At 40.9% G+C, this 144,179-nt stretch overlaps 7 protein-coding genes and 2 non-coding genes across 19 annotated transcripts in view; 5 read left to right on the forward strand and 4 right to left on the reverse strand.

Annotated features, from left to right (window-relative positions):
• Positions 1 to 8,657, forward strand: part of pus7 (pseudouridine synthase 7) — a 9,431-nt gene extending 774 nt beyond the window's left edge. Inside the window, 14 exon segments of the mRNA XM_061676607.1 lie at positions 868 to 990; positions 1,064 to 1,205; positions 3,276 to 3,387; positions 3,822 to 3,899; positions 3,980 to 4,108; positions 4,869 to 4,971; positions 4,973 to 4,995; positions 5,068 to 5,129; positions 5,208 to 5,368; positions 6,015 to 6,141; positions 6,223 to 6,324; positions 6,434 to 6,563; positions 7,960 to 8,051; positions 8,204 to 8,657. Of these exon segments, the coding sequence (XP_061532591.1) occupies positions 868 to 990; positions 1,064 to 1,205; positions 3,276 to 3,387; positions 3,822 to 3,899; positions 3,980 to 4,108; positions 4,869 to 4,971; positions 4,973 to 4,995; positions 5,068 to 5,129; positions 5,208 to 5,368; positions 6,015 to 6,141; positions 6,223 to 6,324; positions 6,434 to 6,563; positions 7,960 to 8,051; positions 8,204 to 8,340 (1,521 nt within the window). The 3' untranslated portion in view covers positions 8,341 to 8,657.
• Positions 8,658 to 9,525: 868 nt separating this feature from the next.
• Positions 9,526 to 15,657, forward strand: aplnr2 (apelin receptor 2). The gene is made up of 2 exons (XM_061676471.1): positions 9,526 to 9,819; positions 14,492 to 15,657. The coding sequence occupies exons 1-2, from the start codon at positions 9,804 to 9,806 to the stop codon at positions 15,655 to 15,657; spliced, it is 1,182 nt and encodes a 393-aa protein (XP_061532455.1). The 5' UTR covers positions 9,526 to 9,803.
• A 1,466-nt stretch (positions 15,658 to 17,123) lies between these two features.
• Positions 17,124 to 26,876, forward strand: hdac10 (histone deacetylase 10). Of its 6 annotated transcripts, none has more exons than XM_061676610.1 (19): positions 17,124 to 17,241; positions 18,390 to 18,524; positions 18,599 to 18,695; positions 18,976 to 19,073; positions 19,140 to 19,244; positions 19,324 to 19,392; positions 19,456 to 19,582; positions 19,905 to 19,970; positions 20,042 to 20,101; positions 20,209 to 20,298; positions 20,567 to 20,694; positions 20,772 to 20,839; positions 21,151 to 21,388; positions 21,476 to 21,545; positions 23,072 to 23,154; positions 23,231 to 23,287; positions 25,370 to 25,643; positions 25,820 to 26,013; positions 26,595 to 26,876. In XM_061676610.1, the coding sequence occupies exons 1-18, from the start codon at positions 17,183 to 17,185 to the stop codon at positions 25,985 to 25,987; spliced, it is 1,992 nt and encodes a 663-aa protein (XP_061532594.1). In that variant the 5' UTR covers positions 17,124 to 17,182; the 3' UTR covers positions 25,988 to 26,013; positions 26,595 to 26,876. The 6 variants fall into 6 exon arrangements, with proteins under 6 accessions (XP_061532594.1, XP_061532592.1, XP_061532593.1 ...); XM_061676608.1 differs by having other exon boundaries at positions 25,820 to 25,979; XM_061676609.1 differs by having other exon boundaries at positions 20,588 to 20,694; positions 25,820 to 25,979.
• Positions 26,877 to 33,779: 6,903 nt separating this feature from the next.
• Positions 33,780 to 46,521, forward strand: parvb (parvin, beta). The gene is made up of 13 exons (XM_061676615.1): positions 33,780 to 33,886; positions 36,790 to 36,879; positions 37,909 to 37,979; positions 38,642 to 38,744; positions 39,234 to 39,374; positions 40,447 to 40,562; positions 40,645 to 40,703; positions 41,405 to 41,424; positions 42,492 to 42,553; positions 42,641 to 42,709; positions 43,960 to 44,061; positions 44,151 to 44,223; positions 45,303 to 46,521. The coding sequence occupies exons 1-13, from the start codon at positions 33,847 to 33,849 to the stop codon at positions 45,377 to 45,379; spliced, it is 1,023 nt and encodes a 340-aa protein (XP_061532599.1). The 5' UTR covers positions 33,780 to 33,846; the 3' UTR covers positions 45,380 to 46,521.
• A 2,182-nt stretch (positions 46,522 to 48,703) lies between these two features.
• On the forward strand, positions 48,704 to 60,698 carry parvg (parvin, gamma). 5 transcript variants are annotated; one of them, XM_061677996.1, is made up of 13 exons: positions 48,704 to 48,851; positions 50,028 to 50,133; positions 50,281 to 50,345; positions 51,292 to 51,394; positions 53,744 to 53,878; positions 55,866 to 55,981; positions 56,049 to 56,104; positions 56,174 to 56,205; positions 57,354 to 57,418; positions 57,863 to 57,931; positions 58,018 to 58,119; positions 59,378 to 59,450; positions 59,718 to 60,698. In XM_061677996.1, exons 2-13 carry the CDS (start codon positions 50,061 to 50,063, stop codon positions 59,816 to 59,818), a joined length of 990 nt encoding a protein of 329 aa, XP_061533980.1. In that variant the 5' UTR covers positions 48,704 to 48,851; positions 50,028 to 50,060; the 3' UTR covers positions 59,819 to 60,698. The 5 variants fall into 5 exon arrangements, with proteins under 5 accessions (XP_061533980.1, XP_061533978.1, XP_061533981.1 ...); XM_061677994.1 differs by having other exon boundaries at positions 50,042 to 50,133; XM_061677997.1 differs by having other exon boundaries at positions 50,042 to 50,133; positions 55,866 to 55,915.
• Positions 60,699 to 60,961: 263 nt separating this feature from the next.
• LOC133403090 (uncharacterized) lies at positions 60,962 to 63,294 on the reverse strand. The gene is made up of 2 exons (XM_061677615.1): positions 63,224 to 63,294; positions 60,962 to 61,819 (listed from the first exon to the last, which is right to left on the reverse strand). Exon 2 carries the CDS (start codon positions 61,798 to 61,800, stop codon positions 61,108 to 61,110), a length of 693 nt encoding a protein of 230 aa, XP_061533599.1. The 5' UTR covers positions 61,801 to 61,819; positions 63,224 to 63,294; the 3' UTR covers positions 60,962 to 61,107.
• A 6,723-nt stretch (positions 63,295 to 70,017) lies between these two features.
• Positions 70,018 to 115,698, reverse strand: shisal1b (shisa like 1b). Of its 2 annotated transcripts, XM_061676621.1 has the most exons (5): positions 115,309 to 115,698; positions 86,651 to 86,885; positions 84,558 to 84,771; positions 80,563 to 80,859; positions 70,018 to 73,276 (listed from the first exon to the last, which is right to left on the reverse strand). In XM_061676621.1, coding segments are annotated over exons 2-5 (579 nt in total). In that variant the 5' UTR covers positions 86,718 to 86,885; positions 115,309 to 115,698; the 3' UTR covers positions 70,018 to 73,275. The 2 variants fall into 2 exon arrangements, with proteins under 2 accessions (XP_061532605.1, XP_061532604.1); XM_061676620.1 differs by lacking the exon at positions 70,018 to 73,276 and having other exon boundaries at positions 80,559 to 80,859.
• LOC133403408 (U4 spliceosomal RNA) lies at positions 73,972 to 74,107 on the reverse strand. The gene has a single exon (XR_009768673.1). It is a non-coding gene; the product is annotated as a U4 spliceosomal RNA (small nuclear RNA).
• LOC133403407 (U4 spliceosomal RNA) lies at positions 74,543 to 74,683 on the reverse strand. Its single transcript, XR_009768672.1, has one exon. It is a non-coding gene; the product is annotated as a U4 spliceosomal RNA (small nuclear RNA).
• Positions 115,699 to 144,179: the final 28,481 nt, after the last annotated feature.

Consider the following 144,179-nt stretch of genomic DNA (forward strand, 5'->3'; position numbering starts at 1 on the left):
CTTTGTCTATTAGAGTGGCACATGCAGCGGACACATGGCCAAACAAAAATACTCCCCAGCCCGCACATCAACTCCTCAGCTGAGGGTTTGCTTAGGGACCTTTATCAAGAGCTAATTCTGTTAGCCAAGGCTAATCTGTGGTAACACTGCAGCTCTTCTTACCTGTTGACTTTAACATAAGTATGTCTGTGTAGTCCGCTTGGAAATGGCAGCTGTTCAGCTAGTCTAGATGCCAAATCATGGGTGGAAGAACTTGTTGGGGAGGTTGTTATGTAAATTATCCATATTGTGACATCAAAATCCGCCAACATTCAGAACAACTCGCTTGCAGACCTATTTTCAGAAATCGGGAGCTAAATATATAGTTGGTTGTTGAACTTAATGGGTGGGCGTGCAGTCCAGAGATTCAATACTACTTGTATACAAGCCATTGGGCGGCTGTGGCTCAGTAGGTAGAGCATGTTGTCCAGTGACCGAAGGGTCACTGGTTAAAATGCTGGCTGTGACTGTCCGGATGCCGAAGTGTCCTTGGGCAAGACCCTGAACCCTAATTTGCTCCCAGTGGGCCTGGCAGCGCCTTGCATAGCAGCAATCACCCATTAGTGTATGAATGTGTGTGTGAGTAGGTGAATGTGAGGCTTTGTAATGCGCTTTTGGCACTGTGATGGTGTAGATAAAGCACTATATAAGTGCAGACCATTTACCGTTAAAAAGTAAATGTTTCATAATGTGTCCTCGCACTTATTGTCCAATTGTGTGTTGGTGACTTTGTTTTAAAAAAAATAAAAATAATAATAATAATTTTTAAAACTGTCAGTGCAGTGTTTGCTTGGCTCGGTCTTATTTTGTGTGCGTTTGTCCCATCAGGAAGAAGCAACAGCAGTAGAGGAAAATACAACAACTGAATGCACCGTACTGACTGAGGAACAGAAGAAGCAGCTCGGAGAGCTGCAGCTGTTCAAGAACAAAGAGAGCTTCGTCTCCATTGAGGTGACTTTACGCTCACTGGAGACTTATGTTGAGTTAGCTTCATGTCTTTAACCCCTTTTTATCTATTTTACAGGGGGGCGAGTCAAAGGATAAGCGGACACTGGTACACAAAGCCATTAAAACTGAATTCCCTGGCCTGGAGACTAAGACAGAGGAGAAAGACGGACGAAAGTTCATAGTGGCGTACCATGCTGCTGGAAAGAAGGCCCTGGCTGGTGAGTGGAGACATTGAAATCACTAATAAAGTGTAACCACCAACGTCCAACACAATTTTTCAAAACACTGTTTCCCATTGGAAATAATGGAAATCTGGTCAAGTGTTAAGTTTTTTTAAATCTACAGGAAACATTTTAAATGACATTATTGGGTCATACAAGTGTACAAATAAGTTATCAAAACTAATCTTAAAATGCTAAAGATTCAGGTGCAAGTCTCACGTATTATTTAACAGTCACACAAGCGTAAAAAGAACTTCCATTCTCTTTACCGTTTATTCTCACTAGGGTCGCGGGATGCTGGAGCCTATCCCAACTATCTTCGGGCGGGAGGTGGGGTACACCTTGAACTGGTCGCCAGCCAATCGCAAGGCACATAGAAACAAACAACCATTCGCACACACATTCACACCTACAGGCAATTTAGAGTCCTCAATCAAACTACCATGCATGTGTTTGAGATGTGGGAGGAAAGCGGCGTGCCCGGAGAAAACCCACCCAGGCACAGGGAAAACATGCAAACTCCACACAGGCGGGGCCGGGATTTGAACCCCAGTCCCCAGAACTGTGAGGCAGATATGCAAACCAGTCGCCCACCTTGCTGGTAAAAAGAAGTTAACCAAAACAATTAAATGGTAGACCTTAAGAAACTGAAGTCGACAAATAAAATCACTTTCTCACCTAACTGAGTTCTTGAGGTACATTGAGGTCTTGGTATGCACAACTAAGTTTTGTGTGACTTATAACTTACTATTTTTAATTTTAAAAAATTTACGTGAATTAAACGGCATGTGCATGACCGTAAAGCTGGATTACTGCAGGTCCAAGTGTCCAATCCCAATTTAATGACGATTTGTTTTTTGGACTATTTCCATATACTGTCTTATTTCCAGAAATGGCTGCATCAAGTGATCGAATAACTTAAAAAATTAGAATTTCGATAGTGCAGAGCTACCAGAAGAGTCCATAAAAGTTTGGGATCATCATTTCACACTTGACAAGCAAGATAAAGTCCAATGTGTACCACAACAGCACGTATACGATCGCCAACACAAGGGAACGTATCGACATTAGCTAATTTAATATAGCCTACCATCGCGAGTTAGAAAGTATTATAATGCCCCCAGAAGTGGTTGAGGATAGACATGGGCACTGGTGCACTTTCCATTACTTCATAGAACAAATGGTGAGAAAAGAAACACCAGAACAAGCACATTCATACATGAGGTGCCGAGTCACTCAACACGCAGCCAGCCAACTCTACCCACTCATTCGCTGACACCCACGTCACTTACCAGGACAAGGCATACACACTCAAAGTCACAGATACCACAGTAGAACATGAGGATGGCGACCCAAAGTGGACAAAAATAATACCTGCATCTCACATGCACATTATTTTGTTTAATAATGAACAATATATATTTTTTAATCTGTTTACTTGATTAATCGATGGGATAATGGGTAGAATATTTTATTCTAAAAGTATTTGATAGCTTCAGCATTTGGAAGAGGCCTGATTCCGATATGAAGATATCAGATTCCCTGCATTTTGTTTATTTTTGTCGTGCTGCCATGACTCATATCCTAATTGTGCCCCTTGAGAGCAAAAAGAAAAAATCTAAATTGTTACTTGATCCTTGCAGTGTAAATCCAGCCTAAGACACTTGCATGAGTCCTCTCAGGATGTAAACTCCTCATTGAGGTTCTGATCAGGCTCATGACCCATGTTGTTCACTGAATGCCTTCTCGATCCCTTTTCAATCCATTCAATCCCAATCCAGTCCAGTCATGCGTTTATGCATGCGGCTCAGCTCCTTGCTCGTAAGCATCCTTTGCTAAGTAACACTCTTCTATTGTCTATATTTTGCTCTTCTTGGGATAGAGGTGAAGACATCTGCAGGTAAGAAGTTCCTTTCCACACAAACAAGCACTAGCGATGCCAGGTGTTATAGCAGGTTTTGCCAGTCTAACCGTTTAAGGTGTAAGTGCAGAACTATATTCTGTCAAAGTAATGGTCTCAGATATGGTCTTATGTGTGTTTTTTTTTTCTCTGTGTCCTTTTAAAAGCACCGAGGAAACACTTCTGGCCCAAGAACCGCGGCAGCTTCTGCCACTTTGTCCTGTACAAGGAGAACAAGGACACGATGGACGCCATCAATGTGCTGTCAAAGTTCCTCAGGTATGAATGTCCTTGAATTTCTCCACTAATATATTTTATTATTACCTCTGCCAAATGCATAGTCAGCCGGAGTTTTTTGTTGTTGTTGTTCATTATGAAAACATCTCAACCTACTTACTGTATTTCCTCAAATAGTGAATAATAGCTCGAACAGACACCGTCTCCAGTAACCATGATGTGCATTATTGCCACCTTAAGGACTGTAGTGGAACATTCTAGACCACAGTTTACTACTATTTGTCTGTTTCTTGCTTGTAATTGTCTCCTTTTGTTTTATGAATGCTTCTCTGTTGTGTCAAAGCACTTTGGAAACACGTGTTTTTAATTTGCTACACAAATAAAACTATTCTTGCTACGACACTATCCGCTATGATGTGAGGCGGGAACATAACCTAATCTGGCATTAGTGTATTTTCTTTTTTCTGTTTTGTCAGGCTCAGACCCAACATGTTCTCCTACATGGGCACTAAGGACAAGAGGGCCATCACTGTGCAGGAGATCGCTGTGCTCAAGTGAGTGTGGAAAAGGCAGCAGGACGTCTGATGCTGCTGGATGTGTCACTCACCCCGGGAGCCTTCTGTCTCTGTCCCAGGATCACAGCAGAGAGGTTGGCCCACCTTAACAAGTGCCTGATGAACCTCAAGCTGGGCAATTTCTCCTACAAAAATCACCCTCTCAAGCTTGGGGAGCTGCAGGGGAACCACTTCACTGTGGTCATTAGGTATAATGAATTATGTGCTGTTTCCCATATTTATGAGTAGTCAATATGTTGGTATCTGCATCTGCTGCATAAATAGTGGGACATCCTTGCTTTATTGGAAATTTAGACTCTTCCCTGAACCTAACATGCATATTTTTGGAATTTGGGAGAAAGCCAGTTTACCCGGACAAAACTTGCACAAGCATGGGGAGAGCATGTAACTCAATTCAGGAAAGCCTGTGCCAAATTTCAGACCCAGCACTTCAGAACTGTGAGGCAGACATGTTTATCATGTCCATCATGCTGACAGGAGTGGACATTTACGTATTTAAATGAGAAGAGTTTAGTTTATAGAATTCAAATAAAAAAATTAAGGGTTAGGGTTTTTTCCCCCCCCCCAACTGTAAAATATAAGACATTTACTTTTTGTTTTCTTGTAGAATACCTAATTATATTTTCTATTTATTTAGATTAATAGTGTTTTTAAACATTATTAACTATACAATATATAACTATATAAGATATAACTATATCTTGCAAGGTATTATTTTCCAACAAGTTGAAGTTCTTTACAGACAAACCTGTAACCTTACAGTGAATTGCCATTAACACCTGTAAAATTCAACATATTCCAGTTAATTCCCATAAATTGTATTATGGATACCTCTGTATTCGTAGTGATGGCATTAAAATACAATTGTATTGCACATTTAGCTGTTTTATCCATGATTTTGAATTGTACCACTTGAAAGTCACCCCACCATCAATGTCGTCACAACAGGAACATCTCAGGAACCGACGCCCAGGTCCATCAGGCTATGAGATCCCTCAAGCAGACGGGCTTTATCAACTACTACGGCATGCAGCGTTTCGGCACCACGGCAGGTGCCCACGCAGCAAGTCGGCAGGTAACGCCGTTCCACACAGAGGCGCCACTTTCGGTCTCGCTACGTGCTGCTAAAATCTTCTGTTGTGACAAGGGCCATCTTGAAGAATGACTGGAAGCAAGTGGTGGATTTGATTCTCAAGCCTCGTCCCGGAGGTGCTAAAGTGTTCCTAATCCGCCTGTAATGGGATTTCGTGGTCCCGCTAATGTTTTTCGTCATACATTTCCCCACAGCTGAGAAAGAATTCCTGGTGCGCTGCAGGGAGGAGTGGGCCAAGACTCAAGACCCCGAGGCAGCCCTGAAGAAGCTGCCCAACAAGCGCTGTGTGGAGGGCCAACTGCTGCGGGGCCTTTCCCAGCACGGCAAAAATAATATTGTTACTGCCTTTGGACTGGTTAGTGCTCTACTATCTAGGTCAGGGGTGTCCAAACCATGGCCTGGGCTTGTGTATATATATATTTTTTATTTTATTTGTGTAGAAAAATATCTTGTTTTAATTTATCCATGTAAAATACCTTTTCCTAGATTTTCAACTTTATACTTAAGTTTAATATTAAGAAATACAGTTGAGTAGGGACAGAGCCCTGCAGCAAACAGTGAAAATACACGCATAAATGAGGACCACCCAAAAAAGTTTGTAATTGCCAAAGTATGCCACAAGATTGCGGTAAAGCACTTTTTACTATTATACAAGGCTATGGCTTGACTCAAAGTAGCCCCCCCAACAGTTCTTTGGCTCTAGGATGCTTCCAAAGAAGTATTTGTTTACATATTAGACTTAGAAGTGAGTTTTTCAGCAAATAAATGATAGATCCCCCCCCCACCCCCCCAAAAAAAACAAATCTGAATGCTGGATCGCGAATATGCAAGGGTTCACTGTAACTCCATGTTACATCAGTCCACACGCATGATTTCTTTCCCTTCCTATCAATACTCTTAATAGTGTGGGGAAGCCATTTGCCTCAAACATAAAAGAACAATTTTGTGTTAAATTTGGAGCTAAGGCCCCTCTTCATCACTGTGTCTGTCCGTTTGTGCAGATCCCCCGAAACAACCGCCTGATGTACATCCACAGCTACCAAAGTGTAGTGTGGAACACCATGGTGAGCCGCCGGATCGACGCCTTCGGGCTCACAGCCGTGGAGGGTGACCTAGTGCTCCGAGGAAGTTGGTATCTGTCCCTATGGATATCTGGCGGTAGTGTTAATTCAGGCATTTTCTAGAATCAATGTGATTGTTTCCCTAAAGCCAAAGCACACATCCTGTCAGAAGAGGAGGCGACGAGCCACTCCATCCATGACATCGTGATGCCGCTTCCTGGCTTTGACGTAATCTACCCTTCTCACCACGGTAAGAATGCCATACCTGGCGTTTTTAAAAATAAACATGGTGAAATGTGTGTGTGTGTGTGTGTGTGTGTGTATGTATGTATGTATGCATGTATGTGTGTGTGTGTCAGTGGGTAAAGGTTACAGAGAGATGCTGAGCGCAGACGGGCTGGACATTGACAACATGCGACACAAAGTGAAGGACTACTCGCTGGCAGGAGCTTACCGACGGGTCCTCATCAGGCCCAGCGATGTCAGTTGGTGCGTGCTCCTTTTAACCACTCAGGATTTTTCCTGGCTCGAATTGAGGCCGAGTTGGTACCTTTCTGATCATTTATGTGTGCGTGTGCCACGCTCAAACTAACACTTTTTCTGTTAATTATTTAAATGCATTATATTGTTTAGCATTTTCTTTTTCCTTAAATATACACTCAAATACAAAATAAAAATACAGGAACACTAAAATGCAAAATAAAAATACAGGAACCTTCTTTGATAATAGATAAAACAAAAGTGAATGTGTGTACAGTCAAACAGCAAAGTTAACTTCACGTAACTTGGGTAAATGTATCCCTGTTAAATGGTAGTTAAACATTGGCCTGAATCATTTCTTTCACACTTTTCACATCCAGTGGCAGAACATTTAAGCCTCCCAGTTTTCATTTGACAAAATGTCCTCTGGTGCTCCTTGTAATCTGGTGCAGTGTTTTCCCTAAAAGTAAAAACAATACAGTGTCCACCGATCGCTCCACCGCCACATCGTGGATTTTTTTGTGGAACACATCTACTTATCTATTGTGGAATTCCCTACAATATCTATCTAGTTTATATTGATTGTTTTTTTGTTTGTTTGTTTTTTTACAGAATAGTATACTTGCTGTAATGCTCTTGCATGAGGGAGAAGAGGGCCACTGTCAGCAACGCATTTTGCAATGCAATACAATACATAAAAAATATGTTATTATATGTTCTCGCAAAGGTTAACCTGTTGTGGGTGGGTTTGGAAATTATCACCCTTGTTGAACAGGGGTTCACTGTGATGATTTTTCTTTTCAAACAACTGTTTTGTTTATAACTTTTACACAAAAGTGTGTTTTTGCACTACCTTAACATTCAACTGTTTCTGACACAGTGGTGCCTCGTCTCTGAGGAGAACAGCAATTGCAGTTAAAAATGACACCCTTTGTAGTGCAGCGATGGCCCAGTAACAGTTTTTAAGATGTCAGAGGTTTTAAGAGCCGCCTCCACCATATTTGGGCAGCCGCCAAATTTGATATGCAGGATAAACCACTGTTTACATATTAACTTGTCTTAGTCAGGGTTTGACGAGACCAGTTTTTCCCCAAACTTTATTGAGGCAAGGTACAAATGTTACAGCACAGCACCAAACAAATGTCACAAAAAACTGGATACACAGGTTAATTGTACCTTACTGCATGTTACCTTACGCCGTCGGCATAGATAAATGAACAAAGGCACATTATGTGCCGTGAAGAAATAATTTTCGGACCCATTCAGCAAAATTGGATAATTTCCAACGGAACACCTAATAATTTCTCATGACACACTAGTGTGCCACAGCACCCTGGTTGGGAATCACTCGACTAGCCCCCCCCCCTCCCCCATCCTAAGTGACCTGGGTGTCTTTTGTGTGTAGGGAGGTGATCGAGTACGACGATCCCAAGATATCTCTGGTCCACACTGACTTTGAAAAAATTGAGAACAAACCAGCGCCAGTTTTCAACAAAGGTCAGTTATCAAAAACACAGAAGTTGCTGCAAACACGAAAACACACACACACACACACACACAGTAGATGGCTTTGTAGAAGTAGAATCAACATTTTAGTGTGTGTTGAAGGTGTTTCGCTTGTCTTCTCTCGCCCTCTTAACTCTTAACAGAGGGGAAGTACCGTGCTCTCCGGCTGGAGTTCTCGCTGCCGCCCTCGACGTACGCCACCATGGCCATACGGGAAGTGCTCAAGTTGGACACCAGCATCAAGAAACAGACGCAGCTCAACACCACCTGGTTCAACTGACGCTGGGGCGCCCGCCACAATATTAGGTACACCTGCACAAACAAATTGTTCGGTGACTTTGGCAAAAACTATAGCGGCGCCTTCCTGTCGTGCACAACTAAAGGGTGCGAGTGTGACTGGCTTTTTTGTTGTTGATTTTTAACCACCAAAACCACTGACAGTGTTTTATTTTGGAGGTTTTAACTTTGAGAAGTTTTTTTTTTTTTTTATCTGCTTGTGCAGAAATTTGAGACTGCTTTCTTTTTTAAAATAACATTCGACTGAATGTACACACGACTCTGGCGGAGAGGATGAATAAAAAATAATTGAGAAGCTGAGTCTGTGTATTTTTGGAACAGAACACTGCACATTTGCTATACTGGTCATCAAGGAAGATCCCCCCCCCCAACCACTACCCCAGTTTTCCCAGGAGGGTGAAACTACTCAATACAAATACAAAGGAGGACACTGGGGGGAAAAAAAGGAAAATGTGACTAATTATATTTGGACAGAAATTTCTTTTTTGTAAGTGTTTTTATTTTATGCTTGTAATTGCTTGTATTTTTTTCTGTGCTTTCCTGCGTTTCTGGTAATATTACAACTTCTTGAAATCATATTTTTCTCGTATTATTGTTCTTCTAATATGACTTTTTTTCCCCCTGTGAACTGACAACTTTATTGAAATGTTCTCATAATTACGACTTTATTCTCATAAAATGTGGTTTTCTTTTACGGGTGGCACTAATGTACACATTCTATATTTTCTTTTCATTTTAGATAAATACATCCATCCATTTTCTCTACTGCTTATCCTCACTAGGGTCGCTGGTGTGCTGGAGCCTCATGTACAAAGACTTGTGTGGATCTCCTACTAAAACATGGCGTACGCTCAAATCCAGAAAATGTCATAAGCACAAAAATATTCAGATGTATGAAACTGCATACTCATGAATCCTAGCACATTTCCTTCGTGCATTCCAATCAACGTGGAAATGAGTCCACATGTTGGAGTAGCCGACTCCTCCCTGTCCACGCCCACATTTGAATATGCAAATCATATTTAAATGAACTGCAGCTGAGATGCCGATATCTGCGTGATCAGAAAAAAAGGAAAATGAGCAATGTAATGAAGAAAAAAAAAATTCCTGAATGTGAAGTTGCTCAATGAAGTGGAGGCATGCAAGAAAATCCTATTTGGCACGCTGACCTCCGGCGTTAACACGCGAAAGAGGAGTGAATGGGACAGCGGGTGTGCGGCTGTCAATGCTGTGGAGACAGAATAGCGCGCACACGCTGAACTAAAAAAGTAGTAGTCGGAGATTAAGGTGGTTGTGAAGCAGAGGACAGCTGCCCACCGCCAAAGTGTGGCCAAAAAAAAGAAGGAAGAACCGGCGCGGAGGGCCTCATCCCGTTCGAGGAGAGAATCGCTGCGATCATGGGTGACGCTGCTCTCTCAGGGGTGATGGGAGGACACATGGCTCACTATGATCACCCCACAAGGTTAATATCGTGTATTTTTTTTAAAACCCATAACAAATGTGTTCATACAGTAACCTACACTCAGCCGTGTGAGATAAAGGTTCATGCGTAAATGTATATGTGGTATTTGTAAAAATTAAAAAAATAACGCCGTCAACGAGCAGGGCGCCGGTGGAAATTCAGCGACTGTGGGTCAAAGTCGAAGAAGAAGAGGTGGAAAGCGGTTTCTTCGGCAGAAAGAGAAGAGGAAAGCACAGAGCCTAGAACTGAATGTGGGGACTTTGAATGTTGGGACTATGACAGGAAAATCTCGGGAGTTGGTTGACATGATGATTAGGAGAAAGGTTGATATATTGTGTGTCCAGGACACCAGGTGGAAAGGCAGTAAGGCTAGAAGTTTAGGGACAGGGTTATTTGACCATGGTGTAGATGGGAAGAGAAATAGAGTCGGGGTTATTTTAAAAGAAGAGTTGGCTAAGAATGTCTTGGATGTAAAAGGAGTATCAGATCGAGTGATGAGGCTGAAATTTGAAATTGACGGTGTTATGTATAATGTGCTTAGTGGCTATGCCCCACAGGTAGGATGTGACCTAGAAATGAAAGAGAAATTCTGGAAGGAGCTAAACAAAGTAGTTCTGAGACAGAGAGAGAGTCGTGATTGGTGAATATTATAATGGACACGTTGGTGAAGGAAATAAGGGTGATGAAGAAGTGATTGGTAAGTACGACATCCAGGAAAGGAACTTGGAGGGACAGATGGTGGTAGACTTTGCAAAAAGGATGCAAATGGCTGTAGTGAACACTTTTTTTTCCCAGAAGAGGCACAAACATAGGGTGACCTACAAGAGCGGAGGTAGAAGCACGCAGGTGGATTACATCTTGTGCACAGGATGTAATCTGAAGGAGGTTACCGACTGTAAGGTTGTGGTAGGTTAGAGTGTGGCAAGCCGAAAGGAAAAGATTAGTATCCTTATAATTTCACTTTTTTTTCTTCTAGAATTACCCCTCTGTTTGCATTTTGACTTACATGCACATAAAAATGTGCTTTTCTAATTGGGCGGCCCTATATCCCCAATTTTGTCTATTTTCCTCCACTACCAGGAGTCAACAAAACTAATTCACCAACTTCCCCACTTGGTAGAACTACTTTTAATTGTGATTTCTTCCAATTGCGCATTAGAGTGAATAGAAAATTCAAACTATGAGTGGACGCATCTCATTTCCAACCCTTTTTAGTTGTACAGGAGATGTGGATTAGAAACATATCTCTGCTTTGTTGCTTCTCCCTCCAATGCCCAACCTTTTTTTGCACCATGGAAACGCATGTATTTACTCTACCTTTATTTCCTTTTACACTGTTTGTGTGTGCGTGTGTTGAGTAGCCAGAGAAAAGATGGGAATGTATGTGGAAACATCTGTTCCCGTAACAACATCTCGATGCTAACATGACCTTTGCACTCCTTATTTACTGTTGCCGTATCTCGGCTGTTTACATAGCAACCCCATTCCAAGCTAGTGTAGTCGTCCATCAAGCACTGCACGGTCTGCACCTCACATGTCAATCCTTCCTCAGGGTTGTTTTACAGGATAACGTTTAAGGGCAACAGAAAAAATCTATACTGTGTGTTACAAGAATTTAGAAGTTAGAATCTTACCAGAAAATAACTTTTTATTTTCTTGATTTGAGTTATTGTTATGGTCCTAATACTCCTTTAAATAGTCATAGAGGAAAAGTGTTTTCTTAAGTTGTTTATTTTGAAGAAAAAAAAGTTTGAATATAAAAAAAATTAAAGTTTTTATTTTCAAGGCACAGTTACAATAGGCTGATTTTTGTAATTTATTTTTATTTTTATTTTTTTAACTTAAAAAGCCATGATGCAAAGTAAACGATTTTTAAAGAATATAAAAAAAGCCAGGGTCACTGATGGTGTAGTGGTACACTTGCCTGAGTTTGGTGCAGGCAGCGTGGGTTCAGTTCCCACTCAGTGACGGTGTGAATGTGAGTGCGAATGGTTGTCCGTGTCTATATGTGCCCTGCGACTGACTGGCGACCAGTTCAGGGTGTAGTCCGCCTTTCGACCGAAGTCAGTTGGTATAGGCTCCAGCGTCCCGCGACCCTAACCAGGATAAGCGGTGTTGAAAATAGATGGATGGAATGGATTAAAAAGCCATGATGAGAAAAAAAATATTTGAAAATATGTTAAGATTAATCTTTAAAAAAATTATTTTGGAGGGAGTCTTGGGGAAAAAAATGTGAATTTTTAAAACAAAGTTGTCTTTAGAAAGTTTTTTTTTTTTAATTAAAAGTATTTGAGACTTCTTTTACAAACATAATTTTATTTAAATGCCCCCCCCCCCCCGAGATATTTTTTTAAGTTAAAATTTTACCATCAATAAAAAGAAGGCTATCAGAACAAGTAAAGTCCTAGAAAATTTATTTGTCAAATTAAACAATGAAGGTTTTATTAGTCTTTAAAGTTCAGTGTGAAAATAAACAATACATATTGACAGAGAACTGTAGAGATATTTTTTAACTATATACTTGACCATTTGGTGAGGGTAAAATATTTGGGAATGAATTCTCATGCCTGTTACTCTGTAGAATGATGTCGGGTCTCAGGAGGTCCCTTTTATGGTGCTCTTTGAGTGAGTGTGTTGACTTTTAGTGTTTGTCTTTTGCGTTTTGCTGCGCGGGAGAGACAATCAACAAAGTGAGCACATATTTGTATGGATGTGCATTTGGATACATTGAATTATCCTTTTGCATCTGTGTGTGTTTGCAAGCAGACTGTGGGGGGAGCTTATTGTGTCTCCTGGGAAGTGTGTGTGCTCGAGTTTGGGGGGGAAGTTTGCAGGTCTCGTAACTCCACTGGTGTGGTCTGCTGTGAGGACAACTGAGAGGAGGTGTGTGATTGTCTATGGGCGTGTGAGTGTCTATGGGCGGGAGGGCATAGGTTGTTTATAAGACTCACCATGCACATCTCAGAGAGAAAACTAGATAACCAAAGAGAAGCTGAATTTTCTCTGTCGCACTGGATTTTAATTCAAGCTGATGGAGTGTCTGCAGGTAAGTGAGCTTCAGGTTAGTTCTGTATGATAAAGCAAACCCCCTCACCCTTTCAGGATGCCTGTTACGTTAGCATCTGCTTAGTATTATTTATGAATGTAATTGATAAATGATTAATCGTGTTGACATCACTGATAGGCCGCCAAAAGCCAAAGAAAAGGAAAGGTTTGTGACTAGCAGTGAAAATTATTTCCATTTTAACATTGCAGTCATGGAAGAGGTGTAAGCCACAGTATCATAAAATAATACGAAAATAAAGTATAATTAACTTAAGTTGGTAAAGTGGGTAGTTAAAGGGTTAATGTCCTGTTCTATTGTTATCGCACTTAACATTCTTGCTGTCACTGGTAGACCACAAAAAGCCAAAGTAAAAGCGACAAGTAACTTAAAGTAGAAATCATTAGCTTTTTTTGTTTTTGTTTTTACATTGCTAACCATCACACAAATGTAAGGAGACGTTAACCACTGACAAAACCACAAAGTGAAACTACTCACCTTTGGAAAATGACTGTTTGACAGAAAACTTTCCTATGTTGCAGTAAGTGACATTCCCTGTTCTCTGGTTATCATCACAGCTAATGAATCAAACCTTTATTGACTGTGGATATAAAAAGTATCAACACCCCTGTTCAAACACCAGTTTTTGTGATATTAAAAAATGAGACCATTTTTTTCTCATCATAATGTAACATGACTTGTTTAACTCAATTGCGAAAAAAATAATGATAATCATGAGGGGAAGTAAAAATGAGCAACTGAGATAATGTGGCTGCACAAGTGTGCATACCTTTTGAGCTGGGCATCTGGCAGTGCTCACAATTAACCAATCACATCCAACACATTAAATGGTTTAAATGGTTTAAATGGCCTTGGTTTCATCGGACCATAATACATTTTCCCACATTTCGGACGTTTTGTGATGATCTAATTCAACCAAGGTTTAACATTTTGCCCATAATTCCAAAAGGTATGTTTAGCACAAGCTCAACACTGCTCATCAGCAAAAGAAAACCATACCTACAGTGATGCATGGTGGTGTCAGCATTATGCTTTGGACCTGTTTTTCTTCAGATGGAACTGGGGTCTTAGGTGGAAGGAGTAATGGACAGTTCGAAATAGCAGATAGTGTTAGTACAAAAACTACAGGTTGTAAAAGCCTACTAGAACAGCTGAACTTTTTGGTGGGTAATCACTTTAAACAGTGGCAGGTGTGTGTTGTCTCCCATTTAACATAAGTTTGAATGTGACAAGTTAATTCTGAACACAGCCACATCCCAGTTATAAAAGGGTGTGCACACTTTTGCAACCATATCTACATCAGCTCTCCCAATAACCTCGGCCAGACCACACCCCTATGTAAAAAAAAAAAAAGTCTGTTTAAAAAGCTGATTAAAGACGTGACAAAGCTGATGAACTAATGTTTCTACAAACTTTTTGCTTGCATAGATCAGCAGATCAAAGCCGAGAAGAGCAAACATCTAATCCGAGTTTGAAAAACCTTTTAAATGGAGTCCAACATGTCAGATGCAGAGTCCTTAACCTCTCCTTCGCCTTCTCCTTTCTTCCAATGCGACTACACCGACTGGTCTCCCTCCTTCTCCATCATTCCGTCCGTCTACATGCTAGCCTTTGTGCTGGGTTGCCTAGGCAACGGTCTGGTGCTGTGGGCCTACTTGGACCGAGCCGACAGGAAGAGAAGTCATCCCGCAGGATTTTTGAGGCCCTGTTGCCAAACCGACCAGAGGGAGTGTAGGTATCCGTCCAGAAGAAACATTTCATCCAGCTCCTCCTCCTCGTCTCCCGGGACCCCGTGCCCGTCCCGCTCCCTAACAGACTCTCTGATAGCCAGCTTAGCTTTAGCAGACCTCTGCTTCCTGGTGACCCTTCCCCTGTGGGCTGTGTACACGGCCCTGGGGTACCACTGGCCGTTCGGGCAGACGTTGTGTCAGCTCAGCAGCTTCCTCACCGCCCTCAACATGTACGCCAGCATCTTCAGCCTGAGCGTGCTCAGTGTGGAGCGCTATTGGGTCCTGACCGGACAGCCGCGTCGCCGGCCTTCCGCCCGGGCTCCGAGGGCGCTGGCGGGATTGTGGGTGTTGGCCGGGTTCCTGGCGCTGCCCGCCTTGCTGATGCGCTCCGTCCAGGTGCCCGATTGGCCGGATGAGTCAGGTTCTATAGCATGCCAGATGGACTACTCCATGCTGATCAGAGACGAGCCGGACGAGGACGAGAGAGAACGTGCCCAGATGTGGTGGGCGGCGGTCCTGAGCATCAAGTCCACGCTGCTCGGCTTCCTGTTGCCCCTCGTCGTCCTGCTGGTGTGCTACTGTTCCCTGGCCCGCCTCCTCAGCAGACACTTTGGCCGCGGGCCTCGACCCGACCCCCGGCGCCAGCGTAGGCTACTCAGGGTCATCGTGACTCTGGTGTTGGCCTTCTTCCTGTGCTGGCTGCCTTTGCACGTCAACAAGACTTTGTCCCTGCTCCTGGAGTTCGGGTTCCTGCCGTACTCCTGCGCCTTGGATCAGATCCTGCTGGCGGCGCACCCGTACGTCACCTGCGTGGCCTACCTAAACTCTTGCCTCAACCCGCTGCTCTACGCCGCCTGCGACCGGTCCTTCCGGAAGAGATGCAGGCAGACGTTCCTGCAGCTGTGCGGAGCACGGAGGAGAAAGGAAATGGAACGAAGGGAGGCGCAGAAGGACGACCAGGAGGGAAGCTTAGACGGCCCTACGAGAACACAGGAGGAAACGGCAGACAAAACGCAGGAGGCAGAGATGGTCACTGAACAGTGAGCAGAAACAGCCAAGATCTAAACACAATACAAAGCAGTCCATTTTATTTATATAGCACCAATTCACAACAAAAATTGTCTCAAGGCACTTTAAACATTGAGCATGTCAAGAACCACACTCCTCTTACAAAGGCACAGCCAGAGAATATTCTGTCGGGTGGCCAACATTTCGATGATGCCTCTCGACAAAAAACAGTCGCCACCAGGGGTGCAAATGGTATCGTTCACGTTCTTTCTTGGTGTCTTGTAGCTCTTTATAGATGCGCTGCCTCTCAAAGAAACACAACTCTGGACAAACACATACAATGGGGTGGCCAATGGGGTGGCCATCGGGGTGGCCATGGGCACCCCAGCCCTCTCTTTGGCTCCGCCCCTGTTCTCATACATTAAAAAAAAACAAAAAACTAACAAATGAACCCCACATGAGCAAGAACTTTGCAACGGAGGCAAGGACAAACTCTCTCTATGGAATAAAACTCAAACAGAACCCTCTCTGTCTCAGGAACGCCAATAATGTTACTGGGTCAATTTGACCAGAGGCATGTTTGAGCATCCTCACCCACCATCCAGACCTCTCCCCCACCTACCCCCCCCCCCCCAAAAAAAATCCCAATAAACATTGCATATACAGTATCTAAATATTAAATTAACTTGCAAATATAAAATTAAGTATTATACAGAAAAAATAAATTGTTTATCAGTGTAAATGTATCCTGTTTTTTTTTTAAATATTACTTTGCACTCTATTTTTTGTATGAAAAATAAAATGGTGTGAACTCACAGATGCCTTGAGAATGTCTTTGTTTTGTTTATATTAATGAATTGTATTGAGAACACATGGAATAGTGATTACAGCGCAGTATTTTCAAGAAGCTGTTCCAGTCTAGTTTCAATATAAAATAATAAAGCTGACAAAATACCCTCACAATTTGCATGCTAATAGTATTTTTTTATTTTACATTTGTTTTATTTAATTGCATTATAGTATATTAATATTTAATATCTAATTTATTTATATATTTTGTATTCATATTATGTAATAATAGTCTTTATATGTTTTATGAATATCTTAAGTACTGTAATTAGATTATATTACACGTAATATAATTAATGTAAATCATGTATTCTTATTTTGAATGCACTGTATAAACAGTATACATTATATTTATATAATGATTTTATGATTATATTTTGTGTATACGTGGTATTTATATTCTATTTAAATTATTTAATTTTTAAGAGACTCGGCAAATTTAAATTGGTCAGAATGGCCTAATTAAAATTTTAAAAGTGAAAAATCAATAAACAAATTCAACACAAAAAACTACAATCACAATATAAATTGTATTGTTATTACATTTTAAAATTAAGAGGGTTTTTTTTAATTACAAATACATTTGCTGCAAAAGGCAGTACCGTTTAATTTCCACAGGAGGCGCTGTGACCCTTCATAGCGGTCATGGACGGTTTTGCCTGGTTGTCTTCAAGTTTTCCCCTCCCTGCAGACATTAAACAGCGCTCCCAAGATGGAAACAGCCTTAGTTTACGACGAGGAGATGACTCGCTACAAACTGCTGTGGTTAGAGTAAGTGCGAGGTGACAAATAAACCGCCATTTAGCTAGGCGAACAAGTCTGTATGGAAACTTTGCTACGTGTAGCTAATAATTTACTGCTGGTCGCTATGGTCCACAAACACAACATAACATAATGAATGACTGACGTATTTTTATTTTTATTTTCCCCACGGAGCTTTATTTAGTTAGCCGGCTCTTTGATTAAAATGACAATACAGTTTAAAATGCAGCGCTAATCTGCGTGTTTTTGTATTGTTTTTTTTTAACAAGCATACCTTTACTAAAATAACGCATTGTTCATGCTGTAGTGGAAAATGTATAGAGTTGGGGTTGCTGGTCGGATTAGTTAGGTTGGTGCACCCTAATGGAAACCCTATTTTTCAATGTTATTATTATTATTTTTTTTTTACAAAAGATAATGTATTTTTTTTAGTTGTAGTAAAATTTTAAATGCACGTGTGATACATGGACATAATTGTCCGGTGTTATGTTTATACTGTTTAAGCTAACTTTGTGTCAGTACGTTGTTGCTGGTCGGATTATCTAAGCACGTGTACCAAATCGTAACATTGCCCCAACGATCACTTTTTTTATTTTTTTTTGCATAGGTAAATATTATTATTATTATATTATTTATGGTGTACTATTTTTTTTCTTTTTGATTCATAACTTTAAAATAAGATGAAAAAAACTGCTGCGACAAAAACAATCTAAAAATAAAATTATAAGAATATTCATATTATATGTAGAGGGGCATATTGATGAATTATAATACTGTAAAAAAAATCAGTAATTCAATTCAAAAATTGAAATTGATATTCACTGCACATAGAGTGTAATATTTCATGGATCTTTTTATTATATAATTTTGATGATTACAGCTCACTGTCACAGCTAATGAAAACCCAACATTCACATGCTCAGGAAATTTGAATATTACTTAATCAAAATTATTTTTAGTGTTTAGAGAGAGAGAGATTTTATTTTTTAAAATTATTATTATGGAGTCTTTTATCTGAATCCTTTAATTATACCACACAAGGATATTCAGTTTACACTCAGCACAGACATTTTTTTTTTTTTTTTTACAATCCGCTTGACCAATAATGTGTGTCTAATCATGAAATTCAAACTTGAATTATAAAAATCCACTTCCAGTCCAGATTGTGAAATTGAGAGACCCGAGCGTCTGACAGCGAGTCACGAAGCGTTGGTCAGGAGCGGCCTGGCTGCTCGATGTGTCTCTATCCCTGTCCGGCAGGCCACGGACGCCGACATTCTCCTGATTCACAGGTGAGTCCTGAGCCCACAATGTTCAAATGTTGTTTATGATTCCCTTTTTAAGCACTACCAAAATGTTGTTCTAGCGAGGAGTACCTGGAGGCAGTGAAGAAGACCCCATACATGACTCTGGAAGACCTGAGAGAGTTCACCTTGCAATATGGAGCCGTCTACTTCCACCCAGTTAGTGGGACTTAGTGTTTACCTGCTATATCGTGGTTCATCGTTTGCGCCCCTGCTGAGTTGCAGATTTTTTGAACCGATTGTGTTTTTATGGGTTTTTACAATATAATTACAGTAATGCCCTCGCATGTGGGAAAGGACAGCCACAGATGCCAGTGCGCTTTTCGGCCGTTTATCGAACACACGGAAAACAGTTCAGGGGTTCACTATAGTTCCAAGTAATTCTAGCAGCCATTTATAGTAGTCAAAGACCATAGGTTGCTTCCACTTTATGCTACAGAACAGCTATCACTGTGCGACGCTGGCAGTGGGAGCCGCACTGCAGCTGGTCGACGGCGTGATGACCGGGAGGGTGAGAAACGGCATAGCTCTAGTCAGGTAAGAACTTTTAGGCCATCTCTCTGTTGAATTTGCACGCATAACCATATCTTTTATTCTCAATAGACCCCCAGGGCACCACAGCATGCGCAGTGCAGCCAGTGGTTTCTGCGTGTTCAACAACGTGGCCATAGCAGCCAAATATGCCCAGCAAAAGTATGGCATTCAAAGGTAGCGTGGCTACAGAGAGAAATGCATCCCTGTGTAATTTCTTCATACTTTGTTTAAATTTGTTTGGTTTTATTTTCAGAGTGCTGATAGTTGACTGGGACATACATCACGGTCAAGGAGTGCAGTATGCCTTTGAGGACGACCCAAGGTGTGTACATTTACTAAGTTTCTGTATATTTTATCATAATTTGAAATTGGTTTCCTTCCACAGCGTGCTTTATTTATCTTGGCACCGTTACGAACATCAGAAATTCTGGCCTGAGCTCAGAGAATCAGACTATGACAGTGTTGGCAAGGACAAAGGTGCTGGCTTCAATATAAATGTACCTTGGAACAAGGTCAGTGACACGCAAAATTTGCTAACCTGTGGAAGCTCACTCCATTCACTTTCCAGTCTGTTTTGTTGATGTACTGTGTACATATAATATTGCTATTTGTAAAAATGCAACAAAAGCTACAATTTTCTACTTTAAAATGGTCCTGTGCCAGTTGTTGCTATAAAGCCTGCTAATTTCTCTTGCCTGGGGAATCTCACTCAGTTAGTCTTTTGGTACATACGATATTGCAATACTTGAACAAATATGAGTATTTTCTAGCTCAAAATAGTCCACTTTCAACCAGTCTTTGTTGTCAAAACCTTGACAAAATTCATATTTCCAGGTCGGCATGCAGAATGTTGACTATCTTGCCGTCTTCTGTCACGTCCTTCTGCCAGTCGCCTACGAGGTGAGACGAATTCAACGAAACTAACAGACACAAAGTGCTCGTTGACTGAACTCTACTGACTCTTGTCGCAGTTTTGCCCAGACTTGGTGTTGGTGTGTGCAGGCTTTGACTCTGCCATCGGTGACCCAGAGGTACACAACTACATTCTGCTGTGCCATCAATTTGGGTTATACTGTATGTAGCCATTTTACCTATCCAGCCTTACTCTTGTTCTTACTGTAGCTTTAATATTTTCCAGGGTGAAATGTGTGCCACCCCAGACATCTTTGCCCACCTCACCCACCTGCTGATGAATCTCGCTGGGGGGAAACTATGTGCAGTGCTGGAGGTCTGACTATCTATCTATCTATCTATCTATCTATCTATCTATCTATCTATCTATCCATCTATCCATCTATCCATCTATCCATCCATCCATCCATCCATCCATCCATCCCACCCACTATCCTAATCTACCATCCATCTATCTATCCTAATCTAATCTAGCTCAATCGCTACCTGGCTAGCTAGTTAGCTATCTGGGTAGCTAACTAGGTTTGAGGTCAGATATCCATCTATCCATCCAGCCATCATTGAACATGTGAACCTTTTGACAGCATCCTGCAAACATTTTCCAGGGAGGATACAATTTGACTTCACTCAGCCAGTCCGTGTGTGTCACAGTTCAAACTCTGCTCGGATATCCAGCGCCCCGGCCCGCTGACCTGCAAGGCCCCTGTCAGAGGTTCAGCCGCACCGTGTCGCCGATCAATGAGTTTGTGTACGACGCCCTTACTTAGAGTGGAACTGCTTCTCTTTCAGCGCACTCGAGTCCATTCAGTGTGTTCGCGCAGCTCATCGGAAGTACTGGTCCTGCTTCAAACATGCAGGTATTACTGGACTGACAAGCAGCTCATTTTAAATACAGTTCTTGTTTAGACAAACTTGATTACCGTTCAAGGGGAATTAATGACACTACTCACTGTTGACTCTTTTTTTTTTTTAAACACACGTCAAGACACACATCAAGTATTAGCATACTTGATCCATCCAGCAAGTATTATATACTTGATGTGGCCCGTGATGCAAACAAATTTGACACCCTTGTTCTAGTACTATATCAATATCAGCAAACTTTATTGGTAAACCTCAATTTATTTTACAACCTTTTGCTATGTTTTTTTGGTGTGCTTTTCTCCAGCTGAAGCACCCCCCTCAGACGTCAGCACGAAGCGCATCAAGCTGGAAGAAAAAGGAAGAGAAGAAAAGCTGCAAAGGGGAGAAGCAGTTGTAAGCAAAGACGCCGTAACGTGGCCGGAGCCTCAGAAGTGTGTCCCGCCTCCAGTACGCACCGCGGTGGTAATCCCCGAGGACGTAGCTTCTCCCGACGGATGCAAACGCTTCAGCTTGTCCGAGCATGCCGACTCACTCTCAGCCGAGTGCGATTATCTCTTTGTTTCTTTGAGTTTCAAAATTGACCACCTTAATAACCCTCATTTTCTCTCTCTCTCTCTCTCTCCAACCAGAGAGGACTTTGATGATGATGCTGTTATGTCCAGTCTAACTGCACTTGTCGGGAAAATGGAGAATAACGAGGTCGTCAGAACATACTGTATTTTTTAAAACTGTGCATCATAATACCTTTATTAGATAGGTACTTTATTCATCCCATGAGGGAAATTAAATAGAAATGAAAAAAAGTGAACAATATATATTTTTTTATTTTCGATTTCAATTCTTAATTGTCATAAAAGTAGAAAATCAATTTAACTGTTAATTGTAATGACAAATGAGAAGGGTGCCTTATGTTTCTGCTCTCTAAGAATTGGTTATTGTTGCACACATGTCTAAAAGAAGTTTAAGGTAACGCTACACAGGAAACACCTGAAAAGTTTTCAGTTTGATTTACCAAGATGAAGGGCTAAAAGACGATAACATTACCCTTACATTCGCAGTTCCAAACAACTTTGCTCTGTTTTCAATAAACCCCCGCTATTTTGTGATTCAGTATCCGTGGTCCCGGTATTTCACGTTCTTTTTTGTAAGTGTTACTACAGTTGTTACTCTATTTTTTTTTTTTATACTGTTTGTACAATATCTTTGTGTTATCCATTGCTCCTACTCTCTCTTTCTCTCTCTTTCAATATATTATATGTTTTTTTAATGTGTTTGTATTGATTTAAAAGGGTGTTTAAAGACCTTTAAGTACCATAAATGTTATTAAAAACATGCCTAGGGTGTATTTTCATAGGGTATTTCTATTTCACAGATTTTCACTTCTCGCAGGGCGGTCAGGAACATAACCCCTGTGATGGAGGGAGTTTACTGTATTTTCTTTATAAAGTATTTGTAATGGCGGCACGGTGGACGACTGGTTAGAGTGTCTGCCTCACAGTTCTTAGGACCCGGATTCAATCCCCGGCCCCGCCTGTGTGGAGTTTGCATGTTCTCCCCGTGCCTGCGGGGGTTTTCTCCAGGGTTTCCGGTTTCCTCCCACATCCCAAAAACATGCATGCTAGGTTAATTGAAGGCTCTAAATTGCCCGTAGGTATGAATGTGAGTGTGAATGGTTGTTTGTTTCTGTGTGCCCTGTGATTGGCTGGCAACCAGTTCAAGGTGTACCCCACCTCCTGCCCGGAGATAGCTGGGATAGGCTCCAGCGCTCCTGCGACCCTTGTGAGGATAAGCGGCTCAGAAAATGGATGGATAGATGGAAGTATTTGTAATTAGTATGCAATCACTGTAAAACAAATAATATTTTTGAAATGTTTTTTTATATTTTATTTTCATACAGGATGTTTTAAAAACTCGAAATCGTCCATGCGTGTGAATGTGAGTGTGAATACTTGTTTGTCCATATGTGATCTGCCTCTCACCCACAAATGAGCTGGGATAGGCTCCGGGCCACCCGCCACCCTTATGAGGACAAGTGCTATAGAAAATGGACGAATGGAAGATTGATCCAACTCATTGTCATATGTAGTGAGGTGGCTTTAACTAAAAGCCTTAAATTTGGATTCCCTCAACACAACACTCTACCTTTGATAAGTGGATAAAATTAGGGGCTAAGACTTGCAGTTGAGCCGCACTGCCTTTCCTGACATTCTCTTGCCCCTGCCCAGATCTGCAATGGATTGGCCTTGGTAGGTGACATCTCCATGGTGATGGCGCCCGTCATCCGGCACGCAACTGCTCTCAAACAGCGGTAAAACAAAGTGGATCTAGCTGTAACTGGATTGTAACTAGCAATCAAAGCAAGTTGTTTCTTCCTTTCTGCGCAGTGTTTTGGTTGTATGTGTTGGAGGCACTGGAATCCTGAGTCACCTGCCAGAAGATGGGTGAATATTATTCCTACTTTCTTATACAGTGTTCCCCACACTATACAATGCAGTTTATAGTGATCTTTTATAGTATACTTCCTTACTGTCGTGCCCTTGCATGTGGAAAAAGGGAGCCCCATTCGCCAATGTACAACCCCAATTCCAATGAAGTTGGGACGTTTTGTGAAACATAAATAAAAACAGAATACAATGATTTGCAAATCATGTTCAACCTATATTTAATTGAATACACTGCAAAGACAAGGTATTTAATGTTCAAACTGATAAACTTGATTGTTTTTAGCAAATAATCATTAACTTAGAATTTTATGGCTGCAACACGTTCCAAAAAAGCTAGTACAGGTGGCAAAAAAGACTGAGAATGTTGAGGAATGCTCATCAAACCCCTGTTTGGGACATCCCACAGGTGAATAGGCTAATTGGGAACAGGTGGGTGCCATGATTGGGTATAAAAGGAGCTTCCCTGAATTGTTCAGTCATTCACAAGCAAAGATGGGGCAAGGTTCACCTCTTTGTGAACAAGTGCGTGAGAAAATAGTCGAACAGTTTAAGGACGATGTTCCTCAACGTACAATTGCAAGGAATTTCGGAATTTCATCATCTACGGTCCATACTATTGTCAAAAGGTTCAGAGAATCTGGAGAAATCACTGCATGTAAGCGGCAAGGCCGAAAACCAACATTGAATGCCCGTGACCTTCGATCCCTCAGGCGGCACTGCATCAAAAACCGACATCAATGTGTAAAGGATATCACCACATGGGCTCAGGAACACTTCAGAAAACCAATATCAGTAAATACAGTTCGGCGCTACATCCGTAAGTGCAACTTGAAACTCTACTATGCAAAGCAAAAGCCCAGAAACGCCGCCGGATTCTCTGGGCCCGAGCTCATCTAAGAGGGACTGATGCAAAGTGGAAAAGTGTTCTGTGGTCTGACGAGTCCACATTTCAAATTGTTTTGGGAAATTGTTGACGTCTTGGCCAAAGAGGAAAAGAACCATCCGCACTGTTATGGACGCAAAGTTCAAAATCCAGCATCTGTGTTGGTATGGGGCTGTCTTAGTGCCAATGGCATGGGTAACTTACACATCTGTGAAGGCACCATTAATGCTGAAAGGTACATATAGATTTTGGAGAAACATGCTGCCATCCAAGCAACGTCTTTTTCATGGACGCCCCTGCTTATTTCAGCAAGACAGTGCCAAACCACATTCTGCACGTGTTACAACGTGGCTTCGTAGTAAAAGAGTGCGGGTACTAGACTGGCGTGCCTGCAGTCCAGACCTGTCTCCCATTGAAAATGTGTGGCGCATTATGAAGCGTAAAATACGACAACGAAGACCCCAGACGGCTGAGCATCTGAAGCTGTACATCAAGCAAGAATGGGAAAGAATTCCACCTACAAAGCTTCAACAATTAGTGTCTTGAGTTCCCAAACATTTATTGAATGTTGTTAAAAGAAAAGGTGATGAAACACAGTGGTAAACATGACCCTGTCCCAGCTGTTTTGGAACGTGTTGCAGCCATAAAATTCCAAGTTAATGATTATTTGCTAAAAACAAGTTTATCAGTTTGAACATTAAATATCTTGTCTTTGTAGTGTGTTCAATTAAATATAGGTTGAACATGATTTGCAAATCATTGTACAACAGAACAGTAAAACAAATAAGCACACTCATACACGAGCTGCTGTTGGCCACAGCTCACACCCAGGCACTCGCACGCAGACTCGCCAACTTTGCACACCACCTCACCAGGCTTCGCCTCTTAAAGGCACATACAGTATCGAACATGGACACTACAATATGTACAGTATTTTATATAAATTTTGTGGTTGGAACTGTTTGTGTGTGTTCAAATACATTTACAGTGTGCTTCAAAAGACTGTTTTAAAAAGTGTAAATGTGTTCGGGAGGGGTAAAACTGAGAAAATGCTTTTTTTTTTAATATGATCTCTATCTTACACAAATTTTCACAGAGAGCAGGTGGGTCTGAAACGTATTCCTGCGATGGACAGAGGGTTTCACTGTATAATGAAGTGTTAAAACATTCATGTTCATGACATGGTCGTCTTTCAGCACAGCACTTGCGGTGCACGTCAGCAAGGAAGCGCCGGAGGAGCCCCAGCTCAAACACTACATACCTGTGCGTCTGAAGAATGGCTGCGGACACACGTCGGGGTTGGCGCAGGTTACGTTCGGCCTCCTCCTACCTCTCGCCTACGAGTACGACCCCGCTCTGGTGCTGCTGGCGCGAATGCCGGGCACAGACGGTGCCAGCGACTGTGCGTGGCAGCAGTTGGTCGGCCTGCTGCAGGGCTTGGCTCGGGGTCGCATGCTTGTTCTCATACAGGTGAAGAGATTAGGCTGGTGTTCACAATGCAACAGTAGAGAGATGGATAGCTCCACTGAATATATGTAGAGCATTTAGAAATATGATTATAAATGCTTTGTTATAGATGACTAGTTATACCGCAAGGAAAATGTTTGACTGGCATTGTTAAAATTTACTCATTGCTTCAATTTTAGAGAGATGACAAGGCTTTGGTCAGCCCAACGTTGGCCTCCCTCTCTGGGAGTCCCTCGCCCTGTCTGGGGCGACTTCCTGCTCCACTAGCGGAAGATGTTGAGGCACTGGAGCGATTGAGACGCCGACTTCAAGTTGACTGGATGCTGCTGAGGACCTCAGGTGAATGAAAAATAACCGTCAGCTACAATTTTAGGTACACCTGCCTAATCCATACAACTCACTCAACTTTATTTCCAGAGGTCTTAAAAAATAAAGAAAGGCAGCTGTACCAGAGTGCTGTGCATAATAAAGATCAAACATAAGACCTAAAACTCGATAAGTAGCGACAAACTAATTTGCACAGCGGCACAAGAAGGTGTGCTCAGTTACTGTCTTACTGTTTTATTTTTCATACAAATATTTACTACAATTATGACTACTAGTGTGGGTTAATGGTAGATTACTATGCATTCTGATTTAAGTCATTTTTATTCTCTCTGTGTTAAATTAGTACAATAAATCAGAGAATAAAATTGTAAATGCATCTTAAATATATATATATATATATATATCAATTGTATTACTTGTTTAACATATGAATTTATTCACTTGTTTTAATTTCAATTCAAATTAAAATAAATGAATAAATTTGTTATGTTGTATTTTTGACACTTTTTAATTTTTATTAAAATTGTACATATTATCGTATGTATTTTATATTGAAAACTATTGTTTTTTATTTTTATTTTTATTTAACAAAATGCGTTTTGTTGTCCTCTTTTCCTATTAAAACAGCACAAAAAAGTGGAGGCGAGGACAACTGAAGCTTCAATATGAATGTCCCGTCCATTCATTTTCATCCCACACAAGCACAAAGGGAACATACAAACGCCAACCGTGAACTGTTCGCCGGCCAACTTATCGAGGAGGGCACTTATAGACAAACAACCATTCACACTCACATTCACACCAATGGAAAATCTTTCTTCAATGAGCCCAACATGCACGTTTTTGTAATAAACTTGCAAAATCCTCCGAGCTGAGACTCGAGTATGGGACTTATTGACTGTGCACTACTCCGCCAAGCTGATTTGTATACCAAATTAAAATACGTCACATGAATTCCATCATGTGTCTCCCTGGTGGTCCCAAATTTTGGAGGACACATCAGGACAAACCACATGTGTAGTTCCACATCGCGCCTATTGGGGGCGCTGTGAACCGACGCACGATCCATGTGCTTCACATAAGTAGCTCCTGCTTATCTGCCCTTGACTTGGCCGGCGTGTGCGTGTGTGTGTGTGCGCGCGCGCGTGTGCGTGTGAGTGTGTGTGCTTGCCCTGTTCCCCGATTGTCATCACAGTCGCGTGTGTGAGAAAGACACGCGCACACACAGTGTGGAAGATGTCCGCCAGCTCGCAGTCGGTCAAAAGCAAAAAGGACGAGTCCTTTCTGGGCAGACTGGGGGGCACGTTGGTTCGGAGGAAGAAAGCTAAAGAAGGCAAGTCATTTATTTACATTATACATTGTCCCACACACACACATCTTATTCTAATAATAGACCTTGTTTTGTTTTCCGTTTTCGTTGATGTGCTGCAATCACGTGGCACGCTAATTGAATGCGGGCTCGTTTCCCAAATTGGTGACGTCAGGTTTGCAATTCGTTCATTTCGTAACAACGCTAACAAGATGTCTGACACAAAGCATGCTGCGCGCGCGTTGAACATGAGGTAACATACATAAATAGAAGCACAAGCTATATAGTCAAGAGGGAGTGGAATTGGCTTTAGTTCAACTTATTTACATTTTAAACACGCTTGTCAGTTGTTGTCCAAACTTTTTTTTGAGGCAGTGATTTTGTGCCTGTGTGTGTGTGGTAAAAGAGACAGCTGTGAGATTTAACGTCTGCGTGCGTGCGCGCGCGCGTGTGTGTGTGTGTGTGTGTGTGTGTGTAAAATCACTAAAGGTGGTCCACCAGTTGGTAGAGGACCGCCTAAAAGTCCCATACATTAGATGTCACTACGACTATATGGTCCTCAAGACTTTGTAGTTGGTTGCAATTACAAGTTACCCTTTTGAAAATGTAATAGTAGTCTAACTTTGAATTACTTTCTCACAAGTAATACAACTTTGAATACATTTCAATTACTTTTATTAATTTGGAATAAATGCATCACCCGGACCTTTAAATGTTTCATTGGGGGGAAAAAAACAGTGGTTTAAAACCATCGATTATTATTGTGGAATTAACCACATATTTGTTCTTTACACAAACAGAAAGCATGATGAAATGTAAATATAGTAAAAAAAAAAAAAAAAAATGTTTGTTGCATTATATTTGTACAGCATGTGGAAAACCACCATACCATAACACGTTGACCTAAGGACAAATGTGTTCAATTTGGACAATATCACATCATATGACAACAAAGATAAGGGAATGTTCCATTAAAAAAAGTGTAACTATGAGTCTAACCTTTTCAAAATCAAAGATAAACCGATAGATTGCACCACAAGGTGATGCTTTCAGGTCATATTTGGAAAGATATGTCATGTTTGAGACTAAAAGGAGAATGGCACATGACCAGAGAGAGCCAATCACAAGCGTCGGCATTAGGAGGAGGACGTGAAATGAAAAAAAGTTCTAGCTTTGACAGCTATTTTTTAAACGTAATTAAAACCGTAATCATGAAAATTTCCAAAAGCAGCTATAATTTAATCACATTTTATACCGGTAATGTGATTGATTACAGTAACTTACATTTTGTAATTAAATTACGAGGCTATGGACCTATACTAACTTGTCTGTATACTGTACTGTGGTCCTACACTATTGGATGGGCCAATACAATATAACGTTCCTCCATCATCGTTTGGGATTATACTACATTGTGCGCTCTTGCACTGTATTATGGGCCCGGTGCAATTTGTACAGTTCAATATGATACTGGTACTACGGTTTCCTGTCGGGCGTGGTGGCTTTATTCTCAAGAGGAAACACCCTCATGATGAGTTCCGTCAGGAAAAGTTGTGAAACTTTTTGCTGCAGTCTTAGTTCCATGTCAGCTTCTTGTTTTCGGGCCTTTGTCGAGTTTGAGTTATCTGGAACGCAACTTGATCGGGAACACTTGCACGTTCTCTCACACGCCCCAGATTGCTGCACTTTTCTTTGGTTAGTTGTGACAAACTGACAGGAAGTGTGCATTTTTGTGACAAGGCCAAAGTGACACTGTCACATCCACGAGTCGCTTTATAAGGAATGAGCGGTCACGTCCTCACCGTCTTATCTCGCACTTTACTGTTGACGCTCACTTGTACGACTTACATATTGCTTGCTCGCTCTCGGGATGACGACTGCCAATAGTAAGTTTTGTGTTTGTATAGGGGTCCTCGGTCTAAGACGTTTTGTGGTTACAAACGCCGTAGAAAGAACTACCTTGCGCAGCATCTAACAATACGTCGTCACGTCACAAAACAAGACCTACTCGGTTAGTGTCGTACTTACTGCTCTGTTTGATTGATATGTATGGCCTAGAACTATTATTCATTGTAATTACGGGTTTCCTACTGCATTAGTGTTGGTTAGCGAATGCGCGATACAACAAAATGTTATAAGGCGAAACAAAACATTGGAGGGGTACATGGTTGGAATGAATCAAAGAGCCAAAAATTGTAAAAGGAATATGGGAAGTTTTTAAGAAATGTTTAGGTCCGGATTTAAGGTAACATGAACAAGCCTGGGTTTTGGCTTTGGTTTTAATTTAGACATTTGCACAATGCTCAAGGTGTTTTGTGCTGCTATTGTTAATTTTTGTGTTATTTATTTCGTTACTTTTTGTTTTTTTATTGATCTTTTTTATGTATATTTATTAAACGATTGTTTTGTGCATTGTGGTTGGTTTTGTTTTTCCCCTTTGTAGTATTGTTGTTTGTTTGAATGTCATTATCTTTGTCTTATGTTGTGATGTGTTCATTTGAGTAATAAATAAGTAATACAAAAATAACTATTGACTATTCACAAATTCACTGATATCTCTAGATATTTGTTGAAATTCTCACCTATTTGCAGTTTTGGTGCATGTTCTGGAACACCCTAAGATTCCACAAGATGGCGCCAGAGCTCTGTCTAATAAAAAAAAAGCACTACACTGATGTCAAGGAAGTATTTCAAAGGAGTCATAGACACGCTTTGTATGTCTAAGGTTAGCCTGGGTTGTTGTTAGAAGTTACGCAGAGTCTGCATATGTGCATGTACACCCTGGATTGGTCGCCAACCGATTGCAGAGCACATATAGACAAACAAGCATTACACTCACATTCACACCTTGAAACAATCTAGAGTCTTCAATGAACCGTTATAGTTCTCCATTGTGTCTTTGGCATTCATTGCCCCATTCTCAATTCTTCATTATAAATATATGCAGAGGGGCCCCTCCTGCTGTCATCTCTGGGCTTCTGTTCCTCCCCAGTCCCGTGCAGGTGTAAATAAACCAGCGCTATATTTAAGAGCCAGTCTGTCTCCTCCATATACTGCTACTTTATTTATATCCTCCCAGTAAACTCCCTCCCCTTCTGTCCAAGATATCCAATGGGGGCTCACTTTAGCTTCATTGTTGTTTTTGTACGCTGCTCACAACTTTGCCTTTGAATAGTAAACTGTAGAAAGCCTACACATACCATAGTAGGGTCCCATACATACCATATATATACATACTAAAATCTAGGACAATATTGTACTGTGAGCCTATACGACCATGTAGGGCAGTGGTGTCAAACATACGGCCCGCGGGCCAGAACCGGCCCGTCAGGGGCTCCAATCCGGCCCGTGGGGATGGGGAACACATTCCCCTGCTATTATTCATCCATCCAACCATCCATTTTCTGAGCCGCTTCTCTTCACTGTGCTGGAGCCTATCCCAGCCATCATCGGGCAGGAGGCGGGGCACACTCTGAACTGGTTGCCAGCCAATCGCAGGGCACATAGAAACAAACAACCATTCGCACTCACATTCACACCTACGGGCAATTTAGAGTCTTCAATTAACCTAGCATGCATGTTTTTGGGATGTGGGAGGAAACCGGAGTACCCGGAGAAAACCCATGCAGGCGCGGGGAGAACATGCAAACTCCACACAGGCGGGGCCGGGGAATGAACCCCGGTTCTCAGAACTGTGAGGCGGACGCTCTAAGCAGTCATCCACTGTGTCGTGCTATTATTCAATAAAAGTACATTTCGTTGCTAATTTTGTCCACTAGAGGGTGCACTGACAACACTTAAATGACATTGATGCCAAACGATGCCAAGTTTCAGGAGCACACTAATATACATTGGTGGGCCATGTTCACACTACAATTCTGTGAAAATAAATACCTCCTGCAGAAATGTTCTAAGACGTTGAATATTACAAAATTTCAGTCAAAACCTTCACTTCAAAAGAGGTTGGTTTGGGGAACGTTTTTGTTTGTTTTTTTCCATGCACTACCCACAACTTCAATTTGTATGTATACATTTACAAAGGATGCATAACTGAATGGTGCACGCTGGCTGATTCATAATACTGTTTAAATAATTTTAGGTTCAAAATTTCAGTCTGTTCATATGATTTGCAACAAAATTTGCAACAAGATAATAATGAACAAATGTGAATATTTTCTGAAAGTACACACACGCACACACAGTGGTGTGATAAAGCATTCGCCCCCTCCTGATTTTTTATTTTTGTTTGTCACACATAAATGTTTCCCATCATCAATCAAATTTAAATATGAGTCAAAGACAACACAAATAAACACAAAAATCAGTTTTTAAATGAAGGTTTTTATTATGATGGTTGAGAATAAATCCAAACCTACATGGCCCTGTGTGAAAGAGTGATTGCCCTCCCGTTAAAACATAACTGTGGTTTATCATTTATCACAGATATAAAACCAGGAAAAAAACTCGCTGTTGTCTTCTGGGTTGCCGGCTTTGCTCTGGATTGAATTAGTGTAATTGTGTTAGCGGTAACAGAGTCACTGCCTGATTGATTGCCTGCTGCAGTGAGATGTATTAAAGGTTTCATTTGGCAACTCATTGAAACACGACATTTATGCTGAGTTTGAGTCAGCTAGACAATAAGAAGAAAAATGGTGTGTTTTTTTAGGATGAAGGAGTCGTGTGTGTGTGTGTGGGGTGGGGGTAATTAAAACATGATGACCATGCTTGTGTAATGTGCGGAAAATTAGATATACACAATATGGTACCTCAAAGCTGGCCCACATTTCTGTCCATGATGCCGGTTGAATTTGTATTTGGCTGACTTTCAAAACCAAATTTCCATTCAAGATCAATTATACAGTATTTGCAATAATTCTGGGGTCCAAACTGTTACCATCATGAAATCTTTACTACCTGCACAGACCTCGCGCAGCTCATTTTTTAAAAACTCATCTAGTAAAAAAATAAATCAGCTTCCAATGTAGTGTGAAATCTATCAACCACAAGTGACAAGCAAATGGCAGCTAGCCAGTCAGTGGCTAATGCGAGAAGCTAACAGAGCAGTCGATAGCTTCACCCAGCGCTCCTTAAACACAAAAAAAGTTTATCTCTATTGACTATCAAGCCATCAGTAATGGGAACAAAACCGGAATTAGAAATCTACCAAAATAAAAGCGGAAACAGCGCTAGACAAAGTGTCACAGACTAATTTCTGTCAGCTGCATGACAACTATGGTCAGTGGCGATCATCTCCTACCATGACATCACGCTAACTTCCATTGGCTATTCTTTTACTTATCTTACCGCTGTTGTACACAGGGGCAAACGCAGGCAATTGCCTGCGGCCCCGAGATTTCCAGGGGACCCCAAACATCTCATGAAAATATGACTAACAAGGTTTTCATCAATTAAAACCTGTTTTTAAAATCTTAATTCACATGCTTTAAACAAATCAAAATGCTTCGTATATATTGATCATTTCGACTGCTCCCCCCTTCTTATTTAATTGACTATTCCAACTTCTTACTGTACATGTCCAGACTTGATTCAGGAAGATAGTAAAAAAAGTGAGGAAAATAGTTACCCCAGTGCTTAACTGGCAACAAGAACAACAAGACACACTTGCCAGTAGCAGGAGCGCTGCTGTCAGTGTCAGCCAATGAGGATCTAGTACAAATGAAGTGGAAAATACTCAACGAGTATTAAAGCAAACGTAATGGTAAACTATGTTCTTGTCAATGACATTAAAAATGTTGAGATGATTCACTTGTGAGATAATGATTGTCAAGAAGGATTTTAAAGACTTCATCACTGAAGACCATGTGTTGAGGCGAAAATACAACTTTTGTCAGTGCAGTATTATCTTAGGAATCTTAAGTGCAGCGGAATTTTTTTTGTCACCTTGGCCAGATCTGTGCCTTGCCACAATTCTGTCTCTGAGCTCTTCAGGCAGTTCCTTTGACCTCATAATTCTCATTGCTCTGACATGCACTGTGAGCTGTAAGGTCTTATATAGACAGGTGTGTGGCTTTTCTTAATCAAGTCCAATCAGTATAATCAAACACAGTTGAACTACAATGAAGGTGTAGAACCATTTTAACCCGAGTCAAATATGAGAATCACAGCAAAGGGTCTGAATACTTATGGCTGTGTGATATTTCAGTTTTTCTTTTTTAATAAATCAGCAAAAATGTCAACGATTCCGTTTTGTTTTCTGTCAATATGGGTTGCTGTGTGTACATTCATGAGGAAAAAAAATGAACTTAAATGATTTTAACAAATGGCTGCAATATAAAAAAGAGTGAAACATTTAAGGGGGTCTGAAAAGCTTCCGTACCCACTGTATATATACACACACACAGACACACAAATGCATCTCCAGTAACTGGACCTCTGAGGTGGGGAGGAGGTTTGTGACAGAAATAAACACGCCCCCCCCCCCTCTCCTGCTACTGCTTGGCCTCACTTACACATCCACACTCTCACCAATATTGACACACACATTGAATATTCTGCATGCGTTTACTGCATTGTGCACTCACTTCCATCAGGAGTTTATAGGGGGGGGACATGGCGGGGCTGCTTTGTGGAACCAAGAGGAAGAAAACAGGTACTTCGATTCAATTTTGTGGAAACGGGAAGTCGGTTCTGATTCAGGAATTTTGTGCGACTGCTTGTGCTGTTGCGGAGCATATACTGTATTTTAGTTTTTTTGCCCATAGGAGGGTATTTGGCTTTATTTCACTGCACAGTTTAACTCTTTGACGCAGGTTGTACTTGACAGAGAAGCGGGCGTAATGCAGGCAAATGGGCCATGGGGGAGGAAGCAGAGCAATTAGGATGAAATACAGCAATCCTGCTCTGTAATTATGCAGCCAAAATGTCGATCCATGAGGAGATTCCAGGCTAAAAGTGTCTCCAGTATCAGATAGGAAATGTGGTGGGGACGCCGTCCACCCTGAGCAATTTTGAGTTCCTGCTTTGAAGTTGTGATTTATTTACATTATTTACATTGACAAATGCTTTTTTTTGTTTGTTTTGTTTTTGTTTATGCATACTTTAAATACATGCATACGTAAAATACAAGCACATTGGTGATCTATAGAAACTGATGGTTGAAATGGAGGATCATTTAATCAATACGTCCATTAATGGAAAAAGACTAATTTTCAGAAACGAAAGGAGATATTATCTTTCAGTCTCGGTCGCAGTTACTTAATTTCTTTCCACTATTTCAGCTGCAATTAAATGTCCCGATTTTTAGCAAAATTGCTGAAGGCTTAGTTTCTATGGCCAAACAGGAAACATGAAGAGATAAAGATGTTGATGGAACATCATGTGGGCTGTGGAAAAAGTGAGCAAGTGTCTCTCTCTGGCAGCAGTTTTTGCAAATCCTTGGAAAAAGCAGAAGCAACGACATTAACGTGGAGGGGAAAAAAAGGTGTTATGTCAATACTGATGAATAAAGATGGGGGAAAAAAAGGGACCAATAACCATAAAATGTCCATTTCTGGAAAAAATAAAAATAAATTATATACACGTAAAACATAAGCATACAACCAAGACCAGTTGCGGGATGTGCATTTAATACCACTAATATCACATTGCAATTATAGAAACTGTATGAAAAATACAGCACACAACTGTTTCGTGTACAGTAGATATGAAAAGTCTGCACGCCCCTGATCAAATGCCAGGTTTTTGTGATGTTAAATGGCAAAAAAAGAAAATGTCAGGAAAAGCTTACAAAAACATCTGAACTTGATTTGAGGTTAATCTTTACATGGTGGCAGGAGTATGCTGACATGAGATTGAATGTATTCTAAACACAGCGGCATACCGGTTATAAGAGGGTGTGCACACTTGTGCACAAAGATTGAAAAGCTTTCTCTTTTTTTCAGTTGGGTTGTAGACGTCATGTTTTGAAATGGTTTATTTTGGCTTTTACTGTATAATACAAAAATTTGGCATTTAAACAGGGATGCGTATCATCTGGAGCAGTTCAGAATCCATATTTATCTTGAAACACATACATAATGTAAAAATACATAATACAAAATACATCATACTCACCAAATATTCAGATTTTCAAATGTATTAATGTGTGCAGATTGCTTACAGATGAGTTTTTCTAGTCACACTTGAGTGTAAAAAATGTTGCTCTGACCAACCAATCAGAGGACGCAAAAATGTTGGTCAGGCAGATTAGATTGACATGGCAACACATAGATGCTTAAATCTAATTGGACAAAAAAACTGTAAGCAATGCAGCAAGAAGAAACACTATGTATACCAGGAGTGAGCAAACTACGCCCCGCAGGCCACATCTGGCCCGTAGATCATTTAAATCCGGCCTGCCAAAGATTGTTACAGAATCGCCCAAATCATATCAAAATCATGACTACATTCATTTGACCTTGTCCCGTAATTCCGAGTGGTTCCACCAGGTTGTGCTGTAGATACAGTGATACATTGACCTGACTTTGGCTGTTCTGTTTTTACTCTGCTACTGCTCTGAACCCTTCTTCAACCATGAGTGGGCCAAAGAAAAGAAAAGTCGACAAGGGGTGCCGAGTGTTTAATATAGAGTGGACTTTTTTACTGAAGTCCGGTCAAAGACTGTATGTCTAATTTGTTAAGAAACCATTGCGGTTTAGAGGAATATAACATGAGCCATCACTTTTCTACCAAGCATGCTGATTATGCTCACAGCCAATCAACACAGGAACTGATGGCTACGGCTCAGCGGTTAAAATCAAGCTTGCAGGCTCAGCAAAACACCTTTATCTGACAAACTGCAATCCAAGATTCAGTCACACAAGACCCTGAAACAGCGCCAGAGGAGCTGCAAATGGAACTGATTGAACTCCACTGTGACACTGTCTTAAAAGAAAAGTTCAACTCTCAAACTGGATGAGTTTTATGCTTCTTTAAGCGCAGAGAAATTTCCAAAAATCCAGAAAATGGCACAGAGGATGCTGGTGGTGTTTGGCTCAACATATGTGTGTGAACAGACTTTTAGTGTGATGAACACCAACAAAACATCCTACAGATCGCAGCTGATGATGAACTCCTCAGATGTGTTCTGAGAATTGCCACGACAAAACTACCACCAGACTGATGCAGTGGAAAAAAATGGTGCTCAACAAAACGACACTCTTCCCATTAAAAGTAAATCTCAGTAATAACACTTCAATGCCTTTTTTTATTTGTATGTATTTATTTATTTTGATATGTAAGCATGTGGTCCTGGCTTCGCCCGCCTGTCAAATTTTAAAAGTCAATGTGGCGCTGAGCCAAAAAGTTTGCACAATCCTGATGGATACCAATGTAAGTTTCAGTATTGGCGAAACTAGTCTAAATCATTATTAATATGGTCATTTTAATTGCCCAATTAACATCGTGCTGTTGCAATTGGACGTCACATTACTAATCGTGCATTGTATGCATGTGTGTGTGTGTGTGTGTGTGTGTGTATTTGTGTATGTGTGTGTTGCGTTCTTGTGCGACTAGTGAGTGACCTCCACGAGGAAGGCAAGAATGCCATCAACGCTCCCATGCTCCCGTCCGGGACGGATGTTCATCCCGAGGACACTCTGCTGGGTAGGAACACACAAATGTACTTACAAGCTTCCAACTACTGTACGGTCGTTACAGTATTGACCCTCTCGGGCCACCATATTTTGGCATTGCAGAAGTGAGTTCAAATGAGTCGCCAGGTCCACCCCACATGCAGATAGAATGTAAATGTATATGGAAGAGTCGGACGGAGGACCGTCAGAAATACTAAAATGTTACTTAAGTGATTACCTGTATGCTAATTAAAGGTTATTACAATCGGTTGTCAGAGTGTGGTACCGGGCCCACTAGTGGTTCACGGGCTCCCTCTAGTGGTATGTGAAAGAATCACTGAATTAAATGTTCAGAAGTGCGTATAATGCTATACAGTGGCTTAACGTTTTTTTCTTCTTCATCCAATGCAGTAGGTTTGATAAGTAAACTTCAGTTATATTTAAAGTTTAAGTACATTTGCATTTATTCTTTTGTAAGTGTTTGTTTTTAAACATTTATAAAGGTAATTTTTTTACGGAACATTTATGTGCAATACATTTTAATTGAGCCATTATTTGAGTGCAGTTTTTTGTTTTCCTAAATTTAAGCACAATTAATGTTCAACCTGCGCATAATGTTACAGTGGCTTATAATGATATTAAAAATCTCTTCATTATTAATATTTTAATTTTCTAATGGGAAACCTATTTTAAAATCTGAATAAACTGGATGCTCCACTACACCCATTCATTTATTTTATTGTTTTAACAAAAATTTGTTGTGAATGTATTCATCATGCCAAGCTTGTCTACTTGGAGTTAATTTAAAGTGGACTGTGCGAGGTCACAGAGAAGAGCGTGATTGATGAGGAGGTGGCGATGAAAGTGGAAGAGCAGGAAATGAAAAGAAGACGCTGTGCCTTTTTTCTCCCCTCACTGCCAAAATGGCTCTGGACATTTTTACGGCTGACAGTTCTTAATCCTCACGAGGGACGAAAACATGTCTGCACTCAACATGTGTGAATGGGAGGGGAAAAAAATTCAACACTTTAAAAACCTTTTCTCACATTGTCTTGACCAGAGGAGAACGCCGAGAGGATAATGCTGGACCCGACATCGCGGGAAAACCCAAAGTTTAAAGATCTGCTGAAGGTACTGATTAAAGAAGCAAGAAGAGTTTGGAAATGCTTTGATGCACAGTGGATATATAAAAAAAGTCTCAATATCTCTGTATAAATTTCAGGTTTTTGTGAAAAAAGTCAAAGAGATAAATCATTTAAAAACTTTTTCCACAATTAATGTGACGTTTAACGTGTACAACATTGGGGAAAACATTTCACACCTGTGCACACCCTCTTAAAAACTGGAGCTGGAGGGAATTGTGAACAGTTCCCAATAGCAATCAGTGTTAGCAAAAAAATCGCCAGGCTTCTGCTAAAGAACAACAAAAATGTTAGGAAAAGCCTGCTACAACAGCTCAACCTTTTGGTGGTGGTGGGGGGGGGGGGTTAATCATAGGCACTTTAAATGGTGCTGACTCCCAATTAATATGAATTGTGATTGATTAATTCTGCCATATCCCCAGTTATAAGAGGGTGTGCACACTTGTGCAATCACATTATCTCAGTTGTTTGTTTTTACTTCCCCTCTCAAAAATATATTTTTTAATTGAGTTGCACAGGTTACAGGTCACATTAATGGTGCATTTAAAAAAATATATATTTATCTTGTTCTCATCTTTTTCTATCACAAAAAAAACTTAGCATCTGATTAGGGGTTTGTAGACTTTTGCTATCCACTGTACATGTGTACAGGTGCTAATTGACTGGATCAACAGTGAGCTGGAGGAGGACAGGATCATTGTGAAAGACTTGGAGGAGGACTGTTATGATGGGCAAGTGTTGCAGAAGCTGTTTGGTGAGTTATTTTGGAAGCCAACAGGTCACATTCACGACTGTGTGCTCTTGGACTCCCCCGAGTGTCGATTATATGTGTCACTGCTAAAAGAATCCACACTCAATGGTCAAAACATCATATTTGATTGGTTTGCAACTTTTCTCTTGTAATATTACTATATTCTCGTAATAATAGACAGGTCCGGTTTTGGGCGACTAAGAAAAACATTTGTTTGGTTCAGGCATAAAAAAATTATTGTAACATTACAACTTTTTAATTTTCATTTGTCATTTATTTTCATTTTCAGTAATATCTATCTGTCTGTTAATATTTCCGATCTGGTTATTAAACCTAGTCATACACATCACTTTCCTGTTTTGATCATCACACTTCCTCACTTCATATAAAGAGAAAACACCCATGAAGCCTGTGCACGATGATGATGCTAAGATGCTATTAATATTTATTTTCATTTATTATCTATTTAAATCATCCTTCTCCTGCTGCCAGAAAAGCTGTCTGGTCGGAAGCTGAACGTGGCCGAAGTGACCCAGTCGGAGATCGGCCAGAAGCAGAAGCTGCAGACGGTTTTGGAGGCGGTCAACGAGCTGCTGCGTCCTCACGGCTGGTCCATCGAGTGGAGCGTGGACTGTGAGTGCTGCTTTCACCAAACTGCGCTTCCACGTCTAAATTGGTCAGATCTGTTTGCGTGGTTATTATTTCCTCCATAACAAACAATGCAAATATCCACAGACACACCTGTCGCCTTTACTTACAGTACAGACAATGTTTTTAGTAACAATTTACCACCATTAACAGTTTTTCGTATAAAAATCACCTCCAGATGTTTGACTTCCACTTTTTTTCTCACCACTTCAATAGGTACACCACTGCCATTTAATTCATGTATCTACAATGACATACAAACAAGAAATCCTGATAAAGGAAATGAAGTAATGTATCAACCAAAAGAAATATTTTTGGGTGTTGGCCCAAAAACAAGAGATGCATTGCCCAGGAATCAAACCCTGATCAACTGCTTGGAAGGCAGCTATGCTAACCACTATACCACCAAGACTGTGTGGTTAGCTTTGTGGAATGTTAGAAAAGAAGGGAAAGTCATCAAAATGTTGGCACGTAATGCGCACGCACTCACAAGTCACTTCAATAGGCACAGCAACACTCTCAGAGGTGTGTCAATAATGCTGCCTAGAATTATGCTAAAGATACATGGACAAATAAATTTATTACAAAATTTATATTCATGTTCAAAAAAAACAAACAAAAAAAACATTTTGAATTGTATGTACTATCTACACATTTGTTTGTATTTTAAAGCCCATCACGCACAATATTCTTTCAGGCTTATTTATTTAAATGTGTTTAGTATATATAGTATATTATTTGTATTACTCAAATTAAATTAAATATTATTTTAGAAAATAAAATGTCACTTTTTCTAATGTCTGTTAGTTGTCTAAGAATAGAACTGAAAAGAGCTGAAAATGAGTAAGTCTAGTATAATTTCCCTAATTGATAATGTCTGTCTATGCATGATGATATGCAGTTTCATTTAATAGTCACTAAAAAAAAATTTCATATCGTGGTTGTTGTCGTGTTTTTAATACTTTGACCCTCACGTGCGAATTGATAAGCTAAGCAACATATGAGAAAGCGCTCCTTGGCAGCCTACTGTACGTATTTTCTGTTTGTGTTTTTGCAGCCATCCACTCCAAGAACCTGGTGGCCATCGTGCACCTGCTGGTGTCTCTGGCCATGCACTTCCAGGCGAGCGTCAGGCTGCCCGAGCACGTCTCGGTGAAAGTGGTGGTGGTCAAGGTGAGGCGTCGTACTGACATGACGTTCTGTGACTTACAACTTGAATACTCTCCTGTTGTTCGTGTTGTTGTTGTTTGAGCAGAAGCGAGAGGGCATCCTGCAGACTGCCCTTGTGAACAAGGAGCTGACCAGCACCACCGAGTGAGCGCTCCTTTGTCATCTTTGCATCCATGCACAACTATCCGCCTCTAAGAAAAATAGCACTCTACAGTGTTACAGAAATTTCATGGAATGTAAAGAATTAAACCGTTTGTGGCATCCTGATAAGTGGGTATTGTGCTGCTCATTCTGGTGTGTGCCACCAGGGGGAAGTATAATACATACAGACATTCAGTACTACACATAGGTTTGATGATGAAACGCAGAAGAAGACTGTGCAACTAAGCTGCAATAATAAGTCATTTTTCGCAGAGGATAAAGAATATATGTAGAGGTGCAGCAATTAATCAACTGATCAGCAACTATTCAATTATCAAATTGATCAACCGTTATTTTGATAACCGATTAGTCGTTTAGAGACCTTGCTTCACTTGCTTGATTAAAGATTGATCAATTATTACAATAATTGTTAGTTGGAGCTCTAAATATATGCCTGTGAGTATCTGTCTACTTGTGTTGCTGCACTACTTGTGTTCAAATCTAAAGTTTTCAAAGGTTTATAATTACCGTGACAATAATGCTATTTTAGTTAACCCTTGTATGGCAGTGTGCATTGTGTGATAGGATTAAGCTAGCAGACTTTCAAAAAATTGAAAGTCGGATAAATCGTGATTCAAGGTACCACTGTGTTTGGATTGTGATATGGAAAAATGAATTGTTCTTTTTGTCTGTTTGCGTTCCAGGATGATGATGGGAAGGTTCGGTAAGTCTTTCTTATTTTTTTTTTAATGTATAGTCTTTGTGATTGTTATTGTCTTTTTTGTTGTTTCTATGTATATTGTCTTTGTTATTGTCATTGCTTCTTTGTATATAGTATTTGTTAGTTTTTATGTACATGCAGGAGCATTTTAATAAATTTGAATATTGTGGAAAAGTCCATTTGTTTCTGTCAATAGTAAGAAAAGTCAATCTCACATATATAGATTCACTACACAAATATTTCATCATTTGTTTTGTATAATTATGATCATTACAGCTTACAGTTAACAAACAACTAAATTCACCATGTTCAAAAAAATTACATGACACAAGAACCAATCAAAATGATATTTTATATTAAAAAGTAGGAAGGAATTGGCATTCTGTAAAGTACTTTTGATGTGCTTTATGAATCCATATCATATATGGGTTTCACTTTTTGAATAGAACTACTGAAATAAGTGTACTTTTTGACCATATTCTAATATATTGATATGCACCTCTATAGCCGTTGAATTGGCTGTTACATAGGGGGAAAAAAAACACATATACAAGACATACAATATGTTCTTTTGTAGATTAGAAGCTTATAAGTGATTCATTGGAGCTAAACTTTTTGTCTCAAAAGTTTAGCACAACTATATGCAACGACACAATTTGCCAGACAAGCGCAAAATAATTCAAGGGGTGGTCCAGCTGTTTGAGGAACATAAATACCAATTCAATCCGTTAACGTTAGGCTAACTTCAGGATTAGTGCAGGTTAGTTTATCCAAAATGAAGACAAACAACTCTTCCGAAGCGTTCTGAGCAACCCAATAAGCCGGTAAGACGGCAGAAAAAATAATGCTTTTAAAAAACAGCAACGCTAACTTTACCCACATTATAAAGGTTAAAATAAAGCTGCAACAAAGCTTGCAATTGGTTGTTTATACAAATATATTATGTGATAAATAAAAGTAGCTTTTCGTACTAAAATGCCAAGTTTATTTGTATAGCCCTTAATTAACGAAGGCCAACGTGACACAGATCAGCGAATATCTTATTGTTGTTTGTTTCTCTGTTTTAACAGAAAGAGATGCTTTTGACACACTTCTGGATCACGCACCAGACAAACTCAACGTGGTCAAAACTGTGAGAAACTTAATTGTTTTTGTTGCAATTGAACCATTTGAAAATGAGGCATTTTTTAATAAAATTATCCCACTGTTGTCACTTTAGTCCCTCATCACCTTTGTGAACAAGCACTTGAACAAGTTGAACCTGGAAGTCACTGAGCTGGAATCTCAGGTAGTCAAATTTATTTACAGTTTAATTTCATAACATTTACATGACCACAGCCATTACACAGGTACCTCGACTTATGAGTGACCCGACTTACGGGTTTTTTAGGATATGAGCCACCTCTCAGCTGTTATTTTTGTCCAGTTGCAAGCAAATATTTTAGTTATGACTGCTAGATATGGTGGCAGCGAACTTCAATTCTTCGAAAAAGAGCCCAAGGGTTTTGTCTCACCGAAGTCCACTAGCTTAACGCTAAAACACAATGCAAAATGCCATAGATGGGATAACATAACTAGCATTGGTGGTAATTATACAACACAGACATACCTGTATGTTATTTATCCTCTGTGAAGAACGACTAATATTATTGCAGCTTAGTTGAGATGTTCTTCTGAGCTTCATCATCAAATCTATGTGTATAGTGTATCTGTAAGTATTATACTGCCCCCTGTTGGGAAAGGCGCACACACCAGATTGAGCAGCACAATGCCCATTGAATTAGAATGATGCACAAACTGTTTTCTTAACATCATTTTTATTATGTTATTGCTCGACATTTTTATGAAATACTATATACCCCGCCTCCTGCCCGATGATAGCTGGGATAGGCTCCAGCACGCCTGCGACCCTAGTGAGGAGAAGCGGCTCAGAAAATGGTTGATGGACTATACTTTAGTGTGCTAATTTTCTTTTCTTTGAAAAACACATGGTGGCAGGGTGGCCGTCTGATTAGAGCGTCTACCTCATAGTTCTGAGGACCGAGGTTCATTCCCCGGCCCCGCCTGTGTGGAGTTTGCATGTTCTCACCGTGCCTGGGTGGTTGTTCTGCAGGCAATCCGGTTTCCTCCCACATCCTAAAAACATGCGTGGTCGGTTAATTGAAGATTCTAAATTGCCCTTAAGTGTGAATGTGAGTGTGTATGGTTGTTTGTTTGTATGTGCCCTGCGATTGGCTGGCAACCAGTTCAGGGTGTACCCCGTCCTCCTGCCAGAAGATAGTAAGGATAGGCTCCAGCACTCCCACAACCCTTGTGAGGATAAGCAGCTCAGAAAATGGATGGATGGATGGATGAAAAATACATTACAAAAACGTTTGTGGTGTTTTTTAGGTGGGAGCACTGGAATCAATTAATTCCATTTCCTTTCTTATCAATGGGAAAATATGTTTTTGGTTTTTTTCAAAAGTGTTTTGGTTTACAACTTGTAAGTCAAGGTTCCACTGCATTATTATTATTATTATGTAATATTCTGTTTAGTTTGCAGATGGTGTTTACTTAATCCTCTTGATGGGGCTGTTGGAGAACTACTTTGTGCCTCTGTACAACTTCTTCCTCACCCCTGAGAACTTTGACCAGAAGGTGATTTCACCATCATGAAGCTATCTGTATTTGTCGTTATCGTGCGTTATGAATTGTGCCGCATGCTGAGATGACATCTTTTCACTCAGGTCCACAATGTGGCATTTGCCTTCGAGCTCATGCAGGACGGCGGCCTAAAGAAGCCCAAGGCCAGACCAGAAGGTAAAATTCTCCGACACGTACAGCAGATGGTGCTGTGTTGAAAAAAGCTTTATATATATATATATATATATATATATATATATATATATATATATATAGATAGATATAGATATAGATAGATATACATATACACACACTCACAATAGTACTTTAACTACAGAAGATCTTGTTTTTGATGAACACTTAGCTTTTGATTGACCCTCCACTACTGTATTGTAAAGTTTGGGCGTGATGGTGGCACTTGCAGATGTAACTATTTTTTGAGGCGCTACTGCTTGGTGTCAAAATTTTGAGAACTACCGGTATCCATGTATTGCTACTCTTGGTTACTTTCCACTAGAGGGAAACCTTGTGTCATGTTTAAAGCGAGTACCGATCTAAGTGGCTCTCGGCCATTACTTTTCTGTGTAATTTAATCAACTATCAGCAGCCCGTAGCATGTCATGCATCAATATACATAAATATATCATATTATAGAATAGAATGGTATTAGGTTGAAAAGCAATCTAATAGTCATGACGGATGGACTACTTAAAGGTTAATCAACATTTCGTGCCATTAAGGTAATTTCAGTCAGTGGCTGGAATGGAAAGATGAAGTGATACATTTGTTTTATTAAGTTATCATCAGGATGAGCTCGCATTTAATCTCACTGTGATCCACCTAGGCCGTGGGAAAATAATGCTGAAAAACAATCAATTACCATACCTTTGTTTCTCACTCGTTTGTTACCCTCGCAGCATCATACCTCTCTGAGAAAGGCAAATTTTTTTAACGTGGCCAATTTGTGTTTAACCTTGAATCCTAATTACATCCCATTCTACTGTTATTCAAAAGAACTATTTATCTCCAAAGACCTACTTCTGCAGAGAAAATTACAATATGCAAATCAGCCCTGTGGATGCAATCGCAATGCATCTTATGCTAATTATCAGTAAATTCTTGTTTTGGCCTACTTTGTGCTCCGTAAGAAGAACGCAGCATGAATTGAGGAGCTGTGATTTAATGGAAGCACACAGTTATTATGTTTGTCATTCTTTCTTGATGATTGAACAAACCTTTTGTTGCCTTTTATGCAGATGTGGTCAACCTGAACCTCAAATCAACCCTCAGAGTCCTCTACAACCTGTTCACCAATTACAAGAACTCCGAGTGACAGCTCACATCGCTGACAGAAAGCCTGCAACGCGTGCGTGTGTGTTTTTGAGGTGACAAACGGGGGCTCTTAATTTGTTGTCAGAGACCATTGGAAATGCTAGTTTCTTTTTTTTAATCATCCCATGTGCCTTGTATTTATTTATTCCTGTTGAATGTGTAGCCATGACTGTGAACATCAGCTTGAAAACATGTTCAATGTACGCGCAAGTGCTCACATTCACTAAAACGCTGCATATAATATCTCGTGTTTTGTGCGAATATTAAAGGAAGTGTCTCATGCTTTTTTCAAAATTTAAAAAAAGGTTCCCATGTGTCTTAATAAAAGAAATACACTAAGGATGAAGAATTATAGACATTCTTACAGCGTATTTCATGACATTGCGTGAGCAGATCGCCACACAACCATCATTTATTTGGTTGTTTAATTTCACACTTAACGGGTGGACGGACGGGTACTTTGGAGAGCCAACTACGTACTTGTGTAAAAACATTTGAAAGTCAGTTTTATATAATATGTCCCCCTATAATGAAGCGTTTCACTACAAGAGCTTTGATGTACTGATATCTCTGGTTAACAGGACACGCTTTTAGCTTTGAAAAATGTCTAGGTTACGTGGTGTCCAGCTAAAACAAACAAACAAACGAACAATAATTCATGTAAAGGTTACTGGTGGCTAGCTACGTCAAATTAGCTTCCGGTAGCGTCGAACAAGCTACGGTTTTAACCAAACTTGTTTTCGCCTCCTTAAATGCACCTAGCACCACTCTGCTATGAAAGCTCCCCAAAATGAGCAAGGTCTAATTATTATGTAGTTGCTTTTGTTTCATGACATGTATCTAAAGGGTAAAGTTAATGTTTTGACTCAGCAGAGCTACATAGTTACGGTGATGCTAGCTCTTTAGGTTGTAGCCACATTTAGCTGCACTTTTCTGAATGTATTGACAGAATATTTACATTTCCAATGTAGACAGTCTCACATACCTTCACATATTTATGCTTACATTCATCATTATTAGCTCAGGTCCATGTTTGGAGCGCTACAAAAGGCTGGAAGATGATAATCACACACACACACGCATATATATATATATATATATATTAAATAATTGAAATGTATTGACAATTTACAGTATATCAAATGAATAAAGATCTGATGAGTGGGGCTAAACTTTGGAGTCTTTGTAAACTTTAACAGGAAACTACAACCCTTTTAATGGTGCTCAGTGCTATAGTTCAGGCATAGCTACATTGTGAAAACATTTGGTTTTTGACAACATTTGATGACTACCATATTGGTTATATTTTAGGGACAATTTATCAATTTCCATTGGTTCCTCAAAGACAAACTTGTCCTAGAGATTTTGACCAATTGCTCCTAAATTTGAACCATCTACAGTGCTGTGAAAAAGTATTTGACTGCTTCTCCAATTTGTATTTTTGCATAGTTTCCCCACTTGGGCAAAAGCTTTTTCATGGCACAGTATACTAAACAAATGAGCGACATTAATTTGTGGAAACATTTAGTTTTTGACATTTCATGTGGGCGGGGCATGCCAGCAAAGTCTGATGACTTTGTTTTGAGAACTTGTAAGTCGAATAGTGTCACTGTCACAGATTGAGTTCAATGTTGGCTGAAATAATAGCTGAAATAATGGCTAAAATCCCCCCTTTCGTGACAAATGACCGGTTGCCTAAAAATGCACCGCCGGCTGTCTTTTAAGTGCAGCGCTGCCCCAGGTGGGCCGCAGTCAGAGAGGCCTGCTATCGACTGACCTCTCGCTGAACACTTCTGCCCACCCGCCCGCGGCGTGCAGACCTCGCCTGCCGGTGCCACTGGGAAGATGAGCGCATGACAAGCTGTGCCTTGTGACGCCCGGCTGAATTATTGAAAGCGGAGATGAGTCAAGGCACTGTAAGGAAGATCTGCATGGAATCACCAGTGTGACAATTTGTTAGCGCTTTGATTCGCTCTGCCACCGAAACATTACACCAATTTGGGCAAAGGAATGACAGGTTTATTTTAGACCTGCCTCTTTTGTTGCTATGGTAACCTTCCACAGCTCCCCCTCCTCCAAATTGCCCCTTTATCTGGCTGTCATGTGGTCCCCGTTTTCCTCTTGTTTTTTTATTTTTTTTAGATAGCTTGTTTTCTGTGCTTCCTGTCTGTTTTGGTGGATCTAATGGAGGCTGCTGGACGCATGGGACTACAATTCATCTGCTCACACACACATTGCCTTGAGTGGTCCAGCCTGCTCAGTGTCACGTTTCAGTCCTTTCATTTGGGAACAGTGTTGGGAGGAGTGCGTCAGTTGTAGGCGTTTACTACGGTTGGGACAATATATTCACATCGCTAATGCTATCTTTTGCAGTGGTCTAGTGGTGAGCACAGTTGGGAGGTTGCAGGTTCAAATCTCAGCTCTGGCCTTCCAAGAGCAAAAAAGTGAAACCAAATGCAGCTAATACTTTAGATTGAGTGGTTCTCAAACCTTTTACATAAAGTACTACCTCAAAAAATACTTTGTAGTTCCAACATAATGACCAACATGAAAATACATTAGCGTACTAGGCCAAAGTGTTCATCAAAAAATGGACCACGGTTTTATTCCCTGTATAGTGTTTGATATTACTGTAAGCCACTATGACATTATGTGCGGTGTGAACATCAAAATTGCTCTTAAACATAGGAATTAATTAAAAAAAAAAATACTCAAATAGTGATTCAATAAAAAACGTACTGCATATAAAAGTTCAATAAAAATTGCACTTCAATAAATATTTGAAAACAAACATTTCTAAAAGACTAAATGCAAATGTATATTCATTGATAGTTAAATATAACTGAACTGTACTTAACAAAAATGTACTGTTCTGGATTAAAAAAAAAAAAAAGGTTTAGGCCACTGTAACACTATGCACTGTTTGAAATTTTTAATTTGGTGATTCCTTCTTGTACCACTAGAGGGAGCCCGCATACCTGTAGTGGTACCCATATCACACTTTGAGAACTGCATGATGATGGTGGTGTTTTGTTTATTTTACACGCCTTTTGAGGCATTTGATTAAGAACATTGGACTGTCCAGTAGTACCTTGACTTACGAGTGCCCCAAAACATTTTTGGGCTTTGTGTTGAGAGTCAAAATTGGAGGTCATGGAATGAATTATACTCGTATGTTAAAGTACAGCTGTGTTTGTATATTTTCAGTGTCACACTTGTTTATGACACTTCCCTATTCTGTACAAAAGTGTCACCTCACCATATATAGTAAAGGAAGTGCTACCGTTCTCTACACCACATCCTCATAAGTGTGCGTTGCTTCACTTCCGACTCTGTGACATTTTATTTTCCTGAAAGCGCCCCAGTGCTGACAGAGCTTTCCATTGGATTCCACAATAGATTTAAGTTGAGCGCATTCATTTATCTCTTGGCTTCTTCTCTGGAGTTAAACTCTTCTTAAGCCATCAAAGGAGGTAAGCGGCTTCAAAAAATACTTTTTTTTTGTTTTTGTTTTTTTGTCCATGATCTTGTTTGGAGAAAGGGAAGAAGAAAAAAATCTGCCACACAAAGACTGCAAAGAGGCCATCGAGGTTTGACTTGTCACCGTGTTACTTTCACGTTTGTCTCATGTGACACCTGAATAAAAATGTCCACGTCGAGTGCCTCGGTCTCCAGGATGTGTCATATATATATATTTTCCTGCTACTTGAAAGTTGTTCAGTTTAATACATCATATAACTTTTGTAAGTATAAGTATTTGCTGTCTGCAGCCAAATGAGAATCTGTTCTCAATTGCCTTATCTGGATAATATAATATAATATATCCATCCATCCATTTTCTGAGCCGCTTCTCCTCACAAGGGTCGAGGGCGTGCTGGAGCCTATCCCAGCTATCATCGGGCAGGAGGCGGGGTACACCCTGAACTGGTTGCCAGCCAATCGCAGGGCACATACAACTAAACAACCATTCGCACTCACATTCACACCTACGGGCAATTTAGAGTCTCCAATTAATGCATGTTTTTGGGATGTGGGAGGAAACCGGAGTGCCGGAGAAAACGATCATGCAAACTACACACAGGCGGGGCCGGGGATTGAACCCCGGTCCTCAGAACTGTGAGGCTGACACTCTAACCAGTCGCCCACTGTGCCGCATAATATAATATAATATAATATATATATATATATATATATATATATATATATATATATATATATATATATATATATATATATATATATATATATATATATATATATATATATATATATATATATATATATATATATATATATATATATATATATATATATATATATATATATATATATATATATATATTGTAAAAAAAAAAAAGGATAATTAATATAATTGTCCTGAAACCTATAATTGTGTACATTTATTATTTTCATTATTTTACACATTTTTTTATTTTACATTTTTATTTTATTTTACACATTTTATCATATTTTTAACTTATTTATATATTTTGTCGTGTTTAGTGCATCATTGCAGAGGATTGGGCAGTTATTAATAATAATTGTTTGTATCTTTTTACACATAGTGTACAAGCACAGTGATGGTCGTGAACCCCAACCCCAAAAATGACATTTTTGCAAATACTGTAACTACATTCTCATCAGCATAGTTGTTTGTGTCAAGCATCGACAGAGGGGGCGCTATGGAGGCAGATGTCTCTCAGAATCACAACGAAGAAGAAGAAGAAGAACCTGTGGATGCTGACTGCTTTCAGGGTATGTGGATTCAATAAGAGGCTAAGAGTAGGATTTCTTGCCTTCCTACATTATTTATAATATATACTGTATGTACATGCCATATGAACTAAACCATGTCTTTTTATTGTAATAATTATTATTTTGATGTGAATGTGTTGCAAACAGTTGTGAGGACGAAGATGATCCAGCCGACGTCCCGAAAAGACCCCAAAGTGGAGAAGCTCACGGAAGTAAGAGACTCAGTTCTTACACGGCGGAGATTCCACACACTACTGAAACACTGTAAGACTCAAAACAAACATCATCTCACACGCTACGGAAATGCTGTCATGCACAACTGAAACACACACACACTACAGAAACACTCTCACACACAACTGAAACACTCACACACTACAGAAACACCCTACCACACAACTGAAACACTCTTACACATTACTGAAGTGCTCCCTCACACACAACTAAAACGCTCTTGCACACACTACTGAAACACTGTTGCACAACAACTGAAATCCTTACATACTGAAATGGGCTAATACAAAATACTAAAAGACGCATTTCATTCGCATGTATTAGCATGTTTCAGTAGTTTGTGTGAGAGGTAATCCTGAATTATTTCCCTGACGGCGTCTCATGGCTGCCTGCCTGCAGTAAATGGTTGGCGGGACCCCAGAATCTTCTCGGGCCGGCCAAGAAGTGCATTTGACTGGCTGCATGTAGCCTACTGTATGTGTGCATGAATAATCCTTGGAGTAGGCAGTGAGGTGGAAGGTTGGGTGAAATATTAATGAAGGTAATTATGGGAGGTGATGGGAGGCAGGGGGTGGTGGTGGCGGGCGGGGGGCAGGCGGTGGTGGGCGGGCGGTGGCAGGCGGTGGTGGCGGCGGCGGGGGGCAGGTTCTCCTGGATGACAGCCCCCCACCCCTCCAAGAAAGTGTCTCCTGCAAGTGGCAATGAATAAATAAGATTCTTGGTATGTTGTCAAACTGAATATAGAAGAGTTCTTTTGCTTCTTTTACCATCGAGCTCAGGATTTCGTGTTATCGCAGGAAATTAATTAGGTCTATCAAAGGCATTGAGAGCTGAATGCAGAAAGATGAAAATGCCTGTGTGCGTGTGTGTGTGTGTGTGTGTGTGTGTGTGTGTGTGTGTGCGCGCGTGTGTGTGTCTGGCCAGGCACTGCTGGATTGGATCAATAGCACTCTGAAAACAGAACACATCGTGGTTCAGAGTCTAGACGAGGATCTCTACGACGGCCTGGTTCTTCATCATCTCCTGGGTCAGATGGAGCACACAGATGACTTCTTTCTGTTCAGTACACTCACACGCGCACATATATAATATTGTGATTAGTTTTGAAATAGTATTTCGTAATGATAAATTTCATTATTTTATTTTTAACACAGAGCATTGAATATATAAATATAATATTTAAATTCATTTTTAAATAAGTATTATAATATTACATATAAATATAATATATAATAATTATTTACTTTCAATATTTAGTCTGTATAAAATTTTCAATCATTTTTAATTCATTCATGATATTTGATAGTACTTACAATTTATCACTTAAGTAAATTAATGCCACAGGGAAATTTTATTACAATATTTATATTGTGTTTGTATTATTTTTTTCTTATTTTTAATATTTAATGCAGTCTTGATTCAATTGGAATTAATTGTTTAATAATAATAATTTTATATTTTATAATATAAATATATTTTATAATATAACTATTTATAAATTTTAACTGTATATATATATATATGCATGCATGCATGCATGCATGCATGTGCCAGGGCGACTGGTTAGAGCGTCAGCCTCACAGTTCTGAGGACGTGGGTTCAATCCCCGGTCCCGCCTGTGTGGAGTTTGCATGTTCTCCCCGTGCCTGCGTGGGTTTTCTCCGGGCACTCCGGTTTCCTCCCACATCCCAAAAACATGCATGAATTGGAGACTCTAAATTGCCCGTAGGTGTGAGTGTGAATGGTTGTTTGTTTGTTTGTATGTGCCCTGCGATTGGCTGGCAACCAGTTCAGGGTGTACCCCGCCTCCTGCCCGATGACAGCTGGGATAGGCTCCAGCACGCCCGCGACCCTAGTGAGGAGAAGCGGCTCAGAAAATGAATGGATGGATGGATATATATGCTGGCACGGTGGTAGACTGGTTAGCACAGCTGCCTCACAGATCTGAGGACCGGGGTTCAAATCCCGGCCCCACCTGTGTGGAGTTTGCATGTTCGCCCTGTGCCTGGGTGGGTTTTCTCCGGGCACTCCGGTTTCCTCCCACATCCTAAAAACATGTGTGGTAGGTTGATTGAAGACTCTAAATTGCCCATAGGTGCAAATGGTTGTTTGTTTCTATGTGCCCTGCGATTGGCTGGCGACCGGCTCAGGGTGTACCCCGCCTCCCGCCTGAAGATAGCGGAGATAGCCTCCAGCAGTCCGCAACCCTAGTGAGGATGAGCGATTAAGAAAATGGATGGTTGGTGATATATATATACACACACACACACACACACAGTATATAAACCTCAAAATAAATAAAAAAGTTTGTTTCACTTCAATATATAGTCTATATTTATTTATTTGGATCAACTGTTTAATTCATCTATGCAATTAATAGGTACCATGCTAAAAAATGGATTAACTTCCAATATTTATTTCCAATTTCATTTATTTAACTGCTATTGCGGAATATCATATCCATATTGTATTTATTTTATATGATATTGTAGTACTCATCATCATTAATATTTCTCATACTCAACATATTTTATATGGAGAGTCTTGATTCCATTGCAGGATTAATGTTGATTTATAAACATCATAAATAATTGACTAGATAATATTTATTCATGATCATTAATAGTTACCATGCCTAAATAAAACATTATTTCTTCATATTCAATGCCATCACAGTTAATATTTCCAATATTTATGTTATTGTAAATATTCTATTATACTTTAATTTATTGTTATAATAATTGATCATCTTTATTTATGTACTGTAGTGTCATGGTTACATTGCAGGATTGTTTAGATCAACCATATAATTATGTATAGTATTTTTTTCCATTGGAATATTTCATCTATATTAAATGTAATACTGTAGTTACTATCTATAAAATAATTACTTCATATTTAATGCCATCACAAAATCTCATTTTAATATTTATAATAGTGTATATTTATTTTGATATCATATTTTAAGCATGTATAATAATTCATATTTATGTAATGTAGAGTCTTGATTCTATTGCAGAAGTAATGATAAGAAGAAAATATTTTAATATTGACAAATGTTTCCCTGTTGTGGTGGAGGACAAAAAGATTATTGAATTTAAACTGCAATGGCATTAACTATTTCATTTTTAAAATTATTCATAATAATTTGAATTTACTTCACACATTTAAATAATGTACTTTAAATTTATACTTGAGTATTTCACTGCTGATATATTTATAAAAAAAATAAAAAAATCAACATTTTGTCGCCATTATAGGAAAACATTTGGAGTAAGATTGTAAGTAACAACAAAGGATGGAAAACGTGAAGGATAATGAATACTTTCTCATTCAAAGGATGATGTTGTCTTCCTTCCCTCCCTCCCTCCTGCAGCGCGATTGGCCGGCGTGCGCTTGTCCTTGGAGGAGATTGCGCTGACCAGCTCGGCTCAGATCCGCAAGCTGGAAGCCGTCATGGAGGAGTTGGACAAGCGACTGGACCAGTCGGACACCAAGTGGGACGTCAGCCGTGAGTCATGCGGCCATGCGGGGCCTCCGCTAATCTGTGTTCTCGCTTGTCATCTGGATCTGGCGCTTGCTTCGTTTGTAGAAAATTCTCATTATTATTATTATTGAGGGCTACTAACAAAGTTAAAACAGAGCCAGAGTTGAACGTTAACTGTGATGTCACCTTTGACGATTCTGTTGCCATAGGGAACAGCGACAGTGATTTTCAGGTACATACTTTTTTTTTGTTTTGGTTATTGCATCATCATGTGAGAGTGTATTGGCAAGCTAATTGTAGATCTAGAAAGCCTTCATCATGGGCTTTAATATGACGTATGACTTGATGTGGACGGTTAGAAATTGATTTTGGACCTCCGTATGAATAAACTTTGAGGTTGAGATTTGTTAGAGTTCGAAAAAAAAAATTTTTGGGGGGGGGTTTGGCATTTACTTCATCATCTGAGAGTGTATTGCCAGAATAGTTACAGATCTGGAAGGGCCTCATCAAGCTCTTTAACATGGCACATGACTTGATGTGGATGGTTGCACATGTATTTTTGACTTTGTCAAACTTGCATGTGAAAAATGTCATATTCACCATGTACTGTATATATACACTATGAATGTGAGTGTATATAGGGTGAACATGAAGTGTTTTTGTGCTGATTTGTGAGTTTAATAAGAGGCGGAGTTCGTTTGATTTCCAAGCCCAAAATATGTTTTTTGTTATTCTGGGATTGTGTGAGTTTATTGAAGAAATAGTTCCAGATCTAGAAAGCCTTCATCAAGCCCGTTGATCAATATGTCATGACTTGAAGTTGCTTGTTATGCACTGACTTTCTCGAGCTTTTTAACTGTGAAAAACGCTTCCTATTCACCACATACTGTATCTGTATAAGAGGTGGCGATGAGTCAGATTTCCAAGTTATTTTTTTTGTTATTACATTGTGTACAAAAACATAATAAAATAGAATGTAAAGAAATAAACCTTTACATGCAGTTAGGTCAGCGCGAGCATCTGCTTCATGCTCCTTGCGAGTGTTTTCATTTTGCATTTGTGTTTGACTGTTGGACCCATTCAATAAACAGCTAAAAGTGGTCTTGTAGTGTCAAGTACAAATATTTCATTACTGTACTTCATTGCAGTATTTTTTCCCTAATAATCTTTGTTACTTACCACTGACGTAAACGAAGAGTGCAACGATTAATCAACAACTAATCGATTATCAAATGAATTGATAATGTGTTTTGATAATTAATTGTTTGGAGACCTTATTTAACTTGAACCTGTCCAAATCCTTCGAATTTTAGCTTCTCAACAGTAAATAATATTAATAATTATATTTATCATAGTAATAAAGCAAGACTGATTATCTTTGTTTCTGTGTTTCATCAAAATAAGAATATTGAAAACATCCTCTTTTACTTTAGAAAAAAATAATCAACATCTTTCCCTATTTTCAAGTGTTACGGACCAAACTAGTAACTGAATCATAATCAGATAATAGTTTTTAAAAAGTTTTTTTCCAAAGCCAATTCATCGATTAATAAAAAAAAATCCAGTTTAAATGATTATTAAAATAATCATTTGTTGCAGCCATAAAATAAACTAAGTAAATACAAATTAAAATAAATAAATACAAACAATCAAAATCGAACCACACACTTTTTAAAAATTATTTTACTGCCAATGCTTAAGTACATTTAATATCAAAAAAATACTTTTGATACGTAAGTACAGCAAATTTCAGATACTCCAGTTAATATTCTCCAAGGTGACTTTTACTTCTACCAAAAGTTATTTTCTGTTAAGATACTTTCTTCAAGACTGGCTGAAAATGTATTGGCGACTGTTGCTTTCTTTTTTTTTCAAGTTCACTTGAGCGCTGGCGGATCTGGAGATCGCTCATAATTTAAAAAAATTCCTCGCAATACAAAGCAAAATTATTAAAAGCCATTCTAAAGTGCATTTTGCATAACAGGACCCCTTTAAAGTGCTGTTCTTTCAGGAATCCACAACAAAGACCTCCTGGCCACTCTCCATCTGCTGGTTGCCATGGTGAGATGTTTCCAGCCCGAGTTGGTGTTGCCCTCCAATGTGAATGTTCAAGTTGTGGTCATGGAAGTAAGTCGGCGCATCTGGCCGGAAAAGCGCCGCTGTCGAGCTTTCGCTGACATGGATATCCGTGCAGGTGCGCAGGAAGGGAATGCGATCAGATGTTCAAACGGAAGTCCTGACGGGGGACAGGTGAGGACCAACTTTGACGTCCCTGAATCTGAGAAGAACATTTCATTGTTCAGTTGTTGTTTTTTTCAGCACCAATGTGGAGAACCTCAGCTGCACCGATGGTGAGTACATTATCTCTAGTCTGTAAAGTTTGGGGGAAAAAGAAAAAAAAAATTGCCAAATCAAAATTTGTTCCTGTCATATGTTTGTCCAGCAGTTTGTTGCTAGGCAAAGTTCATATGGACACCATATGTTGATTTATATTTATTCTGTTTAAAACAATACAAACCAACAGAATTTCCAGAAGAAATGTGTCATATAAACTGTTTATTCAATCATGTATTTATACACGAATATTCACTATTTATTCGTCTTAGAATTCATTATTATAAATTCCAGGAATTTTCCATGTCGGAAAATCTCCTTGGGAAATTCAACATTGATGTTTTTGTTCTTCAATGAAAGAATTGGTTGTTCAATAAAATATTTCAAACTTGATCAAGTATACTTATACTATATATTTATACTTTCTGTGGAAAATTTAACTGAAACTTTCTGGAAATGTTGTACCCCTTTGAAATACAAATGTTGCATAAAAATATTATTTTAAAAAATTTGACATCTCTGTAAAGATAAAAATATCAAAATACTACATTTATATTACAGTATAAAGAAAGATCATCTTTGGCCAAGGGTAGTGCAGGAACCCAGAGCAAATTACTCAACAACAACAAAAACTATAAGGATTACAAATTACTATATTTATATTATTTGTTTAAACAAAAACATTTATTAGGGAAATCTCTGCTATGTAATAAAATAATAAAATCAAAACGGCATTATTAAAAAAGAAAAATACGCCACCCATGCAATAAGAAAATTACAGTAATAGTCCCAAAAACTACAAGGATTATGAATATATTTGTTTATATTATTTATTTATACAAAATAACATTTATTAATGAAATCATTAATACTGTATATATATATATATATATATATATATATATATATATATATATACACACACACACACTTTCTTTTTATTTTTAAACTATTAAAAAACACACCACCAAGTGGGCTGTTTTTGTTACTCCAAAAACAGCATTGAGGATTATTACTGTGCTTATTTCTACTATTTATTTTAGAAATACACATTTTTATATAAAATATGTAAACTGCATGAATGAGACTACATTTGTAATGTAAAGCAAGAAAAAGATCTGTGTTGTTTGTCTGACGTACGGTACAGTAATGCACTTTTTTGCAGGAGGCGTGAATGCCGTGGAGCAACTGCTGAAGCTGGGCGCTCACAAGGTCGCAGTGGTGAAGCAGGTATATAACGAGGAGGATGAGGAAGAGGAGGAAGGGGGCAAAGTTGCCAATTTGCAGAAAGCTCCAGAGGGACTGACGTGATGGAAAGCCAATTAATCACCACTCGTTGGACTTTTGCTCTTGTTGGATTTTACTGCTGCTCCAGCTTGTTCGTGGCCATTTTTGTCCTTTTAAAAAAGCTTTGAAGGCCCGCCGCACACCACACGACGTGGCTGAACGCGACTCAACTGTCGCATCTAAAATATACCCACATTTTATGATTCAACCCTGTAAAGAAGGAATAATAAATAAATAAAACTTTTCCTGGGTGTTAGCCAAAACAAGAGAAAATGCCCACCCTTGGGAAGAAGTGTCATGACATTTGTTCGCACATGGCTCACAAATGGGAGGTGAGGTGGTCACAAATGGCCGGCATGTTAAACAAAATGTCTTCGGGTGGCGTAGGCCCTGGTTGACTTCGTAAACAAGAGCCTGGCCAGCCTGGGCCTACACGTGTCCGACGTGGACAAACAGGTACACGCAACACCAGCTCCACTATCCCGACACGCAATCTGATCGTACGATCTGCAGTATTCGCTCATATCGCATTTTGCGTGCAGTTTTCCGATGGTGTGATTCTGCTGCTGCTGATTGGACAACTGGAAGGCTTCTTCATTCCTCTCTGTGACTTCAGTCTGATCCCCGTCAACAACGAACAGATGGTACGAGCCTTCAGACGTGCTGTTGAGTCGCCAGTGCTCAGTGCCGTCATGCTCAAAAGTGTGGCATGCGAGACAGTCAATTCAGACAATTCACTTATATTTAACTTTAAAGAGTGATTGAGTGAGAAGCGGGGCACATCCTGAACGGGTCCCCAGCCAATCACAGCATCGCAGTGCTGTATTTTCCAGAATTATCCGGCTGCTAATATCCTCTATATCATCTTTTCGCTCCTTCTGTTGCATTTTTGTCAGAAAATATTAAAACTAAATCGTTATATACTGTAATTCAGTGATTCCCAACCAGTGTGCCCTGCGGGGCACATTAGTGTGCGGTGAGCGCTCTTCAGGTGTGGCGTGGGAAATTATCAAATTTGACCTAATTGCTCAAACAATTATTTATTTCCAAGAAATAATGTATCTTTAGTCATCTATTTTTGCCAGTGAGGCATAGTGACAGACAGAACAAATAAATGCTCTTCTATTAGATGGCAGGAAGTACATACAAGTAATTTATGCATCCACTTTTTGTGACATTTTTGTTTGTTGGTGTGCCGTGAGATTTTTCAATTGTAAAATATGTGTCTTGGGTCCATAAAGGTTGGAAATCACTGCTGTAATTACATCAACACTAGTGTTGGGATTTCAAGGTGGGGTTTGAAGTCAAGGTTAGGGTTTCAAATGAGTGTTTCAAGACAGGGTTAGGGTTTCGAATTAGGGTTTCAAGCCAGGGTTAGGGTTTCAAACCAGAGTTGGGAGGTTAGGGCTTCCAGTGAATGCTAGCAAGACTGCAGTATTCTGGATAATCTGGTTTATGCGCAACCAACTTCTGCATTGAGAAAAACGGATCAAATTACTTCCTCTTGGTTCGTGTGAATGGCGAAGGTGGCCGTGAATAAGCAACCATAAGAACTTTAAACGCCTACAATATTTTTTGTTGAACACAAGATGTAACCACGCAGACACCAAAGATGAAAATAATTGATGTTTAGACTTGGTTCGCATTTAGATATATTTGCATTAATGATACATATATTTAGCTTTTGTCCGCAGACACCAATGTGAAAAAACCTCAAAGTTGAGCAAGTTTGGCTTCAAAACACGTCATCAACTCGTAGTTATGCTCATTAGCACAGCATACTCAGGAAATCCGCTAACCTGCTTTCTGGGTTTGGTCACATGATGTCCACATGTAGCATACTGCATTGTGTTTCAAGGTTTACTCATTGTGTTGTTTGTGTGTCATGTTTTTGACTCGTAGCTGCACAATGTGACCTTTGCCCTGAGCCTCCTCACTCATGCAGGCCTGCACGTGTCCTCTGTTCAACCACAAGGTGACAACTAAGAACACTCTTACATGATACATGACTGTCATACGGGTGTGATCATGTCATACCCGCTATCAAAATAGCACTTGAATACAGTAAAAGTACTCACCCAGACGCTTACCGAGGAAACAGGAAGTAGTCACCTCGCGGCAATTTGTACATATTGCTTAAACGAATAAAGCTTTGATTGAGTCATTCTCCGGGTGATGTGTTTTTGTCTTGGTGACGTACGATCCGAAGTGCAAATGTGACCCGCGAACATTTTCTGTTCAGATTTCGTCGCTCGGGAAGTGGCCGCAACACTGAAGGTCCTCTACGCTCTCTTTTGCAAGCACGCGAGGCAAGAGGAGAAAACGTCTGTTGTGTTTCTGTGAATTTAGTAGGAAAGCATGAAGTAAAAAACCACATTTATTCCATTGAAACCAGATGTACTCAAAAACAATGTTTCTTCCGCCTTGCACAACTTGTCTCGGTGAGTAATGTTCCACCCCAGTCCTGTAGGTGGCAGTTATTTGCACTGCAAAAGTGTGGTGATCCCTTAGTTTATGCTGGTAGATAGGTCATTTTCATATAATTTGACCAGTAACAGTAAGGAAATGGCCCACTGAATTTCCTTATGACAATCAATTAATTTTACCGATATGAGCATTTGAATTATTGTCAGTTGTTATACATCAAAAGGTCAATTGTTTCTAAAGAAAAATATATATATTTTATAAACTTTTAATACCAAAATGTATTTTACTGTTATGTGTCCAAAATGATTTGCAACATGTTTTCTGTTGATGCTAATTACAATTTTGGCTAAATAGGATTTTTCTCCGATTTCCTTTTGTATGCAAACTAACACAAATGCATCTTAGTGTCTTCAGAGTTCCTTTTTTTTTTTTGTGTGTGTGTGGTTCTTTTCAAAAGCAGCCCTTATTTGTCACGCAAGCTGTCTTTACCGTTAATGCCACTGTCGAGAATGTCGCAATACACCGGATGGCTCTGTGAGTTGAAGTGCCAGGATGAAGCAGCCATTTTGCATCCACACAATAGAAGCAAAATAAATGGCGTTATGAATTTGTGAGAAATAAATAGAAATATTGCAGCGCCTTTACCGTTATTACGATTAAGAGCGGTAATACGTTTTATGAGTACTTAGGATAATTTGCACACAATTTTGCAACACGTAAATTGTGCAACTCATGATTTTTATGAACCACTGTTGTTCACGTTTGTCTTTACTGTGATAAAAATAAATTTCAATGCCCCTAATTCCGTGCTTTTTGTTAATGAGTTGTGTGAAGTGTTGTCAATCAGTCTAGCAGAACTACATTGTGTAACTTTCTCTTTTAATGCACCATAAAACTGTGACAGCAAAACTGAACATGAAGCTATGGCTTTCTAAAACATTGGGAACATCAAGCCCATGCGTGTAGAAGACTGTAAAAATGTATATTAAAAACAAAAACAATCACACAATATTGTAACAATATAAAACAATGAAAACATTTACTATGACATAATGATACTTGTCACAGAGGAGTGTATAGCACAGTGGGAATATGCCAACCATGTGTGCGAAGAACAATGGAAACCAGACTGTGGGAAGATAAACATTGGGAACTTCCAGGGAAAAATAAGAGTGACCATTCAGTACCTTCCTACAGTGCACTGGTCAACACTTGTAGTGACAAGTGTCACTACAAGGAAGAACAACCAGTGGGTTGTTCTTCCTCTTATGCTTTGGTCTTCCTTTTACTGTGTTCACTGGCTGTTCCTTCATGTTCACATTTATGCTTACTGGTTGTTCTTCCACTTTCACATTTCTGTTCACTGGTTGTTTTTCCGCATTCAGGTTTATGTTTCCTGGTCGCTCTTCCACTTTGACATTTATGTTCACTGGTTGTTCCTCCACTTCAGGTTTGATGCATTTTGCGCATGCCGTCTGTGTTGCGCGAGTTATTTCCTTTGGGCAGGTCATGATTTCCTGTATTTTTTGTGTAGCCGCTTGTAAGGTTTGCTTGTTGAGTGAGCGGAAATCTCTTTTGACCCAGCGCCTGGCCACGGCCAGCGCTCGTTCCCAAGAGTCCTTGGGCACAGTCTTCAGCTCAGCTTCACATTTCTTCGACATCAACGTGTAGTGCTTGTGAAGTATCTGCATTATGCTGTGCGTCCAGTTCTTAGCGTTGCCTGTCAGGAGCTGGTCCGTTTTGGGCGTCGGGTCCGCTGGGCAGATGGACCTGATCAGATTTCTTTCGATTTGGAGAAACTTGACTGGAACTTCCCCCCCCGGGATGATCTGGGAAAGGTGGTGCTGTACTTTTATATACTTTTTCATGGTCTTGGTCAAGATGCGGAAGTCTGCCATGGTTCTTTTGTATTCCAACCTTATTGGGTTAGAGGGGAAAAAACAATACTTTAGTCTCATCCATCCATCCATTTTCTGAGCCACTTATCCTCACACGGGTCGCAGGAGTGCTGGAGCCTATCCCAGCTATCTTCGGGCAGGAGGCGGGGTATACCCTGAACTGGTCGCCAGCCAATCGCAAGGCACATACAAACAAACAACCATTCCCACCTACAGGCAATTTAGTCTTCAATTAACCTACCATACATGTTTTTGGGACTCTAAATTGCCCGTAGGTGTGAATGCTTGTGTGTTTGTATGTGCCCTGCGATTGGCTGGCAACCAGTTCAGGGTGTTCAGGGTGTGAAGAGAAGCGGCTCAGACAATGGATGGATTGATGGTGTTTCTAAATGGGTTATTAAAATGTCAAATCTAAATATTTCCTGTTAAAAGGAGTAGAAAGTATGAGATTTATTCATCTATCTGCTTCTTCTCCTTCAAATTTTGCAAAAAAATCTCCTTTTATGTAATGAAATATTACGAACAAATATAAAACACATAAAGTCCACTAGCAAAGTTAATTTGATTAAAAACAAACAGACAAAGAAGCAAACAAATATGTTATTTTGAGACCTATCAATGTGTAGATTTCAAAACTCATAACACTCAGCATTCTATGGTGCAAAAGCTGTTCTATTATTTTTTTTCTCTAGACGCTTTTTAATTTACCTGCTAATTTTCTGTTCAGGTTGCTCTCCGCTGTCAGGTTACAGACAGTTACATTAAGTCTATTGACACCTAAGCACTGATTCTGCTGTTCCGCTACGCAACATGTCACTTGAGCTTCGTTTAGCTCGTTCTCATTTCTCGCTGAAACGTTCCCATACATGCAACTGTTAAGTCCCATGTTCACCATTCATGTAAGACTGAAGAAGTGTCAGAGTCCCACTTCACTTCGTACTGCCATGCAGGATATACAGTACCGGGCTCATAAATCCACAAGTTATTCATTAAAATAATTTTGAAAAGGTTCCAATTTAAGTATTTAGTTGTAATTTTGCGTTCTCTCTCTTTTTGTTTTTGGAAGCAGCTACGTTATTACTAAAAATCAAGTTTTGCCCCCCCCCCCAATCCAACTGAGAAAGTTGGTCGCACCAGTGCTACCGGTGGAATAATTGGAGCCATGACAAAACACAACAATTGCATTTTGTTTGAGAAAAAACAGCTCTGAGTAACATAACGACGGTAACACTTCTCGTGTTCATATATCTTGTCATTTTCCTACCTTGACTTACACAGAGACGAAGTTTTAAGTGTTCGCCTCGACGTGACTTGGCGGCGCCATTTGGGGCCAACGAATAGCATCGATAGCGTCGACAGTCACGGTATTATCACCCTTTAAGCAACATATTTGGACAAAAAAAGATAGTAGAACAACACTCACGTGCAAATATTTTTGAACCTAGTAATATTACGATTATGAAGTACGACGTGGAGCGGGCCTGTGACGCAGTTTTGATCTCGCCAGTGATCAACATTCACATCCGGGTATCTTTCCTCTCCATTCACAATGGCGGAGTTCGATGCGTCCGAGCGGCCGCCATATTGTGAGAGTCACAACCGCCCGGTCAAACAGTACAAGTCGGTGTGTCCACGTGCTTTCCTGGCAGGACACGCGGCGCTGCACTATGATTGGCTGCTGTATCCCAGTCAGACACGCCCTACTGCTTCCAGACCGAAAAAGCAGTGTGTGACTTAAATATGTCGGCCCTGATATCAGTCCCACTAACCCTAACCCACGCCAATCCTAACCTAAACCCATCCTAAACATAAGCAAGACAAATTTATTTGTTTTTATTACAAAGAGACACATATTTGGGACGGTCATCTTGTGACATCTGCGGAGCCTGTCCTTCCCACGAAGTAGGAGCCAATCATGTTACAGTGGGGCGTGTCTTACTAGGAACTCGCGGGGATTGCTAATAACGTCAACGAGCAGCTGCGCCCTCACAGCTGGTCCATCAAGTGAAGCGTGGACTTGAGTGCTACTTTCACCAAACTGCGCTTCCACGTTCAAATTGGTCAGATCTGTTTGCGTGGTTATTATTTCCCCCATCACAAACAAGGTAAATATCCAATGTTTTCAACATTTGTGGATAATGGCTCTCACTGTTGTTCGCTGGAGTCCGAAAGCTTTAGAAAGAGCTTTGTAACCTTTTCTACGCTGATAGCTCTCAATTACTTTCTTTCTCATTTGTTCCTGACTTTCTTGAGAACTTGGCATGATATATAGTTTTCAGGGTCTTTTGGTCCTTCACTTTGTCGGGCAGGGGTCCTATTCAAGTGATTTCTTGACTGAGAACAGGCGTGGCAGTATCAGGCCTGGGTGTGGCTGGAGAAATTGAGCTCAGGTATGACAAGCCACAGTCATGTTTTAACGGCGGGGGGCAATCACTTTTTCACACAGGGCCATGTAGGGTTGGATTTTTTTATTTATTTATACAGCGCATTTCATACACAAGGTAACTCAATGTGCTTTACATGATTAAAAGCATTTAAAAACAAAGAGGGAAAAAAATACAATTAAAACAGCGTACAGTTCAAGAAATATCATTTAAAAGTGGAAATGCTCTAAGAAGCATGGGGAAAAAAAGGAGAGTTTTTAACCTGGAGTTAAAAACATTCACACTTGGGGCTGAAGTCACTTCTGTTGGCAACTTATTTCATTTGTGTGCAGCATAATAGCTAAATGCTGCTTCACCATGTTTACTTTGGGCTCTGTGCTCCACTATTTGACCCGAGTCTGTCCATCTCAGATCCCGACTGGGTTTATATTCCATTGGCATTTCTTTCATGTATTCCGGACCTAAACCATTTAGTGGTTCATGGACCAGTAGCAGAACTTTACAATCTATTTTCATAGATTTAGGATAGGATTTAGAATTAGGAAACTTTTTGATTACAATTGCATTTAGCTGTCCACGTAGTAGGTATGTGTAATTTCCATTGTAATTATTAGGGGATCATTGGAAAAAAAATCTTCTCTCAGGGGTTCTTTGACCAAAAATGTTTGCGAAGCCCTGCCTTGGGGCATTGAGATAATTAGATGAACGACAACTTCAGCGTGTGGCCTAATGTCGGTCAATGACAAAATGAGCATGAGCCGCTTGTACAACCTCCAAAAGCCGAAAGATTATCGTCTCAACTTGGTCCATGCGTTTTGTGTCAGGACAAAAAAACAGACAGGCAAAACAGCCAGAAACTGGTATGATTTCCAGGCAGTGTACAAGTGGCTCTTAGTTGTCTGCTGGGCGGCGTCAGTGATTCAGCCGATGGCTAATTTTAACAACAACATTAATACGGACTTAATGCGATGAAGCAGATGCGTGGATGAACTCTAATGGACTTTTAATAGACTCACCATGGCAGGATGTGGCTGAGGGCTCCTCATTGGCAGGAAATTGGAATGTACGTGTTTGTTTTATTTGTTTGGACGCTGATGGATGACCACCAGACCTCACCAGACATCTCATATGTGCATGCACTTAAGGGCACACAGGAAGAAGCAGGAGAGGCAGCGTGATTGACAGAATCGGGATGAGACTGAAGCCGCGAGCCCGGGCTTGTTAGCGGCGTGCTAACAAACTTTCTGGTGGTGACATGAGGAGCAGCAGGTGACGGGAAGTCAGGTATCACGGTCAGAGGCAGCTGTCTTCTATAGTGAGCAAAAATCCATCATAAATCATAGTAGGCCTATTATCAGGAGATTGCTCAAAGAAATATGTCAAGAAAACATTAGGTGCACCTGCACACTTACAAGAACCAAAAAGACAATACAATACAATACAGCAACAACGCAACATATTAAAACATATAAGAAAACAACAAAAATAAAGCAAATACTAAAAATATTATATAATAAATATAAAAATGTAAGGCAAAAAATACAGAAATATGAGAACAAAATGCAAAACAAAATACTGCAAAAATACGAACATGTTTGACATAATCAAAAATATCAGTAAATGACAAAAATATTGGATGACAATAAAACATATTTGAAAATAATACACTAATATTGGCCCAAAATAGAAATGTGAGAAAGATACACAAATATTAAGCAAACATACAAAAATATTTGATGAAAAATACACAAATGTTAGAAGAAATACAAAAATATTAGAAAATTATTCGACATAAATTAGACAGAAAAATAAATATTGAGAAATACATAAATGTTGGGGAAACCATACCAACTATTAGCGGTAAAATACACAGATATTTGGAAAAAAATTAAAAGTGAAAAATAAAAACATAAAGGGAAAATAAATCCCCAAATATTAGAAGAAAAGTACATATGCAATATTACAATAGACAATAATAATCAAAATATAAGGGACAATAATTTAAATGTTAGACAAAAATACAAAACAAAAAATGTGAATATGAAAAATATTTACAAAAATATTTGAAAAAGAAAAACAGAAAATGTTTACAAAAATACACAAATATTCGAAAAATATTAACCAAAAAATTGTACATTAGAAAGAAATATATAAATGTAAAGGTAAAATACACAAATATTAGATATTTCTTATTTGAAATGTTTTTAAAAAGAATCACTAAAATATCAAAGAAAATATTTTGAAAAATAAGATAAATAATATAATGAAATACTAAAGTATGAGACAAAAATACAAAACATTATAAAAATCTAAAAAAAACAAAATATCCCAAAAATAGACAAAATATCAGGACAAATACAAAACTCTTGAAAATCACAAAGTCATCTTTATTTGCCAAAAACACAGAAGGAATTTGTTTCCGGTGGTTGGAGCCGCTCTAATACGACTACAGACAACCATTTGACAAAAAAATACTTTAGAGACAGAAAAACACAGTACAGAGAGTCACTGAGCAATGAAAGGGTACCGGTTATGTGGTAATACAATTTATTTATTTTTTGACAATTGTGCAAATGATGCAGAGTACAGGGAATCTAGACAGCATTTACTGGCAGATGGCAGGCGAGACGCTAAGCTGGCGAAGCTTGGAGGAGAGGAGTTTGGGGATGATGGTGTTGAACGCAGAGCTGAAGTCCACAAACAGGATCCTCGCGTAGGTCCCCGCGCCGTCGAGGTGTTCTTAGATGAAGTGCAGTCCCATGTTGACTGCGTCATCCACAGACCTATTTGCTCGGTAGGCAAACTGCAGGGGGTCCAGCAGGGGACCTGTGATGTTCTTGAGATGGTCCAACATGAGGCGTTAAAAGCACTTCATAACCACAGATGTCAGGGCGACAGGCTACAGGCCTGTCATTCAGACCTGAGATTGCAGGTTTCTTGGGGACTGGGATGATGGTGGAGGCGTGTCATTTTCAAATCTGCAGTCAGCTAGCCCTTTATTGTTCTCTGCTTGGAGGGATGGTCGCTTGTAGTTGGGTAGCGATTGTAATCCACACCAGACTGACTTAGAGTCGTTAGCAGTCAACTGTTTTTCCATCTTTTCTGCATAATTTCTCTTTGCAATATTAATTTCCTTTAGTCAGCTGGTTTCTAGCACAATTATACAGGGATCGATCCCCACTTTGATAGACGTCCTCTTTAGCCAGGAGAAGTTGCTGAAGTGTGGCAGTGAACCACGGCTTGTTATTACCAACAAATGTCTTTGTTGGTACACACACATCTTCACAGAAACCGATAGAGGATGTGACACAGTCCGTGTATTCATCTAGGCCGCCAGTTGAAGTTTCAAAGACACTCCAGTCTGTGCAGTCTAAACAGCGTTGAAGTTCGAACTTTGCTTCATTGGTCCACTTCACTGCTTTCACCACTGGCTTAGCACATTGAAGTTTTTGTCTGTATTTTTTGTATTCAGTGAATTAAGCAGTGATCAGACAAGCCCAGAGCTGCGTGGGGCATAGCACGGTATGCGTCATTTAGCGTGTTATAGCAGTGGTCTAGACTGTTGGTTTCCCTTGTAGGACAGTCAATGTGTTGCTTATACTTAAGGACTTGGCGGTTGAGGTTTGCTTTGTTACAGTTCCCAAGAATGAGGGGTGAACTGAGTGCTTTTTTTCAAGTTCGTTTACTCGTTCGGCGAGCTTTAGCAGGAGGAGGAATGTAGACATCCGCGAGTATGAATGAAGCGAACTCGTGAGGCGAGTAGAACGACTTACAGTTGAAAAACAGCGACTCCGAGTCCGGGCGGCAGCGTTTGTTAAGATCCATGTCGTCGGTCCACCATTTTTCGTAGATATAGAAGCATATCCCACCGCCTTTTGTTTTCCCCGATAACTCCGTGACGCCGCCTGTAGTTGGAAGCCCGGGGACGCGTTCACAAAGCCATGTCTCTGTGAAGCACAGGGCAGGGGAACATCTGAAGTCTTTACTGGTCTTTGTGAGAGGATGAAGCTCGTCCATTTTGTTGGGTAGAGAGCATAGATTTGCGAGGTGAATCGACGGGAGGGGCATTTGGAATCCTCTCTTACGGAGCTTGACTTGCAGTCCGGCCCACTTCTCTCTGTGGCGTCGCCTTCGCCTCCATGAGCCGCAGACCGCGGCCGCCCCAACGGTGAGTAACTTGGAGAAAAAATACTGAGCGGATTTGTGAAAGTTGGTGAAAGAAAGTCTGGGGTAGACTCCCTAATGGTTAGCAAGTTTCCCCTTGTTTAAATGAGTCACGTAATGTCTCCAGAGAGGAACGAAAAACACAAACTGTACTAGAGCGCATGTAACCAAGGCGAACACACAGTTATGGGCCATCTTGAATGCCACAAATTACAAAGTGAAAAAAAGACAATTACTCGAAACAATATACAATATATATGTCAAGCTCCTGAAGTTTGCAGATGACACCACTGTCATCGGCCTCATCAAGGACGGTGACGAGTCTGCATATCGACAGGAAGCGGAGCGGCTGGAGCTGTGGTGCGGGCGACACAACCTGGAGCTGAACACGCTCAAGACGGTAGAGATGATCGTGGACTTCAGGAGGCATCCTTCGCCACAGCTGCCCCTCACGTTGTCCAGCTGCCTTGTGTCAACCGTCGAGACCTTCAAGTTCCTGGGAATTACAATCTCTCAGGACCTGAAGTGGGCGAACAACATCAACTCCGTCCTCAAAAAGGCCCAGCAGAGGATGTACTTCCTGCGGCTTCTGAGAAAGCACGGCCTGCCACCGGAGCTGCTGAGACAGTTCTACACAGCGGTCATCGAATCGGTCCTGTGTTCTTCCATCACAGTCTGGTTTGGTGCTGCTACAAAAAAGGACAAACTCCGACTGCAACGGACAATCAAAACTGCTGAAAGGATTGTCGGTACCCCCCTACCCACCATTGAGGACTTGCACGCTGCCAGAACTAAGACAAGGGCGTGCAAAATCCTCTCGGACCGTCTGCACCCCGGTCACCAGCTCTTCCAGCTCCTTCCCTCAGGTAGGCGCTACCGATCAACGCAAACTAGAACTAGTAGACATTCCAACAGCTTCTTCCCTCTTGCGATCAACTTCTTAAACACCTAACCTATAATTCCATTACAACAAGCTGGCAATTTTTTGACTTGAGTTCGTTGTCACATTTCTGTGGGGCCAATTATGTATTATGTATTACTTGTGCACTCACTGTAGTTGTCTCGCCATGCTGCACTATTTGCATATACTGGCCACTCATGCCAGAGTAGCATCTGCTCCATTTGCACACTGATTGAGGAGTATCTGTAACATTTGCACAACCGACATTGTCCCAGATGATCGCACTACTCGTCACTTTAAACCGCATACACTCCTTGAAGTCTCAGCGCCCTTTGCACAATGGTCATTGCACCGGACTATTGCAATATTAGTCGTTCGAACTGCTCTAAGTGCTAGAGGACTCTGCATCTTTTTGCACAATTGTTTTTTGTCAATGTCTTTATGTCCCCAAAGTGTTCTGTAAATTGACTGTTTGTTGTACTAGAGCGGCTCCAACTACCGGAGACAAATTCCTTGTGTGTTTTGGACATACTTGGCAAATAAAGATGATTCTGATTCTGATTCTGATAAGGGGAAAATTATTTAAATAATAGAGGAAAAATACACAATATGACAAATATTACAAAAAATAGAAAAAGATTGGGAAAAATACAAAACTACTACAACAGAAATAGTAAATGTGAACAAAACTACACGGCATTCTATTAAAGTAAGTGTCGGTATCAAGTTTCCAAATAATGGACACACAGAGGGGTTTTCAACACCGTGTAAAAGATAAAACTTTATTTCTCCCTGTTGTGATGATACAAAGTCAACAAGTGCAATCAACTGAGAACGGCACACGACATTCTATCTAGTCGTAAACACTCTGGACAGAACATAGTACACTTATCACCACCACCACACTTGGAAAAGTGCGCTATCTGACCAGTATGACGCTTGTGTGTTCAGGTGGGTATTTGACTGTAAGGCAACGGTTACCATGACAACCCGTAGAGCAAACGTGCGCTCCTGTCTGTCCACCCTTTGTTTTGTTTGGAGGCAGCGTCACGTCAGGGCCACGAAAACAACAAAATGGGAAGGGATGATATACTGTATGTCATATGCCAGGGAGAACATAATTATTTCACCTTATTCCAGAATCTTCTCCAGCACTGGCGACTAATTAAATCCGTGGCAAATACGTTTCCCCAATTGGGCTGCTGTGTGTGAGGACGACGCGGGGAAAAGGGCGACAGCTGCACAGGCAGAGGAGCAAGGGAGCGTGAATTAAAAGCACCGCTGATCCGCTGGCCAATTATATCTCCCGTGTGTTAAAATATGTTTGTGCGGCCCTGAAAGCACACGCCGGGCAGCCAATTATACGTTAGCCTCTCCGATGGGAATGAACCCTCCGCTAACGTCCCAGCAAACGCTGATATTATTGCAGATAACTCCAGGAAGGCTGTGATAGGAACTGAAAGCGGCCGCGTTGAGTTATTTAAGTTTTAAAAACGATGTCCTTAATGTCATCAGTATAACAGCATCTCTGTTGTTGCCATGGTGACACAGCATGACCTACTTAAGTAACTGTGGAGGATTGTCGATGTATCATTATTGTTGTGTACAAGTCGAGACGCAATGTCATTACCCTAAAAGAATAATTGCCCAAGTCATTTTTAACTGTCAACATATCAATAAGAAATATGCTTGCTAAAAAAATTTTTTTCTGTACGTCTGTGTTGATTCTCAAAGTCGTGGTAATGCGCAAAAGTTGAATTGAGGTAACTGGACTCTTTTTGTTTGTTGTGTTTCTTTCGTTTTTCTTGTTTTTCAAAAACATTCAAATATGACTGAGACAACTATGTTACAGTATTAGGCTAACGATGTTCTGTTTAGTCTTTAGCACGTACATTAATTGCGGCTTGGCCTCTTTCGCTTTAGATTCCGCACTAAAATGTTATTTTTATCGGAAAACCAAAACAAATAAAAATATCTGATTATCATCTGAAATACAGCAAAAATAATCTGTTTGCTTTTTTTTTATTGATCAGTTTAGTTAAAATGATCAGTTTACATTTTTTCATTTCTGATCCGAAAAACAGCAATTATTATCAGATTTTACACATTTTTATTCTGTACGAAAAAAAGCAAAAATAATAAAAACTTTTGTTTTAAATTTTTATCGAGAATAAACAAGTAATCTAATTTTTGCAAGGTAATTTTCATCTCAACAAAAGAAAAAGCATATTTTGCAAATTTTTTATTCTTGTCCCAAAAAACTGAATATATATATATATATATATATATATATATTAGGTTTAATTCAAAGAACCTGTAAAACTAATCACACTTTGAGTGTTTTAGTTTTATCCGTTAAATGACAACACAAAATTTAGACATAGATGTTTTTTTGTTCTCGTCAAGGCCTCGTACATTTTCACAGAGATTGTGATGGATGGCTGCATCATCTCAAAGACCAAATAATATCGTACCATGTACTTATACTAATATGATAGCCAATCATCCATTTTTATCTTCATAGTTGAAAAGGAATAATTTAGTGTGAAATTGTACAAACACTTAAATTACGACTGGATTTTGAATATTGTTGATCGATATTTAATTGTTTTTTAATGTTTTATTAATTTTGTATGGTGACCTTGACTGTTTAGAAAGGTGTCTATGAAGAAAATGTATTATTATCATTATATTATCATGGACATACTGCTCTAAAAAAAAAAAAAAAAAAAAACTAATCTTTACATAATATTTCCTTCTAATTTGAATGCATTTAGCAATGTGACCGATTTTTGTTACAACTCTCATTAGTAAAAAAAAAAAAAAAAAAACAGCTGACAAATAAATCAGAAACTAATTGCAGTGGTTTTTGTACAAAATCCTACTAAATTGTAATTTGGAGTACAGGCAGTATGACTACAAATCTAGCAAAGGGGTTTGTGTGTGTGTTGCACTTCACCGAATACCCGGTGCACCGTGACACCATGTCAACCTTCACGTCACTGTACATTATTGCTGACAAATAAGTTTTTATGTTGAAATTTGACTAATGGGGATTATTAAACTCCTTGTTTGATGTGCATTGTATTGCTTAAGGAGCTGTCGTTGATGGAGGTTACCATGGCAACTTGACTCAACTGGGTTGCTTCCGCTGACGCTTTGGAGACCCTCATCCTCACTAATGATTTGTTTGAAATAACTTTTTCTCAAAAATATGGAGAAGGAATGTGATGGAACTAATATTTACTATCATCATTCATTATGAACATGTGAGGGCTTTTTTTTTTTTCTTTTTAAATACAAGTTCCGAGGTTTTATTTGTTTTTTTTTTGATCAACTGCTCTCACGGTAGGTTCCCCACACCCTGCTTTAAAACCAGAAGAAACACAGATAACACGTGAAAAATCCATTATATTTTTTTCAGCTACAGCAGGAAAAGTGGCGCGAGTCCCCGTCAGACACGTTACGATATAAAGCACTCGTTAAAACACTTCGCTGTACGATATATCATCGCCAACATTGCCGCCGCCGCAAACAAAACACATTGTAGTCTACGTGAGATGCTCAGCATCGACCTAACAAATCACGTTCCTAGAGGTTCACCACTTGTTGTTGTTGTGTGACTATCACATAAATAAAATAGAGAACCGTGTCTAACTGCTACGCAACACAAACCGACACAGCAGTCTAATAAACATTTCATATTAAAAAACATCACATCTGACCACTTCATCCCGTTCCGCTTTCTGACAGCCATTAGAGTGTCACTCACTCACTTGCCGCTGAGCACGGCTGTGGCACTGGCAGCACTACTCTACCGGTCCTGGTTGCTCAGCTGGCTTGTTAAATGCCACCGCTGTCAGTCGACGGCTGCCTTGTGCTCATCAGAGGGGGGAAGAGGGGGTCCCTGCCAAAGATGTCCTGGATGGCTTCCTATGTAAGTGTGGATCCAGAGTGTCTATAGGAGGCATCTCCTCTAGGCCACCTCCAGGAAATGGAGTGCTACTCTTCTGCCGACCGTATTGCTCTGTCCAAAGAAGAAAAGTTGAAAAGAAAAATGTTAGGATTCTTTGTTTACCTTACCCCCCTCTACCTCTCCAGCAACTCGTCCAGATTAGGGATTCACAAACTGTGGTGCACACTGAATATGAGCATTTCCTCTATACTCCCTTACTTGCTTCCTCCCATATTCCAAAAACATTAATTATAGGTTTAGTGAAGATTCTAAATGGCCCATTGGTGTGAAGGTGAGTTTGAATGGTCGTTTGTATATTTGTGCCCTGCGATTGACTAGCGAACAGTCCAGGGTCGAGGCTGCTCCATAGACTTGACTGATCTTTTATAAATACTTAAGAGTATCAATTGCTTGTGAAGTTCAACTAGAAACGTGCTCAGTGAATTATATTGACTGAACCAATTTCAGTTGAGAATATAAAAAATTGCCCTAATTGACCATATTTCAAGTCAGCGTTGATTTTTTTTTTCTTTTCCAAAAACAAAGTTCAGAAACTGAATTGGGTCATTTTTCCAACCATACTTGTTTTTGTGGCGCAAACAAATATAATGCTTTGCATGATTTCTTTGCTTAAACTTCATTTTCACTTGAAAACATGCAAGGAGCCCACTAGTTTTTAATTGCAGGGAACTATTCCTGCATTGCGTCAATTTCAGATCAACATTTAACTGTTTTGCATTATAAATAAATCAGTCAGCATAGAGACTACAAATAACTGCCAATCAAAAAGTGCCACAGCCGACTATACTTAACCAAGGCAGGGTATTGGGTAAAGTTTTCAATGAACAATAATTGTGCCTCTGATAAACCTCATAATCTACTATATTGCTACAGCCCAAAGCTAGTAACTGAAAGTTTGTAACAATCGAGTCAGTACCCAGGCTATGTTCCACAATGACGGTCTTGACTGTAACACAATGTTTGGTCAATTCAACATTCTCTCAATAGTACATGTATACGGCCCTGTTACATTAAATGTAAATGAATCAACTCTAAAATATTACTCACATATTTTGTGAGAAGCAGTCTGTTTTGAGATTATAAAAAATTTCCACCATGTACTCCTTTTCAAGTTAATTTATCTTGTATGATAGTCTAGAAGCCATTTTTATTTGAGGGCAATTTGCAGAGTTGCTATTAGTACTTGTAATCTAACACAAACAAAAAGAGTTTAATACAGTCTCAAAAATTTGAAACATGGTGCACATTAATAAAACTTAACCTCCTGTGCCAATTTTCCACAAGTAATTTCTCAAATTGCATTAACAAAGGAACAAGCCTCTGTTGAGACTGCTACAAATTGCCACAGCTGACTATATTTCAAGTCGTCATAGTGGGGTACTGGGTAAAGTCTTCAACTTGCAATAATCACACCTCAGCTAAACCTCATAGGCTACAATATAGCCACTGTGCAAAGCTAACAACCAAAAGTTCGTAACAATCAAGTCACTACCCAGGCTATCTTTTACAATGACGGTCTTGACTTTAACACCGTTTGGTCAATTCAACATTCAATTGTCCATACATACAGCCCTGTTACATTTTGTGGAACTAAATCAACAGTAAAATATTACTCATATATTTTGTGACAAGAGAAGCAGTCTATTGCGATTATAAAAAAAACTACTACTGTATTGCAAGTTGTCAAGGTATTTTGTATGACAGTCTCGAAACCAGTTTTATTTGAGAGCAGTCTGTGGCGTTGTTACTAAAACCCAAAATCCAATGAAGTTGGGACGTTGTGTTCAACATAAATAGAAACAGAATACAATGATTTGCAAACGCTGTTCAACCTATATTTAATTGAATAAACTACAAAGACAATATATTTAATGTTCAAACTGATAAACTGGATTGTTTTTAGCAAATAATCCTTAATTTAGAATTTTATGGCTGCAACACGTTCCAAAACAGCTGGGACAGGGTCATGTTTACCACTGTGTTACATCACCTTTTCTTTTAACAACATTCAATAAACGTTTGGGAACTGAGGACACTAATTGTTGAAGCTTTCTAGGTGGAATTCTTTCCCATTCTTGCTTGAAGTACAGCTTCAGCTGTTCAACAGTCTGGGGTCTCCGTTGTCGTATTTTACGCTTCATAATGTGCCACACATTTTCAATGGGAGACAGGTCTGGACTGCAGGCAGGCCAGTCTAGTACCCGCACTCTTTTACTACGAAGCCACGCTGTTGTAACACGTGCACAATGTGGTTTGGCATTGTCTTGCTGAAAAAGACGTTGCTTGGATGGCAGCATATGTTTCTCCAAAACCTGTATGTACCTTTCAGCATTAATGGTGCCTTCACAGATGTGTAAGTTACCCATGCCATTGGCACTAACACAGGCCCATAACATCACAGATGCCGGCTTTTGAACTTTGCATCCATAACAGTCCGGATGGTTTCTTTTCCTCTTTGGCCCAGAGGACACGACGTCCACAACTTCCTGTGATATAAATAATAGTAATAATAAAATGATGAAATCATTCCTGGCACGTGTGACTTGAGTGGCGCGGCAAGACGTCGTCAAAGCACATCAACACTGGCCATGTGGTGCGAGTTAATTAACGCCATGATGCAGGCTGTGCAGAGGAGTCAAGAAGTTGTTTTAGAAATAAATTCCCTCTAGCTTTGCCACAACCATGCAAATTGTTATTCTTATGGTCTTTTATTAGATGTCACACGTTCATTTCCCATTTTTGCTTTTTTCCCCTCCGGAGTGCTGCATTAGAATATCTTTCATGTCTTTGTTTACTGACATCACAACTAACTGTTTCACTTTTGTCTAATTTCTCTGAAAAAAAACTTAAGTTTGTATTTTTTAATTCAACAAAAAAAATAAGCAAAACTTTTTAAGTGACGTCAAGAACATACCTGCAAATAATTTGACTTTGACTGAAAAGGAGCTCATCAAAATGTTCCTGAACAGGTATTTGTCTGTGCGTCCTCTTTGTTACAGTTCTAAACAATTGTGTTGGTTAATTGCAATCAGTTTATTCTCACCTTTGTTTCAGACAATAAAGCAGTCTCCTTTGAGGCCATCGAAAATTGCCATAGCTGACCATATTTCAAGTTTTGAGGCGAGAATATTTATGAACATGTTCACGAGACACACAATGAACAAATGAAACATTGGCAATACACATTTTCCACTTCTGAACTTTGTCGACTAAGGAGCACATGAAACACAATTTTGTACAACATAATCAGGAATTCAATGAAGCACCACTGGGAAAGTGTTGGACTGCCTTTTTTTGTGCTGCACTGTGATCGGGCGGTTGGAGTTTCAGGTTGTGGCTAAGTGAACTGTCTTGGATGCAATGACATCTGCTGACATTTTTTTTTAGCAGATTCAGGTATGCGATGCTTTAGTTTTACTACATTCATCTAAAGAGCATGCTTGTATTTTGTTGAAATTTCAAGAAGGGGAGAATGGTTATTGCTGCTTATTAGGAATAGATGGTATACAACTTGGCAGTAAACGAATTAGAAGAAGGGAGGTAGCAAAATTACACAGTTTAAGGTTCACAGGAACATGGAACAACCATTTTGTAAATTGTCTTTAGGGGTTGTCCTGGCAACTAAATGTTATGACCATACCGGTAAATAAACTGATATTTACCATTCTTAGGTAAGGAATGGTTATGTTTTTCTTGGCTTCGGCATTACAAAGTGTATTCTGATAATGTAGCAGTTTTCAGTTCATAACATCCATAAGGTTATTCATGGATGCACTGGCAAACATTTGTGTTATTTTTGGGGGAATTTGGCCAACAGATGTTCAGCCCAGTGAAGCCACTTTTCTGAGCCACTAGTCCGCACCCTCTCTGGGGATGACGATAGTATTATGTACGAAAGGCCATTTGAGGCCACACTAAGTGTGAAACACATAAAGTGTCAGCCATCATGGTTAGTTAGCACATTTGGGAAATGTTTATCTGGACTGGTCTTTTATAATCCTAAACCAGAAACTATGATACACAGAGTTCCAGTGCTAATCAAGATGCACAAATTTCCAATAAATAGTTTTGAAACTAACACACTGTGATGCAAATCACCTTCGTATTACGGCCTTGTCATTAGAGTGTTTTGTTAGGGGGCACACACCGTCTTCCTTCAAACAGTAACCTCAAAACTTTCCTTTTTAATAAAGCTCATAATCAGGCATGACTCAGGCTTGTCCTGACTCATCTCTTAGTTATGCTGCCATTGGGTGCGCTCCCTTGATGAACTGAGCTTCCCTTCCTCTTGTAGTACTGTATGTTACTAACTTGCTTCTTTTTGTCTTACGTTCTCTACCTATAGCTGCCACTCTTTGCTTCTGAAGGCGCACCTTCAGATTTATCTGTTTGTTATCGGCAGCGGTGGCCCAGTATTGCTGTTGTTGCTGTCATCGTGGGACTACCGTAATTTCTCGTGTATAAAGCGCATTCTTTTCCCCAAAAAATGGTCAAAAGTCAATATTGCACATTATACATAGGTATAGGGGAAAATGGAAAAAGACTTCCACATTTTATAAATGTATGCTGCCATCTAGAGGCTATGAAAAAGCTGCACACTTTCATTCCAGTATGCCAGCGCCACCTAGGGGTTATGAAAAAGGTGTAGCCTGCATTTTCATTCCAATATGACAAGGGTACATATGACTGCATATATGTACAATTGTGCTCATAAGTTTACATACCCAGGCAGAATTTGTGAAATTTCAAATTACATTTGAAAAAAGAGCCAAAATATATTCTTACCAAGAAAGTTTATTCCCAGTTTCCTCGTGATTTTATGGCATTGTGAGCAACCATATGTAGGACAATGTGCAGGCCCTACTAGCTTAGTGTCACAATGGGCACACAGCTCTTAGGGGCATGTCAAATTTACCTATTTTTCATATCTATGACAACAGACCAACAAGCGGGAAAAGGTTCCATGCTACTTCCTAGTAGACCGCTAAGCAACCACTTCCAAATATGGGCAAGCTTGCAATGGACATATCTTAGCGAACAATCCTGTTCGAGGATGGCAGACATAAAAACAAAGGAACAGACTTTGTAGTAAAAATGATATGAGTGGCATTTGCCAAAGTTGAAAGGCATTAGCAAAGGTCACTTTCATTGCAGTATATTTTCATTGAATTGAATTTTTTTTGTGTGAACTAAGTTTTTTTTCTTTGAACGCAATCATTTTGTATGCAACTGAAGCATGGTTCATTTAGTGCAATAAGAAAATATATACAGTATCTGTTTTGTATTTGAAAGGCGCCTGTGTGTCATATTTTATTTCCAAAATGCGAAGGATTCCATAAATGCGCGTATGAAACATGTACCTCCCCCAAGGTTTAGAATCACTGATCTAGACTGAGAGACAAGCTGGTGTTGGAAGTATGGGTTCCAATGGATTCTTAGCTAAATGTGTCCTGTTTACACTGCTTACATTAATGGTAGAAAAGTCATCAATGGCATGCATTAGAATATCTTAGCTTAGTGTGCGCTCCTTAACTTGGCCCATTTTGCCAAAGAGCGTTTCTCTCAACCATCTCCTACTTTTTATAGCCTTAAAGCTTCCTCGGCAGGTCGTCCTCACCAGTCAAAAGGATTGATGAAAGTGATTGCTCCGACGAGCTGAGCTGATGTCTAATGAGGAGGCACCGTGGACATGTTCACTCTTAGCTAAGCGCCTCTCCACCAGGCAGAGGGACCCCAGGATACCTTCCGAAGTAGCACCTGTGCCGCCATTTATGGCTGTAGAAGTCATTTGTCAAAAGCGGCCACGTGAAATAATCATGGCCCGAGTGGGACAGCAGAAACAGACAGACGTGCGGGAAAGTGACTGAGAAATTGAGTGAACAGGCCACAGTTGCGGCTTTGCTCAGTATGATTGCATTGCGTCCAACGGGAAGGCTCCCGAAAAGATACAAGTGCACTCCCTTGGCTCCTAGCTCACGTTGTAAATCATCTTGTAGGTGCTAATAAAGCTCACGAGGCCTCGAACAGGTAAAAAAAAAAAGAAGAAAAAAGTGCACTTTGTCGTTAGATAGGGCCACGTTACTCTGTTCTATTAATCAATAACGACATCTTCCGAATAGGCTGGCCAAGTGAATGTATCTTTTGGGAAGCTATTTTTAGGTGAAAGATAAATACAGAGCGGACGGGGAAAATGTAATATTTTGATAAAATGTGAGGCGGCATGGCGGATGACTGGTTAGTACATCTGCTGCACAGTTCTGAGGACCGGGGTTCAAATCCCGGCCCCGACTGTGTGGAGTTTGTATGCCTGCGTCGGTTTTCTCCGGGTAATCCGGTTTCCTGGCACATCCCAAAAACATGCATGGTCGGTTAATTGAAGACTTTAAATTGCGCCTTGGTGTGAATGTGAGTGCGGATGGTTGTTTGTTGTTTGTTTCTACGTGCTCTGGGATTGGCTGGCGATCAGTTGAGGGTGTACCCCGCCTCTCACCCAAAGAGAGCTGGGATAGGCTCCAGCATGCCCGCGACCCTAGTGAGGATCAAGCGGTACAGATAATGGAGGGATGGATCAAATGTGAGCGAAATAGCCGAAAAGGGGAATGATTTGATGACATTAGTGCAATCTCTTATCAGCGACTCAGACTGATTCATAAAGAAACAAGGCAAGAATTAAACTCACTCCATTCATTAACTGTTTATCATACCGTTTGTATTGTGTATTATTAGGCAGGAGGATACTTTCCATGGGAGGTGATGTGAATTTATGGGAAAATGGAAGAGTTGACAAGACTTAACGAGAATAAACTGGATTTTGAGTAAGTCTAGTAAATAAAATTTTTTTGTTAGTCCAGTAAGTCTATCCTGCTATTCAGGTGTCTTCAAAGGGTGAGTGAGCAGCTTATGCCTTATTTTACTTTGATTATAAAGTGGATAACGTATCGTCATACTTCGATTTAAAATGTTACTTCAAACATTACCAGTGTATAAAACCTTTACAGATTATTTTTATTTCCATTATTTCCAAAGTTAATTTAAAAACCAAATCCAAACAAATCAGAGGTCGACCACCTTTTTTCCAAATGTCTTTAGAGGGTGAACAATTTGACTTTATTTTAGTTGTACTAGACAGTGGTTAACGATGTTAAAACGTTCCATCCACATAATGAACCGTCATTGTTATCAAAACTAGCTGAATGTTCCACGAATCTTCCTGAAGTCACAAGCTGTTACAAAGGAGATCTGTGATGCACTACTGGTTGAATGTTTTGGGATCGCGGCACTCACTGTTGCTGACCAGCGTGACGTTACAAAGTGTTGTGCATCACACAGTGACTCACCATGCGCTGGATGTGTTGTAGGGCAACAACGTGGGGCTGTGGCTTTCCCCTCGGAGGCTGTGTCTGGGCTGGTAGAGGGCGGGCACCGTGGGCTGAGCCTGGGCTTGGCTCTCCTCCGCCATGGACCGCTGCCACTGACTGCGGGCCTTCTTCAGCCAGCGCCCCCCCAGGCCCCATTTCTCCAGGTACACCCGGCACAGCTCGTAATTGATGGCCGAGTAGTAGAGGAAGTCCAGAGCCAGGAGCACCATAACGAAGAAGCCGTAGATCCAAACTCCCACCAGTGCCGTGTAGTTACTGCACATAATTGGTCACATACACAATGCATGTTGAAAGGGGCATATGATTTTTGTAGCTTGTATAACAATTAGTTGGATGTCTGGAGTGCCTGCTCACCCATCAAGTGAGAAATTAAACAACCCAGTAAATCTTTTGTGATCTAACTTTTTCTGAAAATGTGCCTGTGAGCAAGTTGTTCGGCACTTCTGACCAGCAGAGTTTTTCTACCCGTGACATGAGAAGCTAGGCTGCACTGTTAGACATTTCTGTTAATTCTACCGTTATTTATCACATATCATACAGTAAAATGTGAATAATAGGAATTTTACTCTGAAATCAGCAGTTTACTGTGTTATTGTACAGCAAAATATTGTATTCGAAAATTTTCTTTGATAACACCATAAAAATCAGTGGGGGTGCCAAATGCTAGGCTAAGTTTGAAAGCAGCAGAATTGTGAAGCCGCCTGGTTCCCAGCATGTATTGCACCATGAAATGTTGTACTGAGTTGACAGACCTTCCCAATTGCCGATGGGCAACGATTTGTTGACAAGGGTGTCTATGGAGGGCAGAGGGGGGTGGACGGAGTGTCCCACTAATCAACAATCAGTTAAATGGCCTGCCACGGCCCAGTGGTTGGAGACCAGTGGATTACAATACATTATAAGTCAGCATGTATTGTAATGCTCGCGATGGCAGGCTGTGGTGGTTTGTCAATTCTGCTTTGTTGCAGCCACATTGAAATGGATCTTCTTTTTTAAGTCTGAAATGATCCCTTTGGACTTTGGACATTCTCCATCTTTTACGTACTCTTTCCTCCTGGCTCATTGCCATCTCACCACTTTATTTCTACATGGAGAGGTGCTTGCGTCCACAGTAACATTAGTCTGTGTGGAAAGCTTCAAGGCAAACATTTTGTTTTGACTTGTTTTTGTCAATGAATTATTCAAGTTTTTCAATTAATCAAAAATACAATTAGCTAGAAAGACTTTATAATACCCTTATTGGCAAGGAAGGCTGACTACACTGAAAGCTTTTATGGACACCTTCATTCCTATTATTTCCATTACTGTATAGTGGTTAGGATCCAAGGGAGGCGGTTCATGCAGGGTTGTGTTTAAGTCAAGGTGAGGGCGAGCAAACAAAAACGCACAAACGCATTGACTGAACAGATCGATCTTGACCTTGCGACAAAAGCAAATGTTATTCAACATATTCAACACAACATAGAAAGCAAAATGTCACGAACAACATTTGGATGCTTTCACCCACAAGACCATCCATGTCTTGAACAAGTGAATAAACATGAGGATAAGTTCAGAACTTTGTCCACTTTTGTTAAAGTTCACGCTCGCTCTCCTCAAGAAGCAGCAGGAGAGAAGAAGAAATGTCATCGGATGTGATGCTGCAGGGCGCTGTGGCCTGCTGGGGGGGGCATTAGTGGTGGCGCAAGCTGTGTTTTTGTCACCTAGTCCTCCCACTGGGAGTGTCTGCAGGCACACACGTTGCTTTTTCCTCAGCTAGAATCTGTTTACAGGAGTACACTGGGTACATTGACTCATATCAAATGCAGGTGATGTATATTATTGGCTCATTGAATGGCTTTCAATTGGTGGTCAGATGTGACTTGATCATGTAAAAATCAACACTTGACACTGCGGCTTAAACGGTGTACACACGTACTAATATCTGAGTGGAATTGGAAAATTCCCCCCTTTCTGTTAAAATAATAACAATACATTACAAAAATACTTTATATCAACTTTATATTTTTGTGTTCAAATCGAAAATAAAAAATAATTTGAAAAAATATGAAGTAGATTTCTGCTCAGCCAGGAAAACATAAAGGTGCAATCTGGAGGCCGCTGTATCATTTTAGGGAAAATCATGTGTTTCTGAAGGAGTGTGTACATCCGCCAAGGCCATTGTGAAATAAATTGCTTTTACTCTTGCCGTGTTAAACAGATCTTTCTCAGTATGTTATGCTTCATGTTCCAGCCCTTGTCATAGTTTGAATCCAGGCTTCTCATTTTGGGGGGGGGAATCCTGCTGGCTCAGAGACAAGACAGGAAACAACATAGCCTCAGAGGACTACTCATACACAGCGTGGGTACTGAATATGAAATGATTTTGATGAAATAAGCAAAGCACCTCATGTCAGTAAAGTCAATGTAGTGTCGAATCTTGTGTATTTTGGCTCAATTCTAATTCGGGTTCAATGGCGTTTATATCAGTGACGCTTTGCTTTCATCAATACATTTCTTTTCATTGTCAAAAATTGTGAATGATACCAAAATAAAACCTTGTTTCCACAAAGAATTATGTGATTTGTACCGTCAAAGACCCTAACAATACAGCCCCATTTAACATCATTAAAAATTGCCAACAATACCAAATGAAGCCCTGTGTCTGCAAAATGTCCAGCAAAGTCATTTAAAAAGATTTTACCTCACTGTTGTAATTTTCTCCCCCTCAAAATACAAAAATATGCCTGTTTCCTCCGAGAATTAAACTTGTTTGCATCACTCCAAAAAATGCAATTTCAAGCAGGAATGACATATTTTTCAGATACCATCAAAGACACCAAAATAATGCCGTTTTTACCAAATAGTACACAGACATTGTCAAAAACTGTAAGGATATTGAAATTAAGCTTTGTTTCCAGCTAGAACTACCAGTATGTACCTAGGTATGTTTTGCATCACTCTCGGCAAAAAGTCAGTTTTCAAGTTTCCAAAATAATGCCTTAATTCCAACATGATCCTTATAACCAGCACCAAAATTTTTATGGGTACAAAAATGACACTCCATGTCCATCAGAAGTACATGTCCAAATTGCGAAGAACGCAGAATTAAAACACCATTTCCACCAGACTATGCACTTTTGCATTAACATAAGAATTGCAAACAATAACAAAATAAAGCCTTATTTGACATGACAACTGGCCAAATTGTCAAGGGTAAGGAAAAAAAAAACAAAAAAACATTTTTGGCATAACAGCCATATAGCATTACTATAGACACAAAAACAAACCAAAATTCAATCAGGGGTATATTCTCCCGTGGGCTTAAGTCAGAAAAGGTTCGCATTTCTGCACTTCTCTGGCTGTGCAGAATCTCCCGTGCACTTAAGTATGTCATACACGCACCCTCGGGCCAGCTACGCACTCTGGGTGGAGCAACCCTGCAATGTGGGCGCTCTCTGGCAAAACTAGACATGCGCATTGACTTAAGCACTTTTCTTTCGCCGCACTCTGGAGGCTGTAGTAAGTAGAGCGCCCCATAGAGGTGAAACATCGCATGGCAGTTGAAGTTTAAATGTAGCTACCATTTACGCCATACCACGTGAAAGAGACTCCCAAAAAAAGCTATTTTACGCATTCAAACTGCCACTGTCACGAACGTTTTTTCTTTTATTTTGTATTAACCACCAACATTCACTTAAATGTTATTTATTCGATAAGTAAATTTGGATGACAACAGGATGGCAACACATATGGGCCTACATGTGGGGACGGCAGTACAAGTTCGCCAAAGTATTGTCAATCATCAATTCTAGGTATATTCACAATTTCAGTTCAAGGCAGGACACAGTCACCTCAGAATGCAGATGCTTTATTGAATATAGAGTACAGTAATTATTTGCGATGTCCTCCCCTTGTTGTAGAGTTCATGGCTATTTATGAAGGTAATTCTAAAATGGATTATTATTACTCACTTGTGTGAATAGCCATCAGCGGTGGTAGTGAGGTTGATCTGCATGACCAGCTGGAACTCTGTGTCGTTGCAGCAGTACTTGAAGGCCGTGTTGTTGTGGTGGCAGCAGAACATGTAGGTCTTGTTGTCCGACAGCCGGGGGCAGTGGAAGCCGAAGTGATAGCGCCCCTTTTGGTCGGAGTAGGGCTCGCACACCCGGTAGTGAGCCGAAAGCGCTGCGGCAGCGGTGAAAAGAAAAGAAACAAATCAAACGGCATGTCATGTATGTCATATATTGTTATGCAGAACAATGGGTACATTTTGCGTTTGGTGAGGCATCCTCCTGCCACATACACACAAGAAGTGCGTGCTGCTCCACGAGTGATAATATTTAATGGTCTTTATGCTTCCTTTTTCCACAATTTGGACGACTACCGCAAGTAGACGCCACTCGAGTGATAACGCCAGGGCTCCTGTCCCTGATTGTCATGGCAACAAAATCCGGACTTGCCATTGGCCCAGTTGTGTATGGGGCGAGGCTGTTTTAAATTGTGAGAAAAATGCATAATATGTCTCTTAAGTGCAGTTCAATTGAAGTCTGTGTTTGTTTTTTTATCATCAGAGCTCAAAAAGCAGCCCAAGAATGAGATGAAGGTCCACTCTTACTGCAGACGATAGACGTCTTTCAGTGGATCAGCATTTGAAAAGAGGCGATCTCTTTCAGGTTATAATCCGCTTGGTGCGGTACAACCACCTTCAGCCTCAACGAGAACAATGTCGCCATGAAAGAGAAGCGAACAGAGCGGCGCGAGGGTGGACTGGAAGTAAAAGGGAGGCGCCTATAAAGCGTTTCGTGCGACCTTTACGCTCACTACACATGTTGGGAACAATGTAACAGAACTCATTTGCAGTTTTGCGTCCCATAAATCCTGCTGCATAGAAAGAGCGCTGAGCTGGCAAAAGTGGACGATAAAGAGTATTAATGATGAGGGTTGTTAAAGGAAGTGTCAAATTGGCTCCTTCAAGGGACACCAGCTGTTTTGTCATCTACCTGCTTAATTTCTTTGAACATGCCGTAAAATGTGTGTACGTTTACACAGCCTGTCAAACAACTTTCAAATGCAGGTGATGTATATTATATATATAAACATATATATATATATAAATATAATTGTATATATAAACAACCTCTTTTCACATGAACTTGGGGGGGAAATCAATTGAAGACCTTGAAAAGTGAATTTGGAGATTTGTTTCTAAATACTTTACACATGTTTGAGGATAATCGCTGAAAACAAAGACTGAAAACTATGTAGTAATTAATTGTGGAGATATACAGCAACGATTAGCTGTTTTTCACCATTTCGGTTGTCCTGATCTTTGTGTGTTGTGGCTAAAAGGGCGCCCAGTGATGCACTTGGGTGTCTGGCATTAGTCTCCCACCCTCCCCAACTATATAAGAAGTTCAAGGCCTTCGTTTGCATAAGTGGTTATCCAGCACAATTGCCAGTTAGTTATTATTACTAGGCCCATTTCTACCACTACAGTCGGTGGGATATATTCCAGCCACTTTAAGCAGATATATCTTTGCAGTTCAAATATGTAATTTACTATATTGACGGGAATTTTCAAATGGAGTCCGTGTGTGAAGCCTAATGTTATTGCTTTTTCTGTATCAACCGTATTTGCTTCCAGTGTGTTACACTTCATGATTGAACTCTTTAATAGCATATTTACTCAGTTAGCCCTTGGTGAATTTAAAAGTATTGTGTAATTTTTTAAATTAACTATCATTTATTCTTATTTAAAGTTTCATTTTGCACTGAAAACTGTTTACATTTTGTTTGTTGAAAAGTAGTCCAATGAAATACAAATGTTTTCCCAACATGAGGAATAATCGTGATTACGCTATTGAATCAAAGGGTTAACCCTAACCCTATCAATTTGGCCATAATCGCGAAGTCCTGGATTGGCTCCATTTTACCCAAATGAGGATAAACTGTTTAGAAAATGGCTGGATGGACAAACCTGGAAAATATGAGCTTTTAAGGAAGGGAAAACATCAAAAGTCAAAACTGCAATTTATTAGGTCTGAGCAACAAAAAGAGTGTAGACCTGCTGTGGACAGCAACAGGAAGATGACCGTCAGGACATTCAAGGACTGCCGACTGGTGATAGTCATCTTCTCGCGGTCATGTGGGAAATGAGGGAGGCTGTAAGAGGCTGAGTGGGACGGGGTTAGGGAAGCTTGTTCAGCTTGTGCTGGATGTGGTCATCTTGTGCTTGCTGAGAACTCCTCTCGCATGGTTGATGACGATGATGATGATGCTACTGCTGGAGGTCAGGGCCCCTGATGGGAGGAAGACATGTAGACAAAAATTAGATCAGGATATTGGATTTGGACTTCCTCCAGAAAGGACTGCATGCTGTGTGGCAGTGAGTGCCCCCGATTTGTTCTAAAATCTACTCAAGTGTGTCTGTTTGTGCGTGTGCGTGTGTGCAGTACAACAGGATGACTGTATGACAGTTTAAGTTACTTAAATGGGACATACTAAGGAACATTGACTTTTTAATTGTATACAAATAGTTGGGTCTCTGGACTGCCTGCCCACCTATCAAGTGTGAAATTAAACAACAATCCCCCAGTCAATCTTTTGTCATTGTCGATACCTGAAAACGGTATGAAACAGTTGGGCTAATTTAAAAAAGGAGCCACTTTCATCCAGAACCACTTTCAAGCAACAGACACCGGACCACACTGTGGACAGACACCCTTTTATCACTGGGGATGTGGCTGTCCTCAGAATTAGTCACATTCAAACTCATGTAAAATGGGAGTCAGAGCACACAGCTGCCACCATTTAAAATGCATTTCACAACGTCCAAATAAAGTTGAGATGTTCTGGTGGGCTTCCCGATTGTTTTTTTTTTTTTTGCTCTCTAGCATTTATAAACGATTTTAAAAAATGCAGTGTATGTCTTCCAAAATATTGCCTTTGTCATTAATAATGGTTTAATGAGGCAATGATTCTAATACATTGACTTATAGCCCATTTCAAATCCAAACCTTGATTCCCATTATGCTTTGGGATATTCGAAGCAACATGTCAAGAATCAATATGGATATTTATTGCTTATATGCTGTACTATAAGAGATGTACTCAAACCTTGGGAGAAACACTTAGTATTGTACAGTTAAAGCCTGGTTTTAAGTATGACATATTTACTCTATTCATGGAATATTTGAATCGTAATGTAATGTACAGTAACTGTGATATGGTACACATAGTAAATGAAACATGTCCCATGAACTTTGAATCCTCATTTCATCGATGGTAATATGGAGTCTTTAATCCGTTTTGTACTCTATATAAATATTCTCTATATTTGAGAGTGAACATCAATGCAAACACAAAGTATGAATTGTTGTCCTTTTCAGAATATTTAATGACTGTTTCTCCCAACGGGCTACTTCAGCACATGTACAGTAACTGATGAGGAGCGTCACGAGGAGATACTGTAAGTGCTTCCTCCACCCATGTGCACTGTAGTTATTGTAAACTTGTGCCGTGAATTATTGACAAGAGAGCCCATAAGAAAGAGGGAACACTTTTATTTTTTTCCTTAAACTTCAGTGTTGCATCAGCACTCGCTGTCGTTTCATCACTGCGTGTTTGCGCATCCTGAGAAAAGCTCCATACGGAGGCAGACTGGTAAACACGCCGTGGAGGTTTGTTTTGGAGCGCGCCATCGTCCGGAGGAGGGGTCACAGTTAAGAATGATGAGAGCAAAGACAGGAAGTCAAAAAGCTTCTCGGAGGGAATATATTTAGGAAGTCACAAGGGCCATATTTTTTTCATTTTATTTTCTTACAGTCTTGCCTGGTTGCACAAGTAGGACGTAACGTTAACGTTTCCATATGTAAAAATATCGAGACTTAGGTATTGGCAGCATGGTGGCCTGCCTCAATGTTCTGTGATCGAATCTTGGGCCACACCTTCCTGTCTCAAGTTTGCATATTCTCTCACCAGGCTTTTATGGGTTTTCTCTGGTGCTCCCTCATTGCAAAAAAAAACCAAATGCATTTTAGGTTAATTGATTACTCTAAATCCATAGTTCATAGCGATGAGTGTGCATTGTCTTGTCTTTCTATTTTCAATATGTGCTATGTCCACCGTACTTGAGCCAAACATCCATCCATCCATCCATTGTCAACACCGCTAGGGCCGCGGGGCGCTGGAGCCCATCCCAGCTGACTTCGGGCGAAAGGCGGACTACACCCTGAACTGGTTGCCAGTCAGTCGCAGGGCACATATAGACACGGACAACCATTCGCACTCACATTCACACCGTCACTGAGTGGGAACTGATCCCACGCTGTCCGCACCAAAGTCAGGCGAGTGCACCACTACACCATCAGTGACTTGAGCCAAACAATGATTTTCAAAAGTAAAAAAAAAAGGGAAAAAAAGACTCATAGCAGCAGCAAAATATCAAATTTGGAGTATGACTGCACTTGAAAGGCTCATGAAAAATTCACCTTTTTAATTGAGCATGTTGAAGGAAATTAAAGTTCGACCTATTCCAGCTCCCACGTATTGCCTTATCAAAAGAGCAGGAGCTGATAGTTTCGACAAACACACGCACACACGCACACACGCGCACACACGCACACATGGCCTTGTGCACATCAGCCTGTCTCTCTTAGATGTAAAAAGCACGCTAGATTAGACAAGCTGTTCCGTCCTCTAAAAGCCAGGCAACTCATATCCCGGGAGACTTGTTACAGTGGCATTTTTTATTTTTTATTTTTTTTTATCTGTCCATGTACTCTCACATGACAAGGAGAGGGATGGCTACCTTTTAGTGCTGTTTAAGTCACATGATGGCCATTGTTTGTTCAAAAGCACAGGGGTCTCATGTATCTAGGGTAGGTTATAATTTCAACAGCAGTTACAATAAATTAAACAAAGAAATATAGCTCTTTCAGGAAGCTACAAAATGCCAGTTTTCTACCATTACAGCATTTGTGGACACATTTATACTAAATTTAGCATCTGAAATGTACAGTTTTCCTACAAAAACACTTTCTCGCCATATTTTTAGAGCAGTTAGATCATATTATGGTCATAACATTCATTTATTGAAAAAAGAAACTAAAAATGTCAGTTTTCTACTATATACAGCACATTGCATTTTGTAAGAAATCCTACCAACTTTGGCAACTGAAATGCATGGATTTTTTTTGTACAAAAACACAATACCTACACATATTTATAAAGACATTTAGTCACATTATATTCATAACATCTCTTTAAAAAAGAAACTTCTTCAAGCAATCCCCAAAGTTAGTTTAGTTTTACTTTTTGCACAAGATCATACAAAATTCTCATGCATGCAGTATTATAGCAGTGAACCGCCATTGTAACTTAAACAACAAAAAGAAGAAATAAATTCCTCTAACAAAAATGAAAAAAGCGTACAGGATCGTTTTTGTGTTTGGTTGTTCGTTAGCGGCTACTTCCTGGTTTATGGATAATGATGTAGGATATTAGGAATAGAAACAATTCTACCCTATTATTCTGCTTGGGGGGTTATGTTTCCAAAAGAGCTTCAACGAATATTCAAATAACTCGAAATAATTTGATTACAAAAAAAAGTCGAAGCAAAATGTTGGCCACAGAGCTTTGCAGATGATTTTTCTACATTGGCTATGACTACTGCAGTCGCACACACTACTCTATGTAGAAATAAGTTGGTGCGATGCAGACAAGAGGAGAGTCTGTAAAAGACAGTAAAATGTCCAAAGTTTGGGATCACTTCATACTTAAAAAAATAATATTAACCGCAATGTGTACTACAAGAGCATGTTTACAATTGCCACCACAGAAAGTCATGTATCAATGTTAGCTAATTCATTATAGCCTTCCATCGCTGGTTACAACGTATTAAAATGCAAAACATTTCCATGGTATGTTAAACGGCAAAAATAGAGAACTAAATTAGTCTACCTGAATTTTAGTTGCCAATTTGCACCAAAATGTAATGCATTCTTCTTCTGCGCCTTTGATAAATAATAAAGTTAAAGCGCAGAGTGACAAAACTAAAAGGCTGGCTCCTATAAATGAATAATAATATATAGAAAGCAAAGTCGTCTCGCATCAGACGCCCACCTCAATATTTCAACACATACAACTTGCACAAGGATGTACAACACAAGGCTTTTTGTCTCCCCAAAATCTTTCCTTAATCAAAACTCTGGCAGATTGGGGTCCCCCCGCCGCGTTGCGATGAATTGTGCGCTCTTAAGAGCCTCAGCGGCACCCGCGGTAATTGGTCACTTAATATTTCTCTGCGGCAGCACAAGTGAGCAATACAGACAAATAAATGGGCCGCGCGCTTTTGTTTTGTACACCGGGAGCTCATTAATATCCCGCTCGTATGTTTAGACTGAGCCGTTTTGCAGTCATGCCCTCTATGCATAGTTTACTAGCATCACAGGCCCAAACTGCACATAGCACAACATCTGTGTTTGATGTCTGTTCACCGTGCTATTCTGAGAACACGTGCTGGGTACACTCCTCGTGTACGTACGGTGCTTTGTTCAGCCATCATTGCATACAGCCCTCTGCACTCACTTCTCTGCAAACAAGCCTCAGATGGGGAAGAGGTGAACCTTGGACGTTTCGTACCATGTAGAGCACATGGAGCAGAGAGACAATAATGTGACTCGATGATAATCGTTTTCATCACAGACCACACTGGAGCTTTGGCTGCCCTAAAACAGGGATGTCCAAACGTTTTCCACTGAGGGCCACATACAGGAAAATGGAAGGAAGAGGAGGGCCACTTCATCTTGTGCTTGTGAAAAATGCAAAAACTAAACCAATACACTGGAGGTCAAACTAAACCAATACACTGGAGGTCAATATACAGTAGGCTTACAATGGTGCCTTGAGACACGAGTGACCCGACTTTTCGAGGTTAGAGCCGTCATTCGGCTGATTTTTTTTAACTTGCCAGCGCAAACTTGTATGGTGCTGCTTATTTGCCAGCAGCAATCTGGCAAATAATAAACAATTTGTCCCCCAAAAATGGTTTGAGCTGCTTAATGCCACTCCCAGTTAAAGTTTATCATTCATCCATCCATCCATTTTCTGAGCCGCTTCTCCTCACTAGGGTCGCAGGCGTGCTGGAGCCTATCCCAGCTGTCATCGGGCAGGAGGCGGGGTACGCCCTGAACTGGTTGCCAGCCAATCACAGGGCACATAGAGATTCACACTCACAGTCAGGCCTACGGGCAATTTAGTCTCCAATTAATGCATGTTTTTGGGATGTGGGAGGAAAACCGGAGTGCCCGGGGAAAACCCACGCAGGCACGGGGAGAACATGGAAACTCCACACAGGCCGGAGATTGAACCCGGGTCCTCAGAACTGTGTTCTTGGACAAGACACTGAACAAATTTGCTCCCAGTGGGCCTGGCAGAGCCTTGCATGGCAGGAGCTGCCCATTGGTGTGTGAATGGGTGAATGTTAGGCTTTATAAAGTGCTTTGGGCACAAAACAAATGGAAATATCAGTTATCACTTTATCATCGCGCTAATGGCTACCATTCTTGTTGTGTATGTGTTTGTGTGTAAGGTAGTTCAGAAATGGGAATCTTCTTGTATTGGGCTCGTATCAGAACACTAATCAGCATTCTACTGCATGGACTGCACTGTGACTAATTGAGGCTCCCTTTAACTCTCATGAGAAGAAAGTGGGTATCGTTCACTTGGAGTGCATGAACAGCATCATTTAAACATCCGGGCGGAGCTCCATTAGGATATGAGCTCACCAAAGGACGTCGACAGGCATGATCTCATAATACTAACGATCCTTGGAATGCGAGAGGAGGAGTGGAAAGCACTCAGGGTACCGTCAGGAAATCACTTATTCTGTTCAGGGTCGTGCATGAGCTGGAGCCTGTCAAGGAAAGGGCGGATTACACCACGGACTGGTCGGCAGACAATCTCAGGCCACCTATGGAGACAGACGATCATTGGGGAACTAAAACCCACACTCCCAGCACCAAAACCAGGCCATCTGGGACAGTATAATACAGACATACGGATATACTGTACATGGAGATGGTGGTCACAACTCAGTAAGATGCAGTAATATTAGTCGTTCTTTGCCGAGGATAAAGTATATCTGTCTACATGTATTGCTCTACCGTTTGTGTTCACTTAACTTGTTTAAAAGGTGAAAACACCACAACACCGATCAATCAATCAATCAATTAATCAATCAAAATGTATTTATAAAGCGGTTTTCATCCTGTGAGATGCAACTCAAAGTGCTGTTTGTTAGCCCTTCAATGGCCTTTTGCATTGCTTTTCAGCATTATCAGCTACAGCTGCCTGATGTGAAGTGAGTTGAGATCACTGCCGTCATACAGTGCTCTTATCTCAAACTTTTGTTCGCAAGTCAAAGCAAATAATCTTTTGAACGATGGCTCGTACCTTAAACAAACTAGTAAATTCAGTCACTCATATCTCAAGGCCCAACTGTACTGGTCTAAAGCAAGGTTTAGTTCCAATTTTGGCATATAGCTGCAGTCCATTATTGCACTCAGCACTTTTACTGCATTATCAGTGTAACAACTGGACCAACTTCCATTTCCAAGATGGCCGCACCCATGAAACCATCGCAGAAAGTGAGGTTTAGAGATTGATAGAAGAATGTACGTACGAGGTGCTTTAAATACCAGTGTGTCTGCATGTTAGTTAAAATTAATGTTATTTTCCTCTTTAATGAACTGTTGATGATTTGATTTTTGGGATAAACTCAAATCTGAGGTGAACTCCAATATCTGTAAAAACAAGTATCCAGCAGAAGTAGCCAATGCTGTATAAACCACCATGTAAATCCTGCAGATTTTAAAACAGCCATCAAACTTTAAATCACTCTCCTGCAAAATGCCCACTCCAGCTCTCACTGGCTCAAATGTAGTCTTCACAGATATAACCCAATTCCACACATCTGTCAGTCACATGTTATACCATCTGAAAAAATGGGTAGGAGGTGCTATAACACACATGCAAAAACCAAAGGCATGAAAAGGGTGACAAAAACAACAACATTGTAGTGGGGGTTTAGGGGGATCCCCCGGGTCCCTGCAGAGAATGTTTTTGATTTTAACATAAATTAAGCAATCCGGAAGACTCTGAATAGTACAATAAGGCTAAGTAAACACATTTTCTACACACAGGAAAACATTTATTTACTTGTTGATGTACAAATTTAAGATCAATATTAAATTTGCCTCATCTGTTTGCTTTTTTGTTTTGGCCTCCAACTTGAGCCAGGCACATCTCTACCTGCACCTGATGCTTGCTTCAAGCTGTGCCACATGAATAGCATTCTCCTCTTAACACTCTCATTCTGGAAAAGAATTGACTCAAATCATTGTCCGTTTCACTTCATTTTTCACTATTACCAACTTCAAAGCCTAATCCCAAATGCATCCTGCAGGAAAATATGAAGTACAATATTTTTCTGTTTTTATTGGCCATTCCCAAAATGGCCGCAACGTAAGCACGACGATCAGCTGGTCTGGCTTATCTAGTGTTAATACCTATGCCCGGGAAACCCAATAGAAGACGTTGTGTGAAGTCATGTGACTTTCTCGTGTCGCTTGATTGGTGAATTAGACTTAAATGTCACTAGCACTTAAATGGGATTAGCGCAAACAGCACCCAATGCGGACGTCGAAGTCTCGTGTGTAAAATAGTTGATAAATAAGCAATAATTGATAAATAAAAGTTACAAGAGACATTTAGATCATTGTAACGGAGTAAAAGTACCGTTACTTCTTAACACCAGAAGCGACGGAAGTTTTTTTTCTGGTCTTGTCAACCTGTGACTTATCCAAAGCAGGTCACGAGTGCACAGGCGGAACCTCAGGCCAATGCGCTCCCATATTAGTCCACTGCGGAGTAACATTCACAATTACATGTGTGTGTGGATGGTGGATGTTTAGAATGGATCTAGCTGCCAGCGTTCAAGAAGTACGAAACAGCCTATGACGATGGCGACCCCCCCCACCCCCCCAGGAAAAACTCATTGGCTCTATGCGATTCACGTAAATGGCCTATTTTGAGTTAAAAACGGCAAATTTCGCCGAAAGGCGACCGATTTGCATGTAAGCGTGTCAGCAGGAAATGCTGCCAGTCAGTCAAGCGGAGTGCTTATCAAAGTCACACAACAACATTTACAGATTTTGGAACTCGGTGCATACATAAGGTCCATTTTGGAGAAAATGTAAGACTTTTAAGTGCGCCTTATGGTCGTGAAAATGCGGTACTTGCTTTTCTTTCATTATTAGCTACATGTACAAGCAGGGCCCAACACTGAGATTTATATGATCAGACTGCTGAATAAATTTTATACATCAAATATTCTAAATAAAGACCAGAGGTGGCGGATTATTTTGGTCTGGTGGGTTGATGTTGCCTGGGAGACACTTACGTCAGGACAGATACGAGGAGTGAGTGTAACATCAATTAATTAGCAGTGTAGTAAAACGAGTAGTGTAAAAGAGAAAAAAACAAAGGAGAGGAGGGGGATAACAAAGCAGTGTTGCCATAGCGCCAACGAGGCTGTATAAATGGGCTGTTATTGTGCACTGCAGACACCTAACTGCATGGGTGGCCTGTTTCTGTTTCACGCCGCTAATGGTTTGTTAGCTTTACGGATGCAAATAAAACTCGCATCTGCTTGCTGTGTTCCTACCTGCTGAGAGCTGTCACTATGATGGAAGCCAATCGACCTTGCTTTGTTTTTTTTTTGTCTGGCAGCACCGTGAATGGCCAAGGCCGACAGGAGGATCATAGAGGAATTTGCCAAAAATCATCACAGATAAGTTATGTGATAAATTCTGGGGTGGTGGCTTTTTGAAAAACCTGACTTTGGAAAATTCAGAAGTTTCAGAAAAAAATATTATTGCTACCCAATAAAAATTATGTAGCTTCAAATATAGTATAGTTTTTTATAGTTATAAAAATTATATTTATTTATATTTTTATCCGAAAACTATACAAATATTATTGCGCATTTTGGATAACAAAAGAATAAAACTAGAAATTTGAAGATGTTCCTTAAACAGCAAAGATATCCTACAAAGAATTGGGGTTTGAACAGTGTCTAGGAGACATGAGTAGATCAATAAATGTCTAAATAAATAATCCAGTTAAGAGCTGAATGAATAATAAAGAAATCAATGAAAAGCTCAACCAACGAGGTGAGTCATGAACTTCTTTTAAAAGCATCAACAGTCTCTGCGTTCCTGATGCCTTCTGGAAGGCTGTTCTCGAGGTGCGGGCCAGAATGGCTGAATGCAGCGTCCCCGTAGGTTTTTTTTTTTTTTTTTTTTTTTCTAGCTCGAGGAACAATTAAAAGGCCTGTACCAGGGGACTTCAGGACCCGCAAGGGTTGATATGATAAAAGCATATCAATTATATATGATGGGCTAAGACCATTAAGACAATTAAAAACTAGTAAAAGAACCTTAAAATCAGTCCTGAAACACACAGGCAGCCAATGCAATCATCTTAAAACCGGTGTAATGTGCTCTCGCCCTCTGGTCTTCGTCAGCACACGAGCAGCTGAGTTCTGAAGTAGTTGTAGAATGGAGATGTTCTTTTTGGGAAGACCAGAGCAGGGCATTGTAGTCGTCTAAACGACAGAAGATAAAAGCGTGCATCAGCACCTCAGTATTAGCCTGAGTAAAAAACAGGCAGACTCTGGCTATAGTCTCAAGATGGTAAATACTGACATTCTTGATGTGTGGAATAAAATTAAGCTCAGTGTAAAAAATGACGCCCAGGTTCTTAACATAATGTGAGAGTTTAAAATCTTGTCGTTTTCTCGCTCTTGCCTTCAGGACAAATAACTAAAACTGCTATTTTGTCTTGGTTGAGCTGTCGGAATTTTACTGCCATCCATGACTTAATATCTAAAATACAGTTTTGAAGGGGATCAATTGGCCCTATGTCATCAGGAGACATGGCGATGCCCAGCTGTGTGTCATCCGCGTAACTGTGGAAGCTTATGCCATGTCTCCTGATGGTGTCCCCAAACCCTGCCTAGCCTAGTATGCAGGATTCATATACCGTATTTGAGCGCATTTGAGTTCTTCCGTTGTAAATAATACCTTTAAATTGTTATTTAGAAGTGTGTGTCTCAATTAAATGTATAATGACTGGTTGGATTATGCATTTTCTGACGATTCAATCCCATGAAACTGAGTGCAAGTGTAATTACAGCAGCCAGGAATACACAGGAGATGCATTGTTGCTACAGTAGCTCCCCGTCCTCTTTTTCAAGCATAAATATGTACAACTCTTCTGGACTCGGCTTCTCATAATAGTAGGCCAACTTCAATTTTCACTTGTCAAAATGAGCAAACGCAGTTTTGCAGCTGTCATGGATACACATAGCTGCAAGTCCCAACATGTGGCTCCCACCCACTCTGGGTCATGCAGTGATTTACTAGAATATAGGCATGGTTTCTCGGCACGAATGAGAAAGCCTCAATAATTGTGCGACTGAAAAGCATGCAACTATCAAAACGGTCAAGGCTGACATTCCACACTGAAACACGCATTCGACGAGTTGCGGAATGCATTATGTATTACTACACGATTCCAATGCAAATCATCTTCTTTTTACTGAGAAACTCGAATGGCAGATAGTAGAGCGTCGACCTATGCCAAGGCCAAACGATAACGCCACACTTGACATTTCAAGGTCAACCAAAATGTAAAAAAATAAGCCTGAAAACATCAGCCAATTTTTTTGAATTCAAACCGCCATCAATGTGATGTGCTCATACCACGCGAGCTGCCAGCACACCTCGTTAGACCTCATTTCAGCCAGCGTCAAAGGATTAGCTCTGTGTTTTAACTTTGGCTTTTTGCGACACTTCTTAAAAGATGACTGGGGTAACAAAAGAAAAGAAAGAATAGACACCAGTTGTGCTGAAGTACCGTATTTTCACGGCCATAAGGTGCACCATATTAAAAGGCGCAGTCTCAGTTACGTGGTCTATTTCTGTATTTAACACAGACATAAGGCGCACCGTATTATTGGGCGCAGGCATGGTAAAACATATGCGAGCTTAAAACATACGGTAGCATGCATGAACGCTAAAACAATGTTTTTAAATAGGCAGCGGGAGAGAAACTGAGTTCGGTTGTACTTTATTGAAGTATTTAACAATGTACTCACGTGATTTTTTTTTTAAATCAATCCTCATCCACAAATCCATCAAAGTCCTCATCTTCTGTATCCGAAATGAACAGCTGGGCGAGTTCTCCATCAAACACGGCAGGTTCGAGTCAGTCTCGTTGCCGTGTGAAAGCTCGAACAGCAGTGCAAGCAGACACGTTAGCCAAAGCATCCACAATCCATTCACAAATTGTGGCGTAACTCGCCCGGCGCTGCCTCCTAGTATTAGTAAAGCTGTGTTCGCCATCTGTCATCCATGGTTCCCATGCCGCTCACTTCACTTTGAACGCCCTGTTTACACGGATGTCCAGCGGTTCGTCCAGCCTCCTGGAATGATGGCAAGCCCCGAGTTATGCACTCAGTGGAATGGTGACTGTAGAGACGCTTCTCCCGGCTGTTCTTTGCTCATTAATCCATTGCTCGAGTTGGTCTTCCAACTTGGGCCACCTCGCCTTGTTTCCACGTTTTCTTTTTCTTTTTTTCCAGTGGAAACTCAGCTTCGTCTTCGTGACTTGGCGAAGATCGTTTTCCTGTTTCCTCCACTTGCGTACCATGGATTCGTTGATCTTGAATTCTCGCGCGGCTGCTCGATTCCTATGTTCCTCCGCGTAACTGTGTTTCGTAAGCGTATCTCTTCGTAGGTGACATTTCCGGGGGTCCTTAGCCAAACCGATGTCGTTTTGCACAATGCACACCCCGGAAATGCTCCCAAGCGGTGTATAAAAAATAAAAAAATAATAAAAAAACACCCCATCACTATATACCTACTGGGGGCGTGGCTTTTGCGTCCTACTTCACGCACCCTTCCCCTGTCCTCAGCCACGTCCGCTTTTTCTCCGTGTAAGCTGCGTGTCAGCAGGAAATGCTTAAAAAATAATAATAATAAAAAAGTAAAATGAAAAATAAAACAGAGCGCTCATCACACAACAACATTTATAGATGTTGGAACTCTGTCCACACATAAGGCACGTCGCATTACAAGGCGCCCGTCCATTTTGGAGAAAATGTAAGACTTTTAAGTGCGCCTTATGGTCGTGAAAATGCGGTAGTCATCTATGGCGGCTGGTCAATAGAGAGCGCTCGGGCGCCGCCCCACCACTCACAGTGGTCACCATATTACACTGAATAATAATAGGTAATAAGATTTAGGGTTACAAAATTCTGTGACTTTTTGAAATTGGAAAAATAAATACCAATGCAATATTTTTTCCTACTTATTTCAAGTAACAATTAGATTGAAACAAGTGAAAATTGTCTATGAAGAATTTTTTTTTTTTAGGTGATGAGTCTCATTTTAAGTGTAATCGGATTAGTTTGGATACTTTTGAGTAGAAATAAGACAAATATTCTTGGTAAGAGTGGCTAATGGCTTATAGAACAAGTTGTTCCACATGTAATTGATCTCCTGGGGAAATCAAATGGATGGAGTGGAACTTGTAGGTACGACTGTATTTACACTAGCAGCTGCCCTTGGCTTGGACTTGTTTTCCCTTCCTGCAGACTATTGTCATCTATGATGCATGCAGACAGCAGTGTCTCACAGAAACAAGACGCCATTGTTTGCTCGGAATCACTTTAACACCACAGCCGGGACTCGCATCATATATCTCTTGGAAATGTTCCCGATCGTCATCTTCCTGACCCTCGATTTAAAATAGCACGATAGAACAGCCTGGTGGGAATTGGGAAAAAGAAACGAGAAGAAATTCTTATGACATGAGGACAGAGATACAAGGCTGCGGCGAGAACAACACAGCAGCTTGATCATCTTTGTTTTTGTCCCATGTAGCGACCACAGTAAAGTGGTTACACAACACACACATACGCATACATGCGCGCACACACACACACACACACACACTGCTGTGGATAGGCAACAATGCTGAGAATATAAATGCCCTTGTGGTCAAACAATTGTTTCAACTAACTGCAATGAGCACTTTAACGTTTACTAACTGGAAAAAAATCTTAATAGGGAATCTTGTTCTAAAATGTATCCATAAGAACAAAAAGCAAAGTACATCTGACAGGGACATTAGCTTTAGAACAAAGTTGTTTGTGTTCATTCATTCATTCATCTTCCATTCTGCTTATCCTCACGAGGGTCACGGGCGTTGTTTGTGTTAAATTAAAATTTATTCTAGATCAGATGGACATTTTTTGCTTCTGACATAAATATAGCAAATTTTGTCATTTAAAAAAAGACAGTTTTGGCCTTATAAAACCTGTTTGAACTTGGATAAATACAGTATTATAGCTCCTGACTGCCATATCTCAGAAGCTATCATCTACATTTGTTAGGCCTGTAAACTGTATTAATCTTTTCATGTTGACAAATTTGAATTCACTCATCTCTAGAAAATGTATAGGAAACATCCTTGTAAAATCAACTTCGTTAAATTGTTACCATTATGATTATGAACCCTCAAGGGGAAGTTCAATTACCACGCTAACCAGCATAAATGCAGGAAATTTAAAATAAAATAAAAATGGGTGGGCGACTGGTTAGCACATCTGCCTCACAGTTCTGAGGACGGGGGTTCAAATCCCGGGCCTGTGCCTGCGTGGGTTTTCTCCGGGTATTCCGGTTTCCTCCCACATCCCAAAAACACGCAGGGTAGGTTAATTGAAGACTCTAAATTGCCTGTAGGTGTGAATGTGAGTGCGAATGGTTGTTTGTTTATGTGTGCCCTGTGATTGGCTGGCGACCAGTTCAGGGTGTACCCCGCCTCTTGCCCGAAGATAACTGGGATAGGCTCCAGAACGCCCGCGACCCTAGTGAGGTGAGGATAAGTGGAATGGAAGATGAATGAATATATAGGATAAGCGGTGCAGAAAATGGATGGATGGATATATGAATGCGATATCTGGATTCTAACTTAATGGTAAGATTTTCTTAAATTAAACCCCTTATGACATGGCAAAAACCAATTTCTTATTTATTTTTTTTACATTTTTTACCCATCCATCCATTTTCTGAGCCGCTTCTCCTCACTAGGTCCGCTGGCGTGCTGGAGCCTATCCCAGCTATTAGTTGGGTTGAGTTGGTACCAGTTTTTGGGATGAAACCGGAGTGCCTGGAGAATAACCCACAAAGGCACAGGCACAGGGAGAACATGCAATCGCCACACAGGCAGGGCCGGGGATTGAACCCCAGTCCTCAGAACTGTGAGGCAGACTCTCTAACCAGTCAACCACCGTGCCGCTACATTTTTTACCCTATAAACTAAAACCTTTTTATAATTACTTTCATTGATTGAATTACCAAAAAGCAAGAGTAACATCCTTGGAATAACAATAATTAAACATGCATATACATGTATAATTAAAAAAATGGATGAAAAAACTGGTCAGAAACAGGGAGGTCACATGATCCATCCCATAACCTGCTGAACCAACAACCTACGCACGTTTGTGAGGAAGCAATGAAACAAGATACGACTAGGTTTTTGAACACATCATTTCCAAGGCCATGTGACCTCCCTGCAGTGACGCAAGAACCCTCACTTTCCTCTGACCAGATGAACTAACAACACCCATAATGTCGTTCTGGCTGCCCGTTTATATGGCCTGTTAACAGGCAAATACAAGGCAGCGCTTGTAGGTGTGTTCAGTTGTCATTATTATTATGACGATTATTTCGGGAAGTGTTGGTCCACCTGCCATTGCATTCATCATTAACCAGGCTGTCCTGCTTTTGACCCGCCAGTAAGTGAACTCCCCTCGGCTGGCTTCTGGCACACTTGTGAATGATAACTTCCTGAGCTTCTACCACTCTACCGGTACTCTCATAAAAAGTAAGCCCTTCAGCTCATTTCTCAGGCTGTGAATTGTGTTTTATTATGCCAACTAACAATGGCAGCAACCACCAGTTTGACTAATAATATGCTAAAGGGTTTATTATTAGTCATTACTGCGCCGAAGGATTATAGTGGGCGCTGGTATTACATGGTGAATTGGAAATTACCGTCATTTGAGGTCATAATGACTCAGGAATTACTGAGTCTTTTATATATGCCCTTATCTCTGTGCACATACACCACGTTATGTATAGGACCGACAAATCTGTTGAGCAGGGGTGGGCAACCTACAACTCAGTACGTCCCCCAATGCGATCCACAAAACAAATTAAAGCGCTCCAAGTACTTTTGTCTCGTATATGTGGCTCAAATTTGGTAGCAACTGGACATCATTTCTAGGATAACTCAGAAGGACCCCTGGAAACGGCCAAAATAATCCTAAAATGCCAACTCTGAGAGATATAAAATCAAAATGGCAGGTGTTTTTCAGAGATGGACTGCATTACAGTTTTTTATTTCGGGAATCCCTGCACTATATTCATGTGCTGCACATTGCAGGCCACTTCACAGCCATCGTAAGGGGGAATTCCTGTTACATGCTGTACTTACCACAGCATGTAGCAGCACAGTGGGCGAAGACTTTAGAGAGACAAAAAGACAAAAGCGCCATCTGTTACGAACAAGCACTGCTTGTTATTTGACTATCTTTTCTTGTCAGAAGCCGTACCGCCTTGAATTATATCACCCTGTAATGCAGCAAGGGGAAAGAAAATGTGAGGACATTGAACAGAAGGCCAAAATGTTAAGGTTGTACCTTCAATCCACAAAGCTGTTTCAGCCTGACATTCTCCTGGTCTCGGCTGAAAAAAGAAGGTGATTTGCAGCGACTAAAGGCTGAACCAAAGTGACACGTCCGGCTCTTTAATCAGCAGCCAGTGTCTGACGGGGACGCTTAACCCCTCGTACAGCCCCCCCCGGGCAGAGCTACTTTCTTCGGCACCTCTGCCGGGAAGGTCAATTAGATCAATGGCTTTATATAGAGAGAGGATCTTTCAGCCAATTCTTTGCACTGCACTTGTACCAATTTCCTCTGCTATAATTTACAAATTAAACTATAGCTAATACAATGACACCCAATATAAAAGAAATTCTGCCTTTTCAAAGATGTTTATCAATCAGTTTTTATTTGAACAATGTTTATTATTGTGGTTGTAGATTACAGTGGTGTACAGAGAGCTTTTTGATCCTCTCACATTAACAAGTAAGTCGAATTAATTGTTGATTAATCGGGTGTTGAAGCAACTGAGTCACAATTGAGTGTACTACTTGTCTAAAACAAGCAGAGGCACTGTTGATTTACACTCGTGAGGTACCAACATCCTAACAATCGGCCAAATTTGAGCCTTTTTCCTCCTTTTTATTAAAGTCAGGCCCAATTATTGGATGTCTCTTCAAGATCATCCTGAGCGATTATCCTCGTATGGTGTGGCGTGTGTTAAGAGATATTTTTTCGTCTGGGAAAAAAAAAATTGTAAACGTTAAACCTGTTCAATATTTACGCTTGCAAATTCGTGCGCTCGTGCGGTCAACGCAGAGCTGGGCCGAGCCAAGGACTCGGTGAATGTGACGTGAAACGGAACGATAGGCAATTAGGAAGCGACCTGAATCTTGACGGAGACCAACAGATGAGCAACTGGTCATGTTGAGTGTGTCATTCACCACAATTAAATGACAAAGAGAACCACAACTTTGCGACCACCACATAGTTATCAGATACCCTGGCAGTTACCCAAGCTTCTTCTATTTCTTCTTTTACAACTACTCTTTCTTGAATGTATTTTCCATCAGTGTGGATGCCATGTGGCACCATGCTGCCTCTGACAGGTCAGTCTTGGTACCACGACAGACATCTGGTTCGGGGGAGGAGATTCACCATTGTGAGTCTGAGTCTCACAACACAAAAACTGAATAGGATGTTAAAAATGTATATGTGTGTATGCCATTTACTGGCCAAAATACTGGATCTGCTTGGTAATTTTAAGAGTTTGCTAAAGGGTTAGTATTCGCGATTAGCATTAGCGATCTAGCTCTATAAAAAAAAAAAAAAAAAAACACTAACTACCATTCAACTCACTCATACATCATGTTATATATACATTGCACATCTAAGTCTTAAAAATCACTTACAGGCGCTCCTTTGTCGTTTTTGGCTATGCTTTTCCAGTGCATCTGTCTGCAACAAATGTCGCTGTGGTAAACATGGACAGTGGCCAAATGATTCCGGGCAGCGCAAATATGCTTTTATTAATACTTTTTATAGACATTTTTGCGTGAACCAATTTTCGTGTTCGACTCAGCTGAGTTAGCCGATTTGTTTTCACAGCCCTACCTCACACATATACAAACTCGCTACAGTAAAAAAAACTGTGACTCCTGGTGTTCTTATCAGAAAACATCATTTTGAGGCAACGCATATTATCAATTTATTGAATCACAAACTACATGGCGCGATTGTCAAGGAAAAAACAGATTGCCATGGCCACTGTAGCTATATTATAATATTACAAAGAGAGGAAATGGCCGAGAAATAAAGTGGACAGCGTGGATATTTGAGAGGCTGTTAGCAATGATCACCCCATTTATGAACTGCACTCTTTTTTTTTTCATTTTGGTGACAGAGACTCTCCCACGCTTTGTTTTTTTAGCCACGTGAAATTCTACAAAAAATTCCAGTATTATTGTAAAAGAAAATATATATACTGTATATACAGTATAGATACGGCTTGGTGGTGGCCAGCTGGATGTCACTTCGTCCCCGTAGACTTTAGTAATGAAAGCTATTGTGATACAACATGGAATTTTTGTGTGGAGTTACATCTGTGACGTTGCGATGTCGCTCACTTGCAATTCAAATTTTGAACTGCAGCAAAACTACCAGCCAGTGGTCGGCCATTTATGAAAACTGGTTGCAGAACCCCGCATACAGTTCAGTCCCATTCGGCCGCATAGCTCAGTATGTGGCGGGCCTTAAAACACTTGATAGGTTCGGGTATAGTTACTGGTGGTGTAGCGGTACACTCGCCTGACTTTGGTCCGGGCAGCGTGGGTTCAGTTCCCACTCAGTGACGGTATGAATGTGAGTGCGAATGGTTGTCCGTGTCTATATGTGCCCTGCGATTGGCTGGCGACCAGTTCAGGGTGGAGTCCACCTTTCGCCTGAAGTCAGCTGGGATACGCTCCAGCGCCCTGCGACCCTAACCAGGATAAGCGGTGTTGAAAATGGATGGATGGATGAATGGTTCGGGTATATATACGATAATGATACGGCTGATTAAAAGACTGGAGAAAGAAAGAGAGAAAAAATAAACAACACAATGGCTGTGAATTGCTCCTTGAACTAACCAGGGAGCCTCTCTGTTTGCAGCTCCTGAATGTAACGATGATGTATGAGGGGTCCCGGTGGGGGCAGTCGATAGGAGTTTAAACACAGGTTGTGCTCGCTGGTCAGCTAAACGCAGAACAAAGCTACGTCACGTAACATTTACACGACACATCGATGCGGTGTGCACAATGGCCTCGGGAAAACACCTCTCGGTGTCTCAATTAGGTGGAAAAAGGCGCACTTCCCCAACAATGGCTGATAATTTATGTAATGAACAACAAGTGTAGATACGAGCTTGAGAAAAAACAGCTCTATAGCTCTGTAAATATTTGCTCAGCCTCTGATTTCCCCGAGTATTCATTTCACCAGCCGTGAACGCTCCTTCATGCGTGATTTCACTCTTTCCGCTGGGTCAATACGACAAAAGAATCTGAATCAATGTCATTATTTTCTTGTCTGCCAAACACACAACACACACACAAGGCGTTACTATTCAAACATTGCCGACAGGTCGAACAGCTTGTTGATTTTTTAATTATTCTTTGCGCATATCACCCAAAGCCATGCCTCGTCTCCTTTTGAAACCACGCAAACAACGCTCGCAGCTTTCTACATAAACACACACACAGACTATGTAAATAAGCGCTGACTTGTTGACTTGTACAGATATGTTTTTAAAAAATTATTATTATTATTTTCTCAGTTATAAACATTTTAGAAGTCAGGAGGTGTAGTTGTGTGGAGAAAAATACGTTAGTGCGTCAATCTATGCTGTTTGTAAGAGAAATTCACTTCTCTGTACAAAGCAGCCATCAGTCTTGAAATAACCTTAGTACAGCGGTACCTTGACTTCCATCCACCCATCCATCCATTTTCTGAGCCGCTTCTCCTCACTAGGGTCGCGGGCGTGCTGGAGCCTATCCCAGCCGTCATCGGGCAGGAGGCGGGGTACACCCTGAACTGGTTGCCAGCCAATCGCATGGCACATACAAACAAACAACCATTCGCACTCACAGTCACACCTACGGGCAATTTAGAGTTGACAATTAACCTACCATGCATGTTTTTGGGATGTGGGAGGAAAGCGGAGTGCCCGGAGAAAACCCACGCAGGTACGGGGAGAACATGCAAACGCCACACAGGCGGGGCCGGGGATTGAACCCCGGTCCTCAGAACTGTGAGGCAGACGTTCTAACCAGTCGTCCACCGTGCCGCCTGGTACCTTGACTTACGACTTTAATTCATTCCGTGACTCAACTAGTAACAACTTACTCATATATCAAATTACTGTAATATTCTCCATTTAAATGAATGGAAATGGCATTAACCCATTTTATGCTGACATTTTTTTGTTGTGTTTTTCCATCCATCCATCCATCCATGTTCTGAGCCGCTTCTCCTCACTAGGGTCGCGGGCGTGCTGGAGCCTATCCCAGCCGTCATCGGGCAGGAGGCAGGGTACACCCTGAACTGGTTGCCAGCCAATCGCAGGCCACATACAAACAGACAACCATTCGCACTCACAGTCATGCCTACGGGCAATTTAGAGTCTCCAATTAATGCATGTTTTTGGGATGTGGGAAGAAACCGGAGTGCCCGGAGAAAACCCACGCAGGCACGGGGAGAACATGCAAACTCCACACAGGCGGGGCCGGGGATTGAACCCGGGTCCTCAGAACTGTGAGGATGACGCTCAAACCAGTCATCCACCGTGCCGCCTGTTGTATTGTAGTGTTTTGTATAAAAACTATACTTTACACCGATTTTATCGGGCTGATCGGTATTGGCCGATATTTAGCATTTTATGCTGATCGGCTGATCGGCTTTAATGTCATAATTCGCCGATCCGATCAATGACGTCATTGATCAGCTCCGCAAAAGACATTTACTCCGCATCGCCATCGTGCACTGTATATTTGAATCCAAAAGCGTCTCTTGAAGTAGTATTGGATATATCTGATGGCCAATAGCGTTATTAAGAAGAAAAAAAAAAACATGTCGGCGGTGTGGAAGAAGCAACACGTCTGAGACAGACAACACGTAATCCCCAAATCAAACTACAAGACAAATTTGCTCTTTCACGATTGCACTGTCAGACGACTGCAATAAAATATTGTATTCCGATACCACCGCATCCCTTTTTTTACGATCATTGAGCTTTATCTTGTCAACTCAAATGCGACCGGATACACTCGTTACCGTGGCGACGACAACAAGAGTGGAGCACGCCGACTTTGTATTATAAGGAGAAAATGGGGAAAAACGTGTTGGTGGTCACTCGTGCTCAGGAGAGGAGAGGACATTCGTTTAAGGCTTGCTGGAGGTATGTTATGTTCACGTACTTACGGCTCGCAAGCAGGCAACAAAACATTATGTTGCCTAGCAAGCTAGTGATACCACGAACGGTTGGACGTAAACATGCCTCTGTTCTGTCAAATTATTCTCTAAAGTTTTGGTGTGGGTGAAGTAATTAAAAATAAAGTAATTTAATTACAGTAAGTTAGCACCCATTATTTATGTCATGTAATGTTGGTTTGACCTGACTGGTTAGAATACACGATCTGACTAGAGCAGTGATTTCCAATCTTTCTGGAGCCAAGGAGCATATTTTATAATTGAAAAATCTCACAGAACACCAACAAACAAAAATGTCGCAAAAAGTGGATACATTAATTACTGTATGTACTTCCTGCCATCTATAATAGAAGACCATTAATTTGTTCTGTCTGTCATTATGCCTCACTGGCATAAATAGACAAACAAAGATACATTATTTATTGTAAATATAATTTTTGGAGCAATTAAGTACGCAAGTATATACAGTAAATGAACGGGTCATTTAAATAGACACATTCCTCCATCTTGTGATCGGATCGGTGATTGGTTATGGTTTTTTTCAACTCGCTGATCGGTGATCGGCCCCAAAAATCCTGATCGTTTAAAGCCTAGTAAAAACATAATCAAATAAATTGTAAAGGAAAAAAATGGCTTGATAAAGTGTAATTACTGTACTGTATGTTGGGAAAAGCTGAGACAGAATAACTAGTGTTGTACAGGTACAGTATGTGTGCCTTTAAGGGGCATCTTAGTCTGCGTGTGAGCATCTGGGTATGAATTTTGGCCAACTGCAACTGCGAGTGTTCTCCTTTTGTATTGGCGTGTTTCACTATTTGTCCCTTTCAATAAACAGATGGAAGTGCATCGGCCATTGTGGCTCTTTTTTTTCTTCTTCTTTGTTTTTTTTACTTTTTTACTACAACCAGAAGTTTACCGGAAAAGGATACCCGGTTTTTCAATAGTCAGCCTTATAAAATCTGCCAACAAGCAGATCAATTCACATCTATATACTTTTTGTGGACATTACGTTTTTGTTGCTGCATAAGGTTGTTGAAAAATAAATGCGACATTAAAGGAGAGCACTGTTGTTTTCATTGTACTGTATTTAGTTTACTAATAAGTAGCTGGTCCCACATAAAAAGATAAAGTGGACACTGGAACTGGGAGTTGGCTTGTTGTCTCTAGCATAGAAGGGTATTTATGTGAGTATGTGTGTGTGCGTGTATGTGCATATGTGTGTGTGTGTGTGTGTGTGTCAGATTCCCCTGGCTAGATTATAACTAATGGGCGGAATCCGATGTGGAAGAGAAGGAGCATCAAAGGTGTCATCACTCAGCCTCTCGTGCTTTCTAACGCCATCTAACAACCAAGCATTTTTTCATACAGCTCTGGCAAGTGGTCATCAATTTATATTAAAACACAGACACACATGCGCACGCACATGCGCACATGCGCACACACACTCACACACACACACACGCACACGCACGCACACACACACATTCACACAGATGCATAGTTGAACTCTGGCATGAACCCAAAGAAATGTCACGATGATATAGCAGACGAACTAAATCAGTGCAGTTTTCTGCACTGTTGCATGGAAAAGCAGATACTACTGTATAGTGTGAATAGTGGATGACAACAGCTGCTGTTTATTTTTGCCTCGTGGAAGATAATTATTCGGCCGCTGGTATCATTAATCAGCATGAAACCGGCCGCGAGATGGGATGAGGCCACTTTGTTACTGCGAGTTCAGACAATTACACAGCACAATGCTCGCAACCCCACAATCACCATCAGTGCGGTTCAGACTTGCATCCAGACTTGCATGACGTTATTTGATTTATTGGGTTAGTTTGATTTACTGATGTTTAGGGAGATTAAATAAAATAATTCAGAACAAAATTTTCAATCCTCTGACGTGTATTGCAATCATACAATTATAATATATACAGTACCTGCAGTAGACTGGTAGAAAAAGGGAATGACCTGAGGTTCCCCAAACTAGTAAAAGTTAGTGCTCGAAGACGTCTGCTTTGCGTCAACTTTAGTACAGTGGAAGATGATTTAAAAAAAAAAAAAAATTACATTTTCAAATTATTTTCCATACAATACAGACCGTGGAAAAAAAGTATGGAGTGGGTTTCCCTATACTGGTAAAAGCACTTCGAAACATCTGCTTGCAGTAACTTTGGTGCAATAGAGGATGATTTTAAACAACAAATAAATAAATAAATAAAAACAGTTAATAGCTACAATACAGACTGGCAGACAAGTGTATGGAGTAAGGTTATTACCAAGGCTGAGTTAGTGCTTCCAAATATCCGAAGCTTCAAAATAAATATAACAATAATTAAAAAAAAAAAAAAATCACTATTGAATCTACATAAAACACAGACTGCCTTTGCGGAAACTTAGGTGTTATAAGTGCACTGTATGTCTTACGTGTACAACTGAGGATGACTGTTGACATCTTATTTTTCCAGAATCAGTTGGCTGGAGTTACTTTGATTTCTTACAGTTGGCTAGCGCATTTCAATGTGAAGAGGTTTAGCTCATGGGCATGCTGCCTCTGTGTTCCGCCTTTTGCTTTTGTTCCCTTTTGTGTAAAAACAAGGCAGTTATTGTTTAATTGCTAAAATACTTGGAAGTACGATTACTTCTCGGAATAATGGTTTCATGGAGGAAAAGAAACAACAGACATTTTTGGTATTTTCTCCCATCTATAAACAATTAACAACTGGAAACCATAGATAACTGTAAACTTAATAATAACTTGTAAATGTTGCTGATTGTCTATCATGGAACTTTAGAGGTTTCATTTTCATCCATCCATCCATCCATCCATTTTCTGAGCCGATTCTCCTCACTAGGGTCGCGGGCATGCTGGAGCCCATCCCAGCTATCATCGGGCAGGAGGCGGGGTACACCCTGAACTGGTTGCCAGCTATTCGCAGGGCACATACAAACAAACAACCATTCACACTCACATTCACACCTACGGGCAATTTAGAGTTGTCAATTAACCTACCGTGCATGTTTTTGGGGTGTGGGAGGAAACTGGAGTGCCCGGAGAAAACCCACGCAGGCACGGGGAGAACATGCAAGAACACCTGGGGAACACCGGGCACTCCGGTTTCCTCCCACATCCCAAAAACATGCATTAATTGGAGACTCTAAATTGCCCGTAGGCATGACTGTGAGTGCGAATGGTTGTTTGTCTCTATGTGCCCTGCGATTGGCTGGCAACCAGTTCAGGGTGTACCCCGCCTCCTGCCCGATGACAGCTGGGGTAGGCTCCAGCACGCCCGCGACCCTAGTGAGGAGAAGCGGCTCAGAAAATGGATGGATGATGCCTTTTGATTGCTAAGTCCCTCCTGTACAGTAGTTGGCGCTATGTACCACAAAGAGTTGTAATCCACATTTATTCAGAAAAGAATAAGAATCGCCACAGAAGAAGAGGATTTGAGCCAATCTACGACGTCATTCTCAAGTAAGTTTTATGGTGGTGTCCTAATGAGTCACTGTTTAAAAACCCTTGTGTGTTCAGATAGGGGATCGTTTTGCTAGCAGCCACGGGTATCAAGCTAAAGTTAACATTAAATTACATCTCGTGGCGGTAAAAACAAAAAGTCATGCAATGTTTCAATAAGCAGCCAGTGCAGTGTGCCGGTCTCTCTCACCCACTGGCACACACAAACACGAGCACATGGACAAGTTACATCTCATGGCGTCTACAGTGTCAGCTTCCCACATCCAGTCCACATGAACGTGTACATTTAATTGGGGTTGCTGCTTATATTGACGTGTTTCTCCAATGATTTTAGAGGAATGAAACGAGCAGACAATCGGCCAGCTAGCTGTTTCATGCTCTGTTAGCTTAAATGAAATATAACGTGAAGGAGGGTGGGGTATTTATCCTTCACGTTTTGTCCTTTGTTATGCGTCAAAACTGTTGGTATACTGATATGTTTGTTTCAAAGCTTTAATACTGACACTGCTACAGTGTCAAAAGTGTTGCTGTTGCATTTGTTTTTTCTTCTATGCAGCATCTTGTTTCATGCATAATATACTTCACAACAGGCTACCTAAAAACACTTTTAAGACAAACTAGTGGAGGACTTTCAAAGAAAATTTCAGGAGTTGAGGGCATCACAAAAGTGCTGATAATGAGCTTCACAAGTGTAACTTGTTTAAAAAACATAAATACTATAATTCAAGTGAATTCTACCATTTTATTTAACTATTTTGTCTGTTTTATTTTATTATTTGATTCAAGAAGTCTGCCTTTTTCAACTACAAAAAAAGTGTGCCTTTTTATTTCATATTTGTCATGTTTGTTCATGTTTCACATAGATCAACTGTTTACATGTTACTGGGCTATTTTTTTGTGAAATAAATTTGATTTGCTAAAGAATGTCAAAAATGTCGGTTGCGACTTAATGACTAAGTTAAATTTTGGCTCCCGAGGCAAAACCAGTTGGGAACCACTGAGTAGCTGAATGTTTGAATATGAAACTTACAACCTCAGTGGTCTATTTCCCCTGACATTTTTTAGGCTTGAAGTGGGGATTTGATAACATTGTGCAATTGTAAGTGATGCTAAGAGTTACAAAACTGGCCTTTTTTTCATAGGGTCCGTTGAGAAATGAAAAGACAGGGGGACAAGATATATAACTTTGTTTTAAAGAGAAGCAAGTCAGGCAATGATAAGGTGGACAGAGAGAGTGTGAGTGAATGGTTCGTGTGTGTGTGCGTGAGTATCTGTGAGTGGGTAAATGTGTGTGTGTGTGTGTGTGTGTGTGTGTGAGCGGGTTACTCTGTGATTGAAAAATTGTTGCAGTTGTTGAAGTTGTGTTTGTGTGTACGTTGTGTTGTAAACATTGTTAATAAACTTAATGCGCACAAACCTCTTCTGTGGGCTTAGTATGTACATTGCAACATTTAAGAGACTCTGATTGCAATTCATTGGTCGAGAAATCATTCATTGTCATAGTCTGTGGTCCCCCGGAAATAGCCTTGGCCACCCCAAGGACAAAAGTCTAGCTCCGCCACTGCACACGAGTGTCGCGGTTTTGACATTTCTTCGTGCGATGATTGACTTTCATCACCACTCTAACGATCTCTTCAGAATGTGAAGAGCTCTTCATTCCAAATGTTCACCTTGATAGCTTCTGCCTAGACACTGGTCACGATGCCTCGCCTCGCTCTGCCTTCCCATGAAAGCGTGTGTGTGTGTGTGTGTGTGTGTGTGTGTGTGTGTGTGTGTGTGTGTGTGTGTAGACTACTGCAGGTCTGTCAAACTCATTTTCATCCAGGGACCACATTAGCATGATGGCTGCCACAGAAGACCACTAATAAGTGTATCTTCTATAGTATTCATCACATATTTTGACATTTTGTAGCTGAATTTGATTAGTATTCCCTTGAGCAACAAATGTATGAATGAATAATTAGTTTTGCAAGAAAAATATTGGAAAGCGGCTGGCTACACTAAAAACATGATATAATAATGAAAGCTCTCATCTGACCGGAGTTGCACTATGTTAGGTTTTATTTGTAACTGCAATTGCAGCATTACACTGACAGGGCGGCGCTGCACAAGAAAAACTTGGATGTCAAAGAAGCAACTAGTGCGAATTTCACAAATTCTCCAGGGTTTATCCTGCATATTAAATTTGAAGGTAGCTGCCTCTGCCTAATTTTTGACCCCCTCTTACATCAAATTCTGAAATTATAATAGTTACACCAATGAGGTGGCGTTGTACAAGAAACAGAAGTCACTCCTAAAATTGGCAGATGAATAGAGGACTAAAGACATATTTTCTTTCCTACTGCAAATGTGAAGGGAAGATTTTGGGGATTTTCAAACCGGTAAATATTGTTTCTTTACTAAGTACGTCTAATTCATTCATTTGTGAACCCCAATATTTTGTTTTTTCAGCAATGCCTCCTAAAGTAAGTGAGTTTTTAATAACACATTGTTTTCAAAATGACAGACATTCCAGGAAGACTTAACTGTTAGTATTTGTTTCTTTATTTCCTATATGTTTATGACTGTATTTTAACGATGTAAAGCACTTTATGACACCTCTTTGTGAGAAGTGCTATACAAATAAAATTTACTTACTAATCTGTGAAAGGGGAATCAAGCCAACCAATTTACTGGCCATAGACATAAGTATGTACTGTATGTACAGTACAGTATGTTCTTGGAAATGTGTGTGTATAAGTCAATCAGTGAGTGTACAAGCACAAATGCAGTGGTCTTAACTGTCGTGTAACACACACTCATGTATGTGCAAGACAAGGTGACACAACACACACACACACATGCGCCTCGGCAGATGACTGATGGCCAAACACGACCCGCATGACCTTGTGTGTGTTCAGTCACTTTTATGGAGGCGACAGTTGACGATAAGTTGATAACATGCAAGCATGTTTACAGTCTACGCGTGAGAACGTCCATTCTTAAGGGGCTAGTTCTTTACTTTAGAGGTATTCGTATAAACAAAACGTGCTGAATGCAGACCCACACTTAACTCGAGCGTAAATGAATGAACCACATTGTGCACGGCTTACGCAATATCGCTTCTTTTGCGCCTAAACACTAGCAGTGAACGTTAAATACTCCATATGCTGTGACGACACAATGCTATATGTTAAATTAAAGTACAACCGCTACAAGCCTTGCTGGCAAAAAGTGGGAAGGGTGGGAGATTCTAGAATATGTCCATACCGTATTTCCTCAAGTGGCCACCTCTATAATAGATGCCACGCCCAAAATAACTGCTAACATGATTGGAGTCACCGTCCTTTTTTTTAAAAAAAAAAGGTCTATGCTTTTCCACCACATGTTGCTACGCAGTCTTTACTATGTTACAGAGTGGACATGGCATCTGTAAAGCTGAACATAAAGCTTGTAGAGAGGATTTATTCCACCAATCAATTTTCTGAGCCTAACATGCATATTATTAGAAAGTGGGCGGAAGCTGGAATACATGCAGAAAACCCATGCAAGCACGGGGAGAACCCCCGACCTCGAACTTTAGAACTGTGAGACGTGCTACCCACTCATCCACCGGGCTGTCTTGGACTTAATCCATGCAGGACATTTTTATTTATTTATTTATTTTTTTAACAAATCTATACTATTGGGTCAATTATTTTCTACAAATTATCGACCACTCAAAAGTGTTGAAGATTTGCTTGCTGTCTTTGATGATGTCATGTTAATGGCTCACCAAACATGCCAGTTTTTGGTTTCATGAAAAGTGATGGTTTTGGAGATGTGAGGATTCCGCCTAACGCCAGCGATTTCTACAAATAAAGGCCTCATCCTCTTATAAAACCTGAATAAACACCTGGCACTCGATGCAATTGAGTAGCCCACTACATTAAAATATTCCTCAACAGCTCTGCCAGAGTCACACAGTCTTATTCCTGATTTAATGGTGAATAATATGAGATCATCTTCCAGGGAGTGTCTTATCTATATGCATGGATAAAGAAGGCACATTACAGCCTCATACGCATGCCAGTATATTGTAGTTTCAAAGAATGTTCCCAGTCATGCCAAATCATAAAAGCTGACAGCGGCTGCCCCTGGGCAGAATATTTTACCGGGGATAAGGCTTCTTTTTTGTGTGTCGGAACAAAGGGAATCTCCTAGCGCCCTCCCACACCCCCCGTTTTCTCTTCCCTAAATCCAACCAAGCGTTTCCCACATGCCTGTTTTCAAGACACTGGCGGCGGCGGCTGCCTGCCTTCCTGTCAATCCTGCTTATTAGGCTCTGAATGTTGCCTTTAAAAAAATTACTCCACCTGGGTCCCTTGATGTACTTTTGGACAGCAAAAAGTCTAAAGTGAAAGTGTAAGTTCACTTCTCAATTAAGACTGACCGATTCTATGTGTGGACAATGACTTTATTCCGGAAATAATAGTGAATATGAAGTGTTCAATGATGCACAGCTGACCTTGCTTCAGCATGAAGAACCAGGGCTCACTTCCCAGCTTGTCGCCACCCTGTTGCTCCTCTTCCCTCACGCACGGATCCTCCTCATCTTCCTCCTCAGCGGCGTCTCAGGCCAACTTGACGAGCTGCTCATGAGGAAAAGGCGGCCGAATGAGGAACCAAATGCACTCTTCATGCCCCGGAGTTTCCTCCTCGGCGGTGTCTCCCTCAACTGTCAGAGCGCAGCAGCGGGCGAGTTAAGCGTGAACGAAAGGCAGAGTGAGATGAAACAATACAGGAGAGAGATAGGGAGTGAGAGAGGGAGGGGGAAAGAGAAGCGATGGTGTGGTTGCACACTGTAGGGAGATCCTTCATAGTGCGTGAGCGCTTGTTTATCTCACTGTACTGTATGTCTCGTCTCCTTCCGCAAAGAAGATACAAGATCAGTCGTCATTTCTCCCAAGGACCACAGACTTCCTGTTAGTGCTCGGTTCAACTTACATTCTGAGTGAAATCCATTTTGTGCACTCTCCATTTCTGTTTTAAAGATTTTTTTTTAGTGTGAAATAATCAAATCAAGTCGCCTGCGCTGCACTCAAAGTGCAGTCAATGTACCATGATGTATGTTTAATCTAACATCAAATTATGAATGTTTTAACTGTGCTTGACTTTAATTTTAATTTAATTTTTGTTTAATTTGTTCCATTACTAAGCTTGTGACATTACTTGTATATCAATTTTTCCTCATTATGATGAATTGAAATGCCATTAATTACAGATGTCACAGTCCCATTTGTTTCTATGCGAGTCACTGGATTATAAATACCTGCCAATACTGAGACCTGATCCGATAGGTCTGCAATTAATAAAGACATTTTAAAAAAAATGTGTATTGCATAAAAACACAATATAAACGGTCATTACTGTACATTGAGACAAGCCAATAGTCACATAAACATCAGTGGATGTTGCGCAATTGTTCTTATTGAAAATTTCTACTCTTTTCACTATAACACAGTTTCCAGTTGACTACTGTTAAAGACCATCAGCTACGCTACGTTTCTACCCTCCACCTGCGTCCTAGACCCCTTTCCCTCAGCCCTGGTAAAAACTCACTCATCTGCAATCAGCCCCATGATCGCCTAAATCGTCAACCGCTCCCTCCAAGCAGGTCATGTCCCCACTGCACTGCAAACCACTGTCATCAAACCTTTACTCACACTGAAATATGTTCAAACTACCACCCCATCTCCAACCTCTCCAAATGTACTGGAAAAAGCAGTTGCTATCCAACTCCACAACCATCTCAAAACAAATAGTCTGTACAAGTTCCAATCTGGTTTCCCCTCTGGCCACAGTACGGAAACTGCTCTAGTCAGACCTGCTGATGGTGGCTGATGCGTTGACCACCGTATCCTGCTTCAACACCGCCACTCACTCCACCATCGGTCTTTCTGCCACTGCCTTGTCCTGGTTCACTTCCTATTTAACTGACAGAACAGATTTTGTCTCTCTCACTCTTCCTGTGCCCTGTGGTGTCCCTCAAGGTTCAGTCGTTGGCCCTACCCTTTTCACCCTGTACATGCTTCCCCTTGATCGTGTCATTAACCAGCACAGAATTTCCTTCCATTGCAACGCTGATGACACCCAACTGTATGTCAAAACACATTCAACCCCTTCTGCAGCCTTTCCTTCATTCACACTTACCTCTGCCTGGAGGAGATTAAGGCATGGATGGTACAAAACATCCTCCAACGAAACAGTTAAAAAACAGAAGCCATCCGAGTTGGCACCCTGCACCAAACCCGGTCATCCACCATCACCAGCATCATTTTCCACAGTTAACAACCTGGGTGTTAAAATGGAACTTCACCTGACCTTTGAAACTCACATCAAACAGTTACGCAAGACCTCCTTTTTGCGTCTGAGTAAGACTGTCAAACTCCACCCCACACTCACTCTCTCTCCAATGCCGAAAAGCTTGTCCACACCTTTGTTTCATCCAAGATGGACTATTGTAACTCGCTACTCATCGGGATCCCGGCAACATCATCCAGCAGCTGCAGTAAATTAAAAACTGTGGTGCGAGGATCCTGATGATATTTTGCTGCTGTCCCGGGTGGCACGGTGGCCGACTGGTTAGAGCGTCAACCTCACAGTTCTGAGGTCCGGGGTTCAATCCCCGGCCCCGCCTGTGTGGAGTTTGCATGTTCTCCCTGTACCTGCATGGTTTTTTTTTCCATATACCCAATTTACCGCATTTTCACGACCATAAGGCGCACCGTATTAAAAGGTGCAGTCTCAGTTACGGGGTCTATTTTTGTATTTAACACATACATAAGGCGCACCATATTATTGGGCGCAGGCATGGTAAAACATACGCTATCTTAAAACATACGGGAGGATGCATGCACGCTAAAACAATGTTTTTAAAAAGGCAGCGGGAGCAAAACTGAGTTCGGTTGTATACTTTATTGAAGTATTTAACAATGTACTCACGTTATTTTTTTTTAATCAATCCTCATCCACAAATCCGCACTGCCTCCTAGTCTTAGTAAAGCTGTGTTTGTCATCTGGCATCCATCGCTCCCATGGTGCTCGCAACTTCACTTTGAACGCCCTGTTTACACCGATATCCAGCGGTTGGATTTCCTTCGTCAAGCGTCCCGGAATGATGGTGAAGCTCCGAGTTATTGCACTCAGTCGAACTCAGTCGAATGGTGACTGTAGAGATGCTTCGCCCGGCTGCTCTTTGCTCATTAATCCATTGCTCGAGTTGGTCTTCCAACTCGGGCCACCTCGCCTTGTTTCTGCCGAAACTCAGCTTCGTCTTCTTGACTTGGCGAAGCTCGTTTTCCTGCTTTCTCCACTTGAATTGAATTCTCTCGCGGATGCTTGAGTCCCATGTTCCTCCGCGTAACTGATAGCATGCAGTTTAAACTGTGCTTCGTAAGCATGTCTCTTCGTGCCATTTTCGGGGGGCCTTAGCCAAACCGATGTTTTGCACAATGCACATACCGGTGCTATATACCTACTGGGGGCGTGCCTTTAGCGTCCTCTTTTACGCGCACCCTTCCCCCTTTAACGTCCGCATGCTGTCCTCAGTCACGTCCACCTTTCCTCTATATAAGCAGTGTGTTTAAAGACCCTAAAATAGCCTCACGTCTGTGATCGGATGACAACAGCTGCTGTTTATTTTTGTTGTACGATTCATAATTTCACCAACATTTTCAGGAAAAAATACACCTGTAAAGTTTTAATTTGAGAGCATCATTCAGTTTGCACGAGTTTTGTGGTCTCAACCAAGGGTGTAGAGGAAAAATACGTGAGAAGAGAAGCAGACGGCTCTGTTCGTCAAATTTTATTGGTTTGACATACCATTGCTTAACTTCATGCTTACAAAACCTACGTTTGGCTAGCGACCAGTTCAGGGGTACACCCTGAACTGAAGATAGCATCCACCAGCCCGCGACCCTACTGAGGATGAGCGGTAAAGAAAAATGATGGATGGATCGACATAGGTTTCATGATTGTAACAGTTTGACTCTGGAATATTAGTTTCAATTATTTCTTTTGGGGGGAAATTTCAGCATCATTTCAGAAGGGATTGTGTTCATACCAGAGTATAACCCTGGAGTGGCAGGCCTCCTCAAAGGTTTCTGTGCTTTTTCACAATGATTTATTCAAATGAATGAGGCTTTTTCATAACAAACCAAGGGAGATTATTAGTCATAGCCTGGTTGTTGCAAAGACAATCAATTACCAGTGAATTATTTCTGCTGTCTACTCTATCAATGGAACAAAACTTAAATTTCTCCACCTTCAATCCTACTGGATGTGTGTAAAGTGTGTGAACTCATGGTAGCATTTTGTGACGTTTAATTGTGCACACACAAAGCACTGTGTCTGTGCGATAACGTGTCTCTCTGCTCTGTCGACTCGCCCCGTTAAGAGGCAGCCGTCCAGCTTTAAGTGTCTCCCCAGAGTACTGAGCCCGATCGGGTCAAAATGCACGAGAGGTGGTGGATCAATCAAGGTCCCGTGCATCAGCTAAAGGTCATAAGCTCTCACAGCTCTCTCTCTCTATGTGTTGATACAGTTCACAAGGAAGAATCAAGTGACAGGCGCCCTCAGTCAAATGCAGGCTACAGGGATAAGTCCCCCTAGGACGGCGTGTGGTAAGGAGAAAGGACATATGGTCATGTCGACACAGCATAAAAGGCCCGCAGAGTACCGCAGGTCGGTGCACCGCCTTTGATTGGGGGAGGGGATTCTGATTCGGGTCAAAAGGGAGGCTTTGGGGAGTGTTGTGGTTGCTTGAGATGTGTGCAAAGTTCATAAAACAGAATCAAGAGAAGAATACAGTGGTACCGACAAAAAATGGGGAGCAAAGACGAACCAGTAGTTTCCCAGGTTTGATCAAGTTTGCTGCCTAAACAGGCTGCCGCCAACCGTAAATCAGGCCGAAAGGCATCAAGAGACCCTTTCAGCCTGCCCCTCAAAAGTGGCTTTTTCTGAAAGCTGAGGCGGACCGACAGTTGCCCAGCTTTGGAGATATTTAGGTGCATCAACGAGGTGCTGCTGAAAGTAAATCAGGTGAAAAGGCGTCAATAGGCCCTTTCACATTGGCCATCAAGTGTCGCTGTTCTTGGTGAAAGTTACTGACAAGGAAAGAGGGGAAGGCGAAGGGGAACTTTCTGTTTCCCGGCTTCTGAGTTAAATTGCTGCATAGACAGGCTGCTGCTGAAAGAAAGACTTGAAAAGGCCCTTTCACATTGCCTGTTAAATCCAGCTTTTTGCAACGTCACTGTTCTACATGAAAGTTAGTGACTAAGGAATAGGGCGAAGGTGAACTTCAGTTTTCCGACTGTGTGTGTTTGTTGGCTAAACGGGCTACTACCGAAGGTACAGTAAACGCAGCCAAAAAACGTCAATAGCTCCTTTCACACTGCCCGTCGTCAGCTTTTCCCCTTTGTCACTGTTGTAAAAGGTACCAATGGAAAAGAGGAAACAAAGGTGACAGCTGCCAAAACGGGTTGCTGCCGAAGGTAAATTAGGGCAAAAGTCAACCATAGACTGTTTCACACTGCCCATTGGTGTCATCCCTCACTCCTTTTACAGTCCGTGCCCTGTTCCAGCAATTTCTTTCTGGAACATGAGACATTTCCTACCGAGTACATTCCTCCACATGTGATCTTTTGTGCCACTCTTCATTTAATCAAGATTCAATGTAAGAGACGCGTAGCTAGCACAAATCTGTTATTCAAATCAAGCTGAATGTGTGCTCCATGAGAAAAAGTGATCCATGAGAAATAGTGATCACATAACAGATAACGATCAATCTGATTGGTCGCCAGAGAAAAGTGTGACGATCCTTCAGCTACAGTAACAGAAAGCAGTAAATACGAAGACACGCACTTCCTTACATTTCTTATAAAATATTGAGTGGAATGTGAAATGTACTTGGGAAATGAGGTCATGATAGATGAATGTGAGCAGGGAAGCTGTGTGGATTGCTCACTTAAGACCCAACACACACACACACACACACACACACACGCACACACATGCCTGATATGCCCATCACGATGCAAATGGGGCAGTCAGTGTATTGGGGCAACAATGTCAGTCAGTCAGAGCTCCAGGTTGCGGAGGAGCAAGGCTCGTATTCATGACCACATCCATGCTTCAATTGTTTTCCATGCAGCTGCTCTCATTAATTATACAAAGGGTTGTAAGCATGGAGGTGTTCATCAACTCTTATTAAATACAGCACCTGCACATTTCAGGATGGATTCAAAAGAGACCAACCCTTCGGAGAATTTCAAACATTATTTTTAATTCTATTATTTGTGCTTTTTCCTCCATTTTGCCAAGCTCCAGGAGATTTCTTTTGACTAGTTTTTATGGAGCCTCCATAAATGATGAAGATCAGCTTATATAGTCTGCCGTTGACCCTTGCAGGGTATTTGATACACATGGGACTTTGTCTTCAAAATAAAAAAGCACTTCAGACTTAGTTTGGTATAATGGTAACAGTTCTGGGAAACGTCTGCTATTAGTATTTATTTTCCTCCTGTAGATCTTTTTCTCTAAAAGATGCACCAGAGAGGCCCAAAAAAAAGTATTGTAAATAAATTTGAAACACCACATAGAAGTGTTTTTAAAAAACCTGGCATCATTGAATGCATAAAAAAATAATAATAATAAATCACCATGGATGCAAAATAAGGCTCTGAAATCATGAGAAATAAGGCCAGCCCTCAAACTGCAGGACTGTGTGGGCGTGTCCGCTGAAGGCGCAGGAGACAGCCCTTCATCAATCAAATAAGATCGCTCGTACGCTGTGTGCTCAAGTGTCTGAATAACGTGTGCTGCTGTGGTTATGGTTAATAAAGTGTTGAATTTCCCATGTGTCTGTTATGTGGGGGACCCACACACAACAATTCCAACCACTGTGCTTATGTATAAAAAATTCTGCGGTAGTCTAGGGAGCTCCTTAGCTCGTTAGCTCGCTGACTAGCGGACATAATAAACAGTTAACTTTCCCTTAAGTGTTTCTGTTGTGTGAATCTACACGCAGCGCACGGAGCAAGGCTGTGGAGTATCGAACGTAGCCAACGCCAGTCTGCCAGCCTACTAGTGGCTATAACTACTAACCGCTAGTAGGAGACCACTTCACAGTGAAGCGGTCCAACTCGCCGCCGGCTCACTGCTTGAACCGCGCGCAGGTCACCACAACAGACACACTAGCCCAAATAACACAAAACACATCAGGGAAGGTGCATTTTTGGGATTTTAGGCATAACTTGATGGGTCATTGCATGATCTAGTGGTGCTAGAAATAGGCTAAGCTATTATTACCGAGTAACTGGCAATTCAGGCGACTAGCCATAGACCGCGCTTGTTACTTACAGATACAGGGAGGGTCGACTCAAGCTGTTCCATGGTGACGTCAGCGTAGACCCGCCCCAGAAAGCCATACACGAGAGATGGTGCAAAAGAGTTTCAAGCAATATCTGAACAATTCAGTTCTAAATTGTTCTATCTTTGCACATGTTTTCAGCACTTACCTGCAAACATGTTAATTGTATTTAGAAACAAAACACATAAATGACTTGGGTTCATCTTTAAAACCTATTGAGCCGTTCTTTGCCGTTTATTGCAAGGAATGTGAAGTGATGTTTTTAAAATCATGAGCGCAACAGTGCGGCGCAGCTGATGTCGCGTCATCCCGTGATGATCAAGGGAGCGAATGTTGTCCTCATTGCATTTCTCGAGGGCCCCAGATTAAAGCACTCAAGATGGAGGTCAAAGGAGGCCCAGCAGAGCGTGCAAATCTTCACCGAGTAATTGCACATCCTTCTATTTTTTGGAAGGATGCCGCTCATGGGCATGTGGACCATTCTGGCTGGTAAAACCAATCATCCTGTATTTGGGATTATTTAGCGGGCGTTTTACCGCCTCCAAGGATATTATGTTTTCATTGATGATATATTTTTGCGAGCAGACTTGCATACATACACACAAAAAAAAAACAATTTCCTTGAAAATTATAGAAGGGTGGAATAAAATGAACCAGTGACATTTGGTACAGATCCAGACAAATTTGCAGATTCCAGGCGTAATATAGTAAGCAGTATTTTTCTCCATTTTCAAAAGATTCTGAAGAGTAATGCATGAATCTTAATGACAGAATTAAAAACACATTAATACATCTCTATAGAACTTTACAATGTATAAATGCATACATATGTAATTAAAAAAAAATCAAAACTAATTAAAAATAAAGTAAGTGACATCAATTCAAGTTTTTAGCAAGATAGCAAATTCGGTAACAGATCAAGAGATTTCATGAATTACTTAAGTCAAGTTTATATAAATTCATCACCCTTCATAAAATATGAAAATACAGTGGTACTTTGCAATACAAGTGACCCGACTTACGAGCCTTTCGAGATACGAGCCGTTGTTCGGACACTTTTTTGCTTTAACGAGCAAAATCCTGATAGGAGTGCTGTATAGTGGCAGTGAACTCAACTCATCCATCCATCCATCCTTTCCATACCGCTTATCCTCACTAGGATCGCAGGCATGCTGGCTGACTTTGGGCGAGAGGTGGGGTACACCCTGAACTGGTCGCCAGCCAATCGCAGGGCACATATAAACAAACAACCATTCACACTCATATTCACACCTACGGGCAATTTAGAGTTTTCAATTAACCTTCCATGCATGTTTTGGGGATGTGGGAGGAAACCAGAGTACCTGGAGAAAACCCACGCAGGCACTGGGAGAACATGCAAACTTCCACACAGACGAGGCCGGATTTGAACCCAGGTCCTCAAAACTGTGAGGCCGATTTGCTAACCAGTTGTCCACAGTGCCGCCGAACTCAACTCACGTAAAAAAGCAGCAGTTCAGCAGATAGTGACCAATTCTTAAAAAGGAGGCTTCAACCAATTAGCTGCCACTCCCAGTTGAAATTTACAACAAAAGATTAAACAAAGAAAATTACACGCTGTGTATTTAAAATAACCAAATAATTTAGCCTTAAGTGCAATAGCTTAAAAAAAAAATTCTAGGTGTTCTGGTGGGGGGGGGGGGGGGGGGGACGCTGGAACGGATTAATTGCACTTCCATTCATTTCAGTGGGCAAAGACTATTTGAGATACGAGTGTTTTGAGTTAAGCGCATGGTCACGGGACAAATTGAACATATATGTCAAGGCACCACTTTAAGTATTGAAACTTAAGGCATTTGTGTTGCTCTGCTTTGGTCAAATTTTGTTACTCTATTGCGCTCGGGCAATCAACTTACACTCGTTGAATGGAAGCTTATTAGGAAGTCATCCCACAACCTCAACATCAAAGACGACATCAGCTCTTGGTTAGTCTACCGTCTGATGTGTGGCTTTGCCCAGGCACTGTTGTAGTGAGCTTGTAATTGCCTCAAAAGATAATGTTGCTTGTTGCAAAGCACGCGGGGTGTCACTTACCATCAGCAATTACAAGACTCAATCATAAAGGGCTCAGCTAGCCGAAAAATAGCTGGATGATAATCAAAATTCTCCATTCCGAAAGGCAAACAAAGCTCCAGCGCATGTTTCTCAGCGGTGGGATTGCTTTCAAAATGGGAGGCAGACAAGTCAATTAAGCTTCAGTGTTGCGGAATGTGACTCAAAGTTGTTCTGTTAGATCCAATCATTGTTCGGTACATGTAATTCTGCAAGCCTGGTGTTTGACTGACGATGTTATTGCTTCCCGTGTGTGAATGACAAATTGGTTCTGGCATCACACCAAAATTGCATGTCGCTCCCAGTGTTGGTCCAGCCAAACTCTTGATAACTGCCATCATGCTACCAAACAGGTCTGTTTGAGGGATGTGAAAAATAATTGGCTACGACAAAATGACATAAATATAATTTGAGATTACTTTTAACATCAATAGAATCTTTAAAATGGCTTTCTTAATATGTAATTGATATAGTACAGTGGTGCCTTGAGATACAAGTGACTTACGAGTTTTTTTATTTATTTAAGCCATCGTTCAGCCGATTTTTTGCTTTGACTTGCGAGCAAAAACTTGAGCCCCGATCTGAACCCTGAACCTCAGAACTGTCAAGCAGATGTGTCAATCGCTTATGTCACTTTTAATGCGTTAATATGCCTAAAGATAACACAGGACGGCTCCATCAAATATTCAAAAGCTGTCAATTGTATATGTGCTCTTTTCATCCTTGCTGTTGTGTAAACAACAAAGGCTGCATAGCACAGTCACCTGTCATGGACCTTTTCACTCTGAAGGCTGCAGGGAGGCACTGTCTGTCAGTGAGGCCCGTTTCAAAAGGTGAAGGGCTGTGTAAATTTTGTATGAGGTTTTGGGCAGAGGATGATCTTGCCATGAATATCTAAAAAGCTCCTAAATGTGGTGTAAAAACATTCCGTTGTAGAAACATACTGAAGAAATAAATTTTAAATACATTTAACAGCCTCAACAGACACAGTGTGTTTAGCCTTGATTAATGCAGACGCGTTCAATTTGCTCAACACCAATGCAAAGATTTTTGTTGCCTCAGATGTGTTTGACTTAATTTCCCATCGGCATTTATAAATGGATGGAATCACGTTAAATGCATGTAACTAAGATTTAAAGAGTGGTTCACCTTCACTGAATAAGGAATCAGGATGTTAAATTGTGCATGATAACAGGCCATCAACAGCCACATTTTGAATCAACTCTAAAGTCTGACTTCTGAAGTCTGAAAAGAATTAAGAGATATTTTTAGAGTCTGTTTATCGATTACTCACTGCAGTGCGAAGTAATTGGCTTTAGGGTCAAGACAGTGTAAGACTGTTAAGTTTTGTAAAAGTGGGCTTATTTGTTATCACGCGAGAGATCAGCGTATCTCACGAGACTTCAATTTAGCCAACATAAAAGGGTTAACTTACTGCTTTTTCGTTTAGCATTATTCCAAAAAATAGCGTGAAAAGAAGATAAATACTTTTTGACTTCGAAAGACGAGCATTATAACAGACATCATCACTTGTTGAAACTATTATGTTATGTTGTTTCTACGTTGAATATAAACAATGGTTACCTTTCTTATCCACTTGTGTTGCTGTCCATAGTGATTAACTAATTTTGTCATTGTACCACAGTAACGGTGTATGAAGGTGGCCTAGAACCTGGAATATTATGATTTCTACTTCCATTATTTCCCATGGGGGAAAACATCACTTTCAAAATCCGAATGGTCGACCAGTGGGCTCGACCTCAGATTCCACTGAATATTAGATCATATCTATATAGCTAAACAGTGACAGACAGTATTTATATGTGACATAGGAAGCTGCTGTTATGATTCAAATGAATGTCAGAGTGAACACTCCAGTCGCCTATAAGTTAAAGGGAGCAAAGGAATTCAATTCAATGACAACAATTCAACATTAACCTCTGCTGAAGCCGTCCAGGAAGCTTTCTTGGAGGGAGGATTCGCCAGGACATTCTGGCCCATGCAAAGAACTATTTATATTATGTTTGAGTGGCTTTTAAGGGCTAGCTTATCCAGAGGCATCGCATGTAATAGCTCAGGGGCAAAGTCGCACAATGCGCTGTTGCTGTGGGGGCCAAATGTCTTCTGTAACTATAACACTGCCACCATGGCAGCAGTCGATTTATGCATCACAGGAACTTGTAAAACACATTTGCACAGTTACCAGCCTGCATGTGATTTAAATCATCCTCAACTCTCAATTGAGACATTTAAAGGATGAACTAAATGTGACCGTTTCCTTCAAAACAAACCATTTCAGAAACGTTTTAACATTATTCTCATTACCGTACAAGGATGAATTATGTCCAACGATGAATTCAGTTAACCTGTTGAATATCAACCACTTAAAAACAAAAAAAAAAAGCTCTTTTAACTTTAATGTCTAATGAGGAAATGCATCTAATTTTTAACATGAAATGTTACAAGGCTGTAAAGAATGTTTACATTTGGCCTCAGGGTTTCAGGATGTGAATCTGCAATTGATTATTTTGATTTCTATTGTTTCCCATTGGAAAACTTATCATACAAATTGGAAGTCAACCAGCATCCCTGAACGGCTTGCGTTCGACATTAGAAGTTCCATTGGAATTGATTCAGAGGTATCCAAAGACCTTTGTCTGTGTTGCGGTGTTACGGGTTATAAAATCATTCATGACATGACTCGGTGGATGAGATTGTCATTTTCTGTGTCAGAAAAAGTCTATAATTCATAACTATTGATTGACACAACCTTCTCTGTCTTCCTGATGTATTTCAAGGTGATAGGGGTTGAGAAGCTAGAAACATTTATACAGTAGTATATGTCTAATGGCTGCTGAGCTGTATGAGCAGGAGATGAGGGATGAGAGTATATTAATATTTTTATTGCGAGTGTGTCAATGTCAGGTCAGCTCAGGCAGGACTGTCATCAACAACCTGATTGGGGGCAAACACAATTTGCAGAGTGGCTCAGGTGAGGTCATGTAACCAGACCTTGGATGAGTAGAATACAAGATCATAGAATTATGCCCCAAGGGGCTTTTCTTGGAGCATTAGCGTATGTCAAAAACATCCACATGTGACCGTGTAACTTTAAGGTAGACATTTTAGCAGGTTGAATAAAAATTGGACTTTCTTAATGTGACTAGCGGTGAATCATTTCCAAAATGGATCAATTAGTCATGGATCTTTAAGGTTATTTACTGATCTCATTTACTGAATAGGTGTTTAAACAAAGATGATCTTTACTCGGTCATTTCTCAATTTAGTGTACAAAATGAATTATATATTTTTTTTCATTTCTATGCTGACCTAAGCTTGATGATCTCTAATTTTCATTATAAATAAAAATGGCAATAAACCTGTACAAATATTTACTGTTTATAAATCTGCTTTTAAATTAACCCAATCACCATAATAGATGGGGCTAGGATAAGCTTTGTTAAGCATTTTTGGGATTCTAGTTATACTTTAAATTACATTATCATAAATCAATAAAAGGTTTTGGCTGTTGCTTGTTCCCATGATCACTACAAATGAGTACAAATATTAGGGTTAATTTAACTTATTAGATACACCAGTGCAACATGATGAGCTCATGAATCTTTTTTTTTTTTTTTTTTTTAAATACCCAAAAATATGAATCTGTTATTTGATGCAGTGCAATTCTACACTTCCACGATAATAAACACAAAGAATAAAAACTAATTTAATCAAAACCTTAATGCATATATACACTACCTAATGCATTGTAATGATGTGCTTTAGCTGGCCTCCAAACACTGTGCAGTAGTAAAAAAGAAGCAGGCTCCTCTCATATTTAAACTTTCGCTGCTCCTTCCAGGTTTTGGCTGCACAAGACAAACAAGTGAAATCATCCAAGACTGAATCATAATCTCCAAAATCATGCTGGAGTACCAGAATATAAATTTTAATAGCTCAGGCGAAAGAACAGGGAGCACTGAGTTACTGCAAAAACTAGGAGGGCAATAAATACAATGCTGCTGTGCACATAAAGCCACAGAGCACTTTATTCTTTTTTAGGGAATAATTCTACATAAGGAGAAAGAATCCAGTGTCCTTCAAACCTCCAATGAAGGAAGCCAGCTAGGTGAGAGATCATGGCCACATAATTTACCAACAAATGTCACGGGAAGAGATGATGTCAATCATCCTTTCTGTCCTCCTTGGCACTGTGACAGTATTTTCATGACTGACATTCAGACAAACATGGCAGAGCTCACGGGTCCTCAACAGTGGAGCTTGGAAGCGCCACAAGAGGAATCTGATTGTCAAAGAGGATTTTAATTACATCCACAGAACAATGCTGTGCAATAAAAAGCCTGCCGCGAAGATGCCAGCCAACCAGCTGACAACAATGAAGCACAAAGTAAAAAGCAGTAGCGCCACTCAAACAACTAATCATACCCAACAAGTATAAGCATATAGTGCGAGGAACACTTTCAGATGCTGCCAGCTTTTGGCTGAACTGTTCAGCTTTGAGATGTGCCAGGTAGTTATAAACAGTGCCGCCGAGACTGTGGCTCATCATCGGTCAGCCAGCAGCCAAAAGAACAGGAAGTTAGGACCGGCCAATAAAAGAGCAAGGCTTTAAATAAAAGGATGTTAGGATGCTAAAAAGCATGATATAAGGACAGACCAATAAACGACAAGACCTAAATGAACAGGAAGAAAGGAGAAGGCCCCCCCAAAAATCACTGACTACAGAAGGACATTCTATCTGTCAGTTCTTGAAGAAAGTTACGGGTCTGTTTGGTCTTTGCCAGCATATTCACAGTCAGTTCTGTTTGATTGGGTGGCGATCAAAGCGCTCTCATGTGACGTGACAGCCTGCACACTACAAACATGCTCAAGGATGGAGAGAAAAAGCCACAGGTAAGCAAAAAAATTAATAAATCGATTCTAGTTTTTCACTTTTTTAACTGGCATATAAGTTTTGATCAGATGTTTTGATAGTATTAATATATTTTTACTATTGTACTATGCCAGTGTTCCCCAACCTTTTTTCCACCACGAACCAGTTCATGCTGCTACGTTTCACGAACCGACAACCGTTTGTCGACGGGGTGGTGACTGCCAAACGTTTGGTGGTGCTGGCCATTTGTTGGTACGTTAAGTTTGTTCGCCAGCTTGCTAGTTGGTGAACCAAACTCACTACATTTCGCTGCAGATCAAAGCCTTGATTTTTACTTTGGCCCTGAGGCCATGACAGGCAGTGCATTACCACCACCTACAGGAGTGGGGTGGAAGTTAGACAGATAGTCAGACAGATATTGTTAGACAGATATTTGTTGTTTAACCTTGGTAGAGGTCTGAGCTCTACCGAATACATTTGTAGTTTGTACTGTTTTCAGTATTTTTGTTTTAAACAAAATCAAAAATACATTTAATAATAATAATAATAATAACAATAATAATAGGTGGCATGGTGGACGACTAGTTAGCACAGCTACCTCACAATTCTGAGGACTCGCGTTCAAATCCGGCCTCGCCTATGTGAAGTTAGCATGTTTTCCCCGTGCCTGTGTGGGTTTTCTCCGGGTACTCCGATTTCTTACCACATCCCAAAAACACGCATGGTAGGTTAATTGAAGACTCTAAATGGCCCGTAGGTGTGAATATGAGTGTGAATGGTTATTTGTTTATATGTGCCCTGCGATTGGCTGGCGACCAGTTCAGGGTGTATCCTGCCTCTCGGCCAGAGTCAGCTGGGATAGGTTCCAGCATGCCCGCGACCCTAATGAGGATAAGCGGCACGGAAAATGGATGGATGGATAATAATAATAATTCATTTTATTTAAACGCGCCTTTCGAGGCACCCAAGGTCATCGTACAAACATAGTTATAAGAAGTCAAGCGATACAAGAAAATAACAGAACATAAAACATCAGGGCGCCACGGTGGACGACTGGTTAGTACATCTGCCTCACAGTTCTGAGTGCCCTGCGATTAGCTGGTGACCAGTTCAGGGTTTACTCCGGTTTACTCCCACATCCCCAAAAACATGCATGATAGGTTAATTGAAGACTCTAAATGGCCCGTAGGTGTGAATATGAGTGAGAATGGTTGTTTATTTATATGTGTCCTGCGATTGGCTGGCGACCAGTTCAGGGCCCGAAGATAGCTGGGATAGGCTCCCGCACACCCGCGACCCTAGTGAGGATAAGCGGTACAGAAAATGGATGGATGGATAAAACATCAGTTAAAATGGCAAATGTTAAATGGAGTAGGCAGTATGGAACAGGTGCGTCTTGAGTTTGGATTGGAAGAGGGTTAATGAGTGTGTTTGGGAGGTCAGGTGGTAGTGAGTTCCAAAGACTGTAGGGCAGAGAGCGGCTGAGGACTCTGTCCCCCACGGTGGACAGACGGGCAGAAGGGACGGTGAGGTTGATAGAGGATGAAGATCTGAGAGAGCGGGACGGTATGCAACGTGCAGGAGGTCAGCAAGATATGGCGAGGTGAGGTTATTGGTGACCTTGAAGGTGCAGATCAGTTATTTTACATTGGGTGCGGTATTGCACAGTGAGCCTGCAGAAGATGTAGTTTTTGTAGTGACTTGTGGGGGACACCAAACAAATTGCAATACTCCAATGAAAAGTGACAAGGCTATGAACAAGGACAGCAGCAGTGTGGGGGTTGAGGGATGGATGGAGGAGATTGATGTTTTCTGAGTAGTAAGAATGTAAAATGATCAAAATTATCCTTCAATATCAGCCAACACAATCCCACTGATTACACCTGTTCCTTAATTTTGAGAGTGCTATTAGATAGCAATAATTCAACAGTAGTCAGTACCAATCTAGTGATACATTGATGATTGTTATACAGATCGAGAAGTCTTCTGAGTTAACTGCACATGATATTCGGATGTTTGCATGCACCTGCATCACTGAACTTAGTTACAATGATTATGTGACTTGACAGGAGATGTGGGTGCATGTTGATTAATAATGACAGATAAGTGTTGAGAGCTTGCAGGTCGAACATTTTGGCATCAGCCTTAAGCCTCACAGGTCACAAGTAGCCAGGCGGAAATGATTATGACGCACATGTAAAAAGGACATGTTCTGCTGCATTAATTTCGCCTGTGCATCAGACCCGCTGAGTTTGCCATTGCATGCACAGTTTATCCTGTATTTCTACCGGGAGGGGGTGTCTATGACTGGATATTGGTGGAGTTATTCCAGATTTTGTGTTTCACAATAATAATAATAAGAATAACAAATAAGAATAAGAATAATGCCTTCAACTTATACTGTATAGTGCTTTTCCCTGGTCAGTGGGATGGAAGTGTGGCTGTCATTCTGCGCCTACAGCCCCTTCGACCACCGTCAAACATCCAACCACATTCATTCATAGGCAATATGGGTTAAGTGTCTTGCCCAGGGACACGACGACATGCGCTTGGACAGGGATACACACTAGCGACCCTCCGGATGGAGGACATTCACTTACCCTCTGGAAGAAAGATCAAACTTGCCATGCCATTCATTGTGTACAGACTAAATTCTCTTTTGTTGAACACGCTCAGACTGAACACAATGAACTGTTTCAACGGATTTCTTATCTGCATTTGAGGTTTCTGATTGGGGCTAGGTCACTGATTAAATTGTTTAATCGTCAATAAAATACCACTTATTTTTGCCCTCTCTGCAACCAGTTGCTTTTATAAGTTCAATTTCAATTTCACGCAACGTCAACCTGCTCATTTAAATAAGCGCTACAATCAGAAGCAAGTAAATAGAGTCACATAGACCAAGGGAAGTGTAAACAACAGAATGTGTAATGGCGGGTCCCCACTTGTTTACAGTTTGGACGCTTGACTATTACTCAACAAACCACACCACAAAGAACAACTAACCATATCAGTGTGGAGAACTTGTACTTTGATATTAATGGAAAGAAAAAGTTTTTGAGACACTGAGCATCATGGCTTGCTTGCTGTGGCACAAAAACATGACCCTCAGGTCCCACACACACATTAATCAGCTACTCTAAGCTCTGCAACTGTCATTCAGGCAGCTGAAAGCCTTAAAAACAAAAAAAGGCCAAGAAGAGTGAAGAGTAGAGTGAGGTACTCGCAGGTGTGCTTCATGCCAGCAGGCATGGTCAGAGGGGTCACTTGTTATCCAGTCCACCTTTACTCTTCTGAAATAGCTTCATCCTCTATATGTGTGTTGACGCTCAGCTGGACTGTCTGTCAAACTGTCTGTGTAATGTTTTCTGACTATGACGGGCTGATTGCCCTCTTGTGAAAATGTCATACAATCTGTGAGAAATTGCCCCATCAGATCCATAGTATGTGTTTTTTTGGGTCAATCTTCATAAAAAATCTCTTGGGTTTTTGTTTTTTTTATTATATTGATGCAGAGTAAATATTCACTTGTGTGTAGAAATGAACATGACCTACAATCCTAATTGTGACATTTCTGCACGAGATTTGGCACGGATAAGAAAAGCTCTTCACATTGCAGCCATACAGTTAGCAGCATCAGTTAGCAGTTGTTGTCAAAGGTGACGCCATTGGTTGCTGCCGGAAGTGTGGAAGGTGTGAAATGTGACTGGAAATCAGAAAGGATGTCACCATGTTTCAACATGTCCATACATGCGCTAAACATGTTTAGAACAAGTCCTAGACTTGTCTTGACCACCACCCACCCGAAACGCCACAACCCTCTTGCCTCCAAGCGGGCCCCTCAAGTGAACCCCCAAGCGGCTGCCCTCCTCCCACACTTCCAGTCACAGCCTAACACATTCTCAACATAGATCTGAAGATTCACGTCAGAAAGATTCATTATATTCCTGTGCAGTGTTTTTTTTCTCACAACATCTGAGAGGGGTCTGCTTATGTCAATAAACATATGTTTTTAGAAGCCACCGTAAATATAATCGCCTCAACTCCACTAAAGACATGTCTAGAAATGTTCTGTCCTGCACCGTCACAGTGATGTCATCGTCTATCCATAGAGCAACATGTAAACAGAGCACACAACTGCACCTCTACATTTCTTACATTAGTCACATTTCCAATTTGCATCCATAAGATTATAGGAGGCTTCTTGCCATGCCCGAGAAAACTGAATGATACAAATCATAGGGGATTCCTCTACTTATGTTTATGGCAAGTCGTCCTTTAGAAACAACAATACTTTTCAGCCATGTACTCTGTGTTCTTATAAACAGTAGCAAATACATCATCTTACATTTTCTAGCTGACCACCTTCAAAGATATGTCTGCACATACTCAGTCTTTACTACAGTATGATATTACATTAGATTATTTAAACAAAACCGATGAATGAAGTGTGAGTTACTTTTCTGTCGCTGCATTTAATCCAATCACTATACTGAAGTAGGATATTACAATATTTAAACATTTCCATGTTCATCAACTAACTCGTGTAACATATATGGGTTAAATAAAAATGTAGTTAATTTAGGAGAAAAGAATAAGATGGAAGCGATGCCTGCGTTATTTCCGGTTTAGCCTAATTTTAAATTACAGTGTTATAAATCAAACTATTTTATCTAGGAAGGTCCATCACGTCACTTTTTATGTGGATAAAATTTAGGCAAAGTGGCGAGAATCCTTTTATCAGTCTCGTAATCTGAAGGTTGCTATACTTTATGAAATTTTGATAAGAGTTCTAGACGGCCAGAGGTTTCTTTCCTTGAACCCAAACACACACAACAACGCACGTAGTGAATTTTATGAAAAATTTAATGAGCTCCAGCACGGGGACTCTACAGGGAAACAACATAGGGAAAAAAAGAAAAAACAAACAAAGGACAGACATTGGCAAAGGAAACTGACTTGTGATGTGTGGTTGGTAGCGAGCGTGGGATGACAATGCGCATTGCTGGAATTCCTGTTCTCGTTAATTTGAAAATCAAATATGCACTAATCTGTACTTTGGTAGACCACAAAGTTGGATTTACGTGTGTTGACCAATTCAGGCAGGCGGGTCGATTTTCCAAAGTTGGCAACGGCGCTCACAAGGGATGGTTTGAAGAAAAAGGAAGGAAAGAGGAAAAGACGCCCTTCAAGCGCAGGTTGGCCTGCGCGCTGGCAGGGGCATAGCTTGCCACGCGGTCAGGGAAAGCTCGCACCGCAATTGCTTCCCAAAGGAGTCTCGTCCGTAAACTGCCCCACACCCAAAAGGGTAGCGGTGGGGAGTTGGCAAGTGCCTTCTGCGGTCCACGCTTGGCAGCGCGGCAGGGAAGTTCGGCATCTCCCAGCTTCCGCCACCTCGTGATGAGAGGTTGGGAGCTCCCCAGGCTGGGCCAGGCCGGCAGGTAGAACACCAGGTGAGGGAGCGAGCAAGACAAAGGAGCTTCAGCCTTTTTATCCGCTCCAGAGAGCGAGGCCGGCCCCTTTTGACCAAATGGAAGGCAGACCGCGCCTCTAGAATTGCATTTCATTTTAATGTAATTTGTGGTTTAAAACCAGTGGAATAAAATATTAATTGTTGGATTTAAGATAACAAGACCATTATTCAGAGTTGCCTTGTCACACGCACATCCTCTTTAATACCGGTAACGAATGTTTCAAATGTGATGTGATTGTTGAGAACACTAATATTTGCAATGTGGTATTTGTGTGGTGCGGAGTGAAACATTTCATCTGGTTCAAATTTTGAAAGAAAGTGTATAGTACCATTTTTTTTTCATGAATGAAGAGAAGCTTCATTCAAATGTACTATGCATTGACAGGAGAGTAACAGTAATGGACAACTGCCACTCTGGATTCCATTTAAGATGAGTGGGTGTGCAAGTCAAATCTATTCATGGGGCTGGATGAGACGTCCGGAAATAGCAAAGCTTCTAATTGGGGGATTGTTATCAGGATGAATCAGAGCTGACACACACCTGCAGCAGCCTTTTGGTAAATGTCACAGAAATGCATCTGAAGTCGCAGGAACAGACTTGTGACTCGACTGGAAAGTCCAATTGGTAACTTTGGCTAAGTCTTGCTTTTTGGGGGTTTTCTTTAGGTGCTTTATTTTACTCAACTGCAAACGGGAGGAGGTGTATATTGGGGGGGGGGGGCATACAGTGGTGCCTTGAGATACGGGTTTACTTTGTTCCGTGACCATGCTTGTAACTTTTTGCTTTTTGAAGTCAAAGCAAAAAATCTGCTGAAAACGGCTCGCATCGTGAAAAAACTGGGTCACTCGTATCTCCAGGAACAAATGTATTTTTCAAAACCAACACAACATTGACAACAACTGTTATCATTGGGAGGGTTTTCTTTCGATGAGTGAAATAGATGTCAGAGAGGCCATTAACTCCTGGAAAACTTCTCAATTCCGCCAGAAAAATGCAATACCTCAAAGAATTCAATTTGAGACATTTAACTGGCCTCTCTCTATGTTTGCATCTACTACCGTGGACACTTGGAATATGAGGGTGACTACATTACACAGCAATTAATCCCAGCAATACAAATCACTCTCCAAAAAAACAATGTGTATGTCAGCTGTCTTGAAAAGGTGAGTAGTTTTATCCATCCATCCATTTTCTGAGCCGCTTCTCCTCACTAGGGTTGCAGGCGTGCTGGAGCCTATCCCAGCTGTCATCGGGCAGGAGGCGGGGTACACCCTGAACTGGTTGCCAGCCAATCGCAGGCCACATACAAACAGACAACCATTCGCACTCACATGCACACCTACGGGCAATTTAGAGTCTCCAATTTATGCATGTTTTTGGGATGTGGGAGGAAACCAGAGTGCCCGGAGAAAACCCACGCAGGCACGGGGAGAACATGCAAACTACACACAGGCGAGGCCGGGGATTGAACCCGGGTCCTCAGAACTGTGAGGCTGACGCTCTAACCAGTCGGCCACCGTGCCGCCTGAGTAGTTTTATTTGATTTTAATTTAATTCATAGCAGTGAACTCATCTTTATAGTTGTATGAGTTTTAAGAATGCTAAAATGTTACTTAAAAGATTGTACATCTACTAAAGGCTTTGTTTTTAAAAACATAATTCCAATAAGAAAGCACATGTAAAAGTTCAGTTTAAACAAAATTTACAAGTACCGGTAATGTCAGCAAATTAGATACATTTTAATTATATATACTCATCACTTTGAGTTCAAAGCAAATCTGGGTGTAGGGTGTTTGTGTTTCAAAGGCGCTGGCAATGTTCCTTGTTTCAAACAGTAAATGAGTAAGTATCAGTGCCAATACTGTACTGTGCTTTACTAGTAAACAGAGGTGTGGGCTCGAGTCATGCATTTGATGACTTTAGACTCGACTTGCCAATATGTTAAAAGGCTTGCAATTCAACTTGGACTTGAACAGCAATGACCCGTGACTTCACTTGGAATTGTACTCCTTGACTTGAAAAGACTTGCTACTTTGACCAAAGCACTGAGGAACCAACACTTTGTAGCTTTCCCCTTCTACACCTCTGCTAGTAAAAATGCTCCGATACTTCGACACCAATACCACTTCACCAGACTGAAAAATACCTTCCAGGCATGTGGAGAAGGAGCCATGTCAGCTGTGTATAGATACTTTAAAGGTAAACATGGATGACAACACTGAAGCTGACTGCAAAATGGATGACAAAGTAACCAATGGTGTGATAACATCACTTCAGCTGGGCTGCCAGTTATATTTTAGAACTTAAATGCCTTGTGTTACAGGGTGCATTTAAGTAAAATGAGTGGCAAGACGGTTAGAAAATGTCAGACGGTTGGATGTCAAAATGTCAGTAACAACAAGTTGTTATATTTCAGTAAAACATTGGCATGCTCAAGAAAAGCTTGTGTTATTGAACCAAATTTCATTTAAATAAAACACATTTTCATCACACTTGAAAGACGATGGCATTATCAAGTAAAATCGGTCAGAAAAAAAGTGGTGTATCACTGCATCCCTAAAACACACTGTATGTAAAGTATATGACTCTGAGGGGGTCACGCTTAGTTTACAGTCGTGAGGCAGTCCTGGGTGTAAAGATATACCTGCAGTTTTGGTCCTTTGAAACACAAGTGACAGTTGTTAGTATTGCAATCAAGAAGGAGGACTGAAGGTAATACTGTACCTTCCATTATGACTGTAGAATCAGCGAGCATTCTCATGATAACAACGTCTCAGCGTCTCGTTTCTTCTCGCTGTCAGAAAGCGAGTGTGTTTCCATGGTGACCACGCAGCTATTAAGCCAGCTGTCCAAACGAAGATATCAAAGTGTGCAGAGTTGAGAGGGACTTCTATATACATTTGCACTCGTGGAAATGATCGACCGCGTGTCATTCATTACCAGGCTGTGAAAATCCTACTCAGGTATAATAATACAGTATCTTAAAGACTTGTTTAAATCAATATTTCTCTTGATAAGCCTGCCCCACTAATTGTATTTAGCAATCTCATCTTCATGGTGCTCATACATGCTATGTTGCATGAATGCTATGTATGTCACCATCTGGCAGCCACTGCAATATTGTCCTGCCGTGCTCCTGCCACAATGACATGTTTGCTAATGGAAAAACTGGTTGTATTTACAGGGTTGTCCACAAAATAGATATTTATGTAGGAGAGCGATGGGTTATTTATTTTATTTCTTATCTGGCAATGTGCTGTATGTTTAGTCGCAAAGGAGCCACAGATTTAACCATACGCCATATGCTACATGATGTACATAAAAACAAAGACATCCAAGCAGGCTAACCCTCCCGTGGGCTAATAGGTTACTATGACAACCATAGAATGGAAAGGAGTTCCCTGGTTGCTCCCTCGAGTTAGAAAAGGTTTTCCTTTTTCTCTCCTCTAGTCTGACATGATCATACATCATCACCTCGAATGGACACAACACGTCCAAAATTTAACCCTGCTGAAAAGGAGGGGGATCAACACACAACCCTGGGGGGCCCCCATGTTCAGAGTGATGGTGCTGGATGTGTTGCTGCCGACCCGTACTGCCTGCGCTCTCCCTGTCAAAAAGTCCAGCAGCCAGTTGCACATCAAAGTGTTGAGCCCCAGGTGGTCCAGTTTGTAGATCAGTTGTTTAGGGATGATGGTACTGAATGCTGAGATGAAGTCTATGAACAGCATTTTTACATATGAGTCCTTAGAGTCCAGGTGTGTGAGGGCAGAGTGAAGGGCGGTGGAGACGGCGTCATTGGTTGACCGGTTGGACTGATATGCAAACTGCAAGGAGTCCAAGGAGGGGGGAAGGGAGGACTTGACGTGGTGCATGACTAGCCGCTCGAACCACTTCATCAGGATGGGAGTGAGCGCTACCGGACTGTAGTCATTGAGGGAGGAGGGAGACGACTTCTTCGGGACCGGGATGATGGTGGTGGATTTGAAGCATGGTGGACAACACCCTGATTTAAGGAGGTGTTGAAGATGTCCGTGAAGACATCTGTGAGTTCAGCTGCACAGTCCCTCAGAACACGACCAACAGCCAATTAAGAAGCAATCTGTTGCCGAACAAAAAGAGGAGCAACTCGTTGTGCTGTTTGTATAATGTGTCTCTCAAATCATTCACCATAAAAAAAATGACAAAGAGAAGGCCAGATAAGATGGCCTATTACTACTCCTTGTTTGGCACCCTACTGCGTCTCACAGGTCAGTCTTGGTAATAAACCAGACATCTGTTTTAGGGGAGGAGGCTCATGAATAGGGGTGTGCCGAGCCGATCTTTGAGATCAAAAATCGGTCCGATGCCAGCAAAAAAACACAGATCAGATCGGATCGGACTGGATCTAAAATCTCCGATTGTACCACTTTTACACAATCAGTCCATTCCATGCGCCGCTCCAGCACTTCTATCCAGCCGCGCCCGGATGGCATGCAGAGCCCACGTAATCGCAACAACAGGTTCCTAAGGTCCTACCGTAGTAGCAAGGAGTAACAGTGAATGTTGCTTGCTTAAAGTCGTTTATTGACACTCCAGTTGAAGTTAACTCTAAAACTAAAAGCACATTAAAGACTTATCACTTATCGCGGGTGGCAATCGTGATGACGTCACTGCGACTATCCCGCCCGCAATTTGCCTTTATACTCAAGCGCAACCCACGCGCGCTGTTTTGAAAATGTGCTGAGAGATGATCTCCGCGGCATTCTCCCCGCGGCGACAATTTGTGCCGTGTGCTCAAGTGGCGCGTAGGGGCCGCGCGGCCCAATGCGTCGGTCACGTGATCCAATGCCGGTGCTGTCGGCCGCGCGAGCGCTGGAGTATAAAGAGCCCTTTACACCTATTGAATGTTCAAATACATTGTAGACTTAGTTTCTTTTATCGTTTTTGTTCAGAAAAATCACTAGCTCAAAGCTAACGCAATGAATGAAAAATACCATTGACAAGCTAATGAAAATGTGCATCAAACTTGCGGCACTTATATCTCCCAAAATAATGAATATTGGTACACAAACGCTGTATAACCACATACCGACAGGAAATATAACAATAGGCATATGGCATGTGTTCTTCAGACGCTGTGAAAAACGAGTTATAACAATATTCGATCGTGACTTCCACTTTCTTTGTTACTGCGAGTGCGTATCTCATTGCGTGCACCACATTGCCCCTCAGAGGTCGAGACGGACACTACAGTTACTTCATGTAACCCAATGGTTAATAATAAATGGGTCAGTTTTTTTCTCATACCTACTGTTGCTGATTATTGTTCTCTGTCTGAATAATATCACTTGATTAAGCCTTTTCTAAAATTACATACAACAAAATAAGTATGATTATTGCTGAAATCGGATTGGCCCGATATCGGTGTCGCCCAAACAAAAGGCTGCAATATTGGTATCGGGTCAGAAGTGGAAAAAATTGGATCGGGACATCCCTACTCAAGATTGTCATTGAAAATATAAAGATGTGTTTGATGCACTGTGGTGGTCATCTTGAGTAAACCACACACATAAGAGCAGTAAGAATACAGGAGTTCCTTCTCATGTGTGGAGTCTCTCAAATTTTAAAAAGTGGTGATGAAGTTAAAATTCAGTATGTGCCGCAATTTACTCGAAAGACAATGACAAATATCTGATCACAGATAGCAGCCTGTTCTGGCACATTTTCCATTACAGACAAAACAAATCCTGAACAATTTTGTGACAATAACAGAACAAAAACCTAAGCAGGAACACTCATCGAAAAACTCTCCTCATTTTCGTAATTGAAGCATGTGCACATGTTCAAGAGGCTCCTGTGTTTTCCCCCTATAATATGCACTCTGTGTCATGATGAACTGCTTGACTTCTCTGATAGCATAGTTGGAATCAGATTCAAAGGCACCTGACAGGCTCCATATCTTGCTGTGTAACAAAACTTTGTACAAGACCTCCACCATCTTTAACCGGGTGCCAACAAAACACCTCATCATCAGCGTCAGTCATCTTTGACACTGTGCCAGTGCCAGTAGCTTATTTAACCAATCATTCTCAACTGGAAAAATAAAACCGAAAAAAAAGAGAGCGAGAAATTATATGATCTTAATAATGAGTGAACATATTGAATTTACTGAGCTAATAAAAACAGTACCTAGGATGTCAGGAAATTTGCAGGTTGAACTTAACCAACCATATTCCCTGATGTTATCTTTCACAGAACAGTGACAGGAAAAGCCAGGAAACAGCAAGCTTTGATCGGCAGTGTAAAACTGCACTAGTTCTGGAATCAAAACTATCTGAAACTGTAGACAAGATCCATAATTGATGCTGCAGATGTACAACAATCAATTCATTTCATATTTGTCATACAATTTATGACAGTGTATAATTAATAACCCTTATTAAACACAGAAGCCCAAACACTCAGAAAAAAAAATGAATCAATAATAAAAAACATTACAATAATAAATAAAGAATAAACGATATTGACCGGAAGCTCCAGTTAATAGACCAAGGCCACAGAAGGTCAGGGAAATTCATCAAGGTGTGCTGGTGAGAAATTAACATGACAAAAATTGCGGGATATACTGTTAAATCTAACTTTCTCCCTTAGAGTCTTCTTCAAACTGCACTTAAGAGGCAACAGCACAACGGCCAGCGAGCTGTGAGAACGTCTGTCTACTTACTGATAGAATGTGCCACGGCTTTGCTGGCCTGCCTCTGGTATAAAATCATATAGGTAGCTTCGCATACCTCCAGTTACGTGTCTGTGGTGCTATCGGTTTGCATGTTGAGCTGTTACCCGAAAGATTGGTGGTTTGAGCCCTGCAGTGGTGCTTTTCTGAATTTCCCTCTGCTATAAATTCAACCTCTAATGTTTATCTATTACTTTGACAGATAATGAAAAGACAATTGGCTTATTTGTTGAAATCCAAAAACCCAACTACAATTCAGACTTACAGTTGGTCAACAAATAGTTTGCTCATGTTCCTGTTTTTGTGCGCTTGTAACAATGTACTAAAACTGAAAATGATCAAACCGCAACTTCACATATTCAGATTGTTTTCAACGAGTACAGCCATTCCATAGTTTAGTGTCAAGAACTACTCATCTTTTACTGGGATCTGGATGAAATCCAGATTATGTCCAGCCGTTGTCTACGGCATGAATTGTCTTGAATTGTACATCGTACTGCAATTGACTGGCGATCAGCCTCGGGTGTAGGCTGCCTCTCAGCGGCTGGGAAAGTAAGCAGGGAAAGGCTCAAGCTCACCCACAACGGTCGTGAGGATAAGAAGTAAAAATAGAAAGATGGCTGGATAGATAGATGGATTTTCTACTCCTATTCAAGCTGACCTGGTGTATAACATTCCTGTTAACTGAAAGGTGTCATGAACGGAACAGAGGCTAGGACCCAAAAATGCAAGACTCCAAAACAAATGGACAGTTTCCAAAAAGAGAGGTTTAATAGACGGGCATAGGTCGGTACACGGGCAGGCAATCCAAGAAGGGCAACAGTATCCAAGAACATGAGGCAAAGAGGCAAGGTCGATAATCGGAACAGGGTCAAAGTCTTACTGTGAGTCTGTGACAAGGAATGCTGGAACGTGACGACAAGGTACAACGAACTGGCAACGAGTGGGAATGAGACACGAGGTTAAATACAATCTGTAATTAGGTATGAACGAGGCACAGGTGGTGAAGATGCTCACAGGAGCAGGTGTGTGAGCAACGAGAGAGAGGAAGACAAAACCTGGAACACACGCACACACACACACACACACACACACACACACACACGACAGTACCCCCCCCTTAACGGCCGGCCCCAGACGGCCCTGGGGCCCCTGGATGCGCAACGTGGAAGTCCCGAATGAGCGAATCATCCATGATAAACGCAGACGGTACCCATGAACGTTCCTCAGGCCCATAGCCCTCCCAGTCCACCAGATATTGAAACCCCCTCCCCCTCCGACGAGACGACAACAGCCGCTTCACAGCGAAGACAGGGCCCCCATCCACAAACCGGGGGGAGGAGGGGGCCTGGAAGGCGGGACCAGAGGGGAGTCCCGGGCTGGTTTGAGTAGGCTGACATGAAAAGCAGGGTGGACCCGCATCGACCTTGGGAGCCTCAGCTTCACGGTGACAGGGTTGATGATCTTTGTGATGGGGAAGGGCCCAACGAACCTGTGAAGCGGCTGTTGTCGTCTCGTCGGAGGGGGAGGGGGTTTCAATATCTGGTGGACTGGGAGGGCTATGGGCCTGAGGAACGTTCATGGGTACCGTCTGCGTTTATCATGGATGATTCGCTCATTCGGGACTTCCACGTTGCGCATCCAGGGGCCCCAGGGCCGTCTGGGGCCGGCCGTTAAGGGGGGGGTACTGTCATGTGTGTGTGTGTGTGTGTGTGCGTGTGCGTGTGTGTTCCAGGTTTTGTCTTCCTCTCTCTCGTTGCTCACACACCTGCTCCTGTGAGCATCTTCACCACCTGTGCCTCGTTCATACCTAATTACAGATTGTATTTAACCTCGTGTCTCATTCCCACTCGTTGCCAGTTCGTTGTACCTTGTCGTCACGTTCCAGCATTCCTTGTCACAGACTCACAGTAAGACTTTGACCCTGTTCCGATTATCGACCTTGCCTCTTTGCCTCATGTTCTTGGATACTGTTGCCCTTCTTGGATTGCCTGCCCGTGTACCGACCTATGCCCGTCTATTAAACCTCTCTTTTTGGAAACTGTCCATTTGTTTTGGAGTCTTGCATTTCTTAAGTCCAGTTTGGTGAAAACCTTGGCTCCCTCCAGGAACTCCAAGGCGGTGGAGATGAGAGGAAGAGGGTACCTGTTTTTTACAGTGATATCGTTGAGACCCCGGTAATCGATACAGGGTCGCAGGGTCTTGTCTTTCTTGTCCACAAAGAAATATCCTGCTCCCGCAGGGGATGAAGATGGGCGAATGAGGCCGGCTGCCAGTGATTCCTCCACGGCCTTGTGTTCCGGCCCTGAAAGAGAGAACAACCTGCCTCGTGGGGGTGTGGTTCCAGGCAGCAAGTCAATAGCACAGTCATAAGGTCTGTGGGGTGGAAGGGATTTGGCCTTGGACTTGGAAAAAACGTCTTTAATATCCTGGTAACAGGTGGGCACTTGAGATAAATCAGGATCCCCAGATGGGGTCTGTGGATTGTCCTTAGAAACATGACCCTGAACATCACATGGCGGCTTGAAACAGTTCCGGGCGCAATTGCTGCCCCATGACATAACCTGCCCAGAGGACCAGTCAATGTGGGGGTTATGTAATCTCAACCATGGGTTCCCTAAGATAAGGTCCTGATTCATGGCGTCAAAAACATGAAAACTAATGCGTTCCGAGTGAGAATCGGGAAATGTCAATGTGAGTGTTTGAGTGCGGTGAGTGATTTTGCCCATAAAACTGCCGTCTGCAGCATAGGTGTTGCGGTGGCGTTTTATTTCAAAGGTTCTAAGGTGCATAC

Source organism: Phycodurus eques, chromosome 5 (assembly GCF_024500275.1).
Source record: "Phycodurus eques isolate BA_2022a chromosome 5, UOR_Pequ_1.1, whole genome shotgun sequence".
NCBI classification, from domain to species: domain Eukaryota; kingdom Metazoa; phylum Chordata; class Actinopteri; order Syngnathiformes; family Syngnathidae; genus Phycodurus; species Phycodurus eques.

Bases quoted from the DNA above. Each gene is read 5' to 3' on its own strand.
- LOC133403090 (XM_061677615.1), bottom strand. From the start codon at position 61,800: ATGGCAGACTTCCGCATCTTGACCAAGACCATGAAAAAGTATATAAAA.
- hdac10 (XM_061676608.1), top strand. From the start codon at position 17,183: ATGGAAACAGCCTTAGTTTACGACGAGGAGATGACTCGCTACAAACTG. The intron at 19,245-19,323 runs GTAGCGTGGCTA...TTTTATTTTCAG, and splicing joins CAAAAGTATGGCATTCAAAG to AGTGCTGATAGTTGACTGGG. The intron at 25,644-25,819 runs GTGAAGAGATTA...CTTCAATTTTAG, and splicing joins GCATGCTTGTTCTCATACAG to AGAGATGACAAGGCTTTGGT.
- parvg (XM_061677996.1), top strand. From the start codon at position 50,061: ATGGAGGCAGATGTCTCTCAGAATCACAACGAAGAAGAAGAAGAAGAA. The intron at 50,134-50,280 runs GTATGTGGATTC...TGTTGCAAACAG, and splicing joins GGATGCTGACTGCTTTCAGG to TTGTGAGGACGAAGATGATC. The intron at 56,105-56,173 runs GTGAGGACCAAC...TGTTTTTTTCAG, and splicing joins GAAGTCCTGACGGGGGACAG to CACCAATGTGGAGAACCTCA.
- parvb (XM_061676615.1), top strand. From the start codon at position 33,847: ATGGCGGGGCTGCTTTGTGGAACCAAGAGGAAGAAAACAG. The intron at 42,710-43,959 runs GTAGTCAAATTT...TATTCTGTTTAG, and splicing joins TCACTGAGCTGGAATCTCAG to TTTGCAGATGGTGTTTACTT. The intron at 44,224-45,302 runs GTAAAATTCTCC...CCTTTTATGCAG, and splicing joins GCCCAAGGCCAGACCAGAAG to ATGTGGTCAACCTGAACCTC.
- shisal1b (XM_061676620.1), bottom strand. From the start codon at position 86,717: ATGACTATCACCAGTCGGCAGTCCTTGAATGTCCTGACGGTCATCTTC. The intron at 84,772-86,650 runs GTCTACACTCTT...CCGCTGCCGCAG, and splicing joins CCTGTTGCTGTCCACAGCAG to CGCTTTCGGCTCACTACCGG. The intron at 80,860-84,557 runs GTGAGTAATAAT...AATTATGTGCAG, and splicing joins GCTGATGGCTATTCACACAA to TAACTACACGGCACTGGTGG.